This window comes from Oryzias latipes, chromosome 22 (genome assembly GCF_053564925.1).
Source record: "Oryzias latipes strain Hd-rR chromosome 22, Olatipes_Hd-rR_3.1".
Taxonomy (NCBI): Eukaryota; Metazoa; Chordata; class Actinopteri; order Beloniformes; family Adrianichthyidae; genus Oryzias; species Oryzias latipes.
Window position 1 is genome coordinate 21832166 of NC_136258.1, and position 143856 is coordinate 21976021.

The 143856-nt window shown below is 39.0% G+C and overlaps 5 protein-coding genes and 2 long non-coding RNA genes across 14 annotated transcripts; 4 read left to right on the top strand and 3 right to left on the bottom strand.

The window, feature by feature from the left end:
• Nucleotides 1–27645: 27645 nt before the first annotated feature.
• On the top strand, nucleotides 27646–73971 carry zgc:110158 (single-stranded DNA-binding protein 3). 3 transcript variants are annotated; one of them, XM_004082214.4, is made up of 18 exons: nucleotides 27646–27954; nucleotides 39852–39924; nucleotides 40518–40579; nucleotides 45906–45990; nucleotides 60477–60566; nucleotides 64936–65019; nucleotides 66039–66098; nucleotides 66194–66260; nucleotides 67452–67516; nucleotides 67938–67999; nucleotides 68203–68248; nucleotides 68436–68471; nucleotides 68550–68604; nucleotides 68796–68866; nucleotides 68994–69072; nucleotides 69146–69174; nucleotides 69267–69368; nucleotides 71367–73971. In XM_004082214.4, the coding sequence occupies exons 1-18, from the start codon at nucleotides 27899–27901 to the stop codon at nucleotides 71394–71396; spliced, it is 1152 nt and encodes a 383-aa protein (XP_004082262.1). In that variant the 5' UTR covers nucleotides 27646–27898; the 3' UTR covers nucleotides 71397–73971. The 3 variants fall into 3 exon arrangements, with proteins under 3 accessions (XP_004082262.1, XP_011488568.1, XP_020569367.1); XM_011490266.3 differs by having other exon boundaries at nucleotides 68550–68601; XM_020713708.3 differs by lacking the exon at nucleotides 64936–65019.
• Nucleotides 61750–64231, bottom strand: LOC144989067 (uncharacterized). Its single transcript, XR_013653213.1, has 3 exons — nucleotides 64101–64231; nucleotides 62305–62387; nucleotides 61750–61870 (listed from the first exon to the last, which is right to left on the bottom strand). It is a non-coding gene; the product is annotated as an uncharacterized LOC144989067 (long non-coding RNA).
• On the bottom strand, nucleotides 70168–76368 carry LOC110017519 (uncharacterized). The gene is made up of 2 exons (XR_002292939.3): nucleotides 76227–76368; nucleotides 70168–70305 (listed from the first exon to the last, which is right to left on the bottom strand). It is a non-coding gene; the product is annotated as an uncharacterized LOC110017519 (long non-coding RNA).
• A 4782-nt stretch (nucleotides 76369–81150) lies between these two features.
• LOC101166672 (RNA polymerase II elongation factor ELL) lies at nucleotides 81151–92978 on the top strand. 2 transcript variants are annotated; one of them, XM_004082493.5, is made up of 12 exons: nucleotides 81151–81464; nucleotides 84281–84325; nucleotides 84429–84550; nucleotides 84862–85022; nucleotides 85667–85956; nucleotides 86230–86354; nucleotides 87984–88452; nucleotides 88535–88616; nucleotides 88697–88754; nucleotides 89628–89799; nucleotides 91934–91978; nucleotides 92065–92978. In XM_004082493.5, the coding sequence occupies exons 1-12, from the start codon at nucleotides 81330–81332 to the stop codon at nucleotides 92191–92193; spliced, it is 1833 nt and encodes a 610-aa protein (XP_004082541.1). In that variant the 5' UTR covers nucleotides 81151–81329; the 3' UTR covers nucleotides 92194–92978. The 2 variants fall into 2 exon arrangements, with proteins under 2 accessions (XP_004082541.1, XP_078797073.1); XM_078940947.1 differs by lacking the exons at nucleotides 91934–91978; nucleotides 92065–92978 and adding an exon at nucleotides 90685–90853.
• Nucleotides 92979–94225: 1247 nt separating this feature from the next.
• On the top strand, nucleotides 94226–100685 carry d2hgdh (D-2-hydroxyglutarate dehydrogenase). Of its 4 annotated transcripts, none has more exons than XR_013653214.1 (11): nucleotides 94226–94382; nucleotides 94789–95152; nucleotides 95249–95306; nucleotides 95866–96005; nucleotides 96078–96271; nucleotides 96465–96633; nucleotides 96723–96866; nucleotides 96941–97083; nucleotides 98603–98776; nucleotides 98860–99018; nucleotides 100439–100685. XR_013653214.1 is itself a non-coding variant. In XM_078940948.1 (11 exons), exons 1-11 carry the CDS (start codon nucleotides 94374–94376, stop codon nucleotides 100447–100449), a joined length of 1557 nt encoding a protein of 518 aa, XP_078797074.1. In that variant the 5' UTR covers nucleotides 94226–94373; the 3' UTR covers nucleotides 100450–100685. The 4 variants fall into 4 exon arrangements, 2 of the variants coding, with proteins under 2 accessions (XP_078797074.1, XP_023807251.1); XM_078940948.1 differs by having other exon boundaries at nucleotides 98611–98776; XR_002872611.2 differs by lacking the exon at nucleotides 100439–100685 and having other exon boundaries at nucleotides 98860–99604.
• Nucleotides 99497–110087, bottom strand: acvr1l (activin A receptor, type 1 like). Of its 2 annotated transcripts, none has more exons than XM_023951485.2 (10): nucleotides 109909–110087; nucleotides 109235–109317; nucleotides 108075–108329; nucleotides 107770–107981; nucleotides 105851–105950; nucleotides 105194–105340; nucleotides 104737–105012; nucleotides 103582–103779; nucleotides 103125–103255; nucleotides 99497–100525 (listed from the first exon to the last, which is right to left on the bottom strand). In XM_023951485.2, the coding sequence occupies exons 2-10, from the start codon at nucleotides 109305–109307 to the stop codon at nucleotides 100394–100396; spliced, it is 1524 nt and encodes a 507-aa protein (XP_023807253.1). In that variant the 5' UTR covers nucleotides 109308–109317; nucleotides 109909–110087; the 3' UTR covers nucleotides 99497–100393. The 2 variants fall into 2 exon arrangements, with proteins under 2 accessions (XP_023807253.1, XP_078797075.1); XM_078940949.1 differs by lacking the exon at nucleotides 109909–110087 and adding an exon at nucleotides 109731–109799.
• Nucleotides 109311–118871, top strand: otomp (otolith matrix protein). The gene is made up of 10 exons (XM_004082212.5): nucleotides 109311–109336; nucleotides 111987–112200; nucleotides 112365–112501; nucleotides 113737–113839; nucleotides 114061–114246; nucleotides 115171–115345; nucleotides 116062–116129; nucleotides 116854–117038; nucleotides 117245–117416; nucleotides 117562–118871. Exons 2-10 carry the CDS (start codon nucleotides 112110–112112, stop codon nucleotides 117570–117572), a joined length of 1128 nt encoding a protein of 375 aa, XP_004082260.1. The 5' UTR covers nucleotides 109311–109336; nucleotides 111987–112109; the 3' UTR covers nucleotides 117573–118871.
• The last annotated feature ends 24985 nt before the right edge of the window (nucleotides 118872–143856 follow it).

Genomic DNA, 143856 nt, shown 5'->3' on the forward strand with positions numbered 1-143856 from the left:
AACAGTTGCTTGTATGGGCATGGTTTTGCACAAAACAAGAACAAAAAAGGAAAAGAAAAGGCTTAAAGAAAGAAAAAAGATTGGCATTACTGAGTTGCACATATTGATAATTGGCTTTATAGCTTCATTTTGTTTGATTTGAATTCAGACTGCATGGACATAACCACCACAAAATGTTACAGAGCTCATTTGTGTTTATGATAATACAATTAAAAATAATAGGTAACGCCATTATTTTTTCATTTTTATATTATTGTTCCTGTTACTTATGGTTAAACACAGTGAGTTACTTTGAATTTATTTAATAAATTAACTTTCTGTCAGAAGGGGAAAATGGGTGAACAGGACAAGAGATTGTAATTGGCTAGACCAGTGTCGTGTTTTATGATAGCCTGTCAGAGCCAACGTTGTTTTACAATCAAGCCAGAGCACTCGTCCAACCCAAGACACCAACACCAAACAGATCAAAGAAGATGCAGGAATGGCGAGTCAGGACCAACACGATGAAAAGTTGGCATTTTCTAGAAATTGAATGAGAGAACCCCATTTTTTCTTCAGAACTGCCTTAATCCTTGGTAGCATAGATTCAACAAGGTTCAGAGAGTTTGGTCCATATTGACATGAAAACATCATGCAGTTGCTGGAGATTTGTCGGCTGCACATCCATGATGCCAATCTCCTGTTCCACCATATCCCAAAGATGCTCTATTAGGTTGACATCTGGTAACTCTGGAGGCCATTTGAGTCCTGTGAACTCATTGTCATGTTCAAGAAACCAGATTATTCCAGTTTTGACACAACTCCTTATCCTGCTGGAAGTAGCCACGAGAAGATGAGTACACTTTGGTCATAAAGGGACGGACAAGGTCAGCAGCAATATTCAGTTAGGCTGTGATGTTGAAACCATGCTCAATTGGTGCTGAGGGGCCCAAGTATGCCAAGAAAATATCCCCTACATCATTACACCACCAGCAGCAGCCTGAACTGTTGATACAAGTCAGGATGGATCAATGATTTCATGTTGTTGACACCAGATTCTGACCCTTCCATCCCAATGTGGCACCAGAAATGGAGATCAGACAATGTTTTTCCAATCTTCAATTGTCCAATTTTGGTCAGTCTGTGTGAACTGGAGCCTCATTTTCCTGTTTTTAGGTGACAGGAGTGGCACCCGGTGTGGTCTCCTGCTGCTGTGGTCCGTCTGCTTCGAGGTTGGACGTGTTGTACGTTCAGAGATGCTCTTCTGCAGACCTCGGTTGTAACCAGTGGTTATTTGAGTTACTGTGTCCTTTCTATCAGCTGGAACCAGTCTGGCCATTGTCATCTGACCTCTGACATCGACAAGGCATTTCTGACCTGGATATTCTCTTTTTGTGAGACTGAAAGGTCCTATCTGCACTTTTCTTTTCTTTCCTTTCTTTTTAAATCAATTTTCAATTTTTTTCTTTTCTTTTAAAGTAAATTTTACGTTGATTATTTCTATGATGTATTGTGATTTTAATGCATTTTTCTGTTTTGTGAAGCACCTTGAATTACTTTGTGTACGAATTGTGCTATACAAATAAACTTGCCTTGCCTTGCCTTGCCTTCAGACCATTCTCTGTAAACCCCAGAGATGGTTTTGGTTGAAAATCCCAGCAATTTCAGAAATACTCGCACTGGTCTTCCTGGCACCAACAACCATGCCACGTTCCACGTCACTTAAATCCCCTTTCTTCTCCATTCTGATGCTCGGTTTGAAACTACAGCAGATGGTCTTCTTGACCACGTCTACATGCCTAAATGCATTGAGTTGCTGCCATGTTATAAGCTGATTAGAAATTTGCGCTAACTAATATTTGCACAGGTGTGCCTAATGAGGGGCCGGTGAGAGTACATTCAAATCATTGTGTCAGTTTGTAAAGAGTTAGATGCATTTATTTAGCTATAGTTACTGCAAGAACTGCTTACTTAATAAAGAAATGAAAAACGGATGTAAACCTGACCAGATGCCTAAGATTGTAAATTAGATTTATTTAATTTGGACAACAGAGTTAAATACACTTTATGGTCTTTAAATGTTTGCTTTTGTTGTGAACCAAATACTTGGAAGTACATGTTTACTTTTCCAGTTGTCTCAGGTTGTTAGACGTTGATTTGTTTTGCAATAGCCAAACATACATTGTAATCTTTACTTTTGTCATAAAGTTAATACTTGAAGTACAGGATAAGTCCTGTGCTGTCAGTTGATATGCAATAATTACTGAAGGTTTTACACAAATACATATCTATTTTACTCATTTCAATTGATGTGAGAGAACTGATCAGAAAAATCAAAATGCTGAGTTGCAGCAACTTTTTTTCACAGCAGCACAAATAGTTATCTTTCCTGGTAACGAGTTACTTATTTTAAAACATATCTGAGTTACTAACTTAATTACTTTTTGGATTAAGCTGTTAGCAACTATGAATTATTAATTAAATTAATGCTCTCAGCACGGCCCATTTGACGATAATATTGCCTGGAAAAGAACACTAGTTACTATACTCATCCTTTAATTGTCAGATACTGAAAAGCAAATCTACTTCTGCACTACACAATGTTACTGATGAGATTGAACTTTTTTGTCATTTGTGCTGCACACAGTTTTTTCATCCAACGCTAAATGCATGGACCTTAAGTCACCTAATTTATTTGCTTAGTTAACCCTTATGCTATCCTAGGCACTTTAACATTGGGAGTTGGGTCATCTAGACCCACAAGACAGTGCGCTGAACTTTTTTTCTTCAATGATTTGTGATCTTCACTGGTGTCCATGGATTACATGTAATCTTTCCACCTTTATCCACCTTTGTCATGGTAGGGAGAACACGTCAATGTAAGGGTGGGGTCATCTAAGATAGCACAAGGGTTAAACATTTTGTTAGCATGCACATTTATACTGAATCCCAACAGGGCTCCCTTACAAGCATACAGACCTTTATTGTCATGTGGTTCAAAGTTCATGTCTATGATCCACTCTGGAGTTTTATTTGCATTTATGTCATTTTATCATGACATGTTCTACTTTTACAATTATACTAAGTGATATACTGTCTTTAAACTGCATAACCAGGCTCAAAGTATGTCACAGTGGAAATTTAATGTGCAACTGAATGCAAAAGAAAAAAGAAAAAAACAGCAGCTTGGAATTTCTCCAAACTCTGCCACTTTAAGTGTCACACTTCTTAGAAGAAAACTGTGAAAAGGAAAAAGAAGCCAAATGAGATGAATTTGTAATTCCTATTAATTCAAAGGGGTTGTTTTTAAAAGCAAATAAAGTCACATTCACACCTCTGAAAACATCCAAGGCCTAACTAAGCTGCACACTTCTTGTTTTTCGGTCATAGAGCTGAATGGCAAAGCTAATACATGATGTATGTGTTGTTCTTTAATAGGAACCAAAATGTTGTCTTAAACACGGTTTACATTTTACAATCAAGTTAAATACAAGAACTAATGCTATACATGCTTTTTTTCGTTTTCACTCAACAGGATCTAATAGATTAGGACATAATTGCCTTGAACTGTTAGATTTCATGGTGAAGTTCTTCTCTTTTGACCACACTGATTAAAGTTAATTAGATCATTTTAAACATTAAAAAGGAAATATTAGCCAAAGTAAGCTAATTTTTGTTGAAGGCTGCAGACAGGCATTGTGGTGTGATGTTTTGTAATTGTACAAGCACTAAACTACATTACCTTTAGAACATATATTTTTCATTAAATTGTTTGCACAACAAAAACTATATAAAAAATGAAAAATGTCATGGCTTTGTTCTAAATTATTAATATAAAATGAAAGTTTAGTATAAATCTGTTTTTTCTAAGTTTTTCATTTTGTGAAATGTATTTTTAGGACTTAAACATGATTGCTTCACTAATGCATTTTCATAATGCATAGCAAAATAATTAACATTTTGTGCTACTGATATATCTTTATTACAATTTATCATCTTTTCCATATTTGTCAATTCCAACCAGTTTTTTTCCATGTACCGGTACTACATACTACATACTAATCTCTTCAAAAACCTTACTAATTTTTTTGTTCAAAATGACAACAAATTAGTTTCCTTATAATAACCGAGCTTGCAAGCTTACTACTGACTGATTCCAGTTGAATTTCCAAGATTTTACAAAAAGGATGAAATGTTTTACGTGATAGATTGAAAAAGCAAAAATAATTAAATAAATAAATAAAAAAAGAAACCAAAAACTCCATGAGTTTTGTGCCATCTATAGTCCTGAACATGTTCATAATAAAGCATGTTTACAAGAACTTTCAGTGGTAGGAGTGTGGTTATCTAACACTCCTGATTGGCTAGAGTAGTTGCCACGGAAACATTGACTCAGACCAACTCGGATCAATCGGGGCTCACTAACAATTTCTGGTTCCAACGTGGTGACTTCCGAATGAAGGAAAAATGGCGACTGAATTGATTTCATTTCGTTGGAACCAGAAGTAAGTAATTTTCTATGGGTGATATAACACTCACTCAGTCTAGTTCTCTCATACAGTCAGTTGTCTTAACAACCAATTCCAATGACTTGTTGGCTTGATTATTCCTCCTTTTTACTCCTTTACAGAATATTTTTTCAGTTGTGCCACGTCCTGTTAAGAAAAGAAACGACTAGATCTCCAAAACAGGCTTTCAGATCAGTTCTGTAAACAGCTGACAAAATTAGTTTAAAACATTTAGAATAAAAAATTGTTACAAACACATGTTCTGCTCATCTATTTGAGAAATATAGATTTCACCACCTTTTCTTTTAACAACACTTTTCTGATGACATTTACAGCTAGGAGCCAGTGCTTGTTCATACAGAATATGACATTCAGCAGTCCAACAGTCTCTGGTGGTTGTAGTCTCGCTCTCCTCCTTATGATGCACCATACATTTTTAATAGAAGATGGCTAGAAGTGCAGGAGGACCATGCTGTTCTAATTGCACAGGAAAAAAAGTGTGGGATTTTTCTACAAAAGTAACTACCGATTACTTGAAAATAATCCGTCCATTTTGCACCCCTGCACTAATGAGATCCTCACACAAATCGTACCTCGGGCAATAATGACGTCTCTTTCTCCAAAGCAAGCTGAAGCAGTCTCATCTGACCACAAGACCCGTGTCCACTATCTCCGTGTCCATCTGAGATGAGCTTGTACCATGCGAACTCTGTGGTGTTTCTACACAGAGTTGATAAATGGCTTCATCCTTGAGTAATCCCGTTTCAGGTTACATGCGCCAGCAGCCTTCACGGAGTGACAACAGTTTTCTGAGGTATTCCCAATCTCTTTGGTTATATTGACCACACTGGCCTAACAGTTTTCCATCCAGACCTGCTTGTAAGTTCAAAAGTCAAAAGCACCCAAAAGTGGCTTCCAGAAGGGATTTTAAAAACATTTAGGTTGTGTCAGAATTTCTTCAAAATTTGTTACACAGTGCATTATATAGTGCATTGGCCATTTTGTAGTGCTATTCAAATATATATATGTTTTTAGTGATATTCAAATCTACCATTCTAAAATCGAGTGTCCTGGAAATTTATCCAGAAGTCTCTACAAAAACCCAGTGTGCATCGATGCTGGCTGTTTTGTCTTACATAATGCGCCAAATACAGTAATTTCAATGGATTCTGAAGTGGAGAAAAGCAACTTTGTGTTAATATGCAATGGCACAAAGCTGCTTTCTCTGCATCTGAATCAGTTGGTTTAATATGCCTACACACTCTACTATTCTAATTTTTTACATAGCGGCTTAAATTTGCTTTTCTCAGGTTAAGAATGCATTGAAAATACATTGATCATGTTAACCAGTCAAAAGGTTAATTCAAAGAACGTCAACAATGGAGATAAAGCTCAGGGGGTATTCGAGAAAGCAAGATTAAACTACCCTGACTTTAACCCTGAACTCTGGCTGAAATCCGCCTGAACTTGCTTACTCTGGGTATGTTGGTTCCAAAAGACCGGATCTGAGTTAGCGTAATTACGCACTTGGTAACCCTGGGTTATGGGGCCTTATATATAAATATATATATATATATATATATATATATATATATATATATATATATATATATATATATATATATATATATATATATATATATATATATATATATATATATACATATATATACATATATATATATATATATATATATATATATATATATATATATATATACATATATATACATATATATATATATATATATATATATATATACATATATATATATACATATATATATATATATATATATACATATATATATATACATATATATATATATATATATACATATATATATATATATATATACATATATATATATATATATATATATACATATATATATATATACATATATATATATATACATATACATATATATATATATACATATATATATATATATATATATATATACATATACATATATATATATATTTATATATACACATATATATATATATATATATATATATATATATATATATATATATATACATATAAATATATATATATATATATATATATATATATATATATATATATATATATATATATATATATATATATATATAACTTATAAAACTTAAACGAATTGATTAAAATGGTAACAAGTAACAAGAAATAGTCGTCATCAGATGGTAGCGTGTGACGTCTTTAAAAACAGATGGATGTGACTGACTGAAATTCAATAGTTGTTTATGCAACTCAAATTTACATATTTATCTAACTAAATGTCATATTACTCCAATTCAAATAAATGTTTTTCCATCTTAATTCATTGTACTTCTTGAACTCTCATATGTCCAAGTTTGAGGCTACAGATTTTCTTATTTTTATAAAATTAAAATAAATGATACAATCTGGATTAATATATACACTGTATTTCGTTACCTCGACTCTGAGTGTAACTTCAGTTCTTATGTCAAACAGATGCACTAGGGGTGCTGAATAAACTCATCATCCTCTCTGTCCCTCTCACTCATGGTGCAGAAAGAATTAAACATAACAGTACAAATAACTAGACAATACACAGTAAAACAGCTAAACAACTAAACACCTTTGGTCAAAAAACCCAAATCCGTCCAGACAGGCACAGGGAATGGGCTCCATCAATTCCTGCGCTGCCAATCTAACAGTAGCACCAAAGTTACACCTACTTAATTGAATTCATTTGAATGAAAGTAAAATAAAGGTATGGCAACTATGTGTTGTTTTTTAGTTGACTGAAATTATTTATCTTAACTGAAGCAAATAATTAAGTTAGAATAATGTAAAAAAGTTTATCTCTACAACATCAAGGATATGTGGTCTTATCACCCTCTCATGGTGGAAAAAGTATTATCTGAGCTTCTTCATCCACTATATCGTCTTCAAATGGACACGGCATGCTGCTTCACCTCTCTGAAAACAAACTAACCTTCAACTAAACCTGCACCAGACCAGGTTATGTTCAGAGCATGAGTTGCTATGGGAACTAAGTCTGAAACATACCTCTGTTTTTGGAACTGAAAGCTGAAGTTATCCGCTTCCTTAGCCTCAAACCTACTGTGGTAACTCACATAACCTGCTTTCTGGATAACCCCCCTGGTGTTTAAGGGTTGAAGCATTCTTGACACAATGCTTGTGTCAGAACTGGCCTTTCATGGTCTTTGCTTTTTTACAATATTTTATTTTTAGCAACATAAATCTGGCAGGGTAGGCAGATTTAGAATTCACAACAAGAATTTTAAAGTACCGGTACCTTTCTTTTTTTTGTTCCTTGGACGAAGCAATACCATGACATGGTACTCAAGAAATGTGTTTCAGCTACAAAAGAAAGTGTTGCCGTTTCTCATTCTACAAGGACATTTGTACAAGACAGCATTGGATGCAGTTTATTTCTTGAACATAAATGCGCCTGTAAACATGGTAATGTTGCTTAATACATTCTGGACCTTCATATGGCTTTGTCAAATAATTTTGCTTTTGCTGTTTCATAATTCACAGTGTTTAATTTCTCCAAGAATCTGTTTTGAGTGTGCCATGATACTTTTATGTGAAGCTCTATAGCAAATACTGCTTTCATCTGTTCTGTTTTGCTTTGTGGGTTCACAAAGCTGGAATAATTCCCCCTGATGCTGCAGAACAATTCATAGCTCTTTTTTTTACTGTTCACAAATCTTCACCACCTCCTATTTGTTTTTCTGTGCATTAGTAAAATGATAGGACCAACATGTGAACAGTAAGCAAAACAAACACAGCAAACACAGTGAATAGTTTGTTTTTTGGTCTTATTAGATGAGCTAGCCAAACAGATGAAACCTTGCCTCAACACAGACCGAGCACACCCCAATATGGCTAATGTAAGATGGGTAACAAAGCCGTTATTATGATAAAAGGTGGATAAAGGTGGAAAGATTTCATGTAATCCATGGACACCATTGAGGTTCACAAATCATTGAAGAAAAAAGGTTCAGCGCACTGTCTAGTGGGTCTAGATGACCCAACTCCCAACTTTAAAGTGCCTAGGATAGCACAAGGATTACAAACACAATCCATTTATCTTTTCTTTTTTTTTTTTTTTACGAGTATGCCTTTTTTTTAACTGTTAGCTAAACCTAACTGTAAAAAACATATCAGTTGTTTTTAATGTTGATTAATACATCTTGCCAGAGTAAGCTTTAAACTTAGTTTCTTTGTTAAATATTTTACACCTGCAAAAGAAACGCTGAACATAGACTAGTTTTTTCCCCACTTTCATCTTTTCCTACAAAAATAAGTTTCACCACTGACATAACTCAATGTGTGCATGCATTTCTGTTTTTATTACTTGAATTTTTAGCGAGAGTTGCATGTGCATGTATATCTGCAGTTGTTTTTTTCTATAATTGTTCTTAAATCTATTCTTGCTTGTCTTTATTCACCTCTCACTCTTGATTGTGTTACAACAAATTGGCCTTTACAGCTCACTGGTGAGCTCTCTTGCTCACCATTCGTCAACCAAGACTCTGAATTCTGCTCATGCTCGTGACACATTTAGTTTCCTTGGACACTTTTGGTTGCCTAGGAAAGATGTTTTACCTGGTGATGACATCACCTTTGCCCCCTGCTTCTTCAGTATAGCCAAAGCTCTAAGATAGCTAGTTGGAGGAATTTTACCATGGGTTTAATGAACCCACCTATAACATTTATTTTTCGTTTGTTTCTTAATTTTTCCCCATAAAAAAATATAAAGAATTTAGAGAAGCAGACTTTTATTATTGACTGCTTACTAAAAGCCTGAGGGATGAAATGGGATAAGGTCCCACAGAAGGATGCTCATGTACCTGTACATGAGTGTGTGTGTCCATGTGCGCGCGTGTGCGCGCGTGTGTGTGTGTGGGGGGGGGGGGTACGTGTGTGGGTGAAGATAAAAGTGCATATACGTGTGTTTGTGTCTACTCCCGCCAGCCTCTAATGGGGATCATCTGTGGAGTCAGCAGTGCGGACACACAAAAACATGCTAACCACCACCCCCCATGTACGGTCCGCATTAGCACGCAAGTGCTTGTGAGCACACACACAGACACATGCACAGTGTGCCTCAGTCAGCGAGTTAAGAACAACTCCTAGGGGAGGTAGAGCACCAGTCTTTGTGTGTGCGTCTGTGTGTGTATGTGTGTGTGTGTGTGTGTAGCAGAATGCACACTTTTTCAGAAGGATGGGGGATGGTGGAGGGGAAGGGGGGCAAGTAAGGGGGAGGGGAGGGAACAAAAAGCAGGAGGGGAGTGAGGAGAGAAAAGGAGAAAGATATGGGGAGTGAGCAAAGGCAAAAGGATGGAATGGGTTTCTATGTATGTGTGCATGAGTTTGTGTGTGTTTGCACGCCTTTGTATAGTTTGTGCCAAGCACATCACACTGCGAGGACATTTGTCCGTACCACTCCAGTTGTGAGGGTTAGTTTTAGCTTTAAAACAAAAGAGGGTAAAGCTGGCATTACGATGGAAAAGACTGCATTCCGTACCCAGAAAACCACACAACTGTAGGGAGACAGCAGAGTGTGTATGCCAGCAGAGAAAGAGACGGAAAGCAAGGTAGAGCAACAGCAAGCAGAAGATCGACAGGGAGGATAGAGTGAGTAGCAGAGAATGAGAGAAAGGAAGGGTGGTTAAGGGGCCCTGTTTAGGGGGAAAGGAGGCCCTGTAGATTTGGCCGAGGGCAAGACATTGAACAACAGATGTATCCAAACCTTCAGACAAAACTTCTTTATCAGAGACCGCTGGAAAGATTTATGTCAATTTGTAACAATGTCAATGTCTCCTGTTGAGCCCTAGAAGCATCTGTGCTGCAGTCATGATTTGATCAATGACTTGTTCAATGACTTGCACACCTCCTAGGGCAGGAGTAGCCCCTTACATAAGACCAGCAGTTCAAAAAACTGATTTTAAGTTAAACAAGCCCGGATAGTTGACTGGGATTACTGCAGTACTTCTACTGAAACTGCATCATCTTTCCGACATATTTCACATTTTCCTTATAGTTTGCAACAAATTCATCCAGATATTCACTTAACCGGGACAGAAAGAGTCATACTGATGGTGCAAACTGTCGTTTTCATTAGACTGGACTGTGTATCAAGCAAATTACCTTACAATTCTCATCCATTTACATGTGACAGCCTTTCCAACTCATGTGAAGTAGTTTGCAATACAATTGTACTTACATGAATGAAATAAATGTGCTTTCACACAGGTGTTTTGGGTTTGGTGCAGACTTTGTCTTATCAGAGACTGAGCTTTGATTGACAAGTCTCAAAGCTCACCTGAACCTGCAAAAGTGAATCCTGCTCTGCTTGATGACAAGGGTTTATGTATGTTTGCAAGTGGACCATGCTGTGGTTTAGAGACAGTGTGAATGCATGTGGACTGCTTAAAACACCAAAGAAAGGCAGGAAGAAGGTAGGTGAAAGAAAAGACTATCTGGTTTAATTCTCCATGTTTTTCTCTGTTTCTTGGTTAGCTCTTGATTTGGGAAATACTGCCTCACAGAAGAAGCTGTTGGAATTGTGTGATATTTCCAGGTAGCTTGGTCTATTCAAGTGTCTATTTTTCAGAAATATGCTCAAAATGTAAATGTTATTTATGTAGCCTACATTTTTTTAGTATTATCCAGAATATGGTATTTGGAATTTGGCTTGCAAAAAATATTGCTATTGTTGTTAGAATAGATTGTTATCTTCACTCACCCCCCAACCTTTTTGAAGACGTTCATACTTAACAATTCAAATCGTTTATTTAGCAAGTCTTCAATCTTGGTGTGCAGATTTGCTCAACAGAAAAGTAAATTTTATATGCGGCTTTGTCCAGATTAAATATGTTGTGTCCATTACTTGTTAGTCATCCACCCATCCATCCCATTTCCATATCCTTTTTGGGATCACAGGGTTGCTGGACCCTGTCCCAGCTACTATTGGGCAAAGGCAGGGTCTTCCCTGGACAAGTCGCCAGTTCATCACACGGCCCCACAACAACACACATTCATATAAACACCTCGGGTCAATTCAGAGTGACCAATTAGAGACATTTACTTAAAGTACTATGTGTTCCTCTCATTTTGAGACTGTCCTACAGATAAAGCACATACGTTAAAGGCTTAATGGAAAACTCAGATGTTGTATTTGCAAATTATATGAACACAGAATAACGCTGGGCAGAATTATGCTAGGCACCTCACCTTCTGTATGTTCTTTGGATCGCATTTAGACCTATCCGACAGCTTAAGTGCTCATTCAGAATGGAGCTTAGCCCACCACCAGGTCTTTGGTTTCAATTAGCCTTAAGGCCATCTTATGGCTCGAAAGCCCTGGTTCTTCAATAGACCTTAACTCTCTACCAGACCAGTAAAGTACTTCTGCACAACTTTTAGTAGAATGTACAGGTTTATGTATTGTTGCACTGTAAAAAAACAATTTCTGAGCGGATCAGTCAAATCGGGTTGTGAACAGGCAAAAGAGCAAGCTGGAAGAAGTAAAAAGAAAAGGATTATTTGGATCAGAAAAAGGAAGTTAGGGCACTGTAGACACAGTGGTCCACTAGGATCAGCATGGGAGATTTTAAATTTCATTCATGGCAATTGTCTGGCACACTTTGTGTTTAATTATGTACCGCCATAATAAATGACAAAATGACATTGCACACATCTGGCCATGTATAAATGCCAACATACATCTTTAGAAAGTCTGAAACTGAATATGCTGAGCACTTAGATTAACAGCAGCCTTATATCGTCAATAGCTTTTCTGTGGTCAGATAGACCTATCTGTGGACTTTTAAAGAAGTACATCAGTGTAAAAGTATGAACATTTTACATTATATACATTTATACATACATGACGAGCAACTTAAGAATCAATGACACTTGTGATGTTACCACTGTTTTGTAAACTGGCTGAATCACTTCTCTATTGCGTCTTTGTTTTCTAAACTGGCTTAATCACTTCTGTATTGGATCTCACTCAATGATTTTTTTCAGCTAAAAAAATTAATTTTAGGTAAGAAAACGTGTTTTTTTAATTAACACTTCGAAAGACACTTTTTATAAGTATTATTAAAAGCTTCTGAAGGAAATTTTCATTTAAGAAATTGATAAAATACCCTTCAATCTTTAAAGGTGACAAGAAAACAGCATCTGAAATTACTCTACTAGTTGAAAGAAAAGAACATCTGTAGCCTGTCTGTGCAGCCAATTATACCACCACACACTCAAGTTTGTGTCTTTGATAAAAAAAAGGGAGAAGAAAAAAAAAAAAGAACGAAAAGGTCTCGTAACTGTTCAAACGTTTCTGAGAAGACACACAATCTGGATCCAATTTGACGTCCGGGGTAACATATGTTTCTGTCACAAAGTTTCAGGTCAAATGTAAAGAAAAGACTGTGAGCCCTTTATGTTGCAAATTCTTCACATAAATGCAAAAGGAGAAAAAAAAAGAAAATTGGTTCATAGTTGAACTATACCAAAAGTATGACATACAGAGTTTTGCTCTAATCTGTAAGCAAAAGACATAAATGTTATTTTAAATTAATCACCTCACTAACAAACAAACACTCATAAGAGTCTAAAGTAAAAGGAGTTTAAATCCTATAGTTCTCAATAAGTTTGTTTTCTTATCTTCTTTAAGGTTTTATCTTTGTATCAAACTCTTCACAAAGCGTTAAAAAAAAACATTTAGAAACTTGTGCCATTGAAAAATAGCAACTGCGGGCAGCTTAGCTGACTTGGCTAGAGCTTCAAAACGAGTACACCTTCATTTGGTTTGCTTTCACATTTGATTTTTTAGACTTAATGGTTTTGTATGATGAATGGAAGTTTATCAAAATTTGTGTTTAACATAATATTAGACAATACTTCTTCCGAGTGAGAAGCTTTTGTTACTGTTTTCCCATAGACATAAACATACTGGATGGATAATCTCTGACAACACCTATTGAATTTTGCTCAGCAAAAATGGAACCGGATATGGAACAGGCATGTTCCAAAGAGTTTAATCTATTCAACTCAACAACATCCCAAGAAATAACAATTGGGCAGGAAGTAAAGTGGGTGTTAAAGGATTTTTTGAATTTGCCAATGGGTCCAGATTGAAAAAAAAAACAATAAAACCAGACTGTTATAGGTAATTGTGCCATTTGCAACCTGACACCAATGGTCTTTAAAGGAATAGCAAGATTTTGTACATCCTAAAAATTTGGGAACAGAAGATGGAGGCTTGTGTGTAACATTGTCTCCAGAGCAAGATGTGAGAGCAGATTAAACCAAATCACGGTTTAACCCTTAAACACCAGAGCTTTAGCTCCAGTTAACATTCTTTAAACAACTACAACTCTTTAACCGTTTAAGCAATTAAAGTAATTACAGCTGATTCTAAAGCTGAGAAAAGCAACCTTGCACTGATATGCAACACTTTACAGTTGTGAAGTGTTTACACAATCAACATAAATCAGATGATTCTGTCGCAGAGAAAAAGCGGCTTTGCATTGTTATGTGAAGCCGCGTCAGAATCCACTGAATCATGTTGATTGCATAAACGGTCGAAGAGTTACGGTATGTCAAAGAGCGGGTGTTGTCAAGGTGTCGCCAGCAAAATCTCCAGAGTTAGTTTAAAAACTGTTGGCATTATTGAAAAAATTGAACCATTTTTTTGCTAGACGACTCTGGCCTACAGGATCCTAAATCAATAGGCCCTAGAGATGATCTATCGATTGTAAAAAGTTACCTAGGAAAAATAACTACAAGCAGAAATCTCAAACATATCCACTTTTGTTAGACATTAAGAGAGTCTTGTATGTTGGATTTAATCTGTGTTCATTGTTTGGTTTGTTGTGTCTGTGTATTTAGGCATCTTCTTCAAAAGGCATCCTGTAACTATGGGAACTTGTGCGTCTGCTTCTCTGTCCACGGTTTTGCCCCAGCAAAAATAGGCCAGGTTAGGTTAGAAAACGTTTTATAAGCTTAGTCTGACCTCCTTCGTCTCTGCTTCTCCCTCTCTGCCATCTATCCCTCTCCCTCCCCCTCATTGCCCCTTTCTCCTGCTACTCCCAATCACCTAAACACTATAGGAGCCTGAGAGTTACAATTCCTATTAACATTTCTTGTGTTGTGCTTTAATAAAGCTACGTCCATGTCTAATATTTAACGTTGACTCAAATTGTTGAATCTATGCGACACTGGGACATGTTGCAGTAAAATTGCACACATCTATGAGCAGATGTGTGCCTGCAAGACTCTCCTCATGCGTTGCCAGCATGCATGTGAGTGTGAGCATGTAATTGCATGCATGTGTCTCTCTGTTTGTCTCTCGTCTAGCATTTGACTGCCATCTGAATCTGTGGCACGTACAGCAGAGCTACAAAAAAGCAGATAGACAGACAAAAGGCAGGCGGTGAGGGGGGGGGGGGATAGAGACCGGGGGAATGAGAAAGAGGGAAGAAGAAGAGGAAGAGTAGGAGAGAGGAGAGGAACGAAAGCAGACAAAAACAAAGGGAGGAGAGAGTTGGACAAAAAGAGATACAGAAACCAAACGTGAGACAGTCTTAGAGCTGGAGGGGGCACGAAGGGGGCAAATGGAGGCAGTCTGTGGGCTTCCAAGCAGCAGCAGTAGCCACGGTAAAATAGGGGAAAGGAAAAACAATGATGGCTTGAAAGATTAAATTCCTGTTGGAGGAGGAAGCGCAGAGAAAGGGATGGTCAAATACCGAGGGAGGTGATCAGCTTGAAGGCATTTGTTTTTTTGTGTGCATATTTTGTCACAATCACTTGGAACCATTTATTTTCACCCATCAAGAAAAATGTTAACACATCAAAATGTGAGATCATAAGGTACATTTTTGAAACAAAGACGGTCAGAATTCTAGTCTTTTTTTATATAATACACTTCTTTCTGGAAATTACAAAAAAGAAAATGAACTTTTAAAGACCCACTCCGATGTAAATTGTGTTTTTGGTGTTTTTAACATGTTCTTGTGACATTTTTCCTGATGATGGAGGACAAATATTAAGAAAATTATGCTTAAAATTGCATGTCTGAGTATTTCTTTATTCAAATCTTTGTGATTCAGAAGCAGATAAAAAAGATTTTATTTGTTACACAGAAATTACGTTAGGTGAACACAATCTATGTACGTTTTTGTTTTCCTCAATTGAGCTGGTATGGCTCACATTTGTATGGCTGGATAGCTCCAATATTGCTCACCATTTTGTTTCACCGCTAATGTTAGGGTGGAGTTGTGAGTTTTGAGGGGCTGTAAGCTAGTGTAGAGAGTGTAAACAGAGAGCTCTCAGTTATGGGTGACAGAAAAGGGCGGTGGGGATGCTCCACATCAACAGTCCCGCCCACAACTCAGAGGCAAATTTCTAATGCCACACATAGATTTTTTTTTATTTGGCTACTAATCATAATTTAAAAAAAACACTGAGGACACATTTTTAAAATAGACATAAAGATGATTGGAAGGGTCTTTAAGATCATTTTCTTTTGCTGTTAGGTAAATAGTTTGTATTTCCCCTAAGCAGTCCACATTCCATTCCCAATTTGAGTAAATATTGCAGTTCCTGAAACCAACAATCAAGGATGGTTTCAAAAGGAATTCCTTTTCCATTTCCTTCCTTGTTAAAAAAAATCTAATGCTGCATTCGCATTACCTGCCAAATCTGAGTTTCTGATAGAGTAAAGCGGTACAAGTTCTTTAGATATTTGAGTTTCGCATCACAATTTTCCCCAAATCACGCTGTCACTAGAGAATTGTGCCACGCCCAACTCTGAAAACACACTGCCACTGCAGGACCTCTAATCACATCCCAACAGTGACTTAACATTGAAACTAGATGCCCCAGCTTCAAGAGTCACATTCAGTGTGAATGCAGCTTCTGAAAAAGTAAATTTAAGCATTCCTGGTTTCAAAAACTATTCATTTTTACTATTGGTTATTTTTATTGGCTATTTTTTATTCATTGAAACTGGGGGAGAGGGGGATGCTTTCTTCCCCCCTTTTTTAATGTGATCATCTGAAGACCTGTATTTGCTTCTATCATGTGAAAGTTTTTGCGAATATTAAGATTCAAGTCAAAACTATGTTTTCCATGCAAATGCCTAATCAGTTAAGACCGTACCAACAAAGTATCAATTCTTCTATGGCTTGCAATTTGTAGGGTTTGGCTTTTTAATCTTTTGAACTTTTTTCTTGACTTTGTATTAACATAACTGTTCTATGTATCACAAATGCAAGCATCGGTGCAACACTTCAATGTAGAGACCATTTAAGCTCAATTTAAAACACTTTAACCCCTTCACATTTGAGAGTGATTTGGCTCCTATTTGAGTCTGTTTGTAACAGTTTGTTAATTCACTGCATGGAGAATCACTTTGCAGCTAAAGCTGGATCACTATACGATGAGACACCAGCAGACAAGAGTGAGAGCATCTACTTATGTGATCTTCTTATAGTAATTGGATGAACTCTTTAAGTAATTATCTAACTGATAGCATTAGGAGGTCTTATTCACAGACATTCTCACAATAAATAAATCTCTCACATGATTTTCGCTTGCAACCTGGGGGTATGCAAATCAGTAAAACGCAAAACCACACACGTTATGGGGCTGTCGGCTTCTTTCATTTATTATGCTTTCCAGTTCTTTTGCTTGCCTGTCATGCTCTTTCCTTACTCGTGTGTGACAGCAGCAGTTTCCCTGTCATGTCAAAAATTAGATCTGAAAAGCGAATTAGAAACATGTTTAAACAGTTTAACCATAAACAAATTATTTATGAAAGCTAGGAAGGATGGAGGCCACAAATCTCAGGATCGACAAATGTGAAGAGGAGGACAGTCTATTTACATTCACACTACTACAGAACCACAGCAAAGGTTTTTTAAGGTGGACCAGAGTTTGTATGTTGGGTCCACATAAGGTTCCAAACAAAGCAGAAGGGAAGAACTCTGGTGTCGACCAAACAAACCAGTGAAAAGCACCGTTCGACACATATTAGGCATCAAACCTTGGCTGAAAGTAACTGCAGATCTGAAAAAGATAAGGTTAGTGGTTAAGTCAAAGAGCAAACCTTGACCTAGCTGAATAGCTGTGAAGCAGTTCACTGAAAAAGCTAGTTCAGGCTGGACAACCTCAATAAACTTATCTGAGAGTTGACCAAACTTATCATATCCTCTCTACAAAAATATTTTTTCAATTTATTTGACCGATTGATTCTTAAAAGGTTATTGCCGCTTAAGATTGATACTACAAGTACAGTTTTAAAGAAATAGGACGTTGAGGTATATCATAGGTTTTTATTTTCACAAATTTTAGAATGTCGTCAAACCTTTTTGATAATTTAATATCCTGTCTCTTTCAGTCTGAGCTTTAACGGTCTCAACCAATTTGTTGATGGCTAATTTTAGCATCAACACCAAAACATGCCTGTGGAGATTCTCATTCAGCCCAGCTGATTTCATAGTAGTTGTTGGTAAAAAAGCAGCCGGCTGGATATCTTTTAGTAGAGTATAGGTGAAACGCTTTAATAATAAAAGACAAATCAAGTCAAGTTCTGTACCTACTTCTTCAATCAACTTAAAAGAAAAAAATTTAGGGAAAAGTCAACTAAAGGTACCATATGTTATCATTCTTCTAAAAAAAAGTATTCCCTCATATTCTACTGACTGGTCATGTAGTCCAGATTTGATGGGGAAATTCTTTGAAAATGTTATCATTCTTTGAGTATTCATTGAATTTTATCACTGGGAGTTGCTGAGAAATTTTATGGGCAAAGTTACTGTTCAAAAGAAAAGCCGTGAGTTATCTTCTAGATCTTTAAAGTACAAGTACACAAACCAAAGGCCAAATTGTTCATTTATTTATGTTCTTTATGTTTAACCCTATAACAGCGTGTTGACATTCTTTGGACTACCATAAGTTTTCAATTAATGTAATTCCAGCTAATTAGGAAGTGGAGAAAAGCAGCTTTGCACTGATATGCAACACTTTACACTTTACACTTTACAGTAGTGAAGTGTTTACGCAATCAATGTGAATCAGCTAATTCAGATGCACTTTACGTGAGTAGATATTGCATAATAGCTGAAAGCCACTATTTTCCTTATCAGAATTAGCTGATTTACGTTGATTGTGTGAACAGTTAAAGAATTACTGTAGATCGTTATGAGGGTGTTGCCAGCGATAGCTCTGGTGTTAAACGGTTAAGGTCAGGTTTCGATAATCCTTGAGCTATTTTAAAAGTATTCCTAGTGGTGTTTTAATTATGATTATGCTGTTTGTTGCCAAAGTTAAAGGAAAAAAACGGTACTTTTCTAGTTTCTGCGGAGTGGCAGTAATTCACCTTTGAGTTTTGGCTGAGATCATTGGCGCATCCAACTTCGACCCCCTTCAACTCCCCATTGCTGTGGCCCCCTCGACGTATAATCTACGTCACAAAAACAATCTTTTTCAATGGTAATTTTTCTTCTGTTCTTAATTCACAATGACTGAATAAGCAAATACAGAAATTCAATTTGGAGCTTAATTTTTTACATTATGTCCTCCATCATCAGAAAAAAACAATACAATTTCATTAAAATATTTTAGCAGCTCTACAGGAAATATGCCCATCTATGATGCTGCAAATTACATTTTGTGTTTTATTACACAATCTCAAATCATGGATGTTGGGGTTGGGTTAAATGATGAATTGCGATTACTTTTTTTTTTTTTTTGCATTGTTGTTTCTCAAAATGCTCCAACAATCCTTTTCTTCCTCATGTTACCACAACTCACAAAGCAAAGGCTTGCTGTTACGCAGAAAAGGAAAGGAAGGAAATGATTCCAAAGGGTTGGTGGAATGAGCCCCACATCACTCCGAGAAGCCGGTGAGCTTTGATAGAGAAGCTCCAACAAACCAACTGATTACAACTGTAAAAGATGCCATTCATTTAGAAATGAACGTGTGAATGGCATGCTTCAGAGAGCAATCTAGAGTGATGAAAAATACAGGTTTGGCATGATTGAGCTTCAAACCTGTTTAGGAATTGCACGTGTGTGGGTGTGTATGTGTGTGTACACTCTCTCTGATAGGATGGAGGCTTCGTTAGGGTAATTACAGCTTTGCTATGTAAATAAGTTTGTCAAAGAAGAGCGAGGCACACCCACTTCTTTTTCAGACCCAATTAACCTAACTCCCCTGGAATTTACATAGCTAACAATCCCTAGAACCCACACACAGATGGATATGCACACACAGAGAAAGTCCATTGATACATTGCTATCAGTGCATGTATGTATATTTTTATCCGTAAATATTCCTCTTTAGGGAGGAGGAACAAGTCCACTACTGAACTTTTTTTTTTTTTGCTTTGGTTTTTTTCCTGATGTGCTTGCATCTTATTCAGCATTCAAACCACACCAAGGAGGGGGGATCAAGACCATTGGATCTTGGCTCCCATGACAACAATGAAGTGGAGGTAACCAGGGACCGGCAGAGTGTGTGGCTCACAGCCAGAACAGTTATTGTAGAACACGTGAAGCAGTGCCGGATACGTGGCTGCGAAGCATTTGCGACATCTAGCTAAAATAGTTTGATGCCAGGTGTAGGGCAGCTTGCTGGGTGAGTGGGGCTTGATTTGCAAAGTTCATAAAGGGATGACTTCCATATTGTTCTTCCCTTGATCGTTTTTGTGATAGCTTTTATTTTAAAGGGAATGACACTCATTACTTGAAGAGTGCAGCCCCCATTTCATTTGTATTTGTTACTTTGTTACTGATGTTGATGTAATAAAACACTTCTGTTTAACTCTTCAACACCCTAGATATCGCCAGCCACACCTAAGTGACACGCTTTTTGACATACCGCGTATCTTCAACATTTACAATTAATGTGAATTGAGAAAATCAACTTTTGATCTCAGTTTTGCACCGATATGCAACACATTAGTACCGTAAAGTGTTGCACAATGGTACATTCCATGATAGAATCATCTGATTAAACTTTCACTACAATAAAGTGTTGCAAATCAGCTTAAGGATGCTTTTCTGCCCTTTAGAATCAGTCAGATTTACATTAATTGCATATACAGTTAAAGAGTTGAGGTAATCGAAAGATTGTCAAAACTAGAGCTTAAGCTCTGATGTCAAAGACCCATTTCAATAAAAATTGTGTTTTGGGTGTTTTTGCATGTTCTTGTGCCATTTTTCTGGCGATGAAGGACATATATAAAAAAAGCTAATCTTAAAATTGCAGTTCTGATTATTTCTTTATTCAAATAGTTGTGAATTAGGAAGCTTGTCACAGTGATGTAGGTGCTACAATCAGGAGACCACATGATCCCAGCTCCACTCAATTTCCATCCATCCACAGACGACTACATCCATGTACATTTTTATTTTCCTCGTCTGAGCTGGTATCTGGCTCAGAACTGTACAGGTGGAACGCTCTTATATTGCTCACCATTTATGTTGCACCGGTAAAATTATGTTGAGATTGTAAGGGGCTGTAAGCTAGTGGGGGGCGGATGGGATATGAGAGCAGGCTTAATACCCGCCAACAGTTCCGCCCATAAATCAGTGGAGAGTTTCTAATGAACTCCCGCCGCTCTGCAGAAACTATGTCCAAGAAACGTCACAGGTTGTTTGGTTTTGGCTATTATAATTATATGATTGTGATTATAATGATCATAATTAAGACCACTTGGAACACTTACAATAGATCAAACGAAGATCAGAGCTGGGCTTTAAAGGGTTAAATTCATTCTGAATTTACCAGAACAAAAGTCTGCTCTTACTTAGCTAGTAGGATAAGAAATCAATAGCAGTTGTATGTAAACTGATCAGTCGGTAAGTGATTGATTGTTTTCCTGCAGCTATTTTCTATTCTCCCACATAAGTTATTGAAAGAGATGTAATGCATCTATTCTAAAACTCTGTTCAGGTTTCCTATGGTCGTTTCCTGTTGGTGACCATGTGACCATAAAGTGACGATAAAATGTTAAAGGGACTAGAAGATCTTAGTAAATTCATAAATGCATCAAAGATTTTTTTATTCCACCCAGATACCAGGAAGCAGAAAATGTGTGTGTGTTTGAACTCAAGAATGTCCGTGTGTGTTTAGTACTGTTTGAGGCAAGAGACTACAGCCAGCCAGGTGATATCTGTATGCATGAGGCATCATGCCGAGCTAACTGGCTGCTGGAGCTGCGGTGAGAAGCATCTATCATCTCGGGCCACTGATGAATGTCTGTCCTGAATGGCTCTGTGCAATAGTGAGAGAAGCAGAGAGAGCACGAAATGACTCATGGTGGAAGGATGAAGGGGGGGAGAGGAGGAGGAAGGAGGAGGAGGAGGAGCGGGAGGACACAAGGTGGAGGGATGAAGAGAAGGGGGAGGATGAGAGACAAAGTGGGGAAAGCAGAATATTCAATGAGGTCGCATGCGACTTTGGAGATGGAGAAAAGTCGAGGAAGAGTCAAAAATGCAGAAAAATGTCTGGGGGAAGATGGAGAGAAGGGAGCTGGGAAGTGGAAAAACAAAAATACGAGGAATAGGCAAGACAGAGAGACAGGCAGGCAGGCAGACAGACAGACAGACAGACAGACAGACAGACAGACAGACAGAAGATGTTGCATAAGGAGTAACAGAGGGAGAAAGTGGCAAAAAGGCATTAAAGTGGGTCAGATGAGAGGATGACAGTGTTGAAGAGAGGGAGGAAGAGGGATAAGAAAGAGGGATAGCTGTGGAGGAAGAGGAGTAGACAGAACTGGAAGGAGAAAAGAAAGAGGATTCATTGTGCAGCATTTTGGGAGATGACAAACAAACAAATAACGACATTCTAAGACACAATATAGAGAACATCAACACCTCCAACCCAAAACAGGAATAAATCTATCCTCTAGGTGTGGTCCACGTTTGCGCGTGCATAGTTTTGGATGGGGGGGGGGGGGGGCATTATATGTGAAGTGATTCAGACACACTGTACTTTGTTGAGGTCACACTAAAGTATCTCGGTCAGATTAACTCAAACTTTGTAAACCCAATTTTTATTTTTGTCATTGATTTTTTAACAGATGTTTTCATATATTTATATATATTTATCTGGGTTTTTCTAAATGAATGGATCTGCTATACTTTGTAAGTTTTAAAGATGATTATTTGGCTAGATAGCCCCAGACCATCATACCCACTGTGCTTGAGTGATTTTCTTTTAATGAAATGCTGTCCGGCTTATGACCCACACAAATGAAAATTGTGTGTTGGGTGTTTTTAACATTTTCTTGTTGCATTTTTCTGATGACGGAAGACATATATATATATAAAATTAAGCTAAAAACATAGCATTTCTGAGTATTTCATTGTAAATCAGGAGCAGAGGAAAAAATGCTGTTCGAAAAAAACTTTAGCTGTGGGCTGCAAGCTCCCTGCTCCGCTCCATTCTGATGCATCCACAAATAAGATCCACATACGTCTTTGTTTTCCTCTTCTGAGCTGGTATCTGTCTCAAAACTATATGGCTGGATAACTCCAATATTGTTCACCATTTTTGTTGCAGCTCTAGTGCTGGGTTTGTGTTGTGAGGGGCTATAAGTTAGCAGGAGAGCATGTAAACAGATGGATGATGGGGAGTGAGTGTGGGCTTACTCCACAGGTTTTTGTCATTTTGGCTAAGAACAGCAAGATCACTTGGAACACTTAAAATAAAACAAAAGATGATTGCAGTGGGACTTTAAAAATGCAAGTTGTTATTGTGTTTTTTGTTTGGATCACAAAATATTTATCAGAAAGATTCGGAAATACGGAAGACCAAAAGGGTCCTTTTTGTCCCTTTTGGTCAGCAGAGTCTTTGATTTTTCCAAAAGTCTATTGATTCCCATTTTCTATTTTATTGCTGAATCATGAACACAGACCTTAACAGACCCATATTTGTTTTTTTACATTTTGCTCTATATTCCTTTTCCCCTGAATAACTTGTAATGCTTTTTGAGTATATTTTAAGTAGGCTGATTATTTTCATTTATGTCAATTTGTTTCTGATTTGTTTTTTAATTCATGCATATGTGATCCTGATTTCTTTAAAACATTTTTTCCACTAACATGCTTTGATTAGAAGGTTTTTTTTGTGCACTTAACATGTTTGTCAATAATTAGTGAAATTGGGGTCAACTTTCCATAAAAAACAATTAGGTAAAGTACATTTATAAATAGAGAAGGTTGAGGAAGCAATCGTTTTTTACAGCTTTGGACAGATTTAGATCATTTAAAAATTAATTTAGCATAAAGTAACTTCTGCCTAATGTTATGAATTTGATTTTCGACATAGTTGAATTGAGATCAAGTTGCAGAAATACAAAAAATATAAAATGGGAGTATTTCAGGCAGGCAACTCGAGCAGTGCGTTTACCTGGTTACTCCCCCCTGCGGGTGGTTCAGTCTAATCAACTCACCTGTTCAGGTGTGCGGTCCAATCCCTCTTCATCCATTTCCCCGAGCCCTGCGTTCGTCCCCCCACCCTCCTCCCCGGCTTCCATCTGTGAGCTCTGTTTAGGGTAGTTTAATAACCAAAGTTTTGTATGGAGATCTTTGTTTTATGTATCTGAACGGAGCCTTATGCCAAACTAAAAGAAATATGGAAATAAATCTTCTTTACTGCATGAGTTGTCTGACTGAAATACCTTTTTGTATCTCTGTACATTATACCAGTCTCTAACCACAATAAAAAAATGTTTTCTGTATGAACAAAATCTAATGTTTCTAACTAGTTTGCTGTCAAATAACAAGAGTTAATTAAGAAGTAATTATCCTGAGAGAAAATTAATTTGCTCCAACGTATCCGTGACACATTTGTTTTATTATAAAATAAATCTTTATTTATCCATCTGCTTAGCAACATTTGTAACAGTGTGTCAGCCTGTTTTTAAAAGTTTTTAATTCTTGTTTTGTTACATTTGACAGTGTCTGAAAAAAACATTACGTAAAAAAATGAGTCAAATAGAAATATTTAAGTAATAAAAAATAAAGATACAATATGAATAGACAAAGGACACCAAGACAAATATAAACATTAAAATTAAGGTTTGGCAAACATCAAAAGAAATCTGGTGGGAAAAAGTGAGATGTTATCCAGGCTGTAACACAGTTTTAATGTGAGTTTATTTTACTTTTTTTATGTTTTTTATGTACTTTTTTTACTATTTCTGTAAAATGTAATATGAGTCACAGTTTTACCAATGCTCTAAGTTTATGGTCGGACATGTACGATGCAGTATTGCCCAAAACAAGCTTTGCTTTGGAGGAAATACAGAGAAATTTGAATGATGGCTAAATGGCTAAAGCCTTTTATTCTGTATTCAGTGTTTTTATTTCAATGGTTGAGAAATACCTTCTCAATACTATGTTTCAAATGAGAGTTTCCAAACTTTTTGTGATTCTAATTTGCTATATCAGAAAGTTTTTAGAACTCAAAAGCCATAATAAAAAAGAAATTAAAAGAAAAACACGGTGTACTTTAAAATCCGGAGAACAAAATACAGTATATGTGTTAGTTCAGATGGTGTTTACTGACTTTGAAGCAATTTTGAGAGGTATATGGGTCAAAATATTTGGTTGGTGATAGTATGAATACACTAACAAGGCTTACGTGTAGCGTTGTTGGACTGTTTTTTTTATGTTTTACTAATAAGATTATAGTTAGTCACAGTAACATTTATTTTAGGGGTACCATTCTGTTATTTTACGTGTTGCAAACAAGGTTACAGATATTGTGAATACACTAACGTGGATTACACTTCTAACGTGGCTTATGTATAGCATTTTACAAACAATTCCTAGAGTAACTGAAGGAAATTAATAAAGTCTGACTGATGGATTTAGGTTTGACTCTTTTGTCTCACTTAACGCGCCCTATAGTTTTGTACATCTCATGAAAAAAGTTTTAAAATGGACCATTCATTGACCAAGCACCTTACAATATTGTGCGGTTTATAGTGAAGGAAATACGGTACTTTGGTTCACTTCTGATTTTAGTTAATCGGATTGTGCATTTGCATTCAAACTCTTGCTAAACCACACCAGGGTTCACTTGCAAGTGAGGCCACATCCTTTTTGTTTGTCAGATCGTAGTTCACCTGTTTGGTCCTCAAATATGAACTTTCATACCTGCAAAGCAAGACAGTCCATCCAGTGCAAAGCAGAAAGGCCAAAATATGTAGCGTAAATTAACCCTTTAACACCCGAGCTGTCGCCGATTACACCTAATTAATCTTTGACATATGAGGTAATTGAAAAATGTCAACAGTATAAAAGGGTTAAAAACAAAGAAAAAAAACCCTTCTTTTTACGCTTTTTGAGGCAAAATAGGGGGAATCTAATTCTGGCATGGTAAACGTACCTTGGCACAACAAGGGTATTGAAACACTAAGTAAAATCTTTGTAATAAAAAAGATTGTTTGACTTCCAATCTTAAACATCATTAACAAGGAATAAGACAAAAAGAAAGGCAGGTTTTCTGTTCTTTTGTTTCTCACAGAAAATAAAGTATTGAGGAAATATGACATTCATTTGTTAATGTAAATTGCCAATTTTAAAATATTTTTTATAAAATGTAATTTTTTATTAAAATATTTATTAATCTATGCATAGCATGTTAAAAACAGTCATGAAATTCTAGACTTTATTCTTGTATTGTTGTGTTTTCATATACTCTTTCTTACAAAAACTGAGCTGATTTTCTTTGTCTTCTGTGGATCTTGTTCATTTCTTTTTGAATATGTATGTGCAACAGAGCAAGTGTTTGTGTCCTCATGTGAAAAACAGGCCTCGGCTCTCTTATAGAAATGTATCCTCTCCCCGTCTCACGCAAACAAAAATCTACGCACGCTGATCCCCTCGCACAGACACACAAACGCCGCTGTGCACACAGACAGACACAAATGCAGACAGTCAGCTGTGCCCTTCCCACAGATAGAAGCACGAAAACAGAACACACTGCCTCTCCCTGCCTTACACACATATATGCACTCACACACACACATTTGCACACACAAACTCTGCAATAGTCCTCTGCACACTCTTAAAGGGACAAGACACAAAACTAAGCCTCTCCGTCAAGCAAAAACACAAGATGTAAAGTAGACATGTTTGAGTTTAAATGTCTAAACCAGAAGTAGGCATTATCGCTGTCTGGTAGGGAATGTTCGGGATGATGCTTCCTAATGTTTCATGCAAAAAACCCCAATGTTTTCTGTTTATCGCCTTTTATTAATGCTTAATATAAAACAAGCAGCGTAGAAATATTTGACATTCCTCCTTGTTGTACAGTAAAGCACAAAAATTGAGATTTTTTTGTGTGTGCAATTCAGTCCACATATTGGTCTCACAAACAAGGAGGAAGTCAGCTGCTACTTTGCAAAAGGAAAACTAGAGAAGCGGTATATGTCAGCTTCAACAAAAACTTTAAATTATTAACAAGTCGGTAAAGGTGCTGCTCAGTTTGTGTGTAAAAGAAATCCTAAAACTGAACCTTGGTTTAATCCCATTTTTAATTTACATACATAAATAATAAATGATGCTTCTAAATAAAAACAAAAGACGCAAACATAAATAATTAATTAAACAAAATTAAATCACAATGCCTGGGTTCTGGTTAGAATCAGCTGTCATACATTGCATTAAAAAAAAATCACTTAAAGCCTATTATTAGTCAAGTACCATGAGCAGCTCATCACAACAAGGCCAGACAGTAGTGTGCATTGATTCATTTAGAGATAAGTTGACCAATACTATTGTTTTTTTTTATGAGTGTAATTGTCCATTTGGAGTACTTCTGCAGAACTGGTACTTTGAGGTATGCAAATGTGGTTAACATGTACTAAATATGTAAGTTAATTATATTTGCATTAATTTGTTTGGATGTGTTAAGACTGTTTCGTTTTAAAATAACTAAACCGAATTGGAATGTAAGGCCCAAAGTTGAAGGCCCTCAGAAAAGAACTTGAACTTGAGCAAAGTCTGCAGAAATGGAGACACTGTGGCTTTAAGAAGCCCCCACCGTCTCACAACAGGGGGGTGTGGGCTGAATCCAGGAACAGCGATTGAAAAAAAAAAAAAAGAGAGAAAAAAAAAAGAAAAAAAAAAGGCTCCACCACTGGACTGTTTCAAGTTCCCCCCGGCTGAAACCCTGCCTGATTTGTGGGCAATGTTGGGGATGTAAAAAAAAAAAAAAAAAAAAAAAAAAGGAAACCGGAGCAAAGAGAGCGCAGGGGAGAGACAGGGAGACAACACTAACAGGGTAGCTATGGAGATAGTAGGTTTTCCTGGTAGCTTTCTTTGACAGGTGTCGAGTGGGATAAAACAAAGTATCACAACAGCTTCCAAGATGTATGGCAAAGGAAAAGGAGCTGTTGTCCCCTCCGATAGCCAAGCGAGAGAAAAGTAAGTAAATTATGATCGCAGTGTCACAACAAGAACCAAACAGAAGTGTGCAAAGCGGCTTGCTAAACTTGCTAACTGATGTTCAGCCACTTGGTTGAGCTTGTCATGCACGAGTTTTGTGCCTAAAGTAACTTAGTTGTGTTTCAGTCTTCTGTTCTGCTGCTCCTAACTTGCAGGCATGGCTGCTAAGTTAGCCCAAGTTGCTAGCTGAGGTGCCAGTTTCACTCCCAACTTAGTTGTTTATTTTGTGTAATTTCTTGTTGCGGGAGTTTCTGTTTTTCTCTCAGTAATTTCTTTTAAATTTTTTATTTAAAATGTGCGCCCCTGCCCTGGCTGAGCAAAGATGGAGGAGTGGGGGGTCTGTGTTCGCCCCGGCGTGAGGAAGGAACAATGCTATCGGAGGGACGCTGGCTTTTGTGTCTCCGGTGTTAAAATAGCGTGCAGCCGAAGGGGAGTTAGTTTGATTTTTCTTTTTTGGTAGAAAAAGTAGCGCTACGGTTGTTTTTGTGGAACCGCTTCGCGCGAGGGTGTTTCGGGATGGTTTCATCCCTCCTCCTCCTAAACTTTTTGTGCCCATTTTGGGGGGTGGGGGTGGGCGCTGGAATCGCAGCCGCCCGGCGCGTTGGGACCCCCCCCCCACGGACGGACGGACGGGTCCGCTCCGCCGGGGTTTTCGGTCCAGGAGCGGCGATCGCGTGCGAGTCTGCTCCCCGTCCGACCTCTTTGTCTGCAAAGCCTGCCGTTCACGCAGCGTAAAACACTCGAGTGCTCACAAAATAAAAAGCCTGCACGAGGCTTGAACTTTGCTGGATGGAGCTCGCCCCCCCCCCCCCCCCCCCTCCAGAATGAGTTGGTGCAAACCTTGAGGTGGGACACAATTGTCTTGACTGTTTACACAAAGATCAGCGGGGATCCTGTCACCTCAGATCTCTTGATCACTTGGTGAGCATCGCTCTTTAACCCTCACTTCCCAGTTCCCATCCCCTCGTTTCAGTGCTGAATTATTGAGGAAGACTGTTCTCAGGGACAGATGAGGAAGACAGGGAGAAGAAGGGGATAGGGTGGGCAGGCTCATTCAAGTTTAAAGAAGGGGGGGGGGGGGGTGTCCGGATCCAGGATGTCAGGTGTTCAGGGAGGTTTTGCTGGAAGTAAAAGCAGTGATGTCCCATCCCTGAGCGCAGAAGCAAAAGGCAAGCTGGGAGGTGGGGGGGGGGGGGGGGGGGGGGGCACACATGGTGTGAAGAAGGAGGCAATCTTTGTTTAAGCATAAGCAAAAATGGTCAGAGTGCAGAAATCCTCAGCAGAGTCATTTTTTAAATGCTTTGCTGCAGAAACTTTTTTTCTTAACCGCAAAAGCCACTACAGCTTGCCCCCCCCCCCTCTCTGCTTCTTTCTTTATCCCCCTCCTCTGATACCCTGCTGTTTCTTCCTCCCCACCAAAACTTTTGCACGCCACCTCTTGAATCCCTGGCTCCACCCCCCTCAAACTTCTCTTCCTTTTCAATGAGCTTCTGGGGCTTTCAATAATGCAGCAGGCCAGGTGCACACGCACGCACAAGCAGCCCCTTTAGCAACGCTAACAAAAACACACGCACACACAACACGTATAAAACTTTCAGCGAAAGTCTCACGGGGCGGAGGGCTCTCAAACCTCGTCCAGGAATGGGAACGTCCTACCATGGAAACTGGGAATCTGCAGGTGTAAGCGATGCATCGCATGTGGTGTAAGTTTGGGATATGTAGGCTTCGGTGCGTTTGTGTGGCCTGAGACAGGACTGACCCGAAAGTGGCAGTGACTTACACTCTACACCAGCGGTCACAGGGAGCTTTGTGACCTACAAATTGCTGGTAGCCTTAGAAAGTGGTCAGATTCCCCTGGCTAAAGTGGTCAAGTGTGCGTTTGTGTGTGTGTGTTAGCAGGAGTGAAGCCTTTAGTCTCCAACCAACTAATTTGACTCCTTTATGTTTGTTATGGTGGCGTTTATTGAAGTTTCCCTGCATTTATTAGTCAGAGCTAATAGTCAGGAACAAAAAGCAACTTCAAATGTTTAGTTTTGTTCTTTTGCGTGTTTGTAAAGCTGTCGCAATTACAAGCAAATTAAAAATGCACCAGCCCTACTTTCATTTGCTCGTTTCTGATTTTTGCGAATTCTGATGTGAAGCTGGTTTTCTTTTTAAGAACTATAATGTAATCATGCTTGAACAAACAAATGTTTTCTCTGTAACACAAAGTGTATGTTTTTGTAATAAAATGAAAACATTACATTTTCTGAAATGGCTTTAAAACTAAATGGGGTCTTAAGTGTAATGGGTAAAGAAACACCATTGTGGGAGAAAAGAAATGGGGTAAAAAAAAAAAAAGTTTATAGCTACGAATATTGTTTCTTCTGTCATTTTACCTCCTTTGTGGGGTAAATACCTTAGCATGAGATTGACACCTAAACTGTGACGGGGACGGAAAAAGAAAGTCAACAAAGGAGCAGAAGAGAGTATGTGTAGGGAAACAAAAGTCCAGTGCACGAATCCAAAGAAGTTATGAAAAAGCCCCATAAAATGTAGTCTATTGAGAAAGTGATGATCAAAATATATCAGTTGGGAGGATTGGTTAGATTAGTCTGTTTTCTTGTTTGTGCTTCTTACTTCTTGGATAGTATATATTTAAGATAATATCACTAATAAAATTCAGGTTGTTTCCAGCCAGTTTGGTCCAATTAGATGTAAAATCAGATTTAAAAAAAAAAGTTAAGGTGGGGTTGGGTACCTCGAGCAAATAACTGGTTCTGAATTAGTACAAAATAATATTATTAGATATTACTTCCAAAAGTAACAGAAAATCACCTTTTATTTTGGAAAAATATATATATCTTTAGAAAATAAAATCAGTTCATTGGTCTGGTCAACCAATTTTGGATTTTTTTGTGGGGATCAATTAGTAAAATTGTTTTATATTTATCAACAAACTAAAAATATGCATATTGTTATCCAGCTTGAATCAAGATCAGCCGGAGACGAACTCTAGTATCTGCCTTTTATGCCATTTTTAGTTTAGACGTCATTTTTATCTGGGTTTATACCAAAGTGTTATCTGGACACAGTGGTGAACATCTGCTCCAACTGCAGCTGTACCAACTGCTGCAGAGATTTGTTGAGATCTGTGGATTCATTCTGCTACTGATGTGGGAGGGCAACATGTCAAGCCCCCATTGCCCCTCAAGAAAAGAAAAGAACTGAATACCTGACGTCTTCGATGACACCAGAAAGGTCGCTAGATTTTGTTTCTAGACTCTGTTGATCAAGTCACTGAAAGTGTTTATGTGTGGTGGAGAAATCACTCCACCAGTTTAAATGTACAGTGTCAACCAGCATTGTGTTTGAAGACGTTTACATATCTCTATTGGTTAAGCTGCTTCTCAACAGCTTATTGTTCCGCAAATAAACCTTTGTGGAGCAATAATTTCCCCAGAAGCAAAGTAACTAAAGTAACATGGCTTGGTGTTAATATGACATTAAGCATTCTGGTCACTCAATAAATATGGTTGTAACCTATGATAATTGTTGTAACCTATCATAATTCCTAGGATTCAACTAATCATAATTGCTGTGAGGTTGTAAAAGTTGCAAAATACAACTGTAAAAGTTACTAAATTATTAGCAGTGTAGGGTTTAGCCTGTTTGATCAGGTCTGTCTTAGACCGTCTGCTCTGTCTAACATTTATAGCTGACAGATGGATTTTTAGAAAAGGCTAAATATGATCCATATTTGTTCTTTTATCTTTCACCAAGAGTTTAAAATTGTCTACTTTTAAATGAATTAAAATTAAATGACCATCCTATATGTAATCCATTATGATTTCTGCCTTCCATTTGCAAAGTATCAGCTCTTGTTTATGGCTTTCTTGGGTTTAGGGGAAGTTTAGGAGAATGTTTGACCATTCTTCCAGATTTTCTAAATCAAACTCTGATGTTGGACAAAAAGCCTGGACTTCCGATAATTCATCCCAAAGGTCATAAGGTAGACCTGTCGGGTTCTTCACACCAAACTAGCTCATCCATCTTTTATGGATCTCAATTTGTTCATTGATTCTCTGTCAAGGGTAAACAGAACGAGGCGATTCCCCAACTGTTCCAAAATTGCTCTCAAATGAAGGGACACGTGAAAAGTAACCCCATACCACCACCAGCACCACCAAACTTCAGGGTTGCCTTAATAGAGTCACACTAGTACAGCCAAATCCAGACTCATCCACAAAGTTGCCAGATGTTGGAGTGTGATTTGTCACTCCAGAGAGCGCATCTCCACTGCTCTCGAGTCCAGTGGTGGTTTGCTTTAAACCACTGCATCCACCACTTTGCACTTACTGATGAACTGCTTTGATTGAGCTTCTCAGCCGTGGATTTTCCATGGAAGTCATTGTTCTTTAGCGAATCTGAAATCCACATTGATCTTGAAGGCCTGGAGGGATTGACTGGAGAAATTTAGAAACCTCACCCGATCACGCTCACATAGCATTTGCTGACCCCCCCCCCAACCCCCCCCGCTCCGTCAGCTCATGTGGCCGACCACTTTGTAGAGTCGGGAGTTCCCACACACTTCCACTTAGTGTGGAAATTTCATGACCGGACTTGTTGCTCAGGAGCATCCTATCACACCAGCACGCTGGAATTCACTGAACTCTGAGAGCAGCTCGTGCCTTCACAAACGTTTGAAGCAGGGACCTTTTCCCCCCAAAATTGACTGAAATACCACAAGTCAACAACTTGGATGGATGAGTGAATACTTTTGAAGAAGTTTGACATGTTTAAGATTGGCAGATGTGGCAGTGGCTCAGCAGTTTTATGGAATTCTAATTCCTTAATCTTTAAATCATTGTAAAGAAAAATATTTTTTATAAATACAAATCAATATATATGTTTTGGACTTTCTAAGCTAAATTTTGTTAATTCACATTTACACTCTCCTGATTACTCTTTTGTGAATTATTTTTTGAATAAGAAGCAAACCCAACTCTTTGAACCGGGAATGTTGTTCCTGTGAGGAAATTAATAACTGCAGTAACACAAACAGTTGGGTTAATGGTAACGGATTTATTTACCTCCTGTGCATAGGCACTAATGTCTCTAATGAGCTAAAAGAACATCATTCTTACATTTTCGGCGGGAAAGCCCTGTAAATGAAAAGGAAGATCGGCGTGTTTTCTTATGTCAAACGAAGGAGAGGAAGGAAGTCTGATGTGACAAACAATAACGCACCCAATCCACTGGAGCAGTTCTGGAAACTCTGCTCCCGAGAATATTTCCTTTTTCGATTGCAAAACTAAAAAAGGGCAAGTAGACTATACAAAGTCAGCATTTGGCAAAATGCCGGCGTATAAGTGGACTTGGCCTCAGACTTGCTGTGCGGGAAAAAGGGAGTGATTTCATCCCAGACAGGTTCTGGGATTCTGGAGGATGATTGCAGGTCAGTCAGATGAAACAAGCTCCCAACAGTTGCTGTCACTCCGCTATATTTAGAATTTCTATACAAAAAAAAGCTGTTTTTCACCCCCATATTTGTATATCTAGATGTATAGAGGGGAGAAAGAGATAAATTATTTCAACAGTTTGTTTGTTTTTACACTGACCCTGCCTTTTAACGGCTTCTGAGATTTTTCAGAAGGACGTTACAATAGCATGTAGGTTCATCTTTATGCAGCCCAAACCGGGTTTTGAAATATGTCTGTCTTTTGAAATCTTTGTAGTGTTTTTTTTATTTATTTCTTTGGTTACGTTTCACTGGTGAATAGAGAGCTGTCCTTGAAAATCTCTCACCTCGGTTTAAGGACGTATCCTTGTCACGAATAATCGTAAATTCTCTCAAAATAGTGCCGGTTATCTCACGCAGAATAACGTGAGGGGTCTAGCTGCGTACTGGAATGTTGATAAAAGTTCACCGGTTATAGCACCTGCCATCTTTTTAAATGAAAGAGCTTATTCCTTTTAACGGTCTGAATTTTCTTATTCTTTTAAGATTTCTTTAATTGAAACATCATATAAAAAGAGCAATTCCAATTATACTCTCGCTATAGAAGCTCCTTATTTTTACAACTGTACATTTCTAATTAGAGGGCCAGGAGAGCAACAGCAGCCTCAGGATGTTTAGTGTAGATTTCAGCCCTTTGGCAAACTTCTCCATAATGATATTTCTGCACATCTGACAAAGACACTTTGATGAGAACCTCATTCATCCTAAATTATTTAGAAGTGGGCATTAAATTTGGCCCAGTAGCCCAAAACATCTGTGTTATTCCTATCTGAAGGACAACGTGTAATCATTTAGGAATCATGGGATCCTCACCACAGACACTGTTTGTCTATTCATGTCTTTTTCAGACTGCATTTGCATATTAACAAGGCATTTGCATAGCACTGGTAGTAAGAACAGGTCAGGCATGGGGCATATTTGCAGTATCGCAACACCACTTGTCATTTCTCCTTCATAACAGAAATAGTAAGTAAACATGAACAGAATTGAACTTGAAGCCTGTCTGTAAAGTGTACACTGATCAACAAAGATATGTTTCCCTCAGCTCATTTGGTTTTTTATGATTATTGTCAGGGGATAACACACATCAGCATAGATTATGCTTTAGTAGGTTGGATTTAATGTCTGTACTTGTGATTAGCAGAGTGTGAAAAGTATTGATTGACAGTGAAGTCTTTATCAGCTTTGAGATTCTGAATTGACTCGCAAATCCCAGAAATCGTTTTCTCTTAATGACTTTCTGTTGGCGGGATGAAAAAGCCAGGAGTCGGATACAAAGGCAGCGAGCGGATGGTGCACCAAGCAACACCTGGTTATTGTGCTGTGAGCGCACTCTGCCGTGGTTGTGTTTTAAAGACATCGTCTCTGCTGGTGGAGGTAAAAAAAAATGTAACAACTAATTTTGCGCTGAACTCTAAAAAGATTAACGTTTTTCAAAAACGCATCCCATTACCTGAATGTGACATGAGTTTGGCCAAAACTCAACAGGTTTAACTTTTAAAACGTGCTCAATGGCCGCATTTAGAGCCCGAAAATTGACTTAAAAACCTGCGCAGCAAGTCACGAATGCAAGAGTTTTGAACATGGAAGCCCAAAATGCACATATACGTGCATTTTCGTCTACTTTTATTTGGAAGTGGCCGCTTGAATGCGCCGATGGGAACGTAACATTAGAGCATGCAACAGCAAATAAAGGTAATTTGTATTTTAACCCATTTTTTCCCTTCTGATTTTCTAAGAATGACCAATGACAGCAAGCACACACGTGAAATCTTTTCTATTCATAAAACACTGCAAGTGTTATTTTGTAGAAGCGTTAAAGCCTGGTGCTTTCTTCTCTCACCTTACTGACTTCCAAAACAAAGTGTCTTAAAATAAAAATATGGAAGAGTAAAGTGCTTTTAAATAAATCAAGTATCTCAATTTCTCCTTTCCAAGTCTCCCCCTTTATCCAAGTCATTTGTTTTTTAAGTAATTGTTTGTTTACACCTTCAAAATGATGCTTTCCTGCATCTAAATTCTGGACGACCCCTCATTATTTATGAAGTAATTGTGATTAAAATTGTAAATTCTCAGCTGCAAAATTGTGTATGTGCTATTCATGTCATTTGCTGTTCAGACTAAAGTTTATAAATGTCATTTTGACACAGAGTTGTGAACATTTTCTGCTCTCACTGCAGCTTTTGGCAGTAGTGCTGCATAAAGACCAAAGACTCGCGTCGCCTCCTTTCTTCCCTGAATTTCTGATGCAAACCCAGATGTAGTGTTCTAGAACCTGGTTTTAAAATGAGAAATATCTTTTTGAATCCTATGCTTAAAAAAAAAGTTTTCATCCTAAAAATGCTGAGGACAAAAAAATGCATACACACATAGTAGTGAGGAGAAATTGGTTAAAGGTTGGGAATGTGGTGCTGCTCTACACGCCATTGGTCTGGAGCGGCCACATGGAAAATGTCTGAACTTAAGCAGGTTTACCATTATATCTCCATTAGACGCTTTTTTGTTTGTTTGTTGCTGTTGTCTCTTTATTTTATCGTAAATGACTTAAACACAGTAAAAAAGAAGGACGGCTTTTAAAAAAATTCAGTGTACAACATCTCGATTATCTCAAAACCATGTTTCATTGATCACTTCATTGACTAATGACAGGGAGTTTCACTCTGAGCTACTGTCCTCCTCATTAGGCCCTTATTGGCCTGTCAGAGGACTGACTGCTCTGTGCACACAGAGCACTGTCATATCCACGCTGCAGGTCGATTGATGGTCCATTAACAGCCTATTAAACATGACTAACAGAAGGAGTTAGGAGAACAATGTTGAGCCAACTGGGGTTTCCCACTACACGCCATAGATTTTTTTCCCTTAATAGATTATAGTGTATAGCCCTTTTCAAGTGTTGCTGGTCTTTTTATTGGAGTTATTTAAACAAAAAGTCAGGTGTGAGAACTCTTGGTGTATTTTGAGAATTGTGGGAATGTCTATCATCTAAAGGAATTTGTGTCATTATCTAGTTCTTTCTACCAGGTGCATATTTACAAAATGTCTTTTCAAGATTTGACTGGAAGTCGATGAAGGACTTTGATCAGAAGTGGTGGTCAAAATGACAAGTATCCACTGAGAAACAATGCAATAAAGATTAGTCAAGTTTCCACCAGAATTGTTTTTTTCCTAGAAGTTTCAAGATTTTCTGGTGTTGTGCTTTTTTTGTGTGCCAAGGTTGAATATTAAGCTCAAAAACGTTTGAATTAACTGAGATAAACACTAGGTGTCCGAGCACCTATTTCCACTGAACTGCAAAAATCTGGGTCAAATCTAAAGGATCCTGCTGTTTGTAATTTTTGTGATTACAATCTTAAAAGGTTTGACCTACAAACACATGTGTCACGTCCAACACAGAACATATGCAGATAGTCATCAGCCTGTACCAGTTCTTCATTTATTATGCATTTTAAAACAATACATAGCTGTTTTCCATGTTTTTTGCAGAAATATGGAAAACAGCTATGTTTGAAATTGCCTTAACAACATTGGATAAAATTTTTTAAATTAAGCTTCATATAATCTTGTTTGCATAACCTCAGACACTTTTCTCTTCCTGTTTGCTTCCTGTGTCTTCAGTTCTTTGAAATGGACAGACGTCATGCCACCTCAGGGCCTGTTACTCACTGCATTTGAAATGGGCTGTTCATATAAGCTAATGTTGGAGAGCTTTACTCTAAATATACGTTTTCCCGGGTTGTTGTCTCAAGTTACTAACCTCTTTTATGGGCCTTTGTAAATATATTGTAACATCTGCGTACGTGAGGACATTTCAATTATGTGTCAAAAATTAAGGCTTATGCTACGTAACACACCAGGCATGTAATGCACGTTTAAGAACGTGGGTTCTTGAACACGCTTTTCTAGCATGTGGTGTTCACACTGGACTGTCCCTACCCGATACAAGTTCATATACTCACATTTTGAAAAGGTTTGGTGCAAAATGTCAAAGCGGTGCAAATCTTTCTACAGGGATTGTCTTTCATGGCTCTATTCCGATAAATGATAGACCTGGTGTTGTATAATTCCGACTGGGCACAAACCGCAATTATTCATTTCTCCTCCATGATCAATTTTCAAACGGTTTGCACTTTTGTGAATTAAAAGGGGCGCCATCCAAATGTCACTACCAAAACCTAAACGCCTGATTGGTCAGAGGCCAACTGGTTCATTGTCCAACGTGTGTTTAATGGCTGCAGGTTTTGTATGTAGAGCCCAAAAACAGACTTAAAAACATGTGTAGCTATGCATGAACACAAGAGATTTAAACGCGGATGCGCATTTTTATAGAACATAATATAATATTATAACAATATGTAATTTAATTGGACGTGGTCACTTGAACCTGCGTTGCAGAGACCGGTGTGAATGCAGCATTAGAGATGGTCCTCATTTGGTAAAATCTGCTAAACGTAATAACGCACTTCTGTTGATAAAAACCCAGCAGACGAAACGAATAATTACTTGATTACTCTTCCTTCTTGGTTATGGTTTGAATCTTTGACCTGCTTTTCAAGCCTCTGTTGTCTTCTTTATGGGAAATCTGTTTTCAAAATGCTTTATTTAAATTTTATTTTAACACAATAGTACATTGGTTTGCTTCAAACAAATGATAATGTCGTTTTCAGAAGGTTTAGAGATTATTTCAACCCGGTTCCAACTATGTTTTCCTCAATCTAAAGTTTAGAGCTAAAAAGGAGTAAATCTAAATTTTGCTTCTCGCTGAGACTCTGATCAGAGGAGCCATAAAATGTTTTAATACCCTCTACCAACTGAAGTAAAAGTCAAAATCTTTAGGGGTTTTGAGCATCAGTGTTTCATTAAAACACTGTAGTCCTTCTCAGTCACTCTACAGAACATAGTGAACATAGTGAAAGTAAAAACTGGAAGCTAACAATGTTGTTGTTGGACTTACTCAGCTATTGTGTGTGTAGGATTCAAACAGTGCTGATATTTGTGTTATTCGTGTATTATAAATTGTTTGGTTTCACCTCCAAGCTTTATTTAGTTGTATTCAAACCTGTACTGGTATCTTGAATCCCACCAATCTACATATGATGCAGTAGATTTGGTGTAATGAGGTTGTGATGTATTTCTTGTTGTACCTCATACATGTTTCAGTTGTGTTTGAATATGCCTGAGAAGCATCATTAGGTCTACTTCAACCAGCAAGTGTTTCTGATCTGCATTGATAAAATGCAAAGAGGGTAGATGCCAGGTTTGGTTGTTGGATTTCTGAGCCAATTTTCTCATTCAAAACGTTTGTTCTACAACAGTTTGTTTCCTTGGATGGTCCACCTGTTGGGGCTGGTGTGACACTTTCTCTGAGCTGAGGTTAAGACCAAACCGGTTTGCCTTAAAACGATGTCTCAGTTTGCTTGTAAATTGGCTGTTTGACAGAGTGAATGGACATGGACTGTTCCAAAAACCAGATGAATTATTGAGAAAGTTATTGGCATAAACACTGTACATTAAAAAAATACTCCGTGCAAATACTGAAAGGATGGAAAAGTGTTTTGTTGGTAAACCTTTTGTTGTGAGGAGGTAATTTTGCTCTTTTGAAACAAATGTCTTGGATGAACAGACTGTGAAAGTATCGTAAGAGAACGTTTGTACCAGGACTGATCCATATTTCTTTTTTGTTTTATGGTCAGCTTCATTTGTACATGTTTAAAAGCACTTCCATAATCCTAAAAAGAAATCTCGGTTTGGTGTACTTTATACAGACGAACTTTTCAATAAACCAAGGAGAGTAAATAAAGCTGTTAAGCAAAAAAAAATCTTTTGAGTTGAGGTAAACATTTCAAAGCACAAATCTAAAAAGAATATTTTTTGTCTTATGTTGAGTGTTTAGGAGTTTTTTTTCTTAATTGTTTGTTTGGAGACTAACAGCTTGATGCAATATGCCTTATTTTTGGATTTTCTCTTACTTAGAGCCGTTTTTCCTCCTCGTTGGTGTCTATTGAAGGTGATGGCACCCAATAGGAACATCAGTTACGTAATGTTAAATGACCAGTTTAGTCTACTTTTAGTGGTGCAGCATGAAAGCAAACCAACCTAAATGAAGATGATATCTTTTGCTAAATTGATCTGAGTCCTCTGGGCTGTCCTGGTCAGCACTTCGCCTAAACACAAAGGCTGTTAGCGTGGAAATCTTTCATTGCTCCCAGTATTTTTCACTTTACCGCAATTTCCATCGCACAACTTCAATGTTGGACCCTTCCTTTTAGGTTCAGTCACTCTAAACTGTTTCATTTTGTGTCACTTTGTCTGTTTTTTGAGTCAGAGATTATCAAAAGAGGAATTCTGTTCTAATTTTTGTTATTCTTAATTTCAGGTTAGCGTTATATGTGTACGAGTACCTTCTACATGTGGGAGCACAAAAGTCAGCACAGACCTTCCTGTCCGAGGTGAGATGTCATCTATCGTTTAACGTCTTTTTGAAAGTAAAATGAACACCCTTCAAAGCCTCTTTCCTCTTCATGTCTTTATATATGAAGTTGTATTATTTCTTATATATTGTGTTCTTCTTCAATTCAAAACTTCATATTGTGATCCAGCCATAATGGATGTTGACAGCAACATATGTTGTTGGTGCAAACACAGTATACATGATTACAGGGTGTAAGGTGTTGCATACATTTTTTATAGGACACTCTTACAAAGTTACATGGCACTTATGAGGTAAACCCAGCCAAGCGATAGGTGCTTGAAGACATGGTGGGAATTTTATGGTACAGTGATGTTTGTAGAAAACTCTTAAGCCTTCAAGCAACTTTTTTATGAAAGCACAGTGGCGGTGAATGGATGAGGTATAATCTCTATTCATGAATGTTCTTTGTATGTAAAGCAGGATTGGAATTTTTAAGATTGGCAGAGCTGAAATTATGCTTCTCATCAAGTCAGGGACCATTGACGGCTTGGTTTCACTACTTATATTTTCCTAACCCCTGGACTTGGAGACATAATCCCCCTCTCTTGTGGCCCCTTCTCTTCTGTTCAGATTCGATGGGAGAAGAATATCACATTAGGGGAGCCTCCTGGATTCCTTCATTCATGGTGGTGGTAAGTGTTACCGTCGCTTATTCGATTGATACCAACATCCGTCTGTACTGTATCTTCACAAGCACATAGTTCATAGTAAGCCTATGAACCATCTATTTGGCACTAACAGAACACTGTAAATAATGTAAATTTCCACGGACAAGCCTTGATCACAAACGGGAAACCTTGTGGCGTTTCAGCTTTGGGGTGCACCAGTCTCTATTCCAAGGGCGTGACCCCCCCCGCCCCTCCATCTTCTCCCCTCATTCAGCTCCCCAACCCTCACCCCTGTTTCTGAAACAATAGATCCAGATGGTTAGGGAATGGAGCCCCAGCTTTCCCCTCCCCTTCCCCCCTCGTCACCCCTTTGTGTCCCCTCCACCTCCCACTTTTCCCCTTTTGTTCACCCAGGAGAGTTCTTCTTAGCAGCTTAACCCATTGCATTCCAGCTTCCTTTGTATCACCTTTCCTTCTTTTGCTCCTAAACCCCCCACCTTCTCGAGTCGCCACACAAACCTCCCCAGCCCTGTCATTTTGTCATTTCGACCCGTGGCAAAGATTTGACCTTCGGGGTTAACACCTTGAGTTCCAATCATTAGTTTGATCTTTTTTTTTGTGTGACTGTTGTCTTCCCTTTTTCTTTATAAAAACAGTAAACAATTTCAAATCGGTTTTGGTAGTGTTTTTTTTTTCCATATTCAAATTCAAACAACTTTATTTATCCTTGAGGGGAAATGATTCGAAAATGTGACCTAACATTTTTGAAATGCAGTACAGAGAGTGCAATCGGTTCTGAGTCGCCCCCAAAGGTGAATTATTAAACGCATACCAGCTAAAGATACTTAAAGAGAACACGTGACTGCTCATAACGTAACACAAAAATGTTCCAAAGCGTTCGGCTCCTGTTTAACAAAGCAAAAAAGGCTAATAAATCGTCATCTCTGCCGGAAACTATGGGTCAATAAACATATTTAGACAAAGATTTTGTTAGGCGTTTCCTCAACTTTATAAACACCGACATAATTCGAATATTCTTTATTAAAAGCTATTAAAAAAAACTGCAATCTTAAGCGAAAGATGCCCATCCATGCACAGGAGGCTGCGTCTTGGTAGTGTTTAATAAAACATCCAATTTTTGGACCTTTTTGTTGCCACCCTTTAAACATCTTCTAATCCAATCCACTTTATTAAGTACATTTTAACAAAAACGAAAATCTATGCTCATATGGCAAAAGCATAATATCAAGCTAAAAATCTTCGGGATTTTATAAATGTTAAGTTATGTTTTATAAATATTTAGTTTGTCTAGTTGTTGAAAAATAGTGTAGCATGAGAGAATCATCCAATTTTCTTGTGTCATCATCGTCTACTTTCCTTTTATCTCTGAATGTTTTTTTCTCTCTGTTGTTTCTCCGTCTGGTAAAGACGTACATCTTTAAAATCGGGTCATGTATTTGTACTTTTATTTTTAACAGATGTTTGCTAATCCCTCAGAACAGCTGGATACTTGTGTTTATAAAATGTTGCTCAAACATCAGAACCTCTCATAGTGACAGATAAGCTTCAGTTTTGATGCAACAGCTATAAATCCTAACATTTGTATTTAAATCAAATTATTTTTAAAGGTATCTCTCATTATAGTTAATACAAATTTAACCTTTCTTGTTTTGTTTGCATGCAGTGTATTTCTTTTTTTAAACATTTTTTTAAAACAAATATATTCATGTGGTAAAAACTAAAAGTCCCACTCTGATCATCTTTTAATCTATTTTAAAAGCCTTTCCAGTGGTCTTACAATTAGGATTTTGCCCTTTTTAGCCAAAACCAAACAACCTGCGTTGTTTTCTTAGACGTAGTTTCTGCAGAGCAGCAGGAGGTCATTAGAAATTCACCTCCGAGTTGTGGGCAGGACTTTGGCACAGAGCAAGCCTCCCCCCACTTCCCGTGATCCATCTGTTTAACACTCTCTCCTGTTAGCTTACAGCCCCTCACAACCCCAACCTAACATTAGCGTTTGTGAGCAATATTGGAGCTATCCAGCTGTACAGTTTTGAGGCAGATGCTGAGCAGAAAAATGGAAATGTACATGGGCTTATGGTTGTCGTCTACAAGTGGATGCATCAGGAGAGAAGCAGCGAGCTCGTGGTTCGCCTTTGTAGGTTCTGTCATATCTCATCACAGCTTGAATGCATCTATAATGTTAAAAAAAATCACAGATTTCTCCTATTTTGTTTTTTTTTTTAAATAACACAATTCTCAACATAATCAAGGGACCACTGTATATTAAATGAAAAATGCGTAATGATATAAAATACTTGTGCATATGATTTGCATGTATTGAAATGAAGTTGCAGCCAGGTGCTCCTTAACAGATCTACTTGATCATCAGGTGTGAGAACCTCTGTAAAACCAAATGTTTTAGTGGTTTTTCTTGTCTCTTGCAAGCAGATGCTTAACACAATACTGAGTAGGCAAGACATCAGGAGTGATATCAGAGAGGCAACTGTTGCTACCCATCAATCTGAGAAGGTTTATAAGGCTATTTCTAAACATAAAGTGTCCATCATTCTACATTGAGAGAGATTATTCAAGAGAGGGAAACATTCAAGATGTTTGGCAATATTCCCAGAAGTGGACATCCCAGCAAGTTCACCTCAAGGTCAGAGCATGCAACGCTTGCAGAAAAAGTAAAAAAAGTCTTTGAGCTCCGTTCCAAACTCTAAAGTCCTCTGCAGAGATGGAAAATGTTGATGTTCGTCATTCTATAATTAGGAAAAAAAGATAACCAGTTTTTAGAGAAAGCCCCTTCTGGTTTTGACACCATCATCTCAGCTTTTGTTTAAACACAGTCTAATATTTGTGTTGCTCAATTGTGCAAAGGTTTTAGCATAAAGGGCAGTATCATTTTGGTGTAAAAACAATTGGCAAGAAGATCCAGTTGAAGCTGGTGTCCGACATGGTGGTGGAGGGGTCATGGTTTGGGCTGCTGATGGAGTCTAAAGGTCAACCATGAACTTTTCTGTGTGCTAGCCATATCTAATAAGTGTGAGAACATCTCTGTTAAACACGATCAACGCTTAGTAATGTAAAACCAGAGGGACTGGAAACGCTCCAACAGAAATTAATAACATTTCTTGAAATGTGAGACATGTAAGGCTGAAATAGTGTTATAGACAATTATGTCAAAATATTCTCAAGAAACAGGATTTTTTAAATGACTTATTTATATTTTATTTTGAATTGCATGTTAGATATTGTTTTGTTTCATCAAAATCTGTATAGATGTTGGATCGAATGATGTTTCTGTGCAACTAAAATGGTTTGACTTTGATTAAATTGTATGTAAACTATAGAGAGGAGAAAAGACAGAAAAATAGTTCAAATTTGAAAGAATTAATTTTTTCAAATTAACACGTGTTAGCATTTTTATTAGCTGGCAACACAAAACATGTTTTTTTTTAAACAAAACTAGGTAAAATTGTTTTACCGTTTTAAGTGTACCTATAAGGATGTGAGATCACTAATATGTACTCATTTCTTCTAAAACACTTTTATTAAGTAAAATATTTGAATGTTGATGATTTATTGATGTCACTGTTAATGTTTAATGTCCCTAAAAGGCAGCTTCAAAGCAGAATGTAAATGCATTGTGTTGACATATTCTACACAAGTAATAGTTTCAGTATGTGGAGCTTAATTTTACCCTGAGGGCATCCATCTGCCGGGTGAGAGGAGTGAATGTCAGGCTTCAAGAGAACCATCAGACATATTAAAGCAACGTTGTGTTTTATTAAGAAGAAAATTAAGGGCTAGAGTATTAATTTGAAACCATAGAGGCCATAGTAACTAAATAACAAGGTTGGCCTTTTACTCTAATTAATTCAGGGCTTTTCTATAGGGTTGAAATAAACAGATTTGTTTAAAAATAATGTGTTTATAAACAAACATTTTAGCTGGAGGGGATTTGGGCAAAAAATGTAAATCTTTTTATCTATTACTTCTTTTTTTATTTATTACATAAGTCAGATAATATTATTATATAGGCTTAGGTGATTTCTTGAGTTCTGCCTTGGTCACGACAGCTACCCTTAGAGCCTGTCTCCTGGCAAAAAATGGGGATGCAGGTGGCCTGCCCAGAACTTCAAGGCCGTAGACTATTCAGTTAGCCCATAGAGCGAAAATGCACATTTTTTTTCTGCTGGCATGCTGCGAGCCACAAGTCATAGCATTAGGTAATGCATAAGGGTGAAGGCGCAGGCATGTCATAACATTTTTGGTCCTAGTGCTGATCAAGTAATAAGTGTGCGCTCCTTGCACACAGCATAACTGTTAGAACTGTTAGACAGTCAGAGCGTAACTTTTGTGGACGTCCAACAGGCGTCTTTAGTAGGTAAGGAGTCAGTGCGCACACTTTACCAACGACTACTAGAGTGGCGGTAGGGCGGTGTATGACCGCATAGCCCTTACGTCATAACTTCATTCAACTTACATTATCCTTACCAATACTTTGCAATGCACTAACCGCATGCACAACAATGGTATGTTCCAATTTTATGACCCCCATGGCCTCTCGAAGGTCAAGGAGAACTACAAGACTCACCTTCGCTACCCTTTGAATAAGTCTGCTCCTGTCCACACGCCTCCAATTGACCTGGACAACCCAAAGACCCGCATCTGACCAAGTTGTCAAATGTATTTGCCGGATTCTCCTCAAATACATGACGAAGTGATGAAGTGTTCAGGTTGAACTGTGCATTATGAAGTGGAGAGATGAGTGAAAACATCCAGATCTTCGACTTTCTACGTGTCTGCGTGTGCTGCAGATTACGGCGACATGAAGTGGCTTCCTGATTAGCTCCCTCAATGCCGAGTTGCTGCTCCAATGGCTTCTGTTGAACAAACTCACTTAAAGGATTTTGCATATTTAATCGGGTTGCATTGAAATCAATAAACTTCTGGGTGTCTGTATACACTGGTATTGCTTATTCCAAATATTGGAAGAGTTAGAGATTCTGTTTAGCATTGTTTGTAGAGTGTCCTTAAGTTGAGAGAGACTTTTGATTCCTTTGCTTGTGAGTGTGACAGTGATAGTGTGAGTCCTAAAACTGGATGTGATATGGGGAGATCTGGGTGTGTGTTGTGTATGTTTGAGTGAGTGAGAGGTTGATTGAGGGGGTGACACTGGCATTGTGCCTCTCTTACCAAGATGCTCAAGTGTATAAGAGGTGGTTTTGAAGTGCCAGGGAGATGGCGAGAGTGTGTGAATGGGTTATGAATAGCTGTTACACATGTGCTTGTATTGCTCTGTTTGGCAACCTCTGACCTCTTCTTCCTCTCTTCATTTTAGTGTATTCTGGGATTTGTACTGTGCAGCTCCAGACCGGAGGGAGACATGTGAACACTCCAGTGAGGCAAAGGCCTTCCATGACTATGTAAGTGACGACATTTTCTGCTTACATGGATTATTTTGATCTCACCTTTTTACACACAAATCTTGTGCCTAATTTAGTCTGGAGGTGGAAACCAGGAGGTTAGACTTACACAACTGAATATTTTAATAGGTACACATGTACAATACAATTCAGATTAAAATCACATTACACTTTTGCAATGTTCTCTTTTATGAATGGCATGTATTCATTCTGGCATTTCTCAATCACTGAGGTTACAGTGGATAAAGTGAACAATTATGTTGATCTGTGGTTCATATTTTGGCTGCTTTATTGATGATACTTGGGATGGAGTGTAGTTAGTTTGTTTTTTCAATAAACATCCATCAAGTAATGGATTCGCAAAAATCTTTTGGTCTTTCTTTTTTGGCTACTATTTTTAAAGTTTACAAGTTTAGACAAAGGTAAAATAAAAGGTTAGAACGCCGTTAGGCACCTTGTAGCACACATGGTAAATACATAATGTATTCATTTTTTAATTTTTTTCTCCACACATTCAGAACTGGATTCTGCGTACAATGATTGCATCAAAAATAAAAAAAAATCATTACATAAGTTATTTTAATGAAGCAGTTAAGAAAGCTCTAAATATAATGAGAATGATTTAGAATACAATAAATCGGAAATATATCAACATTGTGATATCAACTCGTGCGATATGCATATCGCAAAAGACTGTAAACCGAGAGAAATGGTTACCTCAAATGTTTACACACATGCATAGACAACTTTGACAACAAATGCATTAAACTTGCATTGTTCTTAATTGTTGTCCATATTAGTTTTGGTCAGTGCTACCAGAAAAGTAGATAATTGTTATTTGGTGTGCTTCCCTGACACACAAGTTCTTACCCGTCTCCTATCGAAATAACTTAATTCTTTTTTAATTTATGTTGGCTTTTATTTTTCTTTAAAAACTGTTGCAGTAAAATAGGAATAATGTATTAGTTTTTTTTTTGGTTCTTGTTTATTTATCGGAAGTCATATTGTCATTGCAATTTTGATCACTAATATCGCACATCACAAGTTTTCCTCATATTGTGCAGCCCTATTTTAAACTTTCAAAACGTGCTAGTATAGTTCCTTTGTTATTAAATGATCTTAGTGCAATTTGCTATGACCTGGTGCAAAACAGGTGATCTTAGATTTGCACTTAGAAGGAGGACTTTGATGAACTTGATGCTACAAAAGCAGCTCTTTGCTTACGTGTTAGCAATAAAACGGTAGAACCTTAATTCAAGCTTCGTTGCAGCTCTGTGATCACGCAAAATTGTCACAGTAGTTGGTTGTGTGTGTGTAACTGTGAGTGATTATTAACTACCGAAGAGAAAACACGTGTTTTCTTGTGTTTGAAGGTTGGTGTCAGTTGCATTTCCAGTGTTCTACATGAAAGCTGGTTGTTTGCTGTCACACGTTTGCATTTTTACTTAAGAGATCTTAACAGCAATATTGTTCGGATGTTTTTCTTCTTCCAAGTGCTACTGTATTCTCTTTCGTGTAAATGTCGTCTGTTTTGATTGACTTTTGCGTCTGTCTTCAGCCTGTCGTCTCTGGCCAAAACAGTGTGTCATTGTGTGTGCATGTGTGTGTGTCCTGTATAGTGTGGGGAGATAATGGAATAGAGTTCTAATCCGGTAATCCAGCACTGGGCCGAGGCTAAGCCAGGGATTTGTGCATGTGTGTGCGCGCATGTATGTGTGTGTTTGGATAGGGGGCATCTTTGGCAAGCGACCCACAGGACGGTGGATGGGCTCCTCCACCCTCCTTCCAGTTAACCCTGTGTACAAATGTAGATGGGCGTGCGACATGGTTGCATGCTGCCTGCTCTTAGTGGTGATAAAGCAAAGGAGACGGGACGGGTTTAATTTTGGCTCCAGCCCCCCGAGGCTCGTTTCAGAGCACAGGTCTCATCTGCCAGTTTCAAAAGAATGAGCCGACATCAGAAGAAAACGGAAATTTCACCGCTAGAGAGTTAGTCGTGTGAGGATTGTTAGATTACACAGCAACATTAAAGCAACATCATGACGTTATTGACACAAAGTAAAGGTTTTACTGTCCAAGATCCTTGTTTTCACCCTTGTAAAATCTGAAAAGCAAAGGTTGTGACTTTAGCTGTTAAACAAACTGGAAGATTTGGAATAAATTAGGATTAGAACATGCAAATTCATGTTAGTATTTATTCAGTTTATTGTTTTCACTGGATTTAAATTAAAAAAATGTAATTTGATTGGAATTCTTTGTCTTATTTTCTCTGTACAGTCCTTACAGGTATCCTTTGTGGTCAACTGTCCCTTTATACACTAACTTAAAAAAAGGTTTATAGAATATTCACTGATATTTTGTTTATTATTGAGACCATTATATTAAATAAAAATTCCTTTGTTCATATGTCAGCGTAACACATTTATCATGCTGATCATTAGTTTTTTTCTTCTATTACAGCACAGTAAAAAAATGGTCACTTCAAGTTTTCTTAGGAAATTATGTAGCCTAAATTAGTTTAGGTCAATCAAAAAAATATTTTTGAAATTTCAAAAGAATACTTTCGATTTTGAATTTGGTTGTAATTATAATGTGTTTATTATCCTTGTATAACCCTGTATCCATTTTTAACCTAACTCTAGACATTTTTCTGTTAGATGTCAGCTCACGGTCTGTTTGATGAAATTGTTGAGAGTTCATAGGACTTGTTCACACCTGCCATTCACGTGCATCCTCAGAAATGTGATTTCAGGGAAAAAGCTAAGCTTCATTTCTGTTTTTTAGCTCAGGTGATCAAATGACAAAAAACCAAAAGTTTGTGAACGTTTTTAAAACATCAGGTTTACCAAGTGTAGTCAAACATTCACTTCTGGTATGTTCTCTGTCAAAACATGAAAGACCTCTGTTGTGATTATAAAATGACATTTTTAGGCAGCAGTGCTTTGAATCCGCTTTAAAAGTTTACATTTCATGGAATCTGTGCTTTAATGGAAGAAACCTCTATTAAGTCCCTCTATCTGTCACACACCTAGGTGTGCGAAATTTGTTCTCCGCATTTGACTCATCTCCTGGGGGAGCGCGTGAGCTGCAGACACAGCCGCGCTCGGGAACCATTTGGTGGTCTAACCCCCCAATCCAACCCTTTAATGCTAAATGTTAAGGGTCCCATTTCTAGAGTCTTTGGTATGACTCGGCCTGGATTTGAACTAACGACCTACCAGTCACAGGGCGGACACTCTTCCACAAGGCTGGCCTTGTTTACCACATTAAGTAATGTGGTTTAAAAAAGTGATCTGACCCAACTCATGTCCACACAAACTTTGAGCAGAATCCTGTATTATCTAGATTTTGGAACTAAACAAGTTTTCCAGATTGAAATGAAGAGTCAGTAGAACAACATGCTTTATTATAGAAAATAGCTAAAACATTGTAAAAAGGAATTTAGCCCTATCAGGCAATTGCTGCAAATTTGCAATATCTAAACATTTTAGTACCACTGCCAAAATGACTTTGGCTCTGAGAGGGTTCAAACATTATATTAAACTTTTCTTTGTGTGTTTCCAGTGGAATTTGCAAAAGTCATAACGGCTTAATTGTGTAATCCCAGCAAAGATGATTAAAACAATTGAAATAAAAATATCGGAAAGAAGTGAATAATTTCCTTTCTGACAGTTATGGCTTAGTCACAACTGCCCTTACAGCTACATTTAGGCTGTCTGTGGGTGAAAAATGGGCATACCTGTATATACTGTGTATATACTGGGTATATTGGTTGGCCTGCACGGAATATCGAGGTCGTAGACCGCTTGGTGAGCGCAGGGAGTGAGAATGTTCATGCACATTTTCTTCTGCTGGTATGCTGTGAGCAAAAGGTCATAGTGAACACTTAAATATATATAAGGGTAAGTAAGGGTGAAGGACGTGAGAGGAAGATGTGTTATGTTTTCTGACCAAAAAGCAATGTCTTTTAATTTTAGTAGTAAAAATAAAATTGACAAAAAGCAACAACATAAAAAAGTATGAGTAAAAAGCGGTGGGCTCTTTGATCAATTCAGTTTCAATAACTTCAGCTGAAAGAAATATTAGAAAAATGAAAAAGTCAACAAATGAACTTGATCCCTCATAAGAACTTACAAAGGAATAACATTTACAAAACATTCAGACTTCACTCCTTTTTTATATTTCACTTCCAACAAGCTGCTCCTGTCATCTATTTAGAGATCTTTCGTAACTCCTGTCCAGATTTTCTTTGGACGTTTTCTACTTTGTTTTACTCCTTTCAGCCCAGTTCTTGTACTTATGATCTTCAAATAATTTACAAAAATTGATCTGCTTCATTACTCGAGTTAAATGTCATTTTGTGCTGTAAGCAACCATGATCACATTTGAGTGTCTGAACGAGCAAAGGACAATAAGGATTGAACTGAAATTAGTATCAGAAGCAAACTGTGGCTCACAGAAAGCCTAGACATCCACTAATCCTAACTAGTTTAAAGTTTTACTAAAAAACATCTCTGTAAGCAGAATGCAGTACAACTAATGGGAGGTGCCAAAGTACTGCATGTTGTTTCAAAGTATTGAGTGTCTTCTCTCTCTTCCCCTTTATAAAACGGTCCACATTTCTTTCTCTTTCTGCCCCTGCTCCTCTCTTCCAGTTTGTGCAGCTTCAACCTCCTTACGTCAGGTTTTCCTGCAGCTTGTGGTTCATCTGCGACACATCCACATCTGCATCTCTCTTGCCTCCCCCTCTTTCCACACCATTTTTTTGGCCCAGTCTTTATTTATTTATTTCATTTACGATATCTTGTGTTTTTCCTTTTACTCAACACTCAGACCCACTACTTCATCTCACTTGAAGTAATATCGCTCGCTCAATTCCTCTAACTTTCCTTGTCTTTTCGTTTCTATCTTGAGGTATCTCCTTCCTGACTCATTCTTCTCTTTCCAGCCTTCTCGCCACCAACACCACAACTACCAGCCTTGTTCCTGAGAGAAGATTGATTGGTTAATCTAGCCATTACCCACAGTGCCTAGTAGCACAGGGGAGAAAAGAGCAGTGTCGACAACATGAAGAAAACCCTAGAGACACGGAAACTTTGTGAAAGGGCAGTTAGGTGATCAAATGTCAAACCAATATCTTTCCTATTTCAGCCCAATTTGCTCTCCAGAAACCGTTAAAAACAGGTCTTAATTTATTTTAGAAAAAGATGATCGAATGTTTGGTGAACTGAAATGCGCTGTAACGCAATCTCATGCAAACAGTTTTATCAGATTGAATCATATGCAGTAAATGCATTTTACACAGTTCTGTCAACATCTTTTTTTTTTTTTTTTGCTGTGCTCTTCACTACCTTCAGATGATTAAATTCAAACTGCTGAAAACGTTTTTTTGTTCAGTTTTTAAACATAATGAAAGTGTTGGTGGCAGTTAGCACCTTAGTATATTTTGCAGCAAAAGTTACCTTTCTGAAAAGAGATGCTTATGATGGTAAAATGTACTTTTAAAACAATAAATGACTGTGGGACCAGAGTGCGTGAATGAAAGGTAGTAATTTTGAGTTGAGAAAAGATAACAAAGGGGCAAATAAAGTGTCTTGTTTGTTAATGTAGTGTAGTGAGGACATGAAGACGCATTATTTAAAAGCCAGTTTTCTTTACTGTGCTTTTTCTTTCCTTTCTAGTAACTTATTTTTTCCCACTGTAGGGCGTACCGTATTACAAGGTTCATCGTCAACGAATGGTCTATTTTCAGACTTATGTCTTATAGAAGGCATACAAAACTACAAGAGTCAGAGATATGGTCGTCAGTCATACTTTATTAACTGCATTCACGGTACTTCTAAAACTTGTTTGTAACGCTCTACAGGTTGGCGTTTACACAATACCTGTAGCGCCAAGGCCGAATCCTTCCCCTACCCCCAATGGCTTCTCCCTATTTCTACATTTAGCCCTCCAAACGGAGAGATGGGGACGGCACTAACCCTCAACAACGTCATCAACAGTCACCAATGAGCTACGTTAGAGCGTACCTGCCTGGGCTTGGAAAATACACAACATTGGTTTATAACTTTAAAAAACCATTCAAAAACAAAAAGTCCTTTCTTACATTTAAATATAATTTTCCCTTTAACTTACCCTTTTGGACACCCCTACCCCTTCAAATGCCCCTTCAGTTGGAGGGGTAGGTGAAGAATTCTGATTCGGCTCAAACCTTGTTTTTAACAATTAAAAAAAACAGACTGATACCCCTAAAACAAATGTTACTTTAATTACACTAACTCCCAACAACTTGTAAAAAATAAAACACAGTCCGACACCGCTACACGTTACCCGCGCTAGCGTATTTACAATAACACCCAACTTGTTAGCAACACTTACAAAAAACAGACTGACATTTTGACAGAGTGCTTTGTTTATTTCAAAATCGCTTCAACATCAGTAAAAACAACCAGAATTAATCCATAATTAAAGCTCTGATAAGTCCCACTGTTGTTTGTTTGTAAAAAATAAAGGCTTTCAAGTGTGCCTTAAGTCAGTGTTTTTCAACCTTTTTTGAGCCACGGCACACTTTAAACTTGAAAAAAATCCCGCGGCACACCAGCATCCAAAAAAAAAAAAAAAAAGGAGAAACTCATAGTCTGTATTGATCTACAGTCCCTCCACAGTCTCACATGCATTTTTGAGATAATTGTGGCAGAAAAAGCTGAAAGCTGCAGCTGTTTTTTTCTAAAAGATGTAATAAAACGTTTAACAACAGATCTCATTGTGCGCTGCGTCACTTTAATCCAATGCATCATGGGAGATGTAGTGCATAAAACGGCCGGATATCGCTTTTCAGAGCTTCATTGTTTTGTTCACTTGTTCCACGGTCTGACACCGGATTCTGTGGAAAGCTACAACACTAAAGACGAGCTTTATCTTGTATTTTTGTTATAACTGAGAGACTTTACGAGGTAAATCGGGACGACTTTAACCACTTCTGATTGGTCAGACTGATGACATGTGATTAAGCCCCCCAAGAATGATTGGTGGAGACGGTTATGGGGGCGGGACTTTTCCAAACTACAGCTGAAGCTGCGGCTAAATCGCGGTCCCGTCATTCTTATCAAAGTGTCTTTAATAAAATAAAATAAACGCAAAGAAAAACGTATTTTACAATCTTTTATATTCCTAACTACTCAGTGTTTTATCAAGGCCTGTTTGGATGAACAAAGAGCTGAAATCCTGGAGATGGGAAATGTTTTTAGATCAGTTAATGAGGGCAATTTCCCACAGCACACCTGACCATCTCCCACGGCACACTAGTGTGCCGCGGCACACTGGTTGAAAAACACTGTTTAAGTAAGGAAAATACGGTCGAACGTTTCTGCTGCGACTCAATGATGTCTAGTGAAGTTTAGCGTTCTCGAAAGGGCAGGATGTGCACAAATAAAAGTTTTAGACATTGTTCTCCAGTCAAAGTCTGCGTAGTGCAGAGTTTATTTTCCACTTCCAGGATTAACTGAAAATCAAGCACACTGTTCTTCTATACTTTAGGCAACTTTTCTAAGGATAACAGATTACCACGTAGCTTTTCTACCTTTTTTAAGCTTCAACTTTCACAGTTGCTTAGTTAAATTTTGCCTCGAGTAAAAGCAATACTCTGGCTCACAGATGTTCTCATTCACTTTGTGTTTTTGTGTTTCTGGCCCCTTTGCGTTGTCTCCAAAGTGTTGGCTAAGTGGATGTTGTGTCTGCAGCTCATATTAGTGCTGCCAGGCATTGCATGCGCGCGCACAAGTCCGTCTGTTTGCTTGAGTCCTTCTACCTTGGCAGCAGCTTCCGTGGGAGTGTACGCAGGCTTTTTTGTTGTGCGAGTTTGGAGGGCCAGCTGGGTTTGCAGAGAACGCTTGTTCCTCAGACACGATGGTGAGAGTATCAGCCATATCCTGTTGCTCTCGAGCTAAACATACTGTTTTGACTGGGCTGATAAATTAGCCAGATCACCACAGTCAGCGTTTTTTTTCTCTCTCCATCCAACTCTTTTTTTTTTTACCCTCCCCCCTTCATTCTCTCGTCTCCCTCCCTCTCTATGGGCTAAGGACAGCAGGTCAAGGAGACAGTGATGAGGTACATATCAGTGTGAACCAGAATGTAGATTAGTACGCCTCTCCCTTCTCTCCATCCAGTGTTTATGTCTCTGTCTTTATGCCTGTGAAAGGTATCAGGCGGAGGTCAATATGTGTTGAGCACTATTGATCTGTCCGGTAGCTCCTACGGGTGAGAGGGGGAAGAGGGAAATGGAGAGGTATGGATCAATGCCGCTCTGTATGGCCCATCTACATACAGTGCTATACCACCCAATGAGAACCTCAGCCTTTTCTTGCCTGATAGATTATTCATAGTGAGGATGGAGAGCAAATGCATCCTGTTTACCGGTATTTATTTTTTGTTTTTCCCTAGGAGACAAAAAGTTAAAGAAAGTGAAGTTTTTACACAGTTGGTTGTTTCATTTTATTTACTTAAATTTCTTTGCCTAAAACAAAATTTAAATCTTCTGTCCAAATCTGACAGTTTCTCTGCTTTTGTGTCTCTAAAAATATGGTGGAATTCCAAATTTCCATTGAAGAGGGATCTTTTTTCTATTATACTCAAATACATTCCATAGTATTTTGTTACCTTTCACTAGTGAACAAAATAAATATTTATGCAATCTAAAAAAAGGCTTCTTTATTGCTGTGCACTGGGATAAATCATGGTGAGACCCCAAATATTTTAGATTAAATCACTCTGATCATTTTTTGATCTATTTTCCCAGTGGTCTTTAAATCATGATTATAAAGTTTTTAGCAAAAATCCTGTGTTGCTTTCTAGGACATAGTTTCTGCAGTGTGGCATGAGTTCATTAGTAATTCACTTCTGACTGATGGGCTTGATGGTTGGCGTAAAGTCACCCCTTCTTCCCTTGCTGTTGCTGAGAACGATCTGTTTACACACTATCTCTGTAGCAATTTTGGAGCTATTCAGCTATACAGTTTTGATCTAGATTCCAGCCCAGATGAGGAAAACAAAGACGTACATAGACATCTATTTGTCTGTAAGTGGTTGCATCGGAATGGAGCAGAGCAGGGCGCTTGTGGCCCACCCATTGAATTTTCTACATAACAATTTTTTTTAAAGCAGCTTTTTTTCGTCTGCTCCTCATTCACAACCTTTTGGATAAAAAATACCTACAAAAAAATTAAATTCTGACCTTAATTTTCCTGAGATATGTACTCCCTCATCAGAAAAATGCTACAAGAACTCGTTAAAAATCCCCAAAACACAATTTTCATTGGAATGGGTCTTTAAAATCTAACCTAACTAGACTGCAGCTCACCAAATAACCTCTAACTTGCTTGTTAGACACTCAATCCTGTCCAAATATTTTAAATTGATTAACTTTGTTACAGAAATGACAATAAAAACCTTTTTTATTCATCTTAGTGGCTTGATACATTTATCAAGTCTGCTGCATTGAGGGTACATTTCTAGGTACCGTATCATTTTGTCTTATATTTGACCTTCAAATCACAATGGGGGTGTGGCCTTATGATGAACAGGTGACTGTCAAATTCTCAGAGTGTATGTTAAACTATCTGTCACCCTCATTTGTCCCACCTATCAGACCATGTCAAGAAAGACCAAGGTTCAGCTGTTATATTGATCTAGGACAAACCGGTGGGTCTGATGATGATGATCACACCTTTATGCTTGTCCTATCTGTTTCTGGCCATAATTCATGTCCACCCACCTCCTCGAAGGTGATGCTGCATCATCACATTTATTTCTTAACAAACTGATACATATCTTGAAGAAGCATTCTCCCACGGACTGGACTTATTTTTTTAGTCAGAGTTCTCGTTGGTCACAGTCCACAAACTGAACCATAGTCTCTATTTGTACCTCTAAATAAGCTCTTGGAATCCAAGATGGTCCAATCTGTCATCACAGCAGCTTCCACACATGCATACCTGTGAAATACAGTAAAAAAGTGGGGACAAATTGTGAAAGAAAAATATATATATACAAAAGTATTATTGCACTGGTTTGACTAAAAGGCATCTGTTTACTCTTCGTTATCTGGGCTCAATGTTTTCTTTGTCATAATTGCATACCGATACTGTTTGAGCCCATAGTCTAAATAGTGTGTTATTGATAGCCAAGTCGTATTAAAAACCTTTGCAGTGTGAGTGTGCCTCCTGAATGTTGTGCTACGGTGTTTATGCAGAACTGCAGGGAAGGCCATTAAAATATGGTTTATGACTAAAACGGTGTGTAAATATTCCAAGGTGTTTGAAAATACGTCCCTGGGGTTTTGTTGAACTTTTAGCTGCCTTAAATGAAAGAAAAACTTTCTTTTCTTTTTTTTTTACTTTCACATAACAGGCATTAAAGCTCTTTTTCTGTGTATTATGCCACACATTTTTTTCTGTTTGCTGCTTTCTCTTCTACATGGTATAAATATATGTCTATCCATATATTAAACAGTCTGTTTTTAAGCACCGTTTATCTGTGTTTGGAGTGACCATTTACCAGCAGAAATGCTCAGCAAAACTCCTTCACATCCAGTCATTTCTTGTAGAAGACCTTAGTCACAACTGCCTTTATTGATGGATACGGCCTGTCTGCGGGTAAAAAAAAGGGCAAATCTTTGTGGGGCCTGTAGGTGGACGACAGGAAGTTTTAAGATTGTAGACAATCTGTCAGCCTGTTGCAAAATTGTCCTTGCTCTTTTTTATTGCGGGCATGCAACGGGCATCAGGTTTGTAGTGAACGCTTAAACAACACGTAAGGGTAGGTGATATGCAGGTGTGTCGTACCGATTTTTCCTTTTTTCTACCCCTGAATCCGGCAATTTTTTCCCTTTTTCTAGCCCCTGAATCCGGCGCACTGTGCAGGGAGCCCACTGGGCTGTTCAAGGGGAAGATGTGGGCTCTTTGAACCCATTCCATGCAGCCTGGCTGTTAGAAATTAGAAAAATTAAACAATCCATCCCATCTCACTGACATCTATATACATATCATCAGCACATCCAGTACGTAAAGCATTTGTGTGTGGTTGGTAAGGAGCCAGTGCTCGCACCTCACTAATGGCTTGAATGAGGCATTAGGACCCCTTATGACATCATAAGTGTGTTATACTTGTATTATGTTTACAAATACTTATTGATACTCTTGCCACATGTAGGACAATTGCACATTTCATCTTTTTGACATCCCTTAAGGTGGCCGCATGCACCACAAGGGAACTGCACGACCTTCCATAGCCCGGACAACCCAAAAACCCGTACAGGTCAACCGCCATGTGGCTGCATGTGACTAAAGCTTTAACTGGTGCTGATTGTGAGGAGCTGAAATTAAAAGGTCGATGTCTCAGTGCTGTTTGCGCTTTCCTACAATAATGTAAAAATACAGCAGCGTTGGATCTTCCTTTTGTATTTCCCAAGGCTAGTTTATTTTAATAAAGTACAACTGCATAGTAAATCCACCTTCCTTTTCTGCCGGTGGCAATTCAGACTCGGTCTGTGCACTTTCCAGTTCACACTCGCTCAAGATCGGCACATTTGACAATATATGTGCAGGAACATTTTCTGTAATAGTCCATAACGAGAACACAACCTGGGGATTAATTTGCAAACACAGATTTTTTTCTCTTTTTTTTTTTTTTTTTCCTTTTCTTACAGTTTTCTTTGTTTCTTCCTCGTTTTATTTTCCTCCTCTGCCTCACTCCTGTATCTTCTAACTCACTCTCCATCTCACTCTCTCCAGCTTCTTCTTATTCTCTTTTTCTCTCTCTGCTCTCCTGGAGCGGGGGATGCCAGGGGGACAGAGTGCAGATAGGACCTGTCGCCATAGCAACAGCTTCTGCAAGCTGCTGACACCCTACTGAGGGAGGAGGGAAGGGAAGAGGGGTGGGTGCTGAAGGTTTGGGGCACAGGGAAGGTGTGTGTATGTGTGGTGGAGGTGGTGGGTGGAGGGAAAACTGTAAAAAGGAGGGGGGGGGGGGGGGGGGATAAAGATCAGGATGGAGAGAAAGAGGCAGCCGACCCCGCTTCTTCCCTGGGGACTCAGTGGCCTGCTCGTGTTCACAAGCAGAATTAGCATAAGGGGGGGGGGCATTCTTACAGAAAGAAGAAGGGCGCATGAGTGTATTAGTTTACATGCATGTGATTTGGTTCTGTGCAGCACCATCCGAGGATTCAGTAGGTGTCACATGGGCGCAGCGTGTCGGTTAAGTGTTGCTGGATGTTCACAGGTCAACTCCCTCCCCCCTGGGTCTACCCCCCCCCCCCCCCCCCCCCCCCCCCCGTGCGGGCCTGTAGCCTGCGGACCTCTGTCTGTCTCTCAGTACTGAGAGGCTGCACTTTATGAGTCTGTGATGCAACCCCTTGTGTGTCTGTGTGCATTTGTGTTCACGTAGTTGGATGTTGGTGTGTGTTTGTTCTGGCTTGCTTATGTAAGGATTCCTTCTATGCCTGTTAAGAATACTGTTATATCATATCTAACTCCCGGGCTGATCTGTTTCCCGCCTTTCTGCTGTAGTTTGTTGTTTAATTGCTCTCCGTTCTTTTATGTTGAAATGTTGGTGGTGTTAGGACTGAGAAAGTAGCTGCTTTTTAATACGTCTCTCATTTATTTTACAAAAAATGGAATTTCCAAAACATATAAGTCTTGTTAAATGTTAAAAGAAATCCATCTATGATACAATTTTTTTTCATATTATTCTGTTATCATCCAACATAGAGCTATTGTCACATAGTAGACCTGTTATGGCTGGTTTTCTCACCCCTTTGATTATCTAATTGATATACATTACTTAACTTAAAAGAAATAATAAAATGCCTTCCTATTTTATATTACTATTCCCTACACATATTTTGGTTATGAATAACAGTATTCAGTGTTTTTCAGTGAAAAACAACTGAAAGACAAGAAATTGCTTTAAATGAAAATTGATTCTGACATGTTATCAATCAATAATGCATTTTCTTAGTAAATTTAATTTCTATTTAGCACCATTTTTCTCCTAACCCTTAGACCTGGAGTAGTTTTTGCAATAAGTGGTTTTACTTAAATCTCATTAAGAAATTCCTAAAAAATATTCACCAATAGTTGACCTGACGTTCCATAACATCTTTTTGCTGGCGTAAAAAAGAAAAACAGGATAATATTGGGAGGAATAAGAAAGCTTCACCCGTGACAGGCTCCTGCATTTGGATTTTAGCTGTTGCGTCAGTAGTTTATTAAAAAAAAAGACAATAGTTAAATAAAAACGAAAGACTACTGGAGTCAAAACATTTATGTGGTGCAGGAGATTCCAAACTGAAGCTGCTTTGGTTTAGTGATGAACCGAGGAAACCCATCAACCACAGAAACCAGGTCTGCAAAGGGAAACATGGTGGTGGGAGTATAACGCTAAGGGGCAGTTTCATGAACAATCAGCTTACGTTGGCAAAAAACATATATTTGTTTCTTTTTTAGATGGAAATTATTTTTAGAGAAAAATCTACTGTCACTGTAGATTTAGTGTTTGGTCTTCCAAGAAGGCAGTGATGTAAAACGCTTGCAACCGCATTCCAGATTTTAATGTAGATTGAGGCAAGAGGCGTGGTCAGAGCTTAGATAAAATCACTATGTATAAAACCTTGAAATACCATGAAAGAGTTACTGGAAAGGTATGCTGAGTCAAATCACTTCATGTTCTTAGCTGACCAAAAGAAACAACAAAAAACAGCCAAACCCTATTGTTTTATGAAAGTTTCCAATTTTGATTAAACAAAGTCCTAATTCTGTGTTAGAAATTACCAAATGTTTAAAGATTTCTGCAGATTAAATCTCTACAAGTTCTTGGTAGGATTTCCATCAGTTGTTCATTACGGTAGAAGACCTAAAAGAAACTAGAAAGCAAGTCAAAGTACATTTCAATACACACTCATCCAAATGTTAAAATCCAGGTACATCCTTCGGCAGCCCCACAACTCTATCCTAGTGGAACTGAATCAAAAAATGTGAATATATCTCAGAGAAGTGGTGTTTTTGTCCCGCTGTAGCTCAGAAAAATGTCTCAGCAGCACATAGTAGCACGTTAACTGGCTCTGATCACAGCGCTGTTGCAGTCGGTCCTCTTTACAGCTTTCGCATTACTGAAACTTTATGAATGACTCTCCCCCTGGGCATGTGAATAACATTTTGATGGTATTTTTCCTGGAAGCTCTCCTCTCCTGCCCTTGTCTGCAGAATGATGAGGCTAATGTCCTTCTCTTGCAGTCTCTGTATTCTACTGAGAGGAGTTAACAGTTAGAAGATACTTTTCAAACTTTAAATAAAGGGGTGCTGGGGTTTGTCATGATTGCAGATGCACACACTGCCCCCTGTAGTAATTTGGCAGCCAGTGCAAAGAGTGCAACTCAGCTGCAGAGCTGTGAGTCGTTTGTGGGTTTTGACGGTTGTGTTTTTGTGTTTCAGAGTGCAGCGGCAGCTCCCAGCCCGGTGATGGGCAACATGCCGCCCAACGATGCCATGCCCGGTGGTCCCATGCCCCCAGGCTTCTTCCAGGTATTTCATCTCTCTTTTGTCATTTGTCTGTCACCTTCTCACCCTCCCTCTCAATTTCTTACTTTATAAAATAAAAAGCACTTAATGTCCTTAAAATTATATTATCTCACTTTCTGATCTGAATAATTCCAGGAATGAAAAACAATTAGCCAAATGACATTTCCTGTTGGAGCTAAAAAGCTTTGCCTGTTCTGTCATGTATCTCCCTGCTCCTTTCACGCTTTGGCTTTTTTATTTCTTGATCCTGCATTTGATTGGCTCTCCTCGGGTATTTCCAGGGTGTCTTAGATTTAATATGGGACACAAAAATTTGAATTTCATAAATGTTTTGTGAATGATTCCCAGTTTTGTTCTTAAATCGACTTTTGAAGGATCATATTCTAGTGAGATGGTCAGCAATAGCTTATTTATCTACCTAATTTATCTTTCCTGACTTTTTCAATACAAAATAATAACAATTATTATTATTCTTTACAGTATAAACCAGCAATTTTTTTTGATACATCATTTATCCAATTTATAAAAAGAAAGTTGTTACAGGAAAGTTTTTTGTATTGATATGAAAGTATTGGTAAAAAATGGTTTTATTAAGTATCATGTTTTCCTGTAAGATTTATTAATACAACATCTTTATTGCCTTTCATTATTCTAAAATTTGGTATGTTTAGATGCTGGTTCTTTAGCTTCCTGTCTCATTGGTATTTTTTACATTTTCTTTTTACACCTTTTTCATGTCTAATTGAAAGTACTGAACATATCAAATAGTGCATTTTAGCTATGTAGTATAAAAATAATATTTTCTAGATCAGACTTCATACTGTTATCAATATTTAATAGTAAATGACAATTACGTGACAGAGAAATGGTAATTAGTTTTGGCGATATATATATATATATATATATATATATATATATATATATATATATATATATATATATATATATATATATATATATATATATATATATATATATATATATATATATATATATAAATATATATATATAAAAATATATATATATAAGATGAAAAATCCAACAAATATGTATAAAAGATGGGGTGAGGCAACACAACAGGGCCCATTTGGATTTCTCTCTTTTTCCAAACACTATGTATTGTCACCCACCGGAGCCACCGAGGCTCGCTGTCATTCATCTGCGGCTTGGCTCATACCGGGCTGCACCTCAACCCGTTTGTGATTCAGCCATCCTGTCTTCATCCTCTCCTCCACCCCTCCATCTCCGTCTGTCTGTGACCTGTCCCGGCTCTGTGAAGGAAAGGTTTCAGTGTGGGAGACGGCTGTCTGAGGAGCAAACACACATGGAGAAATGCATAAACACAAACAGGCATGTGCGCACATATCCACAAACTGTTCTGCATAATCGCACATCCTCGATGAGGCAGTGGTGTGATGGACAGCAGTGGCATTTGGCAGGTGGTTTGATAAGGTGGCAGCCAAGAGCGGCAGCGAAGAACCGAGCTACACCAAGGAAGCCAGGAACGGAGAGAGGGAGAGCTTATTATAACCATTCATGGACCAGTGTGGGTTTCTGTGGCTACCAAAGCAGCCCATTGTTTGCTGGTTTGGTGGTGGCTGGGGGCACAAGTGAGAGGACGACTGTGAATAAGCAAAGGGAAGAAGGGTGGCGGGAGACGCAGAGAAGTGCTATTTTTAACATTGTTGGGGGAGTGAGATTGGACAAGTGCGTGTTTGTGTAGCTGTTATGTTCAAGGCACCTTTTTGTAAAAGGAAGCTTTTGTCGCTTCAGTTATGGTTCATTTTCCTCATTAGAAGTGAGCTTTCTGGAATCCTCTTTGTCCTAAACAAACACCAAAAAATACAGCATTATTTTGAGAAAAGTTAAATTTACTCACTCACTTTTATTACTGGTCAATACGTGTGTCATTGCCTTTTTTTTTTTAAATACACACATGGAATTTTCTGTTAAATTTAGGATTAAATCAACTGGCCAGATGTCTGACTTCCGTAGTGAAGCACAAAAGGATCTGGAGCTAGCAGTTCACTAAATATCCACTGCTTTGCGTTAGATAAAAATAAGACAGTCTCAATGGAGGTATAATTGACCTAAAAAAAAAAGTTTAAAAAATTGTTAATTATATTGACAGGTGACGCTCAAACCTTACCTGTATTTTTCTCACTATAAGTCGCTCTGGAGTTGTACTTGTCATTTTAAAAGGCAAATCATAACAATGGAATAAATAACAATAATAGACTGAATATATGCATGCTTCTCTACCATAACACACGGATGCTCTTTTAGCTTTATAAAATACAGGAGGAATTGAAGAAGTATCTAGTATATTAGTACAATTATCAAGTGAACAGTTAGTAGACTTTTAGTGAGGAATTATCAAGATAACCATAGCATAAAGAACATTCTAATAAGTCAGCTTAACTTTTTATATAACTTCAAATAACTTCAATCTGTTGACTTCTGTCTGAGAAGTACTTCTTCACCGTTACTTCATTTTAAGTAGCAAATACTGATACACACACCTAGATCACATATAAGTTGCACACCTGCCGATAAACACGGCACTAACTAACCCCAGTGGGTCACATGACCACACCTAAGGTCTAGCATTTTTACAATCATTGGCCAAACCACCGCAGCTAGCTAATTCATTTAAATTGTAGTTGCACTGTAGAGATAGTGTAGTACAGTGTTTCTCGCTATATTGTGGTTCATCTTTCGCAGTCTGGCTGTTTTTTTTGGTGCAATTTTGCAAGCATTTCTTTTAACAGCGCACTGTGTTCTGCCTCCTGATTGGCTAATGTCCTTGTCAGTCAAACTGTTCCGTGCCGTGTCTCCTGTACAGAATGCGTTCAGCTTGTCACAGTTACATAAATCTCTGATCACATTCGGGTCTTTGTTTTCATTCTATAATACTGGACTTATATTTTAAAAAGGTTTGAATTTTGAGAGTTTAAACAAGAGCAAAAAGTGTGAAAATGTTCCAGTCTGGATGGTAAAAGTGTACAAAGTGTGTAGTGAAGAGTTTTACAGCCTTAAAACACCTTAAATTCCACTTTGCAGATTTCACCCATTATTATTTAGAGCGCAACCCCCTTAATAAATGAGGGAACACTGTCTGTCGGTCCAAAAATGTCCTGTACTGAGATCTATGAAATCCTTGTAAATTCATCCAAAACAAACATTCATGTCTGAACTTATGCTTTGGATTTTTCTATGTCAAAGAATAAACTGTAGGGAAGCATCAAGTGTGGATCGGCGTTCATTAAGCGTTTGCGATCAAAACCTTTGGTCTGTTGGTACAAATGAAGAGTTTTGACTGCAAAAAAACTGCTACAAAACAAAACCCTAACCCCGTCTTTTGCATCAAGGGAAATTGTCCTTTTGCTTAAAGAAGTGATCCTAATGATTAATCGATTATCGGAAGTGGCTGCTTTAATTTCTGTTGGTCAGCTAATTGGTTAATTGACTAACTTGAGTTCACCTTTTGTACGGACGTGTTACCGGGGAAGTGCTGATATTCGATGCTTTACTCACCGGACAAGTGTTCATGTATTGAACAGTGGAGGAGTGACTTGATGTCTCCGTCCTGCATTCCTCCCCGCAGGACTCAGGCATTATTTCCAGACAAAAAAAGTTCAGTGTTGTTTATTCGAACAAATCCCAAACCTCTCTTTGTAAATGGAAGAGCATAAACTCCCAGCCTCTCTTTGGTCATCAGTGTGTTGCCTTTGTGGTGGTCTGCACGACTTGGAAAAATACGTGGAAAATTCCACTTGCCTTTTGCAAAGCTCCTGCCTTTTGTTTACTTCAGACAAGTGGGAAAGGGAGAAAACCCGAAAAACGCTGAGAAGACTGACATTGATGGAGCACAAGAAGAGTCTGTTGCGTAATAACTTATTTATCAGGGGTTGTTAACCTCTTGTCCTGGTGTAAGATGTCAGCAACAGCACGTCGGCTGCTTGTAGGATCAGCGAATTTGCCCGCGGGAGTTCGAGTTATGAAAGAGAAGAGCCTCAAACTAACAGTAATATTTTTTTTTCTTTCTTTTGGTCATCATGGCTATCTTATTTTGAGGTTACCACTGGTGCCATTTCCTGTGGCGAGCCTTTGGTAATACTGCCCTCATGTGGTAGTTCAGAGAAAATGCTTTTAGTGCCTTCCTGCACTTCATAATTTAGAGGATTTGCCGGAGTGGTCATCCTTCCAGCTTTTCTTGTTTATACGCACACAAAAAAAAACACGCACACCCCTCCCCTCCACGTCTGATTCCTCCTTGTTATGATTTTTATGAGGGGGGGGGAGACTCCTCCAGGTTTAAAGCCACATTTTTGCCCCCTCCCCTCTCTGATGTCGCTCTTCTTTCTTAAAGGGACCACCTGGCTCTCAGCAGTCCCCCCATGCACAGCCCCCCTCACACAACCCCAGCAACCCCATGATGGGACCCCATGGCCAGGTAAGACTCAACCACTTTCTCTCATACACCCCTCTTTTCCCCTCATTTCTTCACCGACTAACTCTTCCCACTCACTACCTGCACACTCGCTGATGCTCTTGAGCCCCGCGAGCTCTAAACTCATTCTGGCTGACTCCCTACAGAGCTCCGCCCCTCCTGCCACCAGCTCCTTTTATTCACATCCAGAGGCAGCCGGGCCCGCTCCTCTTCACAGCCGAAAATCGGCTGTCCCTGTGCGGGATGAATAATTCACTCCTTGCCCCTCCCCTGGAGCAGCTTGTGGGGGGGGGTTGCATACTCATCTCTCTACACTCACACACACGCACACACCTCTGCTCTTTCCTTTTGCTTACGTGTGTCAGCGCCTCATGAATAAAACAGAGGATACAGACACGTCACATATATGTACAAAACACACGGGAACGGCAGTGTGCTCACATTATCCGCAAGCAGAGAAGGGAGAAGAGGCTCACAATTACAAAACGTGCAGCTCGTATGTGACCGTTGAAGGAGCTGTTTTTCCCCTCTATCAGTTCAGAACAGTGTCTATAGATGCCAGTGTGGAGGGAAAGCCAGCCTTCGCACATTAACTGCAGCAGCTCAGCCCTTCATTCTTGTGGTTTCTGGTTTCCCTCTTGTGTGCAAGAGAGCGTGGACATGCTTCCGTTAGGGTTTTGAACGGTGTCGTTGGCTTTAGGTGTCTCGGTCTATGCCAGGCAGGCCACAGGCAGAGTCAGCTTACACCACAGCCAGAGCGGGTGGGCTGTGCAGCCAGGCTGTGTGAAGAAACGCTCCCTCGCACGCCCTCAGTGTTTCCTCAGCCTCTCATTGTGTTGCTTCAATTTTTTTTTCTCGTAAAACTCCCAAAAATGAAATGTTTTTCCTTTGGAAAGTTTTGTCATCCTCCATCCTCATCCACGCTGTGTCCATCCATCCATTCTTAGTGTTGTCTTGTTTCATAGCGTTTGGATTTATCAATAACCTAAATGGTCCTGTCTCTGATCCCGCCCCTTCTGTAGCCTTTTATGTCGCCAAGGTATCCAGGCGGCCCACGCCCCTCACTCCGAATGCCAAATCAAGTATGTCAACTTTCAGATCACTTCTTAATTTAGCAAATCACCTTGTCTGTCAGAAGGCCAGGGTCTTGATGGTTCCTTGTGTCTGCTCTCCACAGCCTCCTGGGGGAATCCCAGGCTCTCAGCCCCTTCTGCCAAACAGTTTGGACCCAACAAGACCGCCAGGTGAGAAAAACCACAGAGAAATTTGTTAACAATTTGAACCAGAATATGTAGAATTAATGCAAAATTAACCTGTTATTCTATTAAATTATAACTGACTGTTAGCAACGCGCTTAAAACACAATGCGACACCCCGTTAGCGTATTTGCAACATCCAACCTTGTTTACAACGTGAAAAAAAACGTATTCGGTTCAAACAAACGTTGCTGTGACGACACTAACTCGCAGCCTTGTTAGTTACATAAAAAAACAGGTCTGACACCTTTTTATACGACTTTCATGCAGTACTTGTGAACAGGTTCAAACATATTAGAACAGTTAATAAGTAAAGAAAAACCTGCAGTGGGACACAGGCTGCATGCATACAGAGTTTATCATGACATTTAAATATTTGTAAAAGCGGGAATAAGTTTCCTTCTGATGCAGATTTCCACTTGTGAATGGTTAACAGCTCAGCTGCCCAAGTTCCCTCAAAGATACAAAACCGCTGAGATGAAAGTCCTCAATGACTTTGTTTGTCACTGTGTTCCACACCGTCGTCCGTCAGGAAAACCGTTGGGATTTTCTATGTTCTTGTTCTATCATCAGCTGATTCCACTTTAGGGTTACTTAATTAAACGCTAGACAGTCATTTCCATATTTGTGTGGCGGTTAGCAAACGATGATGCGGCATGAGGCTTTGCCCGTCAGCTGACTGCGGCGAGCCTCACGGGCGGTCGCCTTCGGGACGTAAATGGTTGGAAAGTTGGCAGCGCAGAAGTGGAACCGTTGAGGGTTCAGTCAGTCGACATGCAGTTCAGCTACTTTGCATGAATTACATTATGCATTTCATGTGAAAGTTCATGTGGGGACAAGTGACTCTCCTCTTAGATTTTTTAAAATTTTGACAAAGATTAAAGATGGAGTCAATTTTAGTGCTTTTTTTTTTAATGACTTGATCTCTAAAAATATTTTTAGCGGTTTCTTTAACCCAAATGCACTTTAATTTTTCTCTGTCATCAAGACTGAACTCGTCGGGCTGAAATATTTGTGGTGGTGTTTGGCTCAGCAAGGGGAATGTGTTTGTTGGAGCTGCAAAGGCTGGAAACTAAAGGAATGAAGTTGAAGCCGTGTTTTTGGCTTCTCATAATTCCTGACATGACAAAAGGATTCCCAGCTTGTGATGCGTGACTCCAGGCCTGTCTGTTCTTGCAGCTCACCCCAACATGGCTGGACCAATGAGAATGAACCCGCCCAGAGGGATGACCATGGGCCCACAGGTAGGAGGACCACGTCAGATGTTTGTGTTGAACCCAACAAAAACCCACACATGTGTGTACGGACCAGTAGAAAACCCCTCAGTAAAGTTTGGTTTATTGCACTCTGGAAGTCCAAATCTGTGGACTGTTTATATTAGGATAATTAAAATGAACCAATACTTCCTACAGGGGTAATGACTGAAGTAGATGAGTCATGATTTGGGCTTGGATTGCATCTACACAGAACCAGAACATCCTGGGAATAATTAGTTGGACACGTTCTCTTGTTTATGCCACAAGTCGGATAAAACCCAAAGCTTCTCCTGCTTCCTGTTTTACAAAGTTTGGGGCTTTTCTCTGTGTCAGGCTAACAAATGATGGGTCATAAAGGAGGTTTGTCTTTTTTGGTCCATTCTCTAACATGTCCTTGTCTTTCCCTCAGAATTATGGTGGCATGAGGCCTCCTCCCAATTCCATGGGTGGTCCCATGCCAGGAATGAACATGTAGGTTGTTTTCTTGGATGCATTTTCCATTTCTTCTTTTCTATGTTGCTTTTGATGGAAGAATACAAATCCTAAAAATGTAAAAGATTCTTTAAAGGTTTTTCCGTTTTGTGAAATGGATGTGTGACCTCCTTACCTTAACATTCCTTCCTGTACTCTTTTCCCTCCTTTTTTCTGACGTCCCGTCTCTGTCTGTTCCTCAGGGGTCCTGGAGGAAGGGGGCCTTGGCCGGGCCCTAATGCTAACTCTGTAAGTCAGAAGCTTTTGCCTTCACGCTTAACTCAAACTCAGCAGGTTCTGGACAAATGTTTATAGTTTCACAAGAGCCGATGAAATCCAATTGTCATATCTTGTTCAGTTCCTATCCAAACATTTGGTTTTGACCTAAACCATGTCCGAAAGATTTCACTATTGTGTTTTCTCTTCCCCACTGCAGATAGCCTACTCTTCCTCGTCTCCAGGAAACTATGTGGTGAGTGTCGATCTGACAAATCTTCTTTCTTTTCCACAAAACAATGTACAAATTCTAAACTTTTTTCTTCTTTTTTAGGGTCCCCCAGGCGGAGGAGGTCCTCCTGGAACTCCCATCATGCCCAGCCCAGGTGGTGCGTCCCCATCATGTATTATTTCTCAAATATTAACACCCTTTCCTTACTTATTATTAATAATCAACCCTTCCCTCTGTGTGTTTCCCTTTTTCTTTTATACATTTCATCACAAGTGACTGCATGATTAAAGCTAAAAAACGGCCAAACCTTGGTAACGTTCAACTGATTTCTTTTGTGTTTATTTGCAGACTCGACTAACTCCAGTGAAAACATCTACACAATGATGAATCCTATTGGAGCTGGAGGCAACAGACCCAACGTGAGTCATCATTTCCTAAAGAATGGTCACAAATAAACCCAGAAAGTTCAGGTCTTTGTTGTAAATTTTCTGTCAGATATCAGGGTTAGAGAAACAGTAAATCAACAGTTTCAAATATCCTCTCCAGTTCCCAATGGGACCAGGGCCTGATGGCCCTATGGGGGCCATGGGGGCCATGGAGCCACATCACATGAACGGATCACTTGGTGAGTTTAGGCAGAGAGCGAGTGTCTTGTTGTAGATTAAAGTCGGCTTTAATTAACCTTTTCTCTTCGTCAGGGTCTGGAGACATGGATGGGTTGCCAAAGGTGGGTGCACCTTGTTCACGCCGAGTTCTGAAATGGAACACTTTGGATTCTGCCTTTTTTGGTGTCATTAACTAGGATTCTTTTTCCCCCAGAATTCTCCTAACAACATGGGGGGGATGAACAACCCCCCTGGAACGCCGCGAGATGACGGCGAAATGGGCGGAAATTTCTTGAACCCATTCCAAAGTGAAAGTGTGAGTAAAGTGTGTCGTGGACATCTCACAGCCCTTAACGGTTCTCCTTTCAGTCCTGACATAAACCAGTGGAAGAATGCAAGCAGAGGGTTTGTCTAGCTGAAGGATTTGATTCCTGTTCTGGAAAAAAAAAAGTGTGTTCTGTCCCTTCATTTAGTTTTTGTTTCTCCCTGTTTCTGATTTGGTTTGAATTTCTACTTTTTGAAAAATGGCGGTTAGAACTTTAAGGCTGGGACGTTTCTGCAGCACAAACTCATTCAGTTTCAATACAAACATGAGGATCTGTCAGCTTGAATCTTACCGAAAATATCAAAATACAGATTGACGATTTGGTCATTTTGATTTAAATTAGTGAGTTTTTGCTTTGATCACGTCATTTTCCTGTGTTCTCTGTGGACTGCATTAATCTTCATTGAGAGATTGATAAAAAGTGGAAACTGAACTAAATCTAAAGATCCCACCACCACGTGAGCTACAGACTCCATGGTGGCTTTGGAAAGAGAGCTTCCAGATAAACCAGCCCATCTTTATTAGTTCTTGGTTGAAACCAACTTTCTATTTCCTTATTGATTTCCTTTAGCTCGTTTGGTTCAGAGTTGTTAAACTAAATCTCTTATGGTGTGAAAAAACTCATGGAGGGGTCACTTTTAATTAGGGCTGAGTTGCTGCAAAACTGCCCTATTTTCTGCACCAGAAGTTGCTCCAGAGTATAAGTTGCAGCAGACATAAAATGCATAATAAAAAGAAAAAGAAGCTTCGTTTTTATATCTCTCATTTACAATGCGTGGAAGACACAGAGGATGTTCAGAGATCAGGTTTATTGTTCAGATTCAGAGACTCTCCCAGCACGATGAGGTTCTCCATCTCCTGCAGACGTGTTCAGCAGTACTTCTGTCTCTTTGTGGCCCGCTTTGATGACTTGCTGTCCCACGTTAGTCTGAGGAGAGACAAAATAAGAATGTTATTTTATTATTGTCTCGGTGGAAAAATGAAAGTCCTAGAAAACAATGTTCTTGCTTGAAAGAAATGTCAAATTATTTTAGATTAGATAAATCAATATAACATGTTTTAAGTGAGGTCAATCAATCATTTTTTTAAAGCCATCACAGCTTTTGATATCGTCTTCATTTACTTAAAAGTTTTTTGTTTTTTAAATGGAGAAAAAACTAAACTAAACCGCATCTTTTGTGGATGCTGGTTTTACCTCCTTGACGGCTGATTGTATTTCCAGCTCTGAAAATAAAGTGTCAATTATGGTTTTGCTTTTATTTAGATGCTAAATTAAAGTTTGGAGCCAATGTGGTTGATGCGTATTTGCATCAATAGGCATTAACCCCATTTTCTCTGCAACCTTCTTTTACATCCTGCTGATTTCTGCAGCCTTCTGGACCATGACATGACACGTTTACACACTCAACCAACTCTTTCAAATCTCATGAAATGACACAGGACTTTTAGCTTGGGACAAAGCACAGTAAATTAAAAAAAATCAGTCATAAATTAAGCTATAACTGGTTTCTGGTTCTGCTTGCATTAAAGCCGCTTACTAATCAATTCAGTCATTCTGTACCCTCTGTTATGAATGAAGTAGTCAAAGCTGACACATGTAAGTCTATCCTGAATGTGTGGAATCTAATGTTTGGGATTTTTGAGTGTCACAGGTGATGGGGGGGAGGGTGGTCTGTTCCTTGCATTGTGGTGGTGTGTGATGGTGTGCTGCCCTCAGCCTCGAGAGTCACAGCCCACAGCAGAGCTCTGAAAACCAGCTTCAACTAATCAGCAGCAACTTGATCTGATTACAGAAACACGTTTGAAATCCGTCCTCAGAGTCAGATAAGAATGCAGCGCCTCCTTGTGGTGAAGCTGGTTTGTTGACGCTCTGATGGGAGTCTGTGTCCTCCAGCTCTGACGGGCTGGGCTTGAGCGCCCTCTGGTGTTCAAATGTTGTCACATCCGCTCATCTGTGCCCTCCTCCCCCTTCCCTTTCTCTCTTTTCAGTATTCACCCAACATGACGATGAGTGTGTGATTTTATTTTTTTCTCCCTTCTTTTGTTTTGGTATTTTTTTTCTTCCCCTGAATTTCTTTTTCTTGTGATCCTGCTCTTTTTTTTTTCAATCTTTTCTTCACCTTTCTTCACCACTCCCCTCACCTCCCCCTTTTCTCACACAAACACACACAAAATCCTCTGCTGCTCGCCACCCCGACGGGATCCACCCGCTCCTCCCTTCATTCGGGAACTGTGCGGCCACGCAGCCCTCCGGGACGGCCCTGGAGCATTCTGGGACTCTGATGAAAACGGGCCCCCCCGGGGCGTGCAAAGTGGCTAGCGGCGTGAGCAGGAAGCAGTCACAGAGCAACAGGAAGAGCATCCTCTCTGAATCCGGCCCCAGCCTCCCCGGCTTTCTGTCCGTGTCCAGACAGTGAGTGAGGAAGAGGAGGCTTTGCGGAGAGAGGGAGGCTGGACAATGCAGCCCCTCCCTCAAAGACGCAGATACCTGGAAGGTTTTCAGCCACAGCTCTGGATTTTCCTTTTATTTTATTTTTTTAAATCAGCGGATTCAGTGGAGGGTCGGAAGAAGCGGCCCCTTTGCCCCCCTCCCGCATCGTTTTTCCGTGTGTGTACATTTGTAACAGAGGTGATGTGTTGATCAGTGAACATGTTTTTCCACATTTTTTTTGTGTATGTAATGTTTCATTGTTATTTTTATTATTGTATTATTGTTATTAATGATATGATCATTTAAAGCTTAGGTTCTAGTTTCTGTTGTTTTTACGGGCACATTATTATTATTATGAAGACACGCAGTCAGAAATCATTTGAACACTGCCCCCTGCAGGTGAGATCCCCCCCCAACACGGTACTGATTGGTTAGCATTTTTTTAATGGATTTTTAACTATTTTAAACGTCCAGCTCACCAGCAAAGAGTGTCTCCTGCTTTAGTAGCTTCCATGCAGTCATATGCACAGCTCTATTTATTTATGTAATTTTATCTTTGAATCATTTTTGAAAGTGTTATTTGTTTTTTTGTTTTCGTTTGTTTGTTGGGTTTTTTTAAACTGCAGAACTGGTAGCAACGGTGTAAATATGCAGACCCACCCGGCAGCCACTCATCACCTCCGTCTGACATTCTCAGAGCTTCTCTGAAGTCGTTTCTGTTTTTCTAAGCCACTCCTGCTGCTACCACTGACGCTCCCTGCTGGGGTCTCCCGACCCCTTCAGACGTGTACATAGGGGTTTTTTTTTTTGGTTGTTTGTTTGTTTGTTTCAACACACTGTGATGTTTGTGCTTCGTGGGGGTTTGCTTTCACACGCCTGTCCGTTTTTTCCTGCAGATTTATTTCCGACCCCCTCCTTTCTTTACAGTCGCTGGTGGTGAAGAGACTTCTAACTGCTGATTGGATGTTTGTTTTTGTGTCTGAGAACAGCGAGGCGTTGCTCTGTAGACCGGATCGAGTGGCTTCCGTCCTCCTCCCCCCCCTCTTTCCAGCCACATATGACTCTTCCCTTCCACTTGTTTTAATGCTCAATATCCATGTTTTCTTTGTTTTTGTAAATAATGTAAAATGCATTTTGATATCATTGACATGTTTTGATAATTCAGATCACGGCGGTTGATCGTAAAGTAGGGTGCATTTCCTCTGAAACAATAAGAACAAGGAGAAACTGGAGCTGCTACAGACTTTTCTGCTATTTCAGCCCCATCACAGACAGACGTGGGGCTTCCCGCTCCACCACAGCTGCTGTGTCAAGGGAGGACATAGTTTGTTGGTGTTCAGGAGGAGTGACTCGCTCACACATTTCTCTTTAAAACAAACGAAAAAATAAAATAAAATCCTCTCTGTTCTTAGAAGAAGAAAAAAAGTAAATCAAAATCTTTAATTTGTTTTTGAAGGAGAGGATGGTTTTCATTTGGAAATAAACGCCGTTCTTTGACATCACCGAAACAGAAAGAAGGTGCGAGTAGGACTCTCGCTTCACCATGAAGGATTCTGTCGACGCGTTTGACGGGAAAAACAAACGGACGGACGGTTTTGTTGCAAAAATAGAGGCGGGAGAACTCATGTACTTTAAAACCCCTGTTGTATAAAACGCAGTCCGACTTCTTTCTGTCCTGTAAGTAAAACCGTCACAGCGTTGATCATTTCTGTATTTCTATCGTGCTGATGTATAATACTGTATCATTCAGAGGGAGGGGGGGTCAAGAGGACTTTGGAGGGGGGGTTGGGAGTAAAGATTTTTCTGTTGAGTTCCTGGTTTTTTCCTCTTGATGACAAAGCAGTATTGAATATGAGGCAGTCTGTCCTTGGGGAGTTGCTTTGTATCTCATGTTAGGGTAGCGCTGATCCTAAATGTCTTGTGTAGTAAAATAAGAGGTTCCTTCGTATGTTTCTTTATATTGTAAAGTTTCTTTAGACAACAAAAAAAAAATGTTGCTTATTGGGAAAAAAACAGGTGGGAAATCTGCATTGATAATTAATGTATTTTATTTTATTTTTTTGTTTAATTTTCATCAGCTTGTCGGTTGTTTTTGCCTGTGTCCCCCTTGTTGTAGATACATATTAAAAACAAATAAAATGACTTCACTCCTTTTGCCATGAACATGGTTCCTATTTTTTCCTGTTTTTGTTTTTTTTAACTTCTCTAAAGATTTTCATAATGCCACTTTCCTGGGATTTCTTTTTTTACCAACTAAAGATTACAAAAAATAAATGTGAAAGTGGGAAAACTGGACTATTTCCCTTTCAGTGTGCTGCCCTTCCTCTAAAAATTTTTCATATATCACTTTGCATTGCAAAAAAATTGCTACTACTGCTGTGAACAGTCCTTTTTTTTTTCAACTTATTGCAATATTTTTGGGTTTAGAGAAAATGTAATTAATTCTGACACATCAAAAACCAGTAGATTTTCTTTTTTTAGATTGTGCAAACATTGAGTCATTACAATTACATTGTTAAGGGTTACAGTCATTTAAATATAAAATAGAATTATGTAGAGATGAATTAATGAATGTACTTCAGAGCCTGTGATGCTACGTCCAAAACTGGTGCAATTCAAATAATTTACCTTCCTTAACAAAAAAGCCAAACTGAAAAGATTTGTTTTTACTCATAGTCATTTTTCTTGCTGAAACAATAAACTATCATTGAAAAGATTAATGAAATTTTGAAAACATTTGAATTTTTAAAAAGATTGGAAGCCTAATAAGCGTTTAAATAAGGTGATTTTTTTTTAGCTCTTTAAAATTAGAATAGAAAGAAATGATATAAATAAAATCATTAAAACTCTCAGTTATATAAAGGTTTTTAGTTTAACGCCTAATTTTTTTGTTTAATGAAAATCTGACTGCATGAGTTTTTTTTCTGTCTTTACATATTGTTTAGATTTCACTGATTAGTGCTGCATTCATGCATAAAGGGCATTAGTTTTTTGGTTTTTTTTGTTTTTGTTTTTGTTTTTACCCTTGTGCTATCTTAGATGACCCCACCTTTACATTGACGTGTTCTCCCTACCATGACAAAGGTGGATAAAGGTGGAAAGATTTCATGTAATCCATGGACACCAGTGAAGATCACAAATCATTGAAGAAAAAAGGTTCAGAGCACTGTCTAGTGGGTCTAGATGACCCAACTCCCAATGGTAAAGTGCCTAGGATAGCACAAGGGTTAAGACAACCAAACTTTATGGAGGTCCAAGAACCAAGAAAACTTGGTAATTCAGTATTTAAAAATCTACACTTCTGTCCTCCTCGGGTTTGTTCAAGCTGAACCGAGTGATGACAGTAACTTCCTGTCCTTCGACGTGAAAGGAGGCAGTAGAAGTAGCTGAGGAGCCAAAGGCTAGAAGGAGGGTTATGACATGTGCCAAAGACATCAAGCTAAACATAAATAAGAATTTCCTCATCTTAAAGCGCAAAAACTGCATCAAATTTTTTTTGACTAGAGAATTGACTTTGCTGCGTGTATTGTATGCATCACTGCAAAAATCTGTACGATTATGAGTACCGCTAATTACATTTTTAAGAGAAAAGCAGCTTCTTTTAACATTTTACATTTTTCTTTGTTTTTTTTATTAAACTGATTTATTTATTTCTGAGTTTGAAATATGTGTGATTTCTTGTGGCATTGTCTACAATTAATAATCAAAATAAAACAATAAATCAAATCAAAATTCTCTACTTACTAAAAAAAATCTCCCTTCATCTATTAAATGTAGAAGAAGATATCAAAATTAATATTTTAAGAGTTTATGTCAATTCAAATTTCTTTCAAAATAGTCTAATTAGAAAGAAAAAAATAAAAAATATAAGTAACACTCTGAATCCATCTATTTGGAATTTATTTGTGCTCCTGCATATTTTTTATATAAACATGAATTTATTTTAACTAAAACTTTGTGTTTTACGTATTGTTATGTTTTTCACAGTGAGCTTGAATGTCTGCAAGCTGCCTTATGAGGAAAATGTACTGATATTAAACGCTGAATTTAATTATAGTGATGTAATGATATTGGTCATTTCAACAAATTACAATTCAGCAAGGAAAATTGAATTTCATTTCACTCATATTTCCACTTATTTATGTCAAAAATGTGCTGAATGAATGCATTCATATCCTAAAGTGTTTCCCCAGTATCTGCTCTAACAGGACTATAAGCATGGAGTTCCGTTTTCAGTTTCACTTTTCTTCACAACAAAAAGACAGAAATGTAAACATAATTCAAATCATGACAAGGTTTGAAAGCATTATAAGACCTAAAAAAAGTGCCATTATGTTAAAGGCATGACATGAAAAAACAATTCATTAGGTCTCTGATGCTGAAAGTGGCGAGGAGGACCGAGCTGACGCTCTACTCACGTATTCACAGGCGTCCAGTTAGGCAGAACCTATTCTGGTGATATAACCCTGAACGTGATGTCATCACATCTGGACGGCAGTGGCCTGTTTCAGAAAGGAGGTTCAACCAACTCTGAGGTTGAACTTGAACTCTGAGTTGGTCAATCGGGAGATTAACAACTCTGAGTTTTCTGTTTCAGAGAAGCTGATCGGAGTTGGGTCAATCAACTCTGAGTGGACTGATTCGGAGGTGAGCGTGCGCACCGCGACTATTAGAAGCCATTATCAATGGAGCGCAGATATCACGAGTCACCATGGCAACCGTGAAAAAAAGAGGTCTGCGTATTTTTCGCCAGCTGAACTTGACGTGCTGCTGCAGAGTTACAGTGAATATGAGCACATATTCTGGAAGAAAAGCAACACCGCTGCATCTGCAAAACAGAGACAGTTAGCGTGGAAAACATAGCTGCTCAAGTTAATGCGCAAGTTTGCATTTAAATCGTTGTTATAAAATATTGACTGTAATAACTTTTTAAATAGCGTAAGGAGTGAAATAAAAATGGAGATATTTAGGTGTACTTTTGAAGTGTTATTCCTGGTGTAAATGCTTCATAGTGTACAGAACCAATCTGGGGGGAAATGCATTTAATGTTGATAATGTTTAGAGCAGTGTTTTTCAACCTTTTTTGAGCCACGGCACACTTTAACCTTGACAAAAATCCCGCGGCACACCAGCATCCCAAAAAAAAAAAAAAGCAGAAACTCATGGTCTGTTTTGATCTACAGCCCCCCCCCCCCCCCCCCCCCCGGCAATCTGACGTGCATTTTTGTGATAATTGTGGCAGAAAAAGCAGGAAGTTGCAGATGTTTTTCTAAAAGATGTAATAAAAGTTAAGTTACATACAAACTGTATGTTCGTTGTGTTTTCAAGACGTGTAAGAAGGACGACTCATTAAGCCAATGCATCATGGGAGATGTAGTGTGAAAACTGCGACAAAACGGCAGAAAGACTCGCGTCTCTGAGCTTCATGGTTTTGTTCACTTGTTCCACGGTCTGATACCGGATTCTGTGGAAAGCTCCACCGCTAAAGACGAGCTTTAGCTGGTGTTTTTGTCGGAACTGACTGAGTTATGAGCTAAATTAGAACAAGGAAGTGGAGACTTTAACCACTTCTGATTGGTCAGACTGATGACATGTGATTAAGCCTTCAAGAATGATTGGTGGAGTCGTGGAGACAGTAAAAGCTGCGGGACTTTTCCTTACACAGTTATAGCTGCAGCTATTTCGCGTTACCGCCATTCTTATCAAAATGTCTTTAATAGAATCAAATAAACACAAAGAAAAAAGTATTTTATGATCGTTTATATTCCTAACTACTCAGTGTTTTATCAGGACCTGTTTGGATGAACAAAGAGCTGATTTCCTGGAGATGGGAAATGCTTTTAGATCAGTTAATGAGGGCAATTTTCCACGGCACACTTGACCATCTCCCACGGCACACTAGTGTGCCGCGGCACACTGGTTGAAAAACACTGGTTTAGAGGACTTTTTTGTTAACCTCCCCCTCTTGCAAACGTTGGTCAGTTTAATATTAATACATGCAATTGTGTTTTTAAAAGTGAACTTTTGTCTACTGTTGAACCTTTCGCTGCGCGAAGACTTCTCCTTTCTTTTCTCTCGTCTTTCCGACCGACCGTGGTCAGAAGCGCAGGGGAGATTTCCTTCAGGGCCGAAGGGAATTCTCCTTCGGGGTTCACTTCCCGTTCGAAACCCTCAACCTCCAGAGCAGATTAAGAATGACTCCAAAACAGTTATTCTGGGAATGACACCTTCTCTTTATTTAACTAAGTGCTCCGTCCTCCGAACACAATATATTCCACGCACACACCTCTGCTCCGTGCTCACACCCCCCCCATCTGCACCTGCACTCGCACCCCGCTCAGCACACACACGCTGCAACACTACCCTTGTATTGATTGAGTGGAATAGGTTTATATGGGATTAAGAAAGTAAGCAGTACTAGCAAATTGTGTTTCCAAAAATTAATTACATTAATCTAATTCAATGTCCCTGATTTCATTTTCATGTAGATGCAATCATGCAGGAATTAAAAGAACATGACAGCAGCTAAAAATGAAGTATAAAAACATAATTCAATCAGGTCAAATATGAGCATGTCATGGATGTAGGCTTTGTTGACAATATTTGACATATGAAACATCTACATAGCAAGACCTAATGTTGTTTTCATTTTGTATATGTAATTGACTGCAACGAAAAACGGTAACGCTCAAACAAAAACGTATGGGGAAATGACAAAAAATCGAGTCTAGGTCTCAAAATCCTCGTACGAGGTAAATATAATTCTCTACGAATTAATGCAGCCTCCTCATCTATTGGGTCCTCCAAAAAAGAACAAGCCATTCTTGTCACTTAGACCGTCTCTGTCTGTGTGACGGAAATTTGGGCAATGAAGGTTAAAGCGAAAAATACCGCTTCGTCTTTAAAAAGGGGAGGGGACTGGCAGAAACCTTGAGTTTGGAGAATAAAACCTGCTCCCCACCAGGTTAGGTTCACAGCATAAGTAACCATGGACACTGACTCCGAGTATAAGTTACCTCTCTTTCAGGAACGGGTTTGACTTACTCTGCTTTCTCTGGTTTAACAAACCTCCCATTCTGAAACGGAAAACCCAGGGTTTCCCTGATTCCAGGGTTAAGGCACTCAGAGTTTACACTTAACCTCCTTTCTGAAACAGGCCCCAGGTCTTAACCCTTGTGCTATCTTAGATGACCCCACCTTTACATTGACGTGTTCTCCCTACCATGACAAAGGTGGAAAGATTTCATGTAATCCATGGACACCAGTGAAGATCACAAATCATTGAAGAAAAAAGGTTCAGCGCACTGTCCAGTGGGTCTAGATGACCCAACTCCCAATAGTAAAGTGCCTAGGATAGCACAAGGGTTAAAGAGGTTAATGGAGAAACTCTTTGGCCTGGAATTGGTCCACAAACTGATGTTGACACCGATGCTGGCAGAACATGATTAAAAAAAGATTCATTACGGCATTGATGTTGTTCTTGACTTTATTGAGTCAGAAATCGGTGACAAACAGGCCTGATTTGCTGTGTTCATCATTGGTGTGTTGTCATATCTGAGGATGTGAGTCATGCCCTGTCAAGTTTCCCATTTTACACCATCATATGTCTATTCTATTTGTGGGACAAGCCTTGAGCTTCTTCAGTTACAGTTCTAAGCCAAGGACACAATATTGACTAAATTAAACATTTTCCAAAACGAAATTTTAAAAATTGCTTTAAAATTGGCTGACTTGTTTTCTTCTTGCTTTCAGTAACGGATGTGTGCGTAAAGAGCAAACCTCTGTAAATGAGGCCCCAGCTCTTTTTGGCAAAGAATCGGCAATGCAACAACAACAAACATATTCATGAATGTATTTATATAAAGATTCAAACATGAGGATACTTCTTGAGACGCAACATCTCGTTTTCAAGGGTGTCTTCGGTATCGAACGCTTACAAGAGTAGATAAGAAACAATAGACTACGGTATGAAAAAAGAAAAAACTATATAGAATGAGCAGAAAATGAGAAAAACATTTTGCTCCCTGCTATATGCCACAGATTTTGTGGTCACAGATGAGCAGCAAAGGATTTTTTATCTGATGCAATGACAGAAGACGACCAGCAGGTGTCGCCCTCTCTCAACAAATAATAAATGGTTTAAACAAATAATTTTCAGTTTTTTGTTCCTTTGTCAAGTCTAAAATTTAGATCACCACATTCAGAGATTTGGTCCTGCAGTAAATCACTGTCCTTTTTTGAGTATAGCCTTACTCAATAGTTTACGGACTACTTAAACTCATTATTATCATTATTATTATTATCAGTAATTTTATCAAAACCATTTTCATTTAAAAATATTTAGAAAATATTTACAAGATGATAGTTTTCCCCTACCGTAATAAGGAACTCCCCCTTCCAAATAAATAAATAATATTTTTCAGCTTCTAAATTCACTGGTGTGGTTGACTAATTTTGGAAATTTGACACAGTCCTCTTTCCTTGTGGAAAACATTTATTTATTTATTTATTTGTTTATTTATTTTCAATGGAATATTTTATTTGGTTTTAGGTTTTATTCAAATAAAATTTGTTAAAAAAAAGGGATTATAAAATCCTTCAGGAGAAGAAGAGAAAATAATGCTTGAGGTAATATAGACACAACTGACAATTTTGTTTTTAGGTCTTGTAATGTTATTCAACAATTTGTACAAGAATTTGTACATGTATTATTATTTATATGCATTGTTCTTATGAATATAAAATATATTTAGTTTACTGTAAGCATTTTTTCTGATAAATCTGTGTTAAAAATGTATTATACAGTATTTCAGTAGATTCTAGTTTAGATGTGTTGATTTTCTCAATGTTAAACATTTCTTTTTGTTAACTTAAATTAAATTAATATTTCTTTGTACAGCACTTTTCAATCATTATAACAGAAAGTGCTGCACACCAAAAAAGAGATAAATTAATTATCCTTTTTTATAACTCCACGTGATAATACTAATACTACTACTACTACTACTACTACTAATAATAATAATAATAATAATAATAATAATAATAATAATAATAACTTGTTTAATTTTATAATCTGAGCTCTGAGTAAAAGTGAATCTGGATTTTCATAGTAAAGCCACCGGGGGAGGAGTCTTTCGGGAAAGGGCACGCCCCCCAGCCCGCTATAGAGATGCCTCTGAATCTAGTCCCCTCCATTGTTTTTTCAGTCTATGGTCCCCTCCTAAAACCAATCAGAAATCTAAAGGGGAAAAAAACTGACGTTTGTTCGGGGGAAGCGGAAACGATCAAAACGGTGGAAGCGGTTACCGTAGTTACGTAAGACATACGTGACAATCCATTTGGTGTCTCTGGCCAATCAGGTCTAGTGCAGCGTGATGACGTAATGCACTCCAGAATAGAGCGCGGCGGAGCAGCAACAACACGGGCGTCTTTCTCTGCTCATTCCGGCTAATGTTGGCTCGTTTTCGTCGGTTTCGGTCGGTTCGGAAGAGGCCGGAAAGAAGTGGACTTCCGGCACGATGTCGGTGCTCGAAGAGGACCGGTGTTACGGTCTGCGCAGCGGTAAAGTCAGCCTCGCCAGCAACCAGTCGGTTTTTCACGTAAAACTCACTGACAGCGCGGCGAGAGCTATCAGCTCTCTCCAGGACGGCAAGGTGGGCTATTGTGTTGTGATTTTTCTGGAAAGTTCCTTATTTGGACATTTGGGCTAAAATGGTGGGCCCCCATTTTTCTCGGGCTCGTGCTTACAAACGGAAAGGCGGGTTTTAATTTTTTTTCGGCTGGAATTTTTGTATGTTCTTTTTTTTTTTCTTCAACAAGCGACAATTTGTGAATACTTGTTGCGTAATATACATCCCATAAATCCTCCATTGTTTGACTGTAACTCTTACAAGGTTTTTTGGCAAAGCACCAGTTGAGTCAGCAAAGAGAGGGGAAAGCATGATGATGAAAGAAGTGTTAGCGTTAGTTTCTATTACTTCTGAGAAATATCCTCCTTTTTTCTGTCGGTTAGAGGTTTTCAGCGTCAATTAAGTCGATGAATAAAATACAATAAAAAGGAGGGGAAAGACCCACACTCACAAATGACCCAGTTTGAATCACAAATGAATCAGTCACTGCAGGAAGTCTCAACACAGCAATGGTGTACACCTCCCTCCCCAGTTGTTGTGTAATTCCTTGAAGCAGGACTGCCAGACCTGAGAGGAAGCCTCCATCTGTTGAACCTAAAGTGTGACCACCGAGCACGGATGCTTTGTGCTGGCAGCCACTCCACTCTGCTGGCTCAACAGGTGGACGTTCAAGTCCTCTCCACGGAAAGGTCAGGGGGATTTACTCATCGCAGGCTTTCCTCCCTCTCGCCGTGGCGTCTCTGAACCTCCATGCTGGCTCAAAGGCCCATGAGATGAACTCATTCTCCTAGAGAACGTTGAAGTGATGAGCCACACAAGGATGAGACAAAAGAAAAGGGGGCAATGATGGAGCAGAGATGCTTGTTTTTTGTTATCTTGAAGGGAGCAATCATGTGTAAGAATCTGATGCTTTGCATTGTATTGTGTTTGTATTGATCATGAGGTCAGGAGACCCCTATAGGTAGTGCTTGAACCTTTGCTCAGCTAAACAACCAGAATCTACGTCCCTTAACAGACCCCACTCCAGTGTGTTTTTGTCACGTTCTAGTGGCATTTTTCTGATCATGTCATATACATATTAATAATAATAAAATGGATTAGCTTTATCTGTGCTTTTCCAGATGGTCAAAGCGCTTCCAATGTGTCCATTATTCTTTCACTCCTCATTCATACTTGGTGATGGTAAGCTACTGGCCCCTCTGACTATCACTGAGACATTCACATGCATTCACGCACCAGTGGAGCAACACTGGAGGCAGGGAGGGTGGAGTGCTTTGCCCAAGGACACAACGAAATTTGACTGGGCAGAGTGCCGATCCAATATAATATTAAATATTAGTATTAGAATTGCATTTCTGACTAGGGGCGGCAGTGGCTCAGGTGGTTGAGCAGGTTGTCCAATGATCGAAGGGTCGGCGGTTCGATCCCCGCTCCCCCCAGCCAACCGTCGTTGTGTCCTTGGGCAGGACACTTCACCCTCCTTGCCTCCAGTGTTGCTCCACTGGTGTGTGAATGTGCATGAATGATCCCGGTGATGGTCAGAGGGGCAGTAGGCGTGAACTGGCAGCCACACCTCTGTCAGTCTGCCCCAGGGCAGCTGTGGCTACAACCATAGCTTACCATCACCAAGTATGAATGAGGAGTGAATGAATAATGGCCACAATGTAAGCGCTTTGAGCGTCTGGAAAAGCGCAGATAAATCTAGACTATTATTATTATTTCTTTACTCAAATCTTTGTAAATCAGGAGTAGACAAAAAAAGTGCAGTTGAAAAAAGCTTGTGGGTGTGATGTAGAAGCTTCTACGGCAAGCCACAAGCTTTGCTCCATTCTGATGAAAATACTTGTAGACGACGATCACTTTCCTGATCCGAGCTGGCATCGGGTTTGAAACTGTACAGCTATATAGCTCCAATATTGTTTGCCATTTTTTGTTGCACCAGGAATGATAGGTTGACGTTGTGAGGGACTTTAAGCTGGTGGAAGAGCATGTAAACAGATGGATGATGGGAAGTGGGGGGGGGGGTCATATTTCTAATGAACTCCTGCCGGGCTGCACAAGAACATTTTTTTTGTACAAGCTGCTTGACACAAATGTCACACACCTAGCAGCGTGACAGCCGAGGGGACTTTAACTTTACAAAGATGGTCGGACATTATTTCAAGCCCCACATTACCCATGAATCACAGGGGGGGGGGGGGGGGGGGGTAATTTAGTCAAAAATAAAAAACACTTGTAGAATTGTTTTTTTTTTACTTTTTGTTTTTTGTTTTGTTTATTTGTTGTTTATAATCATGATTTAAATTCGGTCACTTTATTGCACTGTAATGACAGTTTGTACAAATAAAGTTTGTACAAACTGAAAAGACCCCAATGATGTAAGGAGATCAGGTTTATCTATTTTGAAGAGCTCTACAAAAAAAAAAGCGTTGGTTATCACGTCTGGGTTGGTGAAATCATTCAGTACAGTGAGCTTCACCGTCTACTGCAGGAGCTGCATCTGAATGTCTGCTGCTTTCTGCTGTGCTTCTGTCTCTCTGTGACCCAGTTTGGCGATTTGCTATTGAGGGAAAAATAAAACTAAGAATAAAATTAGACAAGGAGAGAAATAAAAGTTCAGGAGAACGATCAGCTTCTCTGTGGCCACTTGGTGATTGCGTCACTGAACATGTCACTTGCCCAAAGCTGAGTCCCTGATTGGTTGACGCAAAGCATTGTCTTCGCCAGAGTTCATATTTTTTAACTCTGGACACGCCGTGACGCCCAGATTGTGAAATGGGGTGAAATGGGTGGTGGGGGTGTCAGTGAAAAACCTCACCCAGTTTCTCTTTGCATTTCAGGGCTGCGCTCTTCATCCGAGCATCTGTTTTAACGGAAGCCAAGGGGTGAGGAGAACTTCTCACACTTAACGACGGATTTTTCTTATGTTTTCTTAACTTTTTAAATCTAAAATGCTTTTAACGAATCGTAACTTTTCTCATTTTACAGAGAATCACAATACCTTGTTCGGACAATAAAGACGAAGTCAGGATCTTTACCTTCAGTGTGGCCAATGTTGCGCGGAGCAGTCCTCACGGGAGCTTTGACTGCATTAGGCAGTTCAGCAACAGGTAAAGCACAGCAAAATTATATTATTAAGTCTAGTTATATTTTTGTATTCAGGATGTACAGGCCTCGTCCTGAAAGGTCATCTAAAAACTATAGTGGGGAGAAATATAAAAAAAAAATAAAACTTTTTCATCAGAATTTAAAACTGGGATATAAAAATGTCAGTAAGTGGGAACAGTTTCAAGTTGTTCTCAGATTGCAGTTTATTGAAACAATAGGCTCCTGATGAAGGTTCATGAAGTTACAAGTTTCAAATCATTTTCATGGATGATGACATGGAAAGAATTGCCTGAAGGTTTCCTCTTCATCTCAGTGCTGCCGAGGAGCTGTCATGCCTCGGAGTGATTCAGAAGAAGATGACTATCAATGCCACCGATGACTCGTACGACAAAGCTCGCCAGAGCATGGCCCAGGCAGAAGAGGAGACGCGCAGCCGAGGCACCATCGTCATCAAGAACGGAGGACGCTACCAGGGTAGGCACCGTGGGGAGCGCTCACGTGGTCACAGTGTGTGCATGCACGGTTACACAACAAACTGTAGCTATGGCCTGGAGACACTCGTGCTGATCTCCAAAAAGCACATTCGGCCATGTTGCATCTGTTGCCGTGGCAACGTGTGTAGAAAGCAGTGACTCTGAAATGGTCTGCTTTGTTTTGTTTTGTTCCTTTCCAGCTTTTGTGTTGACTTAAATATTCGTAATGCGCAGCACACACGGACTCCTGCAGACAAGCTTTGTTTTTTTTGCACATTACACCACTTCCTTTTTACAAGATTTGTTAGTCACTACACTGTCTGTAAATGCCACATAAGCATATATTTTTGTTCTGATGAGTCTGAACGTTTAGAGGAAGCTATAAAAACACACACAACAGATATTTGTGCAGTTTTCTCCTCACTTTAGATGACATCCTTGCCTGACTTACCGTAGTGACCTGATTTTCTTGTCAGGGTGAAATAAGGTCTTCTCTTCTGAAACCACATCTGGTTTAGGAAGTGAAGACAGGAAATCCTCTTCCTCCTATGTTTAGTATTAGATTGTTGTGCCTAAAACGCCAGGTCATGACATGAATACATCACATTTTCTTTTTTCAAAAGTTCTGTTTCTTAACATTCACAGGGAAGAAGGTGACTGTGCGAGCGCCAGCTCCTGCCCTGGCCAAGCTGACCAAACCCAAACACTCTTCTCACTCCCTCCTGAGCAACATAAGGCGGCGGATCAGCGTGTCAAAGAAGAGCCCCTGCCCATCAAACGGGAAGAGTGGCGACGTGGTACAGAGGCCTCTCAGAGAGAGGATCATGCATGTGCTGGCTTTGAGGCCGTATAAGAGACCTGAGCTGATCCTGAGGCTGCAGAGAGACGGACTGACGGGGGAAGAAAAAGATGGACTGGAGTCTGCGCTATCAGAGGTAATCAATATGACTGTACCATGTTCTGCTCAGGGGAAGAGATGCTGCTGTGATCAATAAATTTGAACTCCAGATTAAGATACTTTCTTCACATCTGTGTTTTATGATCAAACTGCACCTAAAGTCCTGTGGCCAAACTTTGACACAGGATCCCACAACTACCTTTGTGTTAAATGAAACCGAGCGTAAAACACCTTAAGTCACCTTTAAACTAGTAGACGGTCCTAACACTCACGTTTTGAGTAAAAACCTTTTCTGCCTGTGTGTTTGCAGGTCGCCCAGCTCAGCGGCAGAGACAATACCTTTGTTCTGAAGGAGAGTTTCTACAAAGACCTGCGGAAAGACTGGCCGGGCTACACGCCAGGAGACCAGCAGCTTCTGAAGCGCGTCCTCGTCAGGTAACAGACAAGAAATTTTTGTTTTTAATTAGGAGAAAACTAGAAAGTTTAAGACATAGAATTGGTCCAGTTAAAAAAGTAACAACCAACTTATATAAAGAACAGCAGAAATGCTTCCAGTTTTAAATTTTGCTTTCTTGAAATGTGCGACGCAGGAAAAACTCTTAAAAAACACGGCTTCTCCCTCTGCAAGCTTCAACTGGAAGGCAAGTGTTACAAAACATGTCGAGATTCCTACAAAACAACTGAAAATATGCAGCTTCTTCAGAGAAATTTCATCCATAAAGTCTTTTCTCAATTTAGAAACCATGCTAACAAGTTCTCTCCAAGCAAAGAAGTTTTGTCCAGTCTCTGTCCCATCAACTCTCTGTACACACAGTGGGGAAACAAAAGTCCAACTCACTAGTTACACATTTCAAACAAGTAAAATGTTACAGGATTCATTTGTAACGTTAGGGCTAAAAGGTTGATTGAATTAGACATAATAAAGTTAATATATGCACAAACGGTTCATATTTGTTGGAGTGGTGAGGATTTAGCATTCAGTGTTTCAGGTCACCCTTAGTCAGTATGGGGGTTGACCCGTACAGGTGCTGCAGGTTTTTGGGTTGTCCAGACCCATGGAGGGTTGTAGAGGGGAACAGTCGCATGTTAGGAGGAGTGCAGGTGTTTCTTTGAGTTTTCTTGAGGCTCTTGCGGCCACCTCAAGGGAACGTGTGATTGTCATGCCTGTCATTAATGTAGTGCAAAGTATTTGTAAGAATAATGTAAGTTATGTGCACTTGTGCCACACAGGTTTACCCATTTTTCCCCCGCAGACGGCGTGTGTCCACCCGTAAGGGTTGTGACCACGTCCTTAGCATAAAAACCTCCGGAAAAACTTTGTCAAATAGATCTCAGTTAAGATCAGGTTGTTTGATAAAACATTGACCTGAAGCAGAGAAACTCAGAGTTGATGAGTAATGAAAAGGTCTTACAAGGTGTTTATTGTTCTAATCATGTCATTTTTCTTTGATAATGACACACGTCTGAACTGGTAACAACACAAATCAACTTATTTTATCAAAAGATTATGATTTTTACAAGTAGTTATACCATGGTCCGGGTGAACACTCGATTCTGATTGGCTGCTGGGTGTGCCTTAAAACCTGATAACCGCACGGTGAAAAAGAAGTTCCGGTCACGTAGATTAAATGTTTTGTATCACTGTGCCGGCTTCTTTAAAACAACCTTTTGCTTCATCATTTGGACAAAAACAAGCGGTAAGAGGTGAACTTTCTCTCTGAACTGATGCTTTATTCAACCCATCGGAAAGATCAGCATATATATATCGCCAAATCTTGACTCCAGCGGTGGTGTGGTGCGGCGCGACACGGACTATTTGTTTACGTGATGCGGCGTGACGTAACAAATGGTGCGCTTTTTGTGAGAAAAGCGGTTCAGGCTTCCACGCCGTGCGTTAAAAAGTAATAACGCACACTTCGAAGGCCATTAACCCTTACTTATTATAGAAAGAGGCATTCTTATGTCTGTTTGTGCTCTTGTACTGTGGATGTCTGTGCAGTTTATTGCAAAAAAAAACAAAAAACACCTTTAAAGTATAAAAGTTTGCTCTTCTGTTTTTGACAGGAGGCTCTTTCAACCACAGCAGAACCTCCTCACAGTCCCCAAGGCCCAGGTCAGCCCCCTGCGGGACACCCCTAACTCCTCACCAGCCCACCGTTTCAAGCACTCTCTGGTGGAGGATTTCACTGACGTTTCTACCAGCAAGAAGCCCCGAATATCCCACCTGTCCAACAAATCCTCCTGTAAAAGGTCATTGCTGACGCTGAATGAACAAGGGAATCAAAGAGACACTGAAGGGAAAGCAAAGGACGAGCGCTGGGATTCGCTCGATGCTGAAAAACTTTTAGATTCCCTGTTGGCAACTTCCAATGAGGAAACGGCTAAAAGGCTGGAGCCAACAGAGTCGGCTCAGCAGGCCTCTGAAGGTCACGCCACCCCCCAGCCCAATCGATCCCCCTCCCTTGTGTCCACACCCGACCTGCAGTGTACCGATCAGAAAGGGAAGGAAAGGGAGAAGCTCAAACACATACTTGTAAGAACATCACCTGTCATTACGGTTTGTTTTCAATTGTTTGTCAGTCCGTGTGTTTACGCTGTGTGCTATCTTTAATAAGGAGGGGTGGAAAACAAAGAAAGAACGAAGAAAAGATCTGAGTTCAGATGACGAAAGCACAGACGCCACCCAGGCCTGCACAGGTGAGAATCTGCCGCCGTCACACGTTTTAACGTGTTTTCCTGCAGCTTTGGATTCTCTGATGTCCTTGTTCTCCTTTCAGAACTGAACAGAGGATCAGACGATGCAGAGGCTTACGCTGACATGTCGGACTATTTATCGTAAGAAACGCTTTTTCTATTGAGCTGATGGTTTTCTCTGGTCTGCTTTGATTCTCAACAGAGAATAGGGGGGGGGGGGGGGGGGCTGCATTTACTTCCATAGCTTTGTGGAAAAATATGTGGGACCTTGACTGTTAAATGGGGTCAAATCAGATGATTGGAGTGGGTCTTTAAACGGACCCCTAAACTCTTACTCTAAACATTTTGAACAAAGCAATTTTATGATGCAAAGTTTTACTAGCAAAGTTATTATGATGTGGATTTATAAAGATATAGTTATTATTTCAAATAGACTAGTCAATTTATTTGACAAAATCTGAGACCAAGAACTAATAACTTTCACAACCTCATATGACACAATCATAGCAGAATGTTTATCTCATAATTTCACAGTAATTCTTTCTCATACTTATTTATTTATTCCTTTCTTGAAGCATCATTGGCCAACTAATACTCTGTTTTCATCCTGTATTTGTAGAAACAGTTTTCATTTTTATTGCATTTCTGATTCTATGAAATCATTGGAAAATAGAATATTATGTTGTTAGCCTTAAAGATCGTACTGTAAAAAAAGGTTTGCTGATTCTCTGAGTCACTTAACATACTCTTAACACTTAACATACCTCATACATCAAATTGACCCAGGAACATCATCTCTGTTCCTCACAAATGAACATAACAGGAGGGCTAACAATGTATTTATTTCAATTTATTTCTAATATAAGTCGCTGCGGAGTATAAGTCGCACCCCTTCCCAAACTATGGAAAAAAGCGTGACTTATAGTCCGGAAAATACGGTATATAGGTTTGTGTGGTGGTTCTGCAAAGGAATAGTTAGCTTCTCTAACCAGCAGTTTTGTACATTTTGTGCAGAAAATACACAAGTATTTGCAGCCACAGCCAGAGACAGAGCTACAAACAGGACTTCAACAAGGAGTACAGCGAGTACAGAGACCTGCATGCTCGCATCGACCACACCACGCGGCAGTTCCTGGAGCTGGAGTCTCAGCTCAAACAGCTTCACCGCGGCTCGTTGAAATACAAGGTAAGAGGATGGATGGAGCTCGGCCAGCCCAGAAGCACAAGTTTAGTGTTTGCTGGTTTGGAGCAGACCACTTCCAAGTCTAAAAGCATTTTAGTTCTGAGAGATGGACAATAATCTGTTTCCATGAGTTTGCTGTTTACCTGGTTTCTGACTTTACCTGAGTCTACAGGGTTTATGCAGAGCAAGAATTTCCTTCGGGGATTTGGGGGAAATTAAGAGCTTACACAGATTTTTCTTCTTCCCATTTAGGACATTTTGAGTAGTTTTCAAGTAAACTGCTTGTATGCCTTCATCCCTCATTCCTCTGTCATTTAGCGCAGTGCTCCCCGACCTCTTTCAGGCCTCGAACTGGTTTGATGGCAGACAAAATTTTACTACCCGGTCAAAACGGGCTCGAAGTTTGCGTTTTATATTGTTAAGCTTTCGGTTTCTGAGAAAACTATTTTTCTAATTAAAATGCTACTACAAGAAATTTAGTTTAGAAAGATCTGACTTTAAAAAAAAAAAAGTGTACCGATGACAAAGATCCAATGAAACAGAGTTGTTGATTTGTAGAGGTTGTTTCTGATTTGTAAAGAATTCAATAAGAGCAACTTTCCAGTTTTTTTTTTTTTTTTTTTCATTATAACGGTGGGACCTCAACTCAGTCTCTGATCATCTTTCAGGGTAAAACAATTGATCATCATTTGTTTTTACATAAATCCGGATTCATTGTGTATTTTTAACACAGAGGAACATTTTCTGTGCACAAGTTTCTTAACAGAAACTGCTATAGAAAAATTCTTAAATGTCCTTTTTACAAGTTTACACAAATCAGCAACTTTATTTGACTGAATCTTCATTCTCTGTCAAATGTTTGCGGCTGGTTTAAACTTTGTGATGAAGATGAAGACTTCAGTGTGGATACTAACAACCAGATGCGAACTGCGACCGACTTTTAAGGTGTGATGGATAAACACAGCAAAATGAAACAACACAACCGTCGTAAAACTGGTGTTTTCTGTACATAATAACTTTATTATCTGCGTGTGTGAAAAATTCAAGTTGGTCGCTGCATATTAGGCAGAGGACAATTTATTTGGTTTCATTAATTATTATAATAAGCTTTAGTCTTAATTTCATAAATCTTCTGATTTTGTAGGAACCAGATTTTGTCAAAGATCCTTTTATTCTTTTTTTCCGCAGTTATAGGTTTCTGCAGCTCATCACCAAATACCACTACTTGTACCTTAACAGTAATATGCACAGTACTGTAGTTGTTGGCCTTTCTGTAAACACACACCAGAACTAAAGTTTCCTGCAAGATCTTGTAGAAAGATTTGGGTTAAGACAGCTTCACAGGTTCTGAACGTTTGATGGCAAAGGAAATAAGTATTTAGAATCCTCTCTAAGACTGCTGAGGTGGTGTGGAAACTGTTAAATGAGGAGAACTGGGCCTGTTTGATAAATCTGTGGATGAAGTATTTAGTCAAATGTTGACTTTTCCATGAGTCAAGGAATAAAGATTATTAAAACAAAACATACATGTGGTTATCAGTCGTATAAAAATGTGACATGATTATGTGTAAAGTATAGTATTTTTTAGGGCTGCATGATGTGAGGAAAACTCGCGATACGTGATATTAGTGATCAATATTGCGATGATGATATAACATGCGATAAATGAACTAGCAAAGACAACAAAAACATTTCCATTTCACTGCAAAAGTTGATTTTAAATAAGAGTCAAAATACCTTAAATTATTCTCCAAATGACCCTCGTCTAATTAGGAGGGCAACAACTAACGCAAGAGCTCCGTCTGATTGGTCAACAACATAGAGGGATTTATACAATTCTTTAAATAGTTCAAGTTGCCATAAGATTGTTTTAGCACATTTAAGGTTTACCATTTATTGCGATTTTCGCTGACTTTTGCGATATGCATATTTCACATCTTGAAATCGCGAAAACAATAAATTTGTGATTAATTGTGCAGGCCTAGTATTTTTTCTTTCTGTATTGATGTCACAGTCCCTAAACTCCTTATAAATAACCTAATTCTTGTGACTTTTTACACAATTTACTGTCTAATATGTGTGTGATACTGACATTACCAAGTGTTTACTCACCAATCTGCTTTTTTTCTTCTTATAGACAGTTCACAATAAAATCCTTCAGAAATATCGCAAAATTAAGAAGGTAGTGTTCTCTTATCTTCTTCATTCCTTGGATAAACATTTTCCTTTGCTGTGACTCATCATAATCTGGTGGATTTGTGTTTGTAGTCCAATCCCAGCTACAACCAGGACAAGGTTCGCTGTGAGTATCTGCACAACAAACTGGCTCACATCAAGAAGCTCATCTCCGACTTCGACCAGCAGCAGCTGACGGCAGACCGCTCGTGTCCAGAATGAGGAGTCGGGCTTGAGTGACTTTTCTGTAAGGAACCTCGTGAGGCGAGGCGGGTTTCATGACCCGGTGTTGACCTGAAGAGGCCCGCTGCAAATGTCAGGCTCGCAGAGATTAGTCGGGGAGATTCAAAACCATGAAATCTTTCCTCTATCAATGGAAGCTTCTCTGCTGCTAATGTTCCAGCATTACTTTGCCATATGCAAAAGGAGAAACGTCAGTCCTGCAACATCAGAGAAACGGGGAGATAAGGTGCTAAAGCTTAAAAACATTTGTAAATTCCTGTCTGACTTCTTCAGTGTTTGTTTGAAAAAAAAAACCCAGTTGGTTTTCTCTCAGCCATGTCAGTGTTTCTAACTGGAAGCATGAGTGAAATGTGCACGATGTCCATACTCCAGAAAACAAGCTCAAAGGTCACGCGTGTCCCTCAGTGTTCTTTGGTCTTTATGTGATCGTAAGTGTTGTTACCCATCAGGCCCGGCGTGTCCTGAGTCTGCTCAAAGAGCCGTGGGTCACAGGTTAACCATTCATGCTGTTTTCCACAGCAGACTGTTACAAAACGTTACCTTTAAGTCAGTCCAAGAGATCATTCCACGGCTGTCTGTCTGTCTGTCTTTTAAGGCTGGTTGAACTCATCATGAGCAGATTTTCATGTGTTTATTCTTAGCCAAGATGGCTAAAAGAAGACGGCTTTGTGTGATAAATGCATGCTGTGTACTCTGCAGAATGCATGAAGAATTTACCAGTAAGTTTTGTCCTTTTGAATAAATATGAGTATTATTTAATGCAACCATTTCTTGTGGTCATTATTCATTTTAATTCAGATTAAAACATATTTATTTAATCTCATCTGAGATGACAAAATCCATCATTCTCCTTCTGTAGTAAATTACTCTCATTTGAAGATTTTGATTTCTGTAAAGGCTTTTCTAAAAAAATTAGATATTAAATGTAGTTTTGTGTACTATTATTTCATTTATCTAAAATAAGGAGATAAAATAATCTTGTAAAGCAAACCCCTTGTTTTCTTTCAATCAAATATTTTCTTTTTGCTAGACTGTATGATGCAATCACTATCAACACATTCATGAAAATTGAATAATTTGACATTTTTATGTTAATATTTAAATTGAACACTGAAATTGAAATGAAAGATGTTCTCTGTAACTTGGCAAAGTTTTGGCCTTTCATTAGACTGTAGCATATTCAGTTCTAAATTAATCAACATGAGAAAGTGAAACCTGTATTACAGATTGAAAAGGGCCAAAAAAAAGATTTTTGAAAAACGAAACTCTCTTTATTATTTCTTCAGTCTGCATAATAAATGGGGGGAAAAGTGAAAGTGAAAACTTTCAGTTAGTGAGGAACTTGGTGTGCACTAAAAGTGAGGCCGTATACTTGAAGTTTACTCATTAAATACTATCTATATATTGTAAACTTAAAATGTTCCACTGCAGTCTGAAGAAGTATTCATTCTGAAAATTTAGTCAATCAACAGTAATACATAACACTTGGTTTTCATTGGATAAATGTAGACCTTATGTTATACACAAAATTTGAGGAAAAAATGCAGACAGGCTTGGCATGTGGACTGTACCTGTGGGTCCTACATTAATAGAACCCACAGGTAGGTATGGCATAGCATGTGTTGTTCAAAGGGAACGTGGCAATTTACGGAAGAAAATGGAACTGACAAAAAAAGTTTAACTTTTGATACAAAGATGTACTAAGAATTCAGACCAAAGTAATTTTTTACTATTTTTAATAGATATATAATTATGGTAAATAATAGTAGTAAGCCAATTGAATTAGTTTTAAACAATACTTTTGTCAGATCTGATAAAATAAAACCATGCTACATTCTTAATCAATTATACTACGACAACTCCGTCATGCAATCTCGTTAATAATTGTGATTTTTTTTAATCGTAAAATGAAGGTGTGGGGGTCACATCCCACTTGCCCGAATGCTTCGTTTCTATTGGTCAAAATTCAAGAAGCTTATTCATTGGTCCAGTTCTTTCCTAAATGTCCTTCGTTTTAATAGTTCCGGCTATTGATTCGAACGAATAAGGTTCCGCCTTTAAATTATAAGGCTGTCCTTGAACTTTGCTACAAACGTCGTAACATTACTTGACACAGACAGCAGAGGAAATTCAAGAAAGAAATGTGCACAGTCAAGTGAATGTTTGTGGTGAGTAAAATAAACAAAAGTTTGTAAATGCATCGGGAAGCAATGGACCGAACCAGCTACGCTCAGGCAAGCGGTTTAGACTATCGAATATTTGGGTTAATATAAACACAACGAAGTTTCGTTTTCAGTTGTCATTAAGTATTTTAAGTTATGAGTTGATTGCTCACTACAAAAAACAAACTGTTTTCATGAAGCAACTAGCAAGGCATTCTTGTGAAACTACGGTGGCCGGGAGGTTGAAAACAAACGTTCCAGAAATAACATGTTTTTAAGCTGTCAACGCTGTTTAGTGGGTTATTTGAAGAATACCCGAGTAACTAGTCAATTAATTAGGAAATAAATGCTTTTACTCGTTTGACTTTTCAATCAAAACGTAAAATAATATTACATTTTTTTCTTCCCCTAGCAACTTTCTCACACCTCATTTGCGATGGTGGGAATTTTCCAGAGGTCCTTAAGGCTGAGGACACCCCTGACACAATTGTCCTTCCACAACTCTACCTCACCCACAGACATATTGTCATCCTTAGTCCTCCGGGGTCGATTATTTCCCATCTGCAGCCCCTCTGTATTTTTCTCCTTCCGTCGCACACTGCATACTAGCAATGATGGGCCCAAGTCGCTGTCAGACACTCCACCACCGAGACGACCCTTCTGCAGGGTTACACAGGAGGATTTGACCTTTTTTAGAACGCTTCTTCCTGGCAGAGCCATCACTGACCCAGACCTGTTGGAATCCAGTAATGTCGACTGGCTCAAGTCTGTGAAAGGTGGATGGAAACGAAAGCAGTTTTCATATTTCACACACATGTCACCCGCTAAGTGTTATGGTATTCAGCTGCTTTGTCTTTCTATATCCTTTGCAGGTTCCAGTGAAGTTTTGCTGAGACCTCAGACAACAGAGGAAGTGTCTCAAATTCTGAGGTAATTTAAAAACCATAAACCTTAAAGCAGCAAGCGGCGTTGTGGAGCCTGCAGGTGCTACTCGCCCTCGCCGCCCCCTCATTGGCTGAGCAGCTGCTACATGAACGTCATTCTCCTCGTCTTCCCCTGCCAGCCTGCTCAGAGCTGCTCGTGATAAATTTATGGGGGAAAAAACCAACCCATTTTCTGAAATGGTGGCTTTTCTGTTGGTTTAATCTCCACAGCAACCGTTTTAATTACAGTTTTTGATTTCCTTGGCAACTGTGGTTTTTGTAAACAACGCCACATTTCTATATAGTCAAAATAGTCATGTCGTATTTTATATAGTTTCGTTCAGCCTGCGCAAATGATTCACGTATACAATTTTCGCAATTACCTGGTAAAAAATGTGTGATCAACAGGGGAACGGCACTTTAGGAAGCTCGCCGCGCTTTTGGATATGTGGCAGGGACAAAAGTTTTGCTGAAAGGCACAGTAGGAAAGAAGAATTGCAAAAGCAGTCCAGGTGTGCTGCAGGACATAAATAAAAGGGACATTATTTTTATTTTTTTACATGTAGATATTGTAACAGTCGCAACCTGGCGGTGAACCCTCAAGGGGGTAATACTGGCTTGGTTGGCGGGAGTGTTCCAGTTCACGATGAGATCGTCCTCTCCACCGCCCTAATGAACAACATACTCCGCTTTGATGACGTCTCTGGTAAGATTCGACGTTTTACTGTTTCTTAAAGGTTTAGAATGGATTGACCCTGTTTGTGTTTTATTTTTTTAGGTATTTTAACGTGTCAGTCAGGTTGCATCTTGGAGAATTTGTCTCTCTACCTGGAGGAGAGGGGCCACATCATGCCTCTGGATCTTGGTGCAAAAGGGAGCTGCCAGATCGGAGGCAATGTGGCGACTAACGCAGGTGGGCTGCGGCTGCTCCGTTACGGCTCCTTACACGGGACTGTACTCGGTCTGGAAGTGGTAAGGGACGCACATTTTTCATATTCACAAACGGTTTTTAAAGTTGATATGATTCACGCATAAAATGTTCACAATTACCCGGTAAAAGTGTGTGATCAACACATATTTGGACACAGGCAGATGTGATTCTCTGAAAACTGCTTGGACGAGTGATGGCGCCTAGTGAAGTAAAGTTGGTCTTTCGTGTGTGCAGGTGCTGGCCAATGGACAGGTGCTGGACTGCTTGTCCACGCTGCGGAAAGATAACACGGGATATGACCTCAAACAGCTGTTCATTGGGTCAGAGGGCACTTTGGGGGTGATCACTGCAGTGTCCATCCTTTGCCCACAAAAACCCAAATCTGTTAATGTGGTCTTCTTGGGTAACTTTTCTCCTTGTGTCTGATGTCAGGGGAAAAACTTTGTGTGGTTCAGTTTGGGAGATTTTTTTTTTTTTGTCACCCTCCTCCAGGCTGTGAGACCTTTGAGCAGCTGCTGAAGACATTTCAGCTGAGCAGAAGCATGCTGGGAGAAATTCTGTCTGCCTTTGAGTTCTTGGACAGCGAATGTTTGAATCTGCTCAGAACACACCTGAAGCTACAGAATCCCATCTCTGGTGCACACTCACACATTCACATTTAGGATTATTATAGCAGATAATTCAAGCACCAACTCATTTGTGTTTTGTAGATTGTCCGTTTTACATCGTCATAGAAACTCAGGGATCCGACTCGAACCACGATGAGGAGAAACTCCACAACTTCCTGGAAGAAGCCATGAAGTCTTCGTTAGTTGTGGATGGGACCGTGGCCACAGAGGAGGCAAAAATAAAGGTACCTAATGTTCATTTGCATCTCTATTAGTGTTTGGGTAGAAAACAGAAGCTGTGTTTCCATTACACACAGGCGCAAATCGTTATAGAGATTCTAGAAATTTTGAAAAAAAACACAATTTTGCAATTAAATTGTTTCCAATAAATCTTAAATGCAAATAAACACAAACCAACATCATAAGTCATTTAAAAACATGGAGACGGACGTGAACAATGATTTACAGCAGATCCATTCAAATTTCTGCTGCTGCTCTAGCCTTCATCATCATCATCCATCAAAGGAGACGTCGACGTCTTATTCAAAGCAGAGCGGCAAGCTCCTTAAAACATGGGAGCAGTTATGGATGAAGCTGAACAAGCCTGAGTGAACATCCGTTAATGTTTTAGATGATCTGCTTCAGCACCAAAATGACTCTGGTATACAATGAATGGACACGGTTTTATGAAATTCAATGCATTTGAATTTCTGGATCCAACAATTCTGCATAAGACGCTTACTTTGATGGGCTGTGTGATGCTGTGGGACCTCTTGTGGCGCCCGCTCTGCAGTGCCCAACGCAGCCACGTCCTCACAAGAAGTGCATTGCCATCATAATTTATCTCACTTATTTCATTGGGAAAAACGTGTTTCAATTGAAGTTTTGCGAAATATTTCAATTTCGATTCGCCTCGAAAACCATCTCCAAGCGCAAAAACTCTTTTTTTGTTGCGTTTCCATTAGGACAATTTATCATCGCAAATCCAATTTGTGCAATTTTTTTAGTCAGCTGGAGGTGCTCAACACTTGTGCTATCTTAGATAACCCCACCCTTGCCTTGACGTGTTCTCCCTACCATGACAAAGGTGGATAAAGGTGGAAAGATTTTATGTAATCCATGGACACCAGTGAAGATCACAAATCATTGAAGAAAAAGGTTCAGAGCACTGTCTAGTGGGTCTAGATGACCCAACTCCCAATGTTAAAGTGCCTAGGATAGCACAAGGGTTACAGGAAGGCTTAAAGACCCACTCCAATTAAAAATAGTATTTTTGGTGTTTTTAATATGTTCTTGTAACATTTTTCTCATGATGGAGGGCATAGATAAAAAGTATCTCTTTATTCAAATAGTTGTGAATCAGGGGCCAATAATATCACTTTTGTTGGGTAGAATTAGGCTGGGTGGGTTCAAGGCTCCCTGCGCTGCTCCGTTCTGAAGCATCCTCTTGGAGAAGACCAGATCCGCGGACGTCTTTGTTTTTGTCTGAGCTGGCATCTGGCTCCAAACCGAACGCCCGGATAGTTCCAACATCATCATTTTTGTTGCATTGCTATTGTTAGAGGGGAGGTGAAATTCACAAGCCTCTACTGCTCTGCAGCAACAATGTCCTAGAAAACGACAGTTTTTTAAAAATTGTAGCTAAAAACTGCATTATCATAAATAGAGACCACTAGAAACGCTTTGAAAATAGATCAAAAGATGATCACCGTGGGGTTTTCCCTTTTTCTTGGTGAATTTTTGAACGTTTTCTTTTGGTTTGAGCTTTTCAGGCTTTGTGGTCGATGCGCGAACGCATCACAGAGGCTCTCACACACGACGGCTTCACCTACAAGTACGACATTTCTCTTCCGGTGGAGCGGATCTACCAGCTGGTGACGGACATGCGGCAGCACCTGGGGGAGCGCGCCAAAAGCGTGGTGGGATATGGCCACGTAGGTAAGAAGCTCCATTGACAAGTAGGTGACATTTCCCCGAAAGTTGCATCTCTCTCTCACCTTCCAAGCCACTCACTTCTGCAGGTGATGGCAACCTTCACCTGAACATCACCTCTCCTGCCAAGAACCCCGCTCTGCTGGCGGCCATTGAGCCTTTCGTCTACGAATGGACAGCCAAGTTCCAGGGCAGCATTAGTGCAGAACATGGACTGGGTCTGAAGAAAAGGAACTATATCTATTACAGTAAGTCGAGCCAAGCTGTGGCACTGATGGGGACCATAAAGGCCATTTTGGACCCGAACGGCATCCTCAACCCATACAAGACTTTACCAGATAATCTGAGGTGACCGTGCAGCAATGTTACAGGAAATAGTTAGAAACAGAATCCGCTAGACAAAAGGCTCAAAAAACATTGTTTGTGGTCATTTTTGAATTTTCAGGAGGTAAAAATGACTTAAATGTTGCATTTTCAGGCTTTAAAATAAGAAAAATTACAATTGTGCAACATTTAAATCCTTTTACAGCAAATAATGCTGTGAAATGTTGCAATATTGTAGTTTCCTGAAATTATTTTTGATTGACATGTTTGTAAACCAGGAGCGAGTCTTCATGATTTAGTTTTCCAGATCTGTGATGTTCTGAAAAATGATAACAGGAAGTGGTCGACAGCAGTAAAAGTTGAAATGTAGAGTAAAATCTGTCTGTAGGCTAATCATTACACTGCAGTTAATGTTTTATTACATATAAAAAAACATTTTTTTCCCCACCAAAACAAAGCAAAAGCACTTTTAGTGCTGAAACCAGTCTTCAATAAAAGTTTCAACATCAAGTTGTTTTGATTTTCTCTTTAGGCAACTTAAAGAATGTGGCAGAACTGGAAAGATCCAGCATGCTACATGTTTGTTTTTAGCACAAACACGTCTGTCCCGATTCCTTTCTGCACGTGTCGAACATGCGTCGAACGTGTCGACGCACCGGATATGTTCATACTTTCAAGTTCAGCTGCAGACAAGTTCATACTTAAAGTGTGCTATTTCTACACAAACCAGCTTTAAAAATGTGCCTGTAGTGTTTTTTTTCCCTCCAAGTTTCTTTCCAGTAAATAAATTCCTACTTGAGTTCATCTTTACGTTTACAGTCCAGTCCTCCAGATCCTCAGTAGTGTGGCAACAGTGAAGATTCAACACATAAATATTCTGGTGTTTTGATAAAAAAAAACAACAAAAAACTATATTTAAAACCCCACAGTTGATTTGATTGGCTCTTTTCCTTTTGTAACAGCGATTTCCTGGCACGTGAAGCTAAATGATTGTCTGTCAGCAGCGCTCTGCTGGAGATCTGGATGTTATGTTTGGGTTGAAGAAAGGCCAAAGATTGAAAAGAGTCTGACGTGGGCGTTCAAGTGTCGTTAGGTGAAAAACAAAACGGCGTCCGTTTCCGAACAGTAAACGCTTCAGATGAAGGGGAACTGATGGACGTCTGAACATCTTCAAGTCAAACAGAGGGAGGTGGGTGGAAGGCATCCACAAGAGGATAAAAACAGAGTGGAGCCGCTTCAGAGCTCCGCCTTCCCGGTCAGCCTTTCTTCTCGCTGGACGCCGCACCTGAGGCTCCTCCCTTACGACTCCTTGCCCTTCTCAAGAGAGCTTTGAATCTTGTCCAGGGTCTTCTTGATGCGGAGTGCTGTAAGTCTAGCAGAGGGGTTCTGGTACCAGCACTCCTTCATCAGCTTCACCAGAGCCGAGAGAGTCTGAGGACGACAAGACGCCGAGCTGAACAAGTCTGAGTGAACATCCGCTAACGTTTTAGATGATCTGCTTCAGCACCAGAATGACTGGGATTCAACAAATGGACAAAGTTTTATTAAATTCAATGCATTTGAATTTCTAATTTGGAGCCTAAATCAGAAATTGTAGTAAAGATTTGATTTTATTTTGGAGGGGGGGGGGGGTGTCACTGGAGGAAGTGACAGCTGTGTGCAGGAAGGACCTCCTGAGTCGGTGCTGCAGATCTGAGCCAACCTCAGACTGGAGACACTGTTGTTGAGCTACGGGAGATGAAAGTCCGACTGTTTTTAACATGTTCTTGTAGTATTTTCCACATGATGGGGTGTATATATATAAAAAAGATTCAAATTACATTTGGGAATTCATAAATCTAAAAAGAACAATATTTATTAGGTTTTTACTTCAGCAAATGAATTCTGTTAAAAACAAACGTGTTTGAATTGGAATAAAACCACTAGATAATCCCGTTTTTTGGAGATTAGGGAATTCAGATTCAGTCATTTCATATCAAACCCAGATGGTGATGACCACATGAGAATCAGGCTTCAAATCGGTTCAGTACAAACCACTTCCAGACTATTTGTTGCTCTCTAAATGGAGGTTTATTAAAGCCGTCCTTGCAGCTGTACACTGATGAAACCCGCCTGGTTCCGGGGAATTAATTCAATTTCAATTCAATTTTATTTGTATAGCTCAAATTCACAACAACAGTTGTCTCAATGGGCTTCAGGGGTTGACATAGCCCAGAAATTTGCACTGGCCCACAGGGCCAGTAGGTTTTGAAAGTTACTGGCCCTGCCTGAAAGTTACTGGCCCGACACTGCACACAGCTCCGCAGGTGCTTGCAACTTTAGGGGGGTCCGGGGGCATGCCCCCCCGGAAAATTTTAATATGGGGAAATTTGGTGCATTCTGGTGACATCTAGCACTTATTTATACACTTTTCAATGACTGAAAATAGAGCATATCAAACTTAAATCTGCTCTAGTCTGTTTCAGATGTTTTGAAGAGAGCACTGCAGTGAAGTAGGTAACACTAGTTCAGAAGTTTTCATGGTGCCCAGGGCTCCAGACTAACTTTTTTCACTAGGAGCACAGTGGCCCCCAACTGAAAATTTTAGGGGCACAACCAGAAAATTTAGGGGCGCATACCGTAAATCAACATGCTAACCAAATCTACTAATTTCCACTGTATTACTATTAATAAATACTTTAATAATAGATGCAAAAATTACAATGTGCCGTTTGAAATTCAGTGTCACATTTTATTCTGCACTTTTGAAAATGCAACAAGGTAAACTGACAAAAGCATCGCTGTCACGATACAACGATACAAGCGGCGTTGTATCGGAGATTTTATTTTTAGGCCATATCGCCCAGCACTACTTTAGTTACTTAATTAAATTAAATAATTGTAAAATTAAATTACTGAGATCATTCAGCTAACTAGAAATACTTACTGCTTACAGTGTTGTAAAGAAAAAGAAAATTAAGTAGTTTGACATTATACTCCATTTGACTCTGAGATTCAGGTATTTGGAGTTGCCTTTGATTCTTTAACATTCAGCTTAAAGCTTAGTGCATACAGTTTCATCTTCAATGCATTCATTATATATCTTGCTGTCCATAGTACTAATTCCACCCATTACTCCATCTAACATATTCCTATCTATTCCTGCCATGTCTTCCACATCTCTGACATGCTTCAGTGTCTCTTCAGTGACGGTGTCGGATTTATGATCATCGTGGTGAAAAACCACCAGGGGGCGCTGATATGTGTCAGTTTAAATATATCTGCATAAAATGTCATAATAACCCACTGGCTTGTTCCTTCGTTGTTGCTGTTTAACATTGTTTAGTATTGAATTGTTACATTCAATAAAGTTTGAAAAGAAAAGTAGAGTGAGCGCGTGCCGCGTGGTGCTCGGCAGCGACAGCCGCGCGCGCAGGCGGGAGAGGAGGAGAAGAGTGATAAAAGGTTTCCCATAGAAACCCTTGAAGTCTGAACACAGCACTAGCAGAAAAAGTGAATTATAAAGACGAGGTAAATCTACACGTTTTCGCAAAATATACTTTATTGAAAAAGGTGAAAAATGTATTAACTGTTAGATATTTTAGTGGCCCGAGCGGACAAGTAAAAAATAAAGTCTTGTGGTCCGTACTGCTTGAAAAACAGGACCGGGCCAGCGGACAAATGGCTATGTCGAGCCCTGGGCTTCGTACCGGTAACTGTACGGTAAACATCCAATCAAAAAGGATCATAAATGCAAAGAATTCAATAGGATAATACTAAACTTTAAACTAAAATGGCATCCCTGCCCTTAATCCCTCCTTCGCGGTGAAGAAAAACGGATCTGTGGATTTGGACGGGATACCCCTGAACCCACTTTAGAGGACGGTATGTGTAAACTCTTCAGGACAGAAAAATTAGTTTGGTGCCATTTAAGTTATTTTCCAAATCATGTATTTAAAGTTTTTTTTCTTATACTACAAATATTTTGGCAGTGTTGTAGAATTAGATTTGACCTTGTTCTTGTGGAGCGCAGCGGCACGTTTGCACTTACAGGATCTGAGAACCAGCGGTTGGGAATAAAGGGTCTCTGCTGCTCCACACACACCACCTTCTTCATGTCCTCGAAGCTCGGATCGTTTGGCACCTGATCGTAAAACGGAGGTTTGTACTCTTCTACAATACCTGAAAACGGAAGTAGGAGGTGAAATATGAAAGCAAACACTAGACAGAAGAAATCTGTCTGCATATGCGCCTGACAAACTTGGTCCATGTACTATGTTAATGTCTTAGCTTGAAGAAAGAATTAAAAAATCACAAAATAAAGTCATAAATATGGCAAAGAGACAACCATTTAGCCAAAATCTCTTAAAAAGGCTGTAAAGGTTATGGTATTCACTTTCTACCTCCATAATAATCCCTTGATTTACACTTTAAGGTGATTTTACCCGTTTACCCAGACTAAAATAAAAGTCCTCTTTCCCGTTCAGTGCACAGCTCAGGACACTCACCGTTACTGTACGTGCGGCGGGCTATCTCCCACAGCACCAGTCCGAAGGCCCATATGTCGACTCTCTTGTAGGCATCGAAGCAGTCGGTCTGAATGCTGTCATCCAGCACCTCGGGTGCCATGTAGCGCTTGGTGCCAACCTTGGGGTTGCTGCCCACATCCAGCAGGTTGTCTGCTTGAGTGTGGGTCACAGCCAGCCCTGCATCACGCCGTTACGTAAAAAGCTGTTTTAGGGCGCTGAGGCTTTCCAACGCTACGAATACATTACAATTCTGATTCACCGTGATTTGATTAAACAGCCTATTTTTTTTGCTCAAAAACCAAATTTGTTTGGTAAATAAAATTGCTTTAAGATAATTAACTCAAAAGTAAAAGTTTTATTAGTAAAATGATAAATTATTGGATTAAAAACAAATAAAACTGGTGTTTGTTTTTTGGAAATAAATACAAAAAAATAGAAAATCAATAAATCTATTGAATGAATTAACAGAAGATTTTCTCAGTGGCCAACAGGGTTTAGATTTTATTCATTTTTTTAACCCTTACAAAATAGTAGTAAAACACCAATGATGGCTTTAATCCCTTGATACCTACTGATGAAAATATCCATCAAACCATTTTGGCTCTAAAAACACAATAATTGGATCTAATTGAAAGCAAAAACATTAGTAAAAAAACATTTATATATACACACACACACACACACACACATATATATGCCATCAATGGGGGTTAAATTGATTTCTCAAGTCAAAATTAAACTTTTTTTTTCATACTTGTACTGCAGTAGTACATTAAGATGACACTATACAATGAAAAACAAAGATAAATACACAAAACCTATTTTGCTAAATCTAAAAAAGCCACCCTGGGCCTTGTTTACTAAGATAGAAATGCTTTTTTTTATCTATTTAAAGACATTTTATAGGTCATTTATTTAAACAGATGTTTGTAGAACAAATGCAGCTGCAGTTTGAACTATTTTTGATCTAAAAAGAGAACCTTTAACCACAACTTTAGGCAATCTTACACCTGATTTTAGGCCACTCGATTCTCTGTATCGGGGTTTTGATCAGGCTGTATTAATGCATTTGCCGGAGTGCACAAACCAAACAACACACTGATGAAGAGTAAACATTGAAGAGTAAACGCTGACCTAAGTCTGCGATGCAGCAGCGCAGCTCCTTCGTCACCAGGATGTTTTTGCTCTTCAGGTCTCTGTGTGCGATGGCGGCTTTTCCCTCCGTGCCGATGATCTCTGTGTGCAGGTGCACCAGCCCGCAGGCCACAGACGCCGCCATGGCCAGGCCCTCCGACGTCTCAACCGCGACTCGCTGCAGGTAGTCGTACAGCGAGCCGTTTTCATGGTAGTGGGTGATCAGCCACAGCTGGGTGCTGGAGTTACGAGAAGTCATGTCCGACGCCATGAACTCTGGGAGGAGGTGAAAAGCAAGCACTTAAAACTTTTCTGCATCGCGTCATAGATTCCCTCTGCTCCCTTTAAGGAACTTCACTGGGAACCAAGAAAGATAAAAAGTAATAAAAATGTTTGATATTCCCTCCCTCACAACAATTTGGTTTGATTACATTCCTTCCCGATCTTCCAGACTCACCAAGTATGTTTTCATGCCTCAGCAGCACGGTGCTGTAGATTTCAGTTTCTCTGAACCAAGACTTTTCATCTCTGGAGGAGAAGATTTTCACCGCCACGTTCTCGCCCTGCCACTGGCCTCGCCACACCTCTCCATACCGGCCCTTACCTGGAGGGGAAAAACAAATTCATGACTGCATGGATTGTAGGAGGACTTGAATCTATATTTTAAAACGTTCCAGTTGAATTTCTAAAAAGAAGTTTAAAATGTACGTGAATGCTCTTTGTTTGACAAAGTGAAATATTTTAAGATAGCTGCTTTGGCAGCTTTTGAGAAGAGTGTTCACTCTGGGACTGTGGGTTTAAATCCACAGTCAGGTCAAACCAAATGTCCTGCAAATGGGATCTGTATCAAGTGGCAGGGGTGTGGACTTCTGAACAGCTCACTCCTTATTGCCGCGAGTTGCCATAGAAATGATGACTCAGACCAACACGGACCAATCGCCGCTTACTGACGACGTCTGGCCCCAACATGGCGGTTTCCGTATTGCGACAGAATTGACTGAATTTTGTTGGAACCAGAAGAAAGCTATTTTTCTATTGGTGACATCACACTCACTCGGTCCAGTCCTCTTATACAGTCCATAGTTCTTTAGAATGACCTCTGTGATGCACTTACCCACACACTCCAGCAGACTTGTCTGTCTGGCTACAGTCCTCTGGACCAGGAAGGGAAGGCCTGACCCGCTCCCTGATGTGCACGACTGATCCAAGAGGTCCTAAAACACAAGAAGACCTGATCTTAGCAGCAATAATCTGGAAGATAGATTAGAAAAATATAGAAAGAAAACTTGCTATTGTGCATTTGTATCATAAAAAATATACCTGCATTAGATATATTTCTTCTTTACCCTGTAAGTAAGCTTGACCTAACCTAAAACGCTTCTAAATGAACAATTACTTTTACTTCCAAATCAAGGCATGTGTTTTAGGGCTGCAGCTATCGATTGTTTTTGTAATCGATTAATCTAGCACTCAATCGATCGATTAATCGAGTAATCGGATAAAACGATTTGTGTGTGTTTTTGAACAACCAAAACAAATAATGCATAACAAAAATGATGTGGTTGTAAAATGAACAACCATTTGATTTTAAAGATCCGCTCTGATGCAAATGTTACTTTTGGTGTTTTTAAGCTGGTCTTGAGAAGTGGCAGAGCTAGAATATTTTGTATGGGGGGGGCAGAAGACTTTGAAAGGGTGGCACAACACCAAAATGAAAGGCCATTAAAAATAAAAGAATCAGAAAAAACATATTTGATCATTATCATTGTTTATATTTCGTGTAAAAATAATGCTTTTGTTATTTTTGCAATGCTTAAAGAAGCCTCGCGGTCCGCCGAAAGGCGAGCTACCGCCTGTCCCAGCCCCTGCCTCTCGGCGCCCCCTCGATGCTCTTAGCTGAGTGTCCCGCGGGGTCCGAAGCGTTTACTTTGAAAAAATTAGAGTGTTCAAAGCAGGCCCGGTCGCCTGAATACCGCAGCTACGGGCTCTCGCCGCCCGCCGAGGCGGCCCGCGCTGGTCGACACGGAGGGGGCGCGGAGCGGCTGACACCGCCACTCGCTCGCTGCTGGCGGCACGCGCGAGTCCCGCCCGCGCCTAAGGCGTCGGGGTTCCAGCGGTCGCGCAGATGTCTTCTGTTCAGATGCTGAATCATGGAAGATGTGCTGTTGTGGTATGCCAGCTCTATTTTGCAGTAGAGATACTGCACCTTGTTTTTTTCTTTATTAAGTGTGTAATGATCCCACACTTTAGACAATTTCTGCCGTTATTTATAGATCTATTCCGTGTGAATAAACGGTCCGTGTGACACAATCAAATCCCTGCGCCGCGCGTATAGTGCGCGGCGCAGGGATTTAACGAGGCTTCGAGGCAGAGTTTTTGCTTCGAGGAATTTTTGTAATCGAGTAACTCGAGGAATCGTTTCAGCCCCAATGTGTTTTTCAAAAAGCAACAAAGGTGCGATATACCCTTGGAGTCAAGATTCACTTGGAGCTGCACAGCAGCTGAAGCTGAAAGCTTCAAGTTGATGCTTAAGATTCCACTGGATGCAGCACAGATCTCCAGAAAGGCTCTAAAAATAAAAGCCTCATCTATTTCTGACAAGCTCAGACAAGCTCAGAGGAGCTGATGAGCTGGAACACAGTAATAAACTAACCAGAGACCCAGTGATGAATAACAAATGATGAAATATTCCAAAAACACTATGCTCGATAAAGCAGCCTTTTATAACAGCACCACTTGTTCTGCTCCTTTTAGAATCTCTTTCTGAGTTTCTCCAGCAAAGTTCTTCGGGTTGTGAATTTCGGGTGGTTATTAAGAAATTGTTGCCGTTTGGTTTGGGCATTTATCTTGAGGCATCACCAATGCAACAAACATATTGTGTCCAAGAAAAAGAAAAATTATCTTTTTTTTTTTTTTTAAAGGTTGGTTTACCTAAAAAAATGTGAAAAATTCACAAAAAAGCTTGAAAGGAAAGTTCAACAAAAAGCATTTACTACATGGTGCTGCACCCACCGCCATCTCTTTCACCCTTACCGCTAAAGTGCTGTTCCCCACGTTGGAGGAGATGAGGCCGTCTATGGCTCCCTGCTCGGGATCAAACTCCTGCAGCCTCTGCAGTCGGCCGTGGTGGAGCCTCCTGCAGGCCAGCACCGACACCACAGACAGCAGAACCAGAACCACCACAGGGCCCAGTACAAAGAGCGCAAACATCTCCACGCGGTATCGTACTGGCTGACCTTCTGGGGCTGCAGGAGAAAAGAGGAGCCATGAAACAGGTTATCCAGGAAATCTTCTTGCTTATTCAGAGATTTGAGGCGAACTTTGAACTTCTGTATGACCTGATGGCAGGAGAGACTTCAGTGAGCTCACGGTGGTGTTGCCGTTACATTTGTCCTGGGCACAGCAGAGGATGGCTTGCTTGACAGATGGAGGTGTGGAGCAGTGGAGGCGGATTTTATTCGGCCCATTTAAACAGCCGCGCTCAAACACATCTCCATCACTCAGGACGATAACAGAGGAGAAGCACTGAGAGCCGTGGCACTCTGTGGCCTGGAGGCATTTTGGGCCTTCACAAAGACACACCAGATGTACATCTGCAAGGGGAAGAATGAAAATCCACAACACAAAATGAGACTCAAGTAATCCCTGAATGCATCTAAGACCAAAAGTGTTAAGAATGCATTTCTAAATGTTGCAAAACCTAAATCTTGAAGAAAGAAAAAAAGTCCCTTTGGGAAAGCCTGATGCTACTATAAAGTCTGCAGAAAAAGTTTGAGATCAGTTGTTTAACTAGACTTAAAAAAGAAAAACTCTCTAACGACTGTATGCCAACATTGATTTTTGAGGTATTTCACTCAATTTACTCAAACATTAACGCTTAATTGTTTTCCCAGAGGCTCTAAAACGTATGTAACTAAACTGGTGAAAACAGTATATAAATATCATGATGATCAAGAAAAATGTTATTTGTAACTCCATCTGACACTGACTAGGTTTCTTTAAATGATTGTGCAAGAATATACTTAGAGTCCCACTCTGATCATCTTTTCAGAATGGAGCAGAGCAGGAAGTTTGAGAGTTGCCAATGTCAGTCCTAAAGTTTTTCAAACAGCATTTTTTTTTCATCTGCTTCGGATTCGCAATAATTAAACTGGTGTAAACATGACAAGCAGAGGAAAAATCTGGCATTATAAAAAATATAATGATCAGTTAAGCTGTTATTTGCAACGAAAACAACATCTGACAGTGATTAGATTTATTTACATGAAAGTACTTAGAATATATTTCGATAAAACTACCCATTAAAGATTATTTTAGAAAAATATAACCAGTTTTCATTGATAACTTATTTATATAAATGTAACACCTGGTATGCATTTAAACCAAAATAAAAGATTATTAAGACACACAAAACATAAAGCTGGCAGCAAGAGGTGGGAAGTTGCACACATTATTTAGGTTAGTGTGATGGAAATGCAGTAAATTAACTGAACAATACCTGAGCCTTCAGCAAATGCTCGCAGAGCCTGCAGAAAGAGCAGTAGGAGGACGTGAACGCAGCACAGTCCCATGTTCAGTGCTCTGAAGAGGAAACAGGGAGGTCAGACCAGTGCACTGCTGAAAATTGATAATCATATTTACCTAATCTGTTTCATGACGGCCGTGTCTATGATTAAGAAGAAATGCTGGAACACTTGGCCATCGTTTGCTTCTTGCCTCTCATTCATTTCAGTGATCCCGTATGTATGGAGCTCACAAATTGTTGATCCGGCTTCAAGTGTTAATTATTACAGAATTCCCACCAGGTTTTGCTTCATTTTAAGACACATAAATATATAACTTTAACCGAGAAGATTGGGGTAATGCAGCATTTCCACAGCAGGCTAACACACACACCCGATGATCTATGGCTAAAAACACAAAATCCGGTAGCAAGCTCTTTAAGGTAAAATGCTAAATCTTTAACTAACGTATGCGTTGTAATCTACAATAACCTGGAGTCTGGTTATTTGTCGAGGCGCCAGGCCGTACACAGGCTCTTTTACTGTCCGTTTGGACCCGCCTTAGCGGCGCCAGTCGGACAGGCAGCTGCCCGTTAGCCCTGGCAGCTAAGCTAATAGTCCTAAACAAAGCGCAGCCCAGGAGCAGTTGACAAAAACACCCACAACCTACCTGGCACACTAAAAACACACTCTAACTCATTCCGCGATGGTTCTGTGCACGCGCGTCAGGCGTAGAAATAAGCAAATGTAGATATTTGTGGAGCAAGAGCCGAAAACACTAGGGAGCCGCCAAGCCCCTGGATGTTTTACTATACATGCTAACTGTGACGTCATCAAAATATTATCATTGAGGTGCATTGTGGGGCGGCAGAGTCCTCCAGTAGGTAAAGTATAAGGTGAAAAACAACGATATGAACCTGACCAAAAATACTTGAACAAAATAGCAAAAAACAAAAAATCTGGAAAAGTGTAAAACGCTTTAAGCATACTTTAAATTCATTTCTTTAAATAAAATAGAAATATATTTTCTTTGAAGGTTTTTTGTTTAGATATTTGGTGTAATGGCCATCTTCTTTTTAAATGTAAAGTATATAAAAAAAATCAACAAATCCAATGCATAATATATATTTTTAATTAAAGGTCTTACTCCACTAGTGTGTGTAGCCTCCCTTTGGCAAAATGCAGCATAAGTGCACTACAACTATAGGCTCCTCAGTCTGTACTATAAGTGAGGCAGTATAATTAAAGTTAGATTTTAATTAAAAGTGTATTAAAGTTTACTTTTTTATACTTAAAAAGAATTTACAATGTAAACTTAAAATTTTTCAATTTAGCCTGAAGAAGTGTTTAGTTCACATACTTCACCACACATACAGTACATGGCTTATAGTATACTTGCTACACTTGTAGTTCTACTAGTATGTTTAATGGAATAAACTTTAAAAGTGCTACTTTTTGCTAGGTGCTTTGTTGTTGCACACTGAAAAGGCTTTATGGGGCCAGTTTTTGACTTTGTCTTTTTCTTTGTCGTTTATGGGTACATTCACTTTAATATTAGTTTTTTTTTCTCTCGAACTGATAAAATGAAATAAAATAAAAACATGAAAAAGGACACTATGCAAAGTTCGAAAAACGGCTTTGGATGAACTACTTATCAAGTCCAAGTCCCGTTTTTCAATTCAGTCCAAATTTAAATTTAGACAAACAATATTTTTAAAGAATTACAAGAAATAAGCACATATACTGAAAAAAATTAATTATATTCTAGAAGAGAAGGGAGAATTACAAAACATACTACATTATTCTTTTGGAGCAGAATCCAACATTTTTTTTCTCTCGTATCTTCTTAGTTTTCCAATGTTCTGTGTCTGCAACAATGTTTCTATGAAAAACTTTTCAATTATTATAATTACAAGAATCTCAGTAATCTAAATTTACTGGATCTGAATATGTTCTCATGTACTTTATTTAAAAGATTAAATCTTATAAGCCTTTTTTTTAAAATCCCCATGAAATCAACTACATTTGAGAATATAATGGCTAATTTAAAATCTATGTGCAGGTTTTTCACAATTTCATGATCTTTTTATATATTATTGAGAGATTTATTGGTTGATTGTGTGATTGCACAAGGTCAAATCTATTTTTTAAATTTTGTACAATTTGGGGCTCCATACATATTGAGCATCTCTGTAAATTTAGTTGTGTTTTACTGCAAGATGTAACACATAAAATTGTGCTTTTCTCAGTTGACAAAATGATTGTGTGATTTTTTTTTCAGAATCAGTGACTTCTGGGGAAAAGTGTCTGGGAGTTTTTATGTCTGGAGCTTTGAAAAAACGTACAATTGTATCCAGTAACTGTTTTGTACGCCTTCTGCTGGGTCTCTGAGACACAAACAATAACCATTGCTGTTTGTTCTTGCTTATGTGGGGCTTTAGCCTCCAGTGAGTCGGAGCAGGACCCAGCCAGTATCTGTTGTCCAGGAACACCACTCCGGCACAGAGGTGCATTGTCCACAGCTTTTTTAATTAAAAACCCCTAGTCCACACTCTGCGCCAGGTGATCCGAGCCGCTTCAAGCTCACATGTATCTACCCCAATCCGCTCCACGGGGTTTAAGTCTCAGTGGATAATTGAATGGGGAAACATTATACAGCGATCATGGGATGGAGGAAGGATTATCTAATGAGGGCTTTGACTTAAGAGTAATGTGAATAATGGGATTTTTTCTCTCTTCTCTCTACAGTCTCTCCTCAGTTATGAGGTTGTGAAAGAGGGAGGTGGGGATGAATTCCTCTTGTTCCTGATCTCTGCTAAATTACAGAATCAGTCAGAATCAGTTGCAAGCAGGTTTCCAATCAGAGTCGACATGGCACTTGCAGAGAGAGGACTCAAGGTGATTTTTCTGCTTTTTCTGCCTCTGCTGAGCACCAGCTGTGCCACCACTAAAAAATCTACAGGTATTCCAATTTAAAACCTCTGAAGATTTAGATCTGTGTAAACACTTTAGCTGCATTTCTGTCTAAAAATATATTTTTATTTGTTTTAAAACTTTTTTTTTCTAAATCATTGTAGCCAAATAGCATAAATGTTTTCATTTGTTGTTGTTTTGTCTGCTGTGCAGTCTCCTGGTGTGTGGTGTCAGATGCTGAAGAGCAGAAGTGTCTGGATTTGGCCGGCAATGCTACGGCCAAAAATGTGAAAGGAACACTGGAGTGTGTCCGTGGGCTGAACGCTAGAGACTGCATGAACAAGATCAAGGTAGGCCCTGGACATGGAAGAGTAGATGACGAACCAGCCTGCAGCAACATGAAACACTCTTTCACTGAGAATACCACATGACATTAACATATTCAATATACAACATAAGCACACACGTGTTCATGACTTGAAAGGAGAAGTCAGAAAAATAACATTTTTTTATCATTATTTTATTACTGCCCCTATCACATCTTAGAGAAGAAGATTTTTTTATTTATTTTTAATAGAAGTTCTGGCCACATAAACAATTTCTTGTAGACAAAACAAAAAGAGACTAAAAGGTTGACAAATACAGTTCCTTTTACTTTGCTTTTGCATGACTTGAGCTTTTATAACCCATGATGATGGCAAATCTTAATGGAGCTAAAAGGGAAAAATACAATCTTTTCATGTTTCATGTAATCAATGTTCTTTTGTGCTCTAGTCTCTTGTTTTAAATAAATAAATTCTTAAAATGAAATGAAAATGTAAATACTAAGGTCTTTTAAAAACCTGTTTCCAATCTTAACATTATCTCTTACCTTACAAAATGCTTTTCTATTTTAAACCAAAACTTTTTCCTTTTATGATTAACCAGTGCTTTTGACAGAAATGCAGAAGTGCAAGCTAATACAAAAAAGCAGTTAAAGTTTAAATGAATAGATTTTTTGAGTAAGCAGAGGCTGCCACTTCTGGGATGTCAGCCGAAAGAAAGTGCCATAGGCATCTTTTATCAGTTTAGGAGGAATAACACAGGAATTAAACCAGATAAACAAAGACCATGGATGTTGGTTGACATGATTATGTTTGTGGAGAAAACAGTTTCATGATTAAAATAACATTAAACTAAAAATAAATGTTTAAATCTTGTTAAAAATTGAAAGTAAGTACATTTTTATACAGGGACATTGTGCAATGACACATTGACCTTGAAGCACAAAAATCATACCTGGAGTCTCTAAACGTTCTGCAGGAAAAACAAATTATTCTAGACATGCAAAATAACATTTTAATTAAATATTTAAGAAATTAACATTTAATACAATGAGTACAACCTTTTATTAAACATAAAAAAAACTTTTTTTTTTTATTTAAATGCAACATTGTCCAAAAGGTTTATGTAGCTATAAATGTGTTTTTCTTGCTTGATTTTCATGAAAGGAACAAATAAATAAATGAAATGAAATGAAAATTAAATTCTGTCTGATGTCTGCAGCAGTTTCATCCTTCATCAACTGTGAATTTGTTCTTCTCAGAATGGAACAGCAGATGCAGCCTCCATGTTTGCCGATGACATCTATGCGGCGGGTTTCTGCCATGGTCTGGACCTGGCAGCAGGAGAGTCCTACAATCGAGTGGGCACGTTTGGCTTCATGCAGGAGCCATTAAGCACTTACTTCATTTAACACTTGTGCTATCTTGTGGGGTCCAGATGACCCCACTTCCAACGTTAACCTGCCTCCAAGTTAATGTTGGAAGTGGGGTCATCTGGACCCCACAAGATAGCACAAGGGATAAGAAGCCCAAAAAAATCCAATCCAGGTGTGGCTCGTACCAAATTTATTCCACTCCCCCCCCAGATGGCATTAACTACTATGTGGTGGCGATGGCCCGCCGCTCCTCCTCAGACCTGTCCTTGCTGGAAATGCACGAGCGCAGCTCCTGTCACCCCGGCATGCGCACCACTGTGGGCTGGACCGTTCCAATCGGCTACTTGGTCAACACATCCCAAATCAGTGTGGGGGAGCAGTGCAACTTCCCCAAAGGTAAGGCCAAGCGTGGCAGGTGAGTGTTGGCGTTTGGAAGACATCTGAGCGGTCCGGTGGGAAAAGCAGTGAGGTGGAAGTTCAAAGGCAGGCAAGAGGATGAAACAACTCAAAGATATAGGGGTGTAACAATTCATTTTAACAATAACTCGATACATATCATAGGTTGTTGTTGAAAATACGATTCTTAGTCATTCCATCAGTGTGACTCAAGATATAAGTCCCCGGGTGCTCAACAGTGCAGGTGAAGATTTCCAGATTCCTTGTATTTCTTGTGAAATACAACAAACAAGTAAACAAGAATTCATGGCAAATCCATTCACATTTTAGTTCAAAGATCAGCCCACTGTTGTTCTTCCACATTAAAATAATATAAACTGAACATAATTAGAACATTCTATCACACCGTATGGTCACACGTCTTTGCAAACTTCTAAGTGTTTCAGTAATAATGATGGCTTCATCATGTTTTGCAGCCATCACACGCCTGTTGTCTGCTGTGATGCACATGATCATTTTCACGCTATAATAAACCAACCGTGCCTCAAATTCAAATGGTATTTTCCAAATACAGATAATAATCAATTTATTCATTTTGAAACAATTTTATAATGGTATAGGTCAATTCGATCTACAACTTATCTCAGACAGATTGATTTGTTTGGATTGTAGGAACATAATCGATTAAGTCGGTAATTAGTTCCACCCCTAGAAAGTTAGTTTTTAAAATTGTGATTTTGGAATTTTTCTTCATATTATTACCAAACTAATGAAATTCCTCCTTTTTTTGAATGTCACAGTGAAACAAATAAATGTATTCGAACCCACAAGAGATTAAAACCTGCTAGAATGGGCCTAAAAGCATTCCCCTTTAGTCTCTCCTTCAACTCTGACAGGCTGCTTGCTTTCTATATCTGTTACCAGCGGTGGGGAACTTCTTTGGTTACAGCTGCGTGCCCGGTGTTAGGGATCCTCAGCACGATCCCAGTGGAATCAACCCAAAGAACCTTTGTGAGGCCTGCATAGGAGACGAGAACGACAGACACATCTGTGCCAACAATCACAGAGAGAGGCATTATGGAGAGGCGGGGGCGCTGAGGTACAGCACTGACACCAATGACACCCAGAGAGCGGGTATTTGATACGTCCACTGGCTCCGCCTTCACACAGGATGAACTTCACCATAACCATTTAGACTCAACATCTCAGAACTTTAATAAAAATGTGTTTACTTTAGGCAGTTGAGATTTTTCTAAAAATTTATTAATACTTTGACAATTAAAAAAAATCCTCGAAAAGTTTTTGTCATTTAAAATGTAAATTGTCTTTTTTTTTTGGCTAGAAAAACCAATTCAAACTGTACAGACATTTGGAGGAATTTGAAATGAGGTTTTTTAGTGTCATTTCATGTCAACTTGGGTTTTTTTCTTCTAAATATTCAAATAGTGATTTTGTTTCAGTTAAAAATTTAATAAACTTAAAAAAATGTCTTTTGTCATTTAATTTCAGAAAAGTGTCACAAAGTAGTCTTTTTGGTATTATTTTAAATCTGTTTTCATCTTTTTTGTTAGTTTAGTTTTTTTTTTCAGCACAGCTCTTCCCTTTTCTTCATTTTTTAATAAACAGTGTTATAGTGTTGCTGGGAAGCAGATACAGATTGCACATATGCAAATTTTGAAAAAAATGTGTTTGCTGCATACAAGCAATAGGAAAATATTTTTGTACCTTAAAGAATTCATGAAAAGAAAATTTTTCAAGATGTTTTTATATGTTGATGCATTAACTTATTAATGTTGTGTGTGTCTTTTCTTCCAGATGTGTTGCTGAAAACCTCGGGGATGTTGCTTTTGTTAAACACAATACTGTCTTCGACAACTTAGATGGTCAGTGTTCAAATTCACCCACATTTTAGAGACTGAAGTGGTGAAATCCTAAGGTGCAATTCTGTTTTTGGACACAAGATGTCAGGGTTATCTGGTGGTTGTTTCTTTTACTTTAACATCACCAAAAGCTAAACTAAAATAAAAAGGACAGATAGTGCTGGAATAATACTTTTAGGTTCAAAAGAGTACAATAAAAAAACAATATGACAAAAACAGATTAAGACTGGAAAGAAAGAAAGCTATGCAGGATGACATTTTTGTCCATTTAGTCTTTTAAATCTGTGTTGCCTTGTCTGCTTTGGGCAATATCCATTATTAATGGTGATCATTATCGCTGCCATGCTACACAGATTCTGCTGCAGCAGCTGAGAAAGACAAGTTTGATGCCAGATCAACAGACAGAGCAGCTGCTTGACGAAGTGTGCTCTGTCTTAAGGTTTCAAAATGTTCAGATCAATTAAGCAAGGTGAAGAAAACAAGAGGCAGAAATCCATACGATCCCCAAAAAAACATTTTTTTGTCCTTCCATTACTTTATTTGTTTTTACGGCAGCGTTAGAAATTAAATGGTTGCTTGATTATGGTCTAAATATACAGTTATTGACCTGTGTCATTGTCAAAAGATGGATGAGTGCACACTATCACAACACTCAGGAGAAATAACTATAAGAAAAAACTCAACCCTGCACCTCTTTCTTCAAAGTCAGTGTGACACTTATGTTCAGGTAAGAACCAGGAGTCCTGGGCTCTCGATCTGGAGGTGGAGGACCTCAAGCTGCTGTGTCCAGATGGAACCGAGGCGGCTCTGAATGAGTATGAGCAATGCCACCTGGCAGCGGTCCCAGCCAACGCCGTTGTGGTGCGCGTGGAGGATAAGTGCCGCGTCTGGAAATACCTGGAGCGTTTGCAGGTGGGTTTGGACTTCAATTGCTGTGTGTGTTCAGGAGGTATCGATCCATCCACGGCTGTGTCAGCTGAAAACTGTCATCCTATTTTGAAAGTGTGTGGGATGCGAGGAGGAGTTCAGTGCTTCTGCTCAGAGGGCAGATGCAAGCACTCCCATGCAGACGTCCATGCATGCACTAAGTGCTGTCATGGTGCATCCTTCTCCTGCAGAATGTGTTTGGCAATGCCGCGGAGGGCTTCAGCTTGTTCAGCTCAGCAGACTACGGCCAAGCGGATCTGCTCTTCAGCGATGCCACCCACCACCTGCTGAGAGTTCTAGGAAGCTACACCTCCTGGCTGGGCCCCACTTATACCACCATGCTGCAAGCCTTCGAGTGTGAGGGTAAGAGTGATGATGTTTGTGAAAATGTGTGGATTTGATGATGAAGAGTGGGCGGCTAAGTGGCTGGAGGATTGTTTCTGCTTGGTGTGTGCGAGCGCATCCACTGCAGCTGCTCTCATTACTGCGCTTTTTTCCCCACCAACAGGCTTCTGCTGATGGAGGAGGCGGAAGACATGCAGCCCATCAACCTCCACCTCATCCTGCCGTCTCTTTCCTCCACTCCTGCCTTCCCTCCCTGCCATCTGCGCCTCACTGTCCTCCTTTATTTGCGTTCTCTTTCCACCCTGCATTCTGCCACCCAGGCCTCTATCATTGCAGCCTCCCGCTAACTTAGATTGTCCTCTAACTTGCTGACTGGCAGGGCAGGACAATGCAATGAGGGGCTAATCAGCGATTAAAATGTCCATGAAATTGAACTCTATATTTTCATGAAAAGACACTGGGAAAGAGGGGTAGAAACTTAAAAGTAATGCATGACAGTAGAGTAGAAATGCAAGTTAATTTCTTTTTATGGTTCTAGCGCTTCTGGCAGATTAAATCTCTTTCTAAAAGAGCTGGCTTTTGAACCTCCTTCATTCATCCTCAAAAATGAAATAACCCGCACAAAATAAGTCCTGTTAATTGTTCCTGCCCTGTATGTTTGTAAGGAAATGGCATCCTGCTTAAGCTTCCACACCAACCCTCACCCCTCCTTCCAACAGGGTCCGTCTCTGGCACTGAACAACCTGGTGCTATTAAGTTTAAGCATAGGAGTCTCAGTTACTGTACGTGCATTTATGTGTGTGTGTGTAAATAAGTGCACATGCTTTCCCACAGCCTTCATTGCCATAATTGGCAGTCGGCATGTTATGCTGTTAACGTGCAGCAGAGGAAAACTGTGTGTGTGTGTTCAGTTATGTGTCAGTATGTGCGGATTGCCACTTTCCCATGGCTTGTTCGGCTCTCTGTTTTGGATCACTGCTTTCCCCTCGTCTGTTGTGTTGGACCGAACGTTGCCACTTCAGTGTAACACTATATGTTCAGGAGAAAAAGGCCACTGTGACTCAGCGCTGCCTGCAGTGGTCCCAGAGCGAGTCTTTAGAACAAACTTTCATTTCGTCTTAACAGAAGAAAAACATTGTTGTTGACGTTTTCTGTGGTTGCGGTGCAGTAACTGTGTTTTTCACCTCACGGTCAACACTTTTCTGAGCTCAGACAAGCTGAAAAGCTGGATGAAGTTCTCCTCACTGAGTTGTGATTTTTTTTTTATGTTGTAAAAGAAAATCAACAGCTGTCACAGCAGACAGAGTTGTGAGCATTTGCAGGACTTGAGAGCAAAACCTAAATACTTCTGTCAGTTTGCAACACTGGTACAGCTTGGTGTAAATAGATGTTACTGCCTTAATGTGTAGAGCTGCAAACCTTCTCTTTTTCAATCTATGAAAAGAATGACAATAAAATGATGATATTCTCCTCCGCTTGAGTTGACCTCTAATCAGCTTGATACAGTTAAATGGCATCTGTGTCATCTCACTCTGCTGCTGCTTGGAGTGCACATGTGCACAGAGCAGTCACTTTGGTGCCAAAAAATATGTATAAAGAGAAACAGGAAAAGGGAAAAAATAGAGGTCAAGCACACAAAGACCTTCATTCAGACACCCTGGAGCTCACTCAGGAAATCACCTCCCAGGTGGACAGGTAAGTCAGAGAAGTTCAATCAACGTAGGTGGTCCCCATATGGAAAAAAGACCTTCACTCAGGATTGACCCCATGTCTCTTATTGCACAATTCATTTCCAACATAAAGCCTTTAGGAAAAAGACATTCAAAAGGAAATGGATTGAAGACAATTAAGCAACACAACAGCTAACATTTGTCTTTCAGCTACTTGTTTTTGTTGTATTCTCCAATTAAAAATCAAACACGAAACTGCCTCATACATACCGAGATTATATAGACTTTAAGAGAGGGTATAAAGGGAACATTTAATAAATATACTGCAAAAATAACCCCTTGAAATAAGTCAAATTATTTTAAAATTGGAAAAAGAAACAAAAAATGACCAAGAATTCTTGATTTGAGGAAAAATTCATGTCCCTGAGACACATTCTCTCAAACTAATATTATTTTTGTAATAAAAAACTTTCTTGATAAGATTATTTTTCTTGCAAGTCAGAAATTAAGATGTTTTTTCAAAGTTCTTTTTTACTTTAAGGTTTGTTTTTTTTGCAGTGTAACAGTAAAATAGGTTTAAAAGGAAACATCTAAATTAAATTTACCTTATGAAAAATTCCAGGTTTAGTTAATTCAATATAGACATTTTTCTAAAAATGTGTCAATAGGTGTGGTAATAGTGAGTGTAAGCTTCGACAAATGTAAATAAGAGATGCAAGTTGAAACTGATATAGATTTATGCATTTAATTTAATGTAAAAAAAATAATTTATCTTGACCTTTGAGCATTTTATTTCCTATATGGAGTTCCACAGAGTTGAGTATTTGGCCCCCACTCTTTTTTAGACCCAGAGAAATTTTAAAAAGCTTGAATTTGCGTTAAAGTGCGCATTACATTCTTTAAATTAAGGATTGAACTCTGGTGTGTTCATTCATTACTACTTCTGTTGGGTCATATTTAGTTTAATTTAATTTATTAATTTAAAAACACAACACTGGAAAAAAAATGATTCTCAAAATAAGTTACAAAATACAGAATCCAAAATGCTTCATGCAGTGAGTGAAAAAAATCTGCCAGTGGAGCTACAGCAGAATCTATCATGGTTAGATTTCTTAAAATAAGTTGTAGTGTCCCGTCCTTTTAAGACAAAATGAAATCTTGAAACTAACCAGAAACTTTCATATTTAAGTATATCTTTCTTAAAATTGGAAATATGGTAGTATTTATATATATACTACCATACATATATTGCTTAAAAAAGAGTTTTATTTCCCAAAGTACATGTTTTCCTCTAAATGTATCCTATTTTAAGATAAAACTATCTTAAAGTTATACTTAAACACTGCTAACTTTCAAACTGCTGTCATTCAAAATACATTTGTACTCTTCTGAGTCAAATAAAACATTCCAGTTTCTCTAAATCAAGCAAGTCTGTTTTTTTAAACAAAATCCCCCACTGCTCACAAATAAAACTTCTGCTTCACAATATTGAATAAAGTAAAAAAAAATAATTACCAGGAAGTTAGTTTTGACCGATATCAAGTACAATAAAATATTTAAACTTGAAACCTTTTGTGTTTTTGCAGTGAAAACCTTCTGTGAAACGTTTTTGAAATTATATTTGCATATTCAGAAACATAGATGAAGGAAACTGTTGTTTTTACAAACTGTCTGTGTACTAATGGTCTGTAGAACATTCAATTTTAAGTAATTCCATCTAACCTCTCTTTTTTTAAGCTTATTTATCGCTTTTTGGATACTTGTGTGGAACTCTTGTTTCTAGATTTTGAGATCCTGTTATTAGATTTCTGGTTAAGTAGAGATGACGTGCTCCATGGACGGATCACTTTCTGGAGTTTTTTTTTTTCTAAGATTGAATGTTCTTTTCTATTTTTAGATTACCTTTTTTGCAGTGAACAATTTGGTTTGAACAGCTTCTCAGATGAAATCGTTTCTGCCATTTTGGATTCACATGACTTTCAAATACAAGTGCTTCTCTGACTCTTTTTCAACATAAAGAGTGTCAGCTGACATGTTTACTCAAATCAGCGCCAACCCAAACAAGCAAGATGACAAACCTGCGCAAATTTGAGGGTGTCTTTATCTCTGTTGGCACGGACGAGATACAATTTGACTGGAGGTTGGGAGGGGAGAGCAGCAGAGAATAGAGGGATGACAGTGATGGAGGGAGAGAAGGGAGGGGAGTGACAGGTAATCCATCAGAGCCCTTACTGTCATTATTCAATTATCACCCATCCTTAGCACTCTTGATAACCCCAACACATGCACGCCAGCACACACGGTGTGCCGTCACACATTTCACAGGCAGTGAGGAGTTGAGGTGGGTAGGCGGATCCTATTACACAAGGTGGTATTGTGCTGTGTGGGTGGGGAGGTGAGGCAGGACAGCAGACCTGCTTCTGGTTCTTTATACCCTTTTAGTGCAGCAGACCCTTAAGTCTCCACTTTTTCATCCCTCAAATCCTTTCTTCCCTCCTCAGATCTCTCATCACTCTCTCCCCCTCATCTCTCCCTGCTGCCACCTAACCCCATCTCGCTCCATCCGTTTCCACTATATATATCCCTTCTCTCCACAGTTCATTCCATCTCCAGTGTGTGGAGCTGATAAGGAACATGGAGTATGATTAGACGCCAGTGACACCGGGCTTATTGCTCTGCTCCCACAGCGCTCTCCAGATCACTCGCACAATAAAAAAAAAACAAGCAGAGCAAGCAAAACGCTCTCACAAACACTCCTTACGAGACTCACGAGACCAGATATCACGTCTAAACCTGTTCTTTTTTTTGTTCATGCTTGTGTGAATGCTGCATCCATAATGAGGCATTAAAGGAGACAGCAAGCAGAAACTTGTTTGACGGATAAACAACAGCAAGGGGGAAGTTTGTGCCTAGCAATGAGGATGGGTGTTCATGCTGCAGACTCTGGGTTTTTGCAATGAGATGCAGTGAGAACATTTAACGCTAGATGACACTGTCCTCCACATGGTTCGTCTTTCCTGACATTTCCAGTATCTTATAACTATTAAATGCCTCAGGAAACCCATTTTACCATGGATCCTCTTTCTCTCCCTGCATCCTCCTATCTCCTTGTTTAGGTCTTCCTTTAATCTTCTTTTTATTTCTGTTCTCTATCCTCACTTCCCCTTTCTTCTTAGCTTTCTCCGCCTGCCTCCGTTTTCCCCCTTAACGTCCTTTTTAATGTTTGTCCTATTTTTTTCTATAAGTTGTCCCACCCCCTGCAGTCCACTCATTGACTTTAAAGAGAGAGGAAACGCAGAACACATGAAAACCCACACAAGAATATGTGAAACGTGCAAACTCCACAAAGCGATGAAGACTTTCTATTTTAAAGCTGAAGTGATAAAGGTCAGAGAACTGTGCTCTCTGCTTTCCTAATTTCATGTCTTGTCTCCTTCTTTTCTTCACAAATCTTTTCCTTTTGGACATATATAAAGAAAATTACAATTTAAATTGCTGAGTATTTTTTGATTCAAATCCTTGTGAATCAGGAGCAGATGAAAAAATGACATTTGAAAAAACCTACCTAGAAGGCACAATCGGCAGGTTGCTGCAACACACTAAAAGGTTTTTGTCTTGTTTAAATGACCTTGTAATTTTGAATAAAGATATTTGTTCAGATTTCAGGTATTTTAGTTAGAATTGTGTTCACACCTGAAATCAATTTAAAGTGCAGCCACTTAGAATTGTCTATTTATGCTGGAGCAATGATCCAGAAAAATATTGATTTCCCCAAAATCTCCCAAAACTCCCCTTTCCTGTCTTGTGGTTTTCTCCACATCCGATTTTTATCCTTGTCTTTAATCCCTCCAGTCTCTGCTTTTCATCTCTCCCTGCTCTCCTTCAGCAGCTCTGTAATGTTGTTAGAACATGCTCTCATTAATAAGCTACACTCTGAGAGTCTCTGCTAGTGGAGCGTGAATCTCTCGTTTGGGGACGAATAGAGGGTGTTTGACTGAGGAGAGGAGATGGACAGAAGGAAAGGAAGCAGGATGAGTGGGTGTGAAGCTCAGAAAGCATGTTGTTTCATCACATTGTAAGATGGTGCCGGACCAGCTTGTGGCCTCCTGTTCCAATATGTTTTATGCGAGCATGCCGCAGGTAGGCGGGTGGATCAGCGCCAACCGTCCTTGAGTCTGACCCTATTATGAAACCTTGCCTTTGGGCATCCCGTGGCCCAGCGCTCATTATTGCTACAGGCACACACGCGGCTGCCCACACAACCTTTTCACACATAAGCACCCACCACAAAGTGAGCATCTCACGTTCCGTCACCCACCTCCAATTACAGGTAGATTGCAGGTCTGGTCCTGAAGGTGTGTATTTGTCGTTGTGTGCCACACAGCAGATATCTTCCTTTGCAAAGGTAAAGGAATAATTCAGCCCTTCCCAAACCTCATTAGGAAAAAGGTTATTTTAAGTGCCACTGTTAAACATAAAAGCAAAGGTAATGGCCACAGTCAGGCAATTAGTGGTGACAGCAGAAGTTAGTGAGTGCGGGTCCACCCAAGTTTAACAAGCATGTGTGTGCTGGGCTGCAGTGTGTGTGTGTGTGAGGTTTACCCCACCTCTGTCTGCTCCATAATGAGCTCTGTGCACGAGCCGGCTGTCCGGACACTGACCGACGGGCACACATGCACACACAGAACTCAAAAAGTGTTGTCTAACCTCTGCAGAACTCTTCGGTAGGGAAGCAAAAACGAAGAGGAGGCTGAGGATGAGAAAGAGTGATTAAATGGCCTAGTTAGTCCACAGAGTGGTTGAGAACACAAAGAGGCAAGCTATTCATCAGTATAGCACACACCAAATCCTCTTTCTGTATTCATTCACCCACTCGTATTGATTGCACAAGTTAAAAATGTCTCTGCTTGTGTAGCAGAAAAGTCTCACAGGACACCAAAAACTGCAATATGCAAGCACCTCTTCTGTCTCCCTCTGAAACAGGTAAACCCACTCTTCTTAAGCTGGGGCTCATTAAAACTCTTGAAACTCACTTCTACACGTCCTCATGCTTCCATCTCATTTGTGGACAGGGCTTTTCACTTCTGTGGACACACACACGTGTTCAAAGCTGGGTCAGACGAGGCGGGGAAGCAGGTGGGCTGTCAAACAAGAGCAAATGAGGAAAAGGGATTACAAAAATGAAAAAAATAAAATAAAATAACAGGTGGATCATTAGAGAATGAGCAGGCAAGATGAGGAAGTAGGAGGGAGCATTTGTACAAATAAGATGAAGAATGAGGAGATGGGGGGAAAGGACAAACAGCCCAGGACAATAGCAAGGACACAGGAAGAGAGACTCAATTGGGATAATGTGCAGAAAAAAGATAATATAGGAAAGAAATTGAGTAGTAATAAAAAAGGGTTGAAAAAAGAAGGAAAAAATTGTATTAGATAGTAAGAGAAAATGAAAGGTAAAACTCTTGTCAGAGGAAGCAGACAAAAAAGCTGATCGGTTTGTCCTCCCGTCTCTGTTATCTCTGCACACTTTTAATCTTCAGCATAACAGCCTCTTTTTTTTACTATCAGGATAATACCAGTTAATACCTCTTCATTGGCAGTAAAATGATGATAGATGTGCTCCAATCATGCCAGATATTAATACAATCACCGGCGACATTAGCACAATCAGTCAGCACACCGTTGATAATAACTCATGATTGTTGTGATTTAGTCCCAATGCTGCGACAGCTGGAGCTGTGTTTAAGGACCATTAGTTACAGAGAGATGGGGCTTGAGTGAGGGAAATGGCAGGGAAGGAAAAAGCAGAAAGGTACTCGGTCAGAAAGTCTAGCAGGGTGAGAGCAATGGGGGGAGGAGAGCATGGCAGAGGACTCTTGTGAGGGTGAACACAAGAAGCTGATGGAGAGGAAAGGTGGTAACAGATGGAAAACTAATTCACTTAGAATCGAAAAGACGGTTTGTTTTTCAGGTCTTGGGCTGCTTTGATGAGGTTCAGTCAGGTGGGAATGACAAGAGAAGTTTGATGTGAGATGGATCTGCAGATCCATGCAGATCTGTGGACTCATTTGAAAACGAGACAGTGACTTGACATGGTCCACTTTTGGTGGTATGGAAAATAAAAGTCCAATTGTGGATGTGGGAAATGATTCTACAGCAGGGGTCTGCAACCTTTAACTCTAAAGGTGACCATCCTCGGCAACGCACGTTCAAGCCGATACTTTAGATGAAACGTTGATGTAAACTGGCATTTTAGACTTCTGCGTTTAAAACTCTTGTATATGCATAAACACGCAGGTGTCTATGACCGTTTTTGGGCTGTACAAACAAAATGTGCTGCCATTGAATGTTGAAAGTCAAGCCAGGTCAAACTTTGATCTTATTTAAAACATGTTACTTTTTAACATTTATGAGTATTGAATTATAACAGTGTTATATTTCGACATTTCTAACTTGTTTTACTTTTGGCAGCAGCATATATAAGTTCCTTTCAAAATAAAATACACCCTGTGTAAAAATTAAGATTCCCCTGCTGCATTAGATTTACTTGAAAAAAAATACAAGAAAACCAAGTCAAACATGGTGTGTTGTATCTTCGTCTAATAATAAAACGCTCTGACAATAGATTAAACCTTTAACCATCTTGATGATCAAATATCTGACAGGTTAGCAATCTAAAAAAAAAGACAAAACCTTGACGAAAATAAATAAACCAAAACTGCAAACCTGATATTTATTTAAACTGTTAGCATTTTCCCTCAAAGCTAAAGAGCCACAATGCAGAGCTAAAAAAGCTGTATGAGGCTCTAGAGCCCCAGGTTGCAAACCCCTAATCTGGAGATTTTTTTCTAAATTGAGTCATGAATGACAATCAATAAAATAACATTTATTTTGAGATTACACATCCAGTGTAAGATGACATCATGTCCGCATTATTTACCTTCTTCATACCAGTGTCTTGTTTGTGATGCATGGTGTCAGGTTTTGGATTGTTCCAATAAGACATAATGGGAAGTCATCCAGCTTGTTAGAACCTCCTTTTTAAATACAAATAATCCTTTGGTTTTAGATGAAGTTTCACAAAAATAACAAACGCAAGTAATGAAGAAGACTTTTCTCAGGTTTTATTGATTAAAATAACAGAAAACAAAACTCCTACTCCTCCTCTAATGAACCCTGATATAAGAAAATGTGTGTCTTACATTCTTGAAGATTATGTAAAATTGGAATAAATAACAAGTCTTTTCTGAATGTGACCATATTCCAGCTGTGTTAATGAGAAAAATGTGCCAATGTGCTAATGATTTATTTAAAATGCAAGCTTATTCAGAGTAAGATTGAAATAATAAATGTTGGATGTGTAAACAAAGTCGGCAGAGAGGACAGAGATTAATAAATCAATCTGTTTTCCAGCTGTTTTTCTGAAAGAATTGATTACTATCGCTAAAACAATGTCCCTTTTTATAGAAACGTTTCAATAATTTACAAGATTCCAAAAGAGTAAATTAATCAGAGCCAAATACATTTTTATTAAATTATTGAAAATTAGGATTGTACGGTACAGTGTTCTGGGGCCTGAGGCTCCAAGCCATATATGGATCCTTATGTTGTTGCTTTCTTTCTCTATGATAAAATAAAATAATGGTAATTCAAAAAAAAACAGCAAATGAGTTAGTTTTATTTTAACTTGTATTAGTTAGATTTAAGATTATATGGCTGAGGTGCTCTACAGCAAGCTGCTGTCTGTCTGTATGTATAAATATATGTGTAATACATGTATATGATTTAATTCTGCACAAAAAGTTTAGCTGCTGCCCAGAGCAAGTGCTTACAAACAGACATGCATTTGTGCAAACTTTATGTACTTTTTCAACAGGATCATGTGCCGTTTAAGTCATTTTGTGTTCTGGTGTTGATATAAACACCTGTAGGGAAAAGGATGACAGTGCACCAAAGTACACTTTAGTCATAACAATAGAAAATGCAATTTTTGACTTATGTTGTTGAAAAGGCTTCATTCAAGGTTAAAACTGTGGCAAAACATGTATTTTAAAAGGACCTGAAACATGTATAGCCACTATGAATAGGAAAAACAATATCATATTCGGGGAAATTTCCTATTTTTTGGCTGCACACCAGTGCAGTCTTGCCCAACAACGAGAAGGCATGGTTCAAATCCTGGCTGGGACCTTCCTGCGTGCGTCAAAAAAATGCTTCACAGGTTAGTTGGATTCTCTTGCTTGCCCCTAGGTGGGTGTGTGTGATTCTATTGCAGTTTGTTGAATTTATATTTTTGATCTTCCATTTATTTTCAGGAGATTTTTAAACTGCGCTTATGGTGAAAAGTACTAAATGTGTTTCTTTGAGGGATATCTCTTCCAGATAAATTGGATTGTGTTTTGATTCGGTTTAGAAAAATGGATCAACTTCACATTAGTGAACAGATTGCTTCAAAATCCCCCATTTTCTGATCATTTTTGCGGACTGTGACTTTAAAAGGCAGCAATGTTTGATTCATGTCTTTTGTACTCCAATAACAACATTTTTCATGGTTTCAGATAAAGCATCAATCTGTGAGTTGCCATAAAATTCATTTTTTTACTTGAATAATAAAGATCTAGCCAAACATAATAACCCAGGCACCACACATTTCTCTTTTCATGTAGTTTTCACCACAGAAAAAGCATTAAAAGCTAAAGTTTGCTTGACTTTGCTGCATCACCTCCATCTCTCATTTTGCAGCATGGAAGATTAGCTAGGCTGCTTGATAAAGCTGAACTATTTGTGACTTCTGATTATAAGCCCCAATTCACTTGTTAATGGTGAGTGTGAACATGAGTGGGACCAATTACAAAAAAGCAATAACTTTTGAACAGAGTTTAGAGCAGAGAAAACAAACTTTAAGTGAGCCTGCATGCTTAGATAATCACTTCTAAATTGCAAAGCAAAGATGAAAATGGCCTTTGTTTTTGTGCCAAGATGGATAATATCACAAATTTTGCATCTAAACAGAGAAAAGATGTTTGTGGCAGCTCAAAACTGTAGCTCAGCTGGGAAAAAACAAAGCTCCAAAAGGAGTACAGCCCTTAGTGTATGCTTCAATACAATGATGCAGTGCCCTGCTGTGCAACACGACACCAAACAAGCTCCAACCTTCCCTGCTTCCACCTGGGAGCCTGTGAGAAATGATGCGGAACGAACAACTGGCTAGATGCTATCTCACACAACCGCCATCAATATTATATTAGACCGCATCAGCAAAGGAGCAGATCAGTGTTGCACACGACGTCTGATCACACCGTAAGTGGAGCACTCCTTATGAATTTTACACACCTCTCTGTGTTAAAAGCTTCCTCTCACTGTGACATTGCAAGCAAGCTGCTCCCCAGCTGTCAAACTGGTGTTAAACAGAGATGGAGCCGGGTGGAGCTTTTATTAAGTCTGTTCGTTTCTACAGGGATCATGATGGAGACATTTTGTGGTTTTTGGATGCATTATTACTTTGATATTATAGATGACCAAAGAAATATTTCAGGAATGAACATTTTAGAGTTTTTTTGTGAGAAATAAGTACAGAAAGACTTCCATCAAACAGCAAAAGCCTAGACTTCTGCATTTACAACAGCTACAATTCCCAAATTCAACCAACCTACTGTATTGGAATGGCACTTTTACAACAAGTACTTGAAATCCTACTCCGATCATCTTTTGATTCATTTTAAGAGCGTTCCCAGTGGTCTTTTAATTATGATCATGCAGTTTTTTTTGTCAAAATAAAAAAACTGTGTTGTTTTCTAAGACATAGTTTCTGCAGAGGGGTACGGAGTTCATTAGAAATTCACCACTGAGTTGTGGGCGGGAGTGTCTCCACCCCCACCTCCCATCACCCATGACTGAGAGCTGTGTCTGCACACTCTCAAACTGGCGCACAGGTCGTAAAACGCCCCAAACTAAAATTAGCCGTGCAATAAAAATGGTGACCAATACTAGAGCTATCAAGTCGTACAGTTCTGAGCCAGATGCCAGCTCGGACGAGGAAAACTAAGGCGTACATGAATCTATTTGTCTCCAAGTGTATGCATCAAAATGCAGTGGAGCAGGGAGATTTTGACCCATCTACTGGATGTTCTACGTAACAAATAAGCTCTTTTTCAAACAGCATTTTTTCATCTGCTCCTGATTCACACCAATTTGAATAAAGAAATACTCAGAAATGCAGTATTAAGCTTAAATTCATTAATGCATGTCCTCCATCATCAGAAAAATGCCACAAGAAAATAATAAAAACACCAAAATCACAATTTTCATCAGAGTGGGTCTTTAAGATGCGCTAATTGCAATCAAAGACAGGCAGAACATAAAAATATAAATGTGATAAATGAAAAACCCTGTTATCTAGTTTTCAATTAAATACAAATATTTAAAAATGCAAAACATGCTGGAAATGCTGAACATGCAGAAAATGCTAACCTGTCTTGAGAAAATTGTCATCAAAAGGTGTAATTTGGCTGAACAATACTGAGAATTGCTAAAAAAAGAAACAAAACCAAAAGGGTTTTTCCGGTTATACTACCACATTCTGCTGTCTTTCCATTTGTTTGGGGTTTTATTTAACCCTTTAACTGCCTGCTCAACCAAACAATGAAGCCCATTTAGAAAACATTGTTAAAAACATTAATTGTGTGTGATACCATATTTTTTAATTGATTTGGTTTTGGTCAGGTAGTTAAAGGGTCATGACAGTGACAGCCTATATTAATATAGCATTTAACCTTTTAGGCTAATTTCCATCTTTAGTCCCTCTAGAAAGGTTGATGGACCCTCAATAAAAAGACAAGTTAAATCAACAAAGACAGAGTAACAGAAGGTAGACAAGAGCAGATACAGAAACAGCACAGAATGGATCGTCAATAGCAAAACACAACAGTAAACTCATAAGCATAGAGATACAGTTTGTTGAACAAAATTTCCAACTTTGTAATAAAATATTTTTTCTTCTATGGTTTGCTCATACTGTTTTTTATTCTTTTCTCACTCTGAAATAAGGCATGTACTGTGGTGCGGAAGTTAGCACAATCACCTCATAGCAACAAGGTCCTGCTTCATCCCAGCATGGGAGTTTTTGTGTTCCTTCTGTGCATTTTCCCCAGGTATTCTGGTTTCCTTCTGCTGTTTCAAAAGATCACAGGTTAAATACAGAAAATAAACTCCTCTTAAAACTGCGTTTGTGTGGTAGCTTGGTAGAGAAAATAGGATTATGTCTGTCCTAGATCTCAATTTAGTCTAAACTGTTAATTACAGACGTTACCTGTCACAGTTAAAGTCATATTATTGATAAAGAGACTTCATTTTCCCACTTTCACGAGAAGTTTCATTTCTCGTGAAATGTAAAGTGTAAATGTCTGAAAGTTAATATTTTGCTTCTTAAATGACCTTATTATTTGAATTCTAGACTTTAAATTCTATTGTTATTTTAATTAAACTTAATGTATTTTTTATGTGGATGGAACAACAAATTCCTGTTTCATACAAACAGAAGAGGCCTGAAAAATCAAATTCTATCAATTGACTCTTTTTCATGCTACATTTAAATAGATAATCTTTTTGGTCCCTTTCAGGAGCTTTGCTGTCTCGCCTGTTAACACCGCATTGCATAGCTGTTGTTGCTTTAAAGGCGAATTCTGCTTTATTTCACCCTGTTTTTCTCATTAATGATGGTGTTCTGACTCATGTGCGCAAACTAAGGGCCATGGATCAGTGAGCAGAGTGATTAAGTCAGCTGGCAGTTTGCCCCCACATTTTGGCCCTGGGCTAGAAAAATGGCTGTTCTCGTGTTAAAAGGACATGAACTGTGTGTTTTTAAAAAGCTAGCCATCATGACTTTACTGCTTTTTATTTATTATTGTGCTTTTACGGGAAACATATACTTTAAGGGGACATTGGAACTTTTACCGCTGGTATTATGTACAGAAAACACCAAGGTAAGGATTGACATGCATTAGTTATAGAGTGGTCCGACAATTCAACATGGGGAACTCCACATGCCAGGAGGATGGTCAGATTTATCATCTTGACTTTCTGGATACAGTGGTAGAGAAAGAAAGTCAGAACTCAAGACCTTCTTCCTTTCTCTTCACTTTTCTGACAGCAAAGCGGTACTTTTAATGACAAGCTGTGGTTTCCAAGTTCACATGCTGACAGACAGGAAGTCCTTTTCTTTCTCTTGTTAAACGGTTCTTAAGGACAGGAGGAGGTAAAAGGTTGAGAGTGACATTTTTTGTACAACTGCTCCAAATTTGTTTTATTATGGAAGTGCTATGTACATTTCAAAGTCTATTGTAATACTTTATAATTATATTTGTGCTTTTTACATTCATTGTTCTTGTATTGTTCACTGTGTCTGTAGCGCTGGTTGGAACCTCATGGAAGAAAATGACAGCCTTCAAAAGTAACAATAAACACAACAACTTGTGGTTTCCTATCTAATCCCTGAGATATTTGCCTCCCTTGCAGATCTCTCTTGTATTATTGGTTTCCCCTGATCCCTCTAACCAGACTATTAACTTTTGTTGACATGCGTTTCAGGGCCTGCAATGCCGCCCCGGTGTTATAATAACAACACTACATAAAGGTTAGCATTGGTCACACACACATTTTGTGTTGTAAGTTGTGTGTGTCCCTGTAGCTACTGTGTACTTAATCAACTTGTCCATCAATTGCACCACCATCCCGAGGCTGCTCTCTGCACAAAAAAAACAACCAGATTTAAGGAGAGTTGCATGTCTCCTAAAAGTGATAAACATGGAGAAATGCATTTTGAAATTAGATTAACTCAATACTGGTACCATTTTTTTCCAGAACTGAATCGTTTTCAGATTTTGCATTTGGGTAAAGAGGATGAGGTGGAAAAAAAGATCCAATATTCCAGACATGAGGTTTAAGCAACGCGTGTTTAAGCAACCACTTCCAATGAAAAGTCTAAACGTGCGTAAAGGTGTATTCCAGGTCACTTTGTTCAAAACTCTTACATTTACGTGTAGCTACACAAGTTTCTGTTTTCGAGCTCAATGCATGGTCATTGAATGCATGTTGCCAGTTGAACCAGGTTGATCTTTCAGCAATCAGGGACTCGGATTTGGTAGTGACTTATGGATGGCTTCCCTTTTAATACACAGTTGTTTTAACCGTGTGAACATTGATTATGGTGCATAGATTAATAATTGCGGTTTGTGCCCAGCCTGTCAGGAATGATCACAGTCACACTTGTTGGGAACTGACAAGGGCAGGAAAGAACAAGGCCTGAAACGAGAAGAGAGTTAGGGTTTCAAAATAAAACAGGAAGTGCAACACGAGACAACACAGGTGACAGACAGACCAGAAGTGCACAACTCAAAACATAAGAATGACAAGACATGACGCAGCCAAAATTATGTGACCCCAAGTCTTTCATATATCGGAATAGAGCTATGAAAAAAAAGTCTGGAGCAAGATTCACAAGACTTTCACTGCTTGAACATTTTGCACCTAGCCTCTTTCAGCTGTAGGTGGTGGACATGCAATAGTAAACAGTAGCAATAGAAAAAGATGGCCCCTCCCGGCATGCCCAGTGTGAACACCAAGGGTTAAATGCACAATCAAGAACACGCCTTCAACGCATTTACAGCATTCCTGAACACACGTCACATGTGTTCATAGCTTAAGAAGCTTTTAACTTTGCAGAAAAAAGAACATTTTTTTTATGAAAATCACAGACAAAATCTATTAGCAATTTCTCTTTCTTTTGCAACCATCACATAGAACTTTATAAAACCTAAATGTTTTCTTAAAATCCTGCAGTCTGTTTGATGGTAATGTTTTTGTCTTCAAACAAATATATCCCATAATCACTGACAGATTTCTTTGACTAATTCCTAATTTTGTTGTTAGGTTACAAATCAGTAGCTGTTGCTCTACAAAGATGCAAAAAACCCAAAGCAATTGCTGCATTTGATTTACCGCTCTTAATAAACCAACTTTAACATTTCATCTTTAGTATCACAGCCAAATATAGGTTTTAATACTAAAGATGCTTAAACATAAATGTTTAGATTTGTAAAGCATTTCTAAGCAGGAATCAGAAGCTCAACTCTCGACCCTGATGGTGACAGGTCTTCGTCGTCACCAACTGAGTGCCCTCACACCCTTCATTTGGAGATTAGAGCTGTGAAAAGAAATAACTGGCGATGTGTCATAAAGCATCCAGAGAGTTAAGGTTCACGGCAAATGGCTCTGAAGCCTTGCATACTCAAATTCACTTGTAGAATTTATAGGGAATGATGGAACAGTTTGCATGCACACGCAACATTTACTTCAAGATAGACGTGTGGATGCAGGTCAAGGCTGCCTTTTCATTAAATCCTGTGAAAATCTTAATAAAAGCTATTGTTTTATGTCTCCTAAAGGTTTTATTTTGACACCAACTGGTCTAATAGGCCTCATGAACAAATCAGCATGTGTTTTTGTTGTTTCGTCTGCTCTTGTTTAGCACACGAAACAAGAAAAAAAAGGGACTTTTGATCAAAACAGAACTATTGGGAAAAAAATGTTTTCTCCACATCCTTAAAAGTGCAGAAAAGGGAAACCGCAAGGAGAGCTGGGACCAAATTTTCATCTGAAGTCTCCTGCACTCCACATAGAGTGCAGAGGAATGGAAAGAAAAAAGCAGTTTACATCAAAGGAACACAATAAAAATGATAATAAGACATTCACTCAACAGCACAAACGAGGGCCACACATACATAACATAACACAAAATAGTTTGTGCTGCAAATGTGATTACCAAAGAAAACCTTTAAAATGTATGCAAATTTAGGTAATTAAGGACCCACTCCAATTAAAATAGTGTTTATAATATGTTCTTGCAGCATTGTTCTCATGATAGAGGAAATTTATCAAGAAAATTAAGATTAAGTGTAAACAACGGGATTATGGGAAATGAGTACAGGCTTACTTTCGTGCTAACATACACATCTACAACTTAATGCTACTGCTCTGCAGAAACCACATCCAAGAAAAGGACAGGTTTTCTGATTTTGCCTAAAAACCGCACAATCGTAATTAAAAGACCAGTGAGAACACTTTTACAATAGGTAAAAGATGATTGGAGTTGATCTTCCATGTTTGTTTTGAGATCTGACTTCAAAACCCCCTTCTGCTAGTTAATACTGGCATTTCCTTTTCCAAGCTGTGATGCATTTTCCTCTCTTTGCTAGTTATAGATTTTATATGAGCCAGAAGGTCCCAAGAAATCTACTGGCAACTATTTCTTTTTTGCCTCTGGTAACCACTACACTGGAGCAGACATGCACAGAGCTCTACTATTTAACACACTGAGAGTTTGAGTGATGGCAAAGATACTGTGTCCAAAAACCAAAAACCACTGAGAGGATAATGACAAAAAGTGGTGAAAAGGTCCATGAGTCCATCTTATCTGAGAAGTCTGATACAGTTTCAGGCACAGATATGAGCTTTAGCCCGTCGTGTTTACTCCATTTATGAGGGACTTGATAAAAAATCCAGGGCATTGTGGTCTGCTGGCTCAAACGCTTTTGACACACTGGTACATTTTTAAATATGCATACACTCCTTTAGGAAACAAATACATGCAGAGGTTTGAATTTTTTGCAGGTTGCAAAAGTCTGTCTGACCTGCACGGATTATGTGGTTGCCTCATGATTTTGTTTTTTCGCCCCCAACAGCGTAAATTGAATAACTCATAAGAAAAAATGTTAAAATGGACTTTTCTGTTGCTGTCTGTGCAGCAAACATGGTGAAGTTTAAGCAAAGTGTCATCAATGTGGAAGCTAAAAATGGACATATTAAATTGAGGAAATGAGAGGTGAACTCATTTTAAGCTTTTTCTCAAAATAAGAGGTGCAATAACTTAAATTTAAGTGTTTGACTCAAGTTGCATGTAAAGACGTTTAATGTCAAAAAGATTTTGTTGCCTGTCAGTTTTGTATCTAAAATATTTCTATTGATTATCTTAATATATGAACTGAAGCAACTTAAGGTTCATGATGTGACTAATACATAGAGAAGACTTTCTAGCAAATCTTTTACATAACTCATTTTAGTTTGGTTATTCTTCTGACTACGAAAAAAGGAAAACTCTACATTTGAAAATGTGTATACTTTCCTGCACTAGATTATAAAATATAAAACAACATTTAAAATGTAAAAGCATCTTGAAAGTCTGCTTATGAATCCAAGAGTGAATTATGCAGACAAATATGTATATATATTTCATAGAATGAGCTTAAGAGGGGGAATCTCCTTCTGCCCTAAACCGTTGAGGACTCTTTCCAAAAAAATGTGTCCAACTAACCATAATCAGGACATTTCAAGAAAAGAATTTTAGTTTAAACATAATTAATTCACAAAATCCTGCAAATATAGAACTAAGAGAAAAATCAAAGCATTGCTGAATATGTCTAAAAATGTCTGCCCATCAACGACATTTTTTAAAAAGGCAGTAGTAAAAGCTGCTAGTGTATACTGTCCTGACCATTCATTATTTAGTTTTTTTTTATCTACTTAAAAGACATCTGCCCTAAGGACATTTTCCAAATACTTTGTTTGTGCATGCTTGATTTTTTTTTTACTATGAAAATAAAAATGTCTGGGTACAATGTTTGTTTTGACTCTTTGATCGATCAGTTCAGGTGCAGACAACCTTCCAAGCACAGTAAAGGAATAACTTTTTAACAAATTTCATGTTATCTTTTTTTTTGGGTGACACCTTGATGGTGGATCAGTGTGTATGTGACATATTACGAATCTTGCAGATGAATTTTAATCCGCCTAATTAATTATTTCGGAAATATTCTTGTTGTTAGGGGGTTTGGGGATGGATGGATGGATTTAAAGAGTCAGGTTAACCTAAATGATGTTTACTGCATTTTACTGTAAGATGTACTTTTAATGAGAAAAACACTTGGCTTTGAGTGTAAATGCATCATCTTTTATTCCTAATTTCCATACTTTCAAATAAATGTGTTTACAGAAGCGTGCACTTCATCTCCTTGGCAGCTTTTCTCAGCTCATCTCTGCTCTATTAAAGCTGGATCTCATCACATCTGCCATCGACTCCACTGTAAACACGCTGCGTGTTCGTGCTGCACCCTGCTCTCCACGAGTGCATGGACTCGTCCTCCTTGCTGCACAGGCAGCAAAGCATTTAAAAGGTTCTTCTATGCAGAGTGTCCTTGAACCTTTATGAAGAGCCATTTTAGCGTTCTCACTGCATATATCCAATAGCACAGACCAGTGAATAAAAGCACGGACATAAAGGACTCTGTGCTCTTTATGAATCCACTAGTGCTCTTTACAGACACAAAAGAATGTAATTTAGTGCTGAATTGACTCCAGTGACAAAATGATGGTTGATTTGAATTGTAAAAGCGAAACACAATAGCAGCATTCATCTTCTCTTTACTTTTCAAATGTTAAGTAAAATGGAAAAATAACACCCAGATTATTTCTCTTCCCAGAAGACAACTTATTTGCCTTTTATAGTCTCTGAAAATTTAACATTACTCTTCTTCTATAAGACATCACAATAAGGAGTCTTAGTAATAAATTGCTGTTTCTATTTGTTACATTTAAGCCAATTTAGCGTCCTTTCAGAGCTGTGTGTTATATTTAGTGGATGTTTGTGGAATCACAAGGTTCACTTCCATATATAAAGAGGACTTTTATAGTAAACTTTTTAGGATGGTTCCTTGTTCTCAGAATGCAAAAAAGCCAAAGATTAAAAGGATCAGTCATCTTTAAAGCAAGGAAAGTTTTTTTTGTATGTGGAGGTACAAAAGGTTAAATATGTTTTATTGTAAGCATGTGGTTGAAGCATTATTGACTGTATATGAGAACTGGATGGAGTGACCCCTCCCCCCCTGGTATTTTAAATACAAAGGGCCCACTGGTTCTAATCCCATAGACTTCTATTAAGAAACAAACAGCTATTACTCAGAGTGCAAGTTATTCAAATTATAAACTGGCCAATCAGATGCCTCAATAAAATGATGTGGTCTCACGTCGAACATTTGATTGACAGATTCGCCCGCTTTCAATTGGTAGGTGTGAGGACTTTCAACAAGCTAACTCTTGAATGACAGAGTTGTTGCCATGGAAATGTTGACTCAGACCAACTTGTACCAATCAGTGCTTACTGACGCTTAATGGCATCTGTATAGCGAAAAAAATGGCGACTGAATGGACTCTAATTGGTTGGAGCCAGGAGAAAGCTATTTTCTATGGGTGACATCAAACTCACTCGGTCCTGTTAATATACAGTCAAAGGTTTGGAGTTAGAGTTTTACGGTCTTTGTGCTGATCCAAGGATCGTCACACAAGTATGTGGAATCATGTGAACACATGGAAACAAAGACATTTTTTTAAAATGTAACATCAAAATCAGAAAAACCAAATTACCCAACCAATTGAACATCCTAAATACTTCTTTAGATGTAAAAGGAGGCACATGCTGCCTTTGAGACTTAATTGATCTTTCAAACTGTTGCAGAGGAATTTCAGTTTGATTAATTCCACATTTCATTAATTTTTTTTATTGAAGTGATAAAGATACCCTTTGAAACAGTTTTCCTCGATGGGAAAATAAACTGCATCCACTGCTGCCTGCATAAACAAAAGCTATATGAGTCAGAGACAGTTACAAAATTATTTTAATTGTCTTTTTAGACATGCAAGTCATTCCAAGTTTACTTCAGTGCAATGTAATGCAACATGCATATGAACTGCAGGCTAATTTTAGCTAAATCTGTTGAAATTCTATGAAACATTTGTGTTTTCTTGTGTAGATAAAAGTTTAATTGTTGATGTTTTTCAAATTAATGCACATTTTTTGTCTACACGAGGAAACCGATTTATTTCCGTTCAAAATTATAGTTAAGGTTACAAATCTAATGCCTTCTCTCTCCCATCTGAGAAAGTTTCAATGAATTATAAAAATAAATAAATGAAAGCCTCCGTCTATTTCTCATCAAGAAAAATAACAAACAAAATAATAAAAATAGAACAACTTTACTCAAACATTTTTAAAAAAGTTGCTAAGACATAAAGATTTGAAAACATTTTTTTTGGCTCATTCCTGGTGATTGGACAGGTTGATTCATTTTTACAATCAAGTTTCTGAATATTTATGACAAACCATGTTCCAACATTCCTGACATGCAAGAATTTGATTAACATTTTAAAATGGTACATTTAATACAAGTTCCAATAAACGACATGTCCTCAAGGATCAGGATAACAGGCGCATATTCTACATCCTTCACATCTATTACAGCCAAATTAAACTACAACATGCGTCATGAGAGGTTAATGTCTATGAAGCACTTGAACGTGGGTATCGTATAGTTTCTGTTTAATCTGCTCAACCAGATGGACAAATTACAGCATCATATCAGGCTGAAAGGAGGCGTCCTCGACTAAGGTTGAGACCAATCCCTTTTTAGTAGGGGACATAAATCTCTTGGGTTTCTGGATGTTCCCAGCCTCATTCCCTGCCGTTCTAAAGGTTAAGAGCCCCCCATAAATAAGCAGGGCACCAAATTAAGTTTCTAATCAAGATTAGGGTACACGAGACCCTTGAGCGCCATTTGAATGTGTCATGTTGCATAAATTCCCTGACTAAACTGACAGCGATTACTCCCTAATTAGTCTGTAGAGACAAAAGAGGCCTGATGGGGGGGTGAACTGCTTCTGTCAATGTTAGCACAGTGCTGCTGGTTTGATGGTATGTGGAACAACCTAATTGTGACAGAAAATATGCATTTCACCCTTTGTGGTTGGTGTGTGGAGGAAGCACAGAGCAGGTAACAGCCATCCACTTTAAATAAGATTCTTGAGTGATTGCAGAGTTGAAATCATTTTGTTTGTGGTGGCACAAAATTTGTTTGAGGAGAAAATTATAGTATAGAGCCTATCCCATTCATCTAGTAGTTTTCTGTTTTGGCTTGTGGGTGAGAAAGGTGAGGCTGATATTCTAAAACAGAACAACAACAACAAAATCCCCAGATTTTAACTAGTAATCATGGACTTGAACTTTATCCATATCAAGTCAGTAACATAATTTTCCCATCTAAAAAACATTGCCAAAATCAAAAACAGTCTCAAAGCCAGACCTGGAGATACTTTTTCATGCATTTGTGCCCAGTAGGTTAGATTACTGTAGCGGCCTGCTGACTGACCTCCCTAAACGAGCTTTAAAACAGCTTCAGTAGATCCAGAACGCTGCTGCTCGAGTCCTGACTTGAACCAGGAAGTACCACCACATCGGTCCTGTGCTCAGGTCTCCTGAAGCTCAAAGAATAGACTTTAAAGCAGCTCTCCTTGTTTACAACTCTCTCCATGGAACCAAAGTACATCTCTGACATATTCGCCCCCTATGAACCATCTCAGACTCTGAGGACCTCAGGCACTGAATCAGCGTTTCACTCTTTTGCAGCTAAAAGCTGGAACAGTCTCTCTGATTCACAACGATTAGAATAAAGTAATACTAATGAACACAAATTTAAGATTAATTAATGGTATGTGTGCTCCATTGTCAAAAAAAATGCCAAAAGAACATGTTAATAATGGTATTTTCATCGAAGTGAGTCTTTAAGATTGGATTATGGGTCTAGAGTACTCATCAATTTCAAGAGATTGATCCTCGCTCAGACTAACAGGTGTATCTACACGAGAGGAAAATTTGTCATACTTACTGCCTTATTTGCAAATTGGGGGTGATATTATAAAAAGGGGTAGAATTATTCCAGATTAAACAACTAGGGTCTTAATTTTAGGAATTATGCATAAAAAGACTGACAAACTATGTCAATGTTTTAAAAGTCCTTTTTTTCATAGGCAGAGTGTTGCCTAAGTAGGTGCCTGGGAATTTACAGAAAACTTTGACAAGAATCATGGTTTTTCTATTTAAAACAAAAGATTGCAAAGAACATTATTGAATACAGATTTTCCACCATGCAGCTAACCATGCAGAACTATAACTTTTTAGTTGCAAATAAAAATTTTTTACCATTTGTTTTTCCTTGGATCAATCACACTGCAGATAACCATTGAGGAAGCTGAAAAGGGCAACTGAACAACACAAACTCTTTACATTACCTGTTAGTTTATCCAATACGGATTTGGCAAAGTAGACATAAAATGGTTCGGTGGTGACAAAGCATGTCAGGCTGTTGATGTACTGCACTTGAGTGGTAAAAGTTGTTGGCATTATTTATTGTGATTTACAATAAAGTCTTTTAGCAAAAAGAAAAACAGTTCTTGTAATTTGAAGGGAATGACCTTTTAACCATCCATTTAGATCAGGAAACCCCAGGAGAGGTGCATCTTCTTTGGATTTTGTTCCACATTACACTTATGATGCCTAGTCCATCCACCCTCAGAATCCCTTTCAGGGTCCTGTGGTGGCTGGAGCCAATCCAGCTACTGTCAGGCAAAGGTGCCCAACACCCTGAACAGCTCGCCAATCTTCTGCAGGGTCACTCAACCATGAAGACAATTTAGAGACACAGATTAATCTATTTACCATGTTTTTTGGACTTTGGGCACAGGAAGCCGGAGTTCCTAGAGAAAACCCATGCATGCACGGGGAGAACATACAAACTCCATACAGAAAGGTCCCAGCTGGGATTCGAAAACTAAGGATCTCCTGCTGTGAGGCAAGAGTGCTAACCACAGCTACCGCAAGTTGTCGATTCATCATGAGGCCACAAAAACTAGAATTTGAGGCAGCTGAATGGAGCACTGCCCAACCAAAGACTAAGGAATGGAATGGTCCTGTGATCTCATCTATAGGCACCAGCGCCTCCTCACTTTTCCACATCTGCCCAAAAAAATGTCCTTGTTATTTTTCCCTCATTTAACTTTTCTGACTTTGCTTCATATTTTTTTCTATCCAACCTTTGTCTTCAGTTCATACTGTAACAATACCTTGATGATTACAGGGGATAATTTTGAAAAAACTCTAATGTAATCTATTGGTCACTCACATCATGAGTTATGATACAGTTAAAACAATTTAGTGCCATTAAAGTGATCGGAAACTTTAAAAATCCAGAATAGCATGGAATATAGTGGATTACAATTATAGTGTGACTGCCATTGGTGTCTATGAAAACAGCTACCCCAGACATTTTAAAATCCATTTTCTTCTATCACGTTGTACTTGTCGATTTCTTTCGTCCTCCTGAATCACCTTTAACACGCAACACATCATAATGGTTCTGTGTGCTGGTGGGTTTAAAGTGCACTTGCGCTTCTGCTTTCTCTAAATAAAAGGTTTTGATTGCGTGACTAAATTAGAATATTCTGTCCTGTATAATCATCAGATATTGTGTGTTGACCTGCTGGGAGCCAATCTGTGGCCACATCTCAGCAATTACTGTCATGGATAAACTGTTTTCACAAGGAAATGGTGGACCACAGAGGATGCTGGTTAGAAAGACTCTTTACAGCGGAAGAAAATTTAATCAAGGCAGTGAATAGTCTTGTGACATTCATCCAATTATGTGATGAAACGATATTTTTTATTATAATTTGTCCATTTGATTTCAGTCTTTTATTGCATTAGGCTTCAATTAGTAATCTTGTTTTTTTTTTGCTTCTCTGTATCTGTGAGCGGTCTTGATTCTGATTTCAACTTTTAAAAAACCAAACATGAATTACTAATTAATTGAGCGCTAATTAGCTTTTTGCGTTTATCTTTAAAGACCAATCTGCATGAGCTCTGTCAAAATAACTAGTGTGGAAAAGGCGCACTCCTGGTTCCTGCGGCTCCCCGGCAGAGCTATCAGAGGAGGGAATCTGTACCCTGCAGTGCTACATGAGCTCCGTCTCCCAGCCTGTATCGACTGCCTTAAAACATGCAACACTGAAGTCTTTACTCCTACTCTGTTAGTCAGTTAGTCGTGGTCAGACGGAAAATCTATACGAAGAAGTGAGGGAAGGGGGTAAAAAAAAGGAGAGGCTGTCTTTAAACACACTGTAGCCCATTAGCTTTGCTCAAAGCAGCCAGCATGGAATCCATGAAGACAGACTCAGAGGAGTGATGATTATTATTACTCCTCTCCTTTTGGATGTCTGGGCTGACCTTCTTTGTCAGTACCCCAGCGTGCTGCTGCTGCTAGGCTGAGCTAGCCAGAGGGCACGCGGGGTCCACCGAGGCTCTGTGATGGATGGACCGAGCTTATTTATGGAGGAAAAACTCTGCCGTGTTAGTCTGTTTGCTTTTTAGTGTTCACTCCGAGAGTGTAAGTGTGCATGGAACATTAAGAACCAGGTAAGTGTGTGAGGTGGGGCAAGCCCCTGACTTTGAAGGCTCCTCCAACCTTGACCTTGCTTCTGGGGAAAATAAGTCCAAACGCTGTGTGTGCGTGAGAGCATAGCTGACAGGGTTTTAAAGGCCAGAGGATAGTCTAACCTTGGCAGAGAATAGCTTGGACACGATCCAGCTCTGTCCTCACCTTAATCCCCAAGCCTCATAAATCCTTCAACAGGCCCTGTGGAGACGGTGGCATATTTCATTTTATGACCTGATCATATTCCTGATAAATTTCCTCCATTACACCCCAAAAGATCTCTCTAAATATCTCCCCAATGAACCCAGGCGGAAAGCCGCACTGCCCTGCTCCACCTGTTGATGGCACCATTGAGCTTCTGTAACCTTCTCTGCTATCTTCAAGTCATCATTATTCAGATGGAGGCAATAACAGCCATCAAAAAGCAAAGCAGCTTCTTCCTTCACCATCCCCCGATGAGCTCTGATGAATGTCCTCACCTGTAAAACTATTTATGAACTATTTAACTATGAGAACAATGATCTCCTTCTTCATCCTTTTACCTTTATGTTGATTTTCTAATGGTGAACACTTTCATCAGAGCATCTTTTAACTAACGTAATAAAGTAAAAGTATTTGACAGATAAGTAGTTTATCCATGAAAAAATGTTAAGGAAAGGAGGCTGGAATAGTCCAAATAACCAATAATATTCATAAATTATTGAAAAGAATATAATGATAATTGGATGAAGGGAATATATATATATATATATATATATATATAAATATATATATATATATATATATATATATATATATATATAAGGTATATAGGATATAAGGATATAAGGTAATCAAAATATGAATTATTCACAGTATTCTCTTTTGGCTTTGTTTGCATTTTAGCCTTGCGTGATAAAAATAAATGACAGCTTCATTTGTGAATATTATTTTTATTTTATGCCTGTTGCAATCATAGAACCCCCCTGGCAGTGTTATTTGTTTGCATTGTTAATTGCATTTCATTACAATTCTATGTTATCCAGCAGGTCTGAAGAAGATATCAGGTCCGACAAATATGGTGTTTGTCAGAGAAGACAGTGCTAAAGCCAAAACGTCCGCCTTCTTTCCAAACAGCCAATTTTCTTCTTGCCTTAACCCTTCCCCTGACCTGCAACTCTGACCTCCACCCATGCCGACATCACAGACAAAAAGCACATATTTCATGTGTTCAATCATCATGCTGACATTATGGCCATTGGCTGTGCTGTCAGGCGTGACTCTATGTAGGCTCACCCTCGGGTCCTTGCAAACATAGCAGCAGTCGCTTCACAGCCTCCCACAGCGATAGATGCCCGGGAAATAGACGCACAACCACCCTGTGATCATTTCAGGAGCCATCCTTCCTAACAGCTCTGGGCTTTATGACTCGACTGCTCCTGG

Excerpts from the sequence above, each read along its gene's own strand:
- acvr1l (XM_023951485.2), bottom strand. The coding sequence starts at position 109,307 with ATGGGACTGTGCTGCGTTCACGTCCTCCTACTGCTCTTTCTGCAGGCT. Across the intron at positions 103,780-104,736 it reads CTGCTGCATCGCAGACTTAG|GGCTGGCTGTGACCCACACT; the intron begins GTCAGCGTTTAC and ends GGCGTGATGCAG. Across the intron at positions 103,256-103,581 it reads CCGCCGCACGTACAGTAACG|GTATTGTAGAAGAGTACAAA; the intron begins GTGAGTGTCCTG and ends TTCCGTTTTCAG.
- d2hgdh (XM_023951483.2), top strand. Across the intron at positions 96,006-96,077 it reads CCGCTTTGATGACGTCTCTG|GTATTTTAACGTGTCAGTCA; the intron begins GTAAGATTCGAC and ends TTATTTTTTTAG. Across the intron at positions 97,084-98,610 it reads CAGAGGAGGCAAAAATAAAG|GCTTTGTGGTCGATGCGCGA; the intron begins GTACCTAATGTT and ends TGAGCTTTTCAG.
- LOC101166672 (XM_004082493.5), top strand. The coding sequence starts at position 81,330 with ATGTCGGTGCTCGAAGAGGACCGGTGTTACGGTCTGCGCAGCGGTAAA. Across the intron at positions 85,023-85,666 it reads GAACGGAGGACGCTACCAGG|GGAAGAAGGTGACTGTGCGA; the intron begins GTAGGCACCGTG and ends TAACATTCACAG. Across the intron at positions 85,957-86,229 it reads TGGAGTCTGCGCTATCAGAG|GTCGCCCAGCTCAGCGGCAG; the intron begins GTAATCAATATG and ends GTGTGTTTGCAG.
- otomp (XM_004082212.5), top strand. The coding sequence starts at position 112,110 with ATGGCACTTGCAGAGAGAGGACTCAAGGTGATTTTTCTGCTTTTTCTG. Across the intron at positions 115,346-116,061 it reads GGAGAGGCGGGGGCGCTGAG|ATGTGTTGCTGAAAACCTCG; the intron begins GTACAGCACTGA and ends CTTTTCTTCCAG. Across the intron at positions 117,039-117,244 it reads AATACCTGGAGCGTTTGCAG|AATGTGTTTGGCAATGCCGC; the intron begins GTGGGTTTGGAC and ends CTTCTCCTGCAG.
- zgc:110158 (XM_004082214.4), top strand. The coding sequence starts at position 27,899 with ATGTATGGCAAAGGAAAAGGAGCTGTTGTCCCCTCCGATAGCCAAGCG. Across the intron at positions 27,955-39,851 it reads GATAGCCAAGCGAGAGAAAA|GTTAGCGTTATATGTGTACG; the intron begins GTAAGTAAATTA and ends TCTTAATTTCAG. Across the intron at positions 65,020-66,038 it reads TGATGGGACCCCATGGCCAG|CCTTTTATGTCGCCAAGGTA; the intron begins GTAAGACTCAAC and ends CCCCTTCTGTAG.